Source organism: Ranitomeya variabilis, chromosome 4 (assembly GCF_051348905.1).
Source record: "Ranitomeya variabilis isolate aRanVar5 chromosome 4, aRanVar5.hap1, whole genome shotgun sequence".
NCBI classification, from domain to species: Eukaryota; Metazoa; Chordata; class Amphibia; order Anura; family Dendrobatidae; genus Ranitomeya; species Ranitomeya variabilis.
In genome coordinates, this window is record NC_135235.1 from 700241797 (window position 1) to 700385975 (window position 144179).

A 144179-nucleotide genomic window follows, 5' to 3' on the forward strand; every position below is an offset into this window, starting at 1 on the left:
ATCGCTGATGAGACTGATGCGTGGGCTTTTGCCCAGGACATTATAGGTGCGTTGTGTGTCTGTGCGTGTATATATCTTTTAAGTATTTAGACGTGTAATCATATATTAATTCTTTACAGATGGCGACATGAATCTCTTTTAAGTATTTAGACGTGTAAATATATATTCACTCTTGACAGATGTCGACCTGATTCCAGAACCAGCTACCTCGGAACACAATCAGATGATCGTTGAAGACCTGTCGTACCAGACCCCTACACCGAGAAACAGCCCTGTTTCTAGAGCCCCTAAAAAACCGCGAGGAGCTGCGAGCAAGAAAGGAAAAGGTAGCAATCGTATGAAAATGTGTTTTTGCACAACCGCTCTGAGAAAATCCCCCTCGTCACTACTAAGGCCTATATCTTTATTTATAGCTTGTAAACTGAAGCCTAGAAGGATTTTCACAAAAGAGAATATACACCTGCTAGTGGATAACCTCACAGAAGCTCCAGAAGCCGCCACGGCAGTCATCCGCCCCATATCGCTAGCCCGTAAGTGTATGTTTTGATATACGTGCACACTCTCTGTACAGTCAATGATACACGTACTTCTCCAATGAGATCCTGATCACACACATATCTGACACATGTATAATCTTCCCCAGCAGCTATGCACAGCGACACGCGGCGGTCGCGCACATATCTGACACATGTATCTTTCCTGCAGCTAAAAGCAAAGTCATGAGAAAAACACCTCCAGCACCTCTACAGCCGCTACAGCTCTCCGAGAATGGCGCAGTACCAGCGTGGCCGGCAATACAGTCGTCTAATGGACCTGTTAGAACAGCCCCGGCAGCGTCGAGCTGTGTGGTGCACGGCCTGGGAAACCCTGTGTCTGCGGTCCAGCGTGAAATACCCCATTTAAGTGCTGGACAGCCATCGATCAGCCGTGTGAATGACCCCTCGCTACTATATCCAGAAGTAGTAGAGGCACCCCGAAAACATAAGCGAAAAACAAAGCATATTACAGAGCCACCAACCACAACCAGCGCCGTGGGTGTCACAGCTCCACTGTCTGGTGAAGTGCTTGATCGCGCGATTGATCAGCTCGCTGATGGTAAGCAATCAGCCGTAGAACCGATCATTATACGTATGTCACACACTATGCAGCCGCCAGTGGCATATCTAACTGTACCTGCTAACTCCTCTGGCGCTGCCCCCACGGGCGCCTCTAATTTGGGTAGCACATCTCATGCTTGTGTATCTAACTCTGTTAATACTAAGAAACGGTTAAAGAGGGCTTTACCAGCGAGTGTTAAGTTGTGCAAAAAGCCGAGGATTCAAGCGCCATCTACAAATCTGACGCATGAATCCATCTGTTGGGGGGGTTGCTGAAATGACTGTGTTTCAGGAGCTGTTCACGCTCTACTTACGCTACAAACTCTGGGGCCCCAACATAATGTTTTTTTGTGATACTTTTGAAAAATTATTATCAACACAAACCCCAACACACGCTAATAAGGCCGAACTATATGCACTCCGGAATCTGCAGCTGGATGGCGAGACAACAGCTGCCGCTAGCCCATTATGACTGAATATGGTCGGCCACGGTATGCATAAATCACCTAAATCAACACCACCCAGCTATAATAGGGCTAGAGTTATAAAGAGGGCTCTAAAATTGTTGGTCAGCGCCAGACGCTCGCTATGCGCTAGGAGGCGTCGTGGCGGCATGTGTCCTGCAATACCGCTACAGACGCCACAGTTGCAGCCACATGCGTCAGACCCGCATTCACATAGCCGAGACAACTCTGCAGATGCCATGCATACATCTACACAAAATTCACAAGCCTCAGACGTTGACACAGCCGCTGATGGTGATGTGTTGTACAACGATCATACAGTATTTTTACAACGCATCTATCATCATCATAGGCCTCTCCGCAATTTCAACGGGCATATACATACAAATCATTTTAGATTTGTAAATTTGGAGCGTGTACAATCATTTGTAGAGGGTGTGAATATTGTTCATGACGGCATTCAGTCATTACTGGATAGAATCATCAGGGACATTGAACCTGGTGACTTTGTACAGTTAAGGCTTGAAGGTGGCGATACTCTAGACCCTATTTTCGCTACAAAACAGACCAGGGAAGATTTTAATTCCGAATCTTTTTTAAATGCCGTTGCCCGTACACTTCAAAGTAACGCTGAATGCATAGCAACCAATTCGCTAAAGCTAGTCGTCACCATCATTAAAAACCGACGCGGTGGTGTAAAACAAAGGTGCTTGAAATCTATAGCGAGCAGTCAGATCATTAAACAAAAGAGGCAGTGGCTGTATGATTTTAACAATTACACGACAAATCTGTGTTTGGCTGCTAGCGTGTGCGCCCTGATGGCCGACACGGATCTCGCTGATGGCGATTTACTGAGCCGCTCTAAAAACATACACACAGCACTGGGCATCCCTGATGGTCAGTTAGTGAGCTTTAGCGACATTCCAGCATTTGAAAAATATTTGGGGGTCACCATTAAAGTACTGTACTATAGCCAGGGTGATTGGCGCTACTTTCAGAGTGGCAATACAGCTAATGGTAAAACCGTATTCATATTGTTCCATGATCACCACTACTACGGTATCAAAAATATGAAGGGTTTTATCGGTGCTGATTACTTTTGCGAACGCTGCAATTCTGTGTTTCATCACAAGAGCAATCATTCCTGCCAGTATTTTTGTAAATCCTGTCAGAGAGATGATTGTGTAGAAGCCACTGGCGAGCAACAGCCCAGGTGCCCTGTTGTGAATTAGACTTTTTGGCTCCCTCTGGTGGTTACTAGTGATATGACTCTGGGATTTTCTTCCCTCAGTTTGCACCCACCTGGGTCGTTAGTCCAGGGGTGTTGCTATATAAACCTCTGGGATCCTTAGTCCAGTGCCTGGCATCGTTGTAATCAGATCCTTTTTGTTTGCTCCTATCTGCTGGTCCTGGTTCGTGCAAAATTAAGCTAAGTCCTGCTTCTTTGTTTTTTCAGTTATTTGCTTGCTCTTATTTTTGTCCAGCTTGTACTAAATGTGATTCCTGACCTTGCTGGAAGCTCTAGGGGGCTGGTGTTCTCCCCCCGGGCCGTTAGACGGTTCGGGGGTTCTTGAATTTCCAGCGTGGATATTTTTGATAGGGTTTTTGCTGACCATATAAGTTATCTTACTATATTCTGCTATTAGCTAGTGGGCCTCTCTTTGCTAAATACCTAGCTCATTCTTACGTTTGTCTTTTCCTCTTACCTCACCGTTATTATTTGTTGGGGGCTTGTATCCAACTTTTGGGGTCTTTTTCTCTGGAGGCAAGAAAGGTCTTTCTTTTCCCTTCTAGGGTTAGTTAGTTCTCCGGCTGGCGCGAGACGTCTAGAATCAACGTAGGCACGTTCCCCGGCTGCTGTTATTTGTGGTGCTAGGATTAGATATATGGTCAGCCCAGTTACCACTGCCCTATGAGCTGGTTTTTGTGTTTGCAGACTTGGTAACTATTTCTGAGACCCTCTGCCATTGGGGTCATAACAGTGCCCTATTTGCAGGACTTATTGCCGATCGAGCGAGTGCTTAGATTATCACACACAATTGGGTGTAGCCGACTTAACATTCTGCAGGCTTAAAACATTTTGTGATAAATGCAACCGTTTTGTTTTCAGAAATAGCGAGACTGAGCATAAATGTAAAGGTTTGCGCTGCCCTGTATGTCGCGGACGTATAAATAAATTCGATGCTCATCTTTGTTACATGCGTCGGTATGTAGCACAGGATGAGACGGATTGTTATATCTTTTATGATTTTGAATGTATGCAGGAGACAGGCACACACATTCCGAATTACATTTATGCTACTACGCTGTATGGTCACCCCTCCTGGGAGTTTGAGGGTGATACCTGTACACATGACTTTGTACAGTTCTTTACAAGCGGTAAATTTTCAGATCACACATTTATTGCCCACAATGGTGGTAGATACGACTCATACTTTATTGTTAAGGAACTGATTTCTGAAAAACTACATGTAAAGTTGATAACCCGAGGTGGCCGCCTCTTGTGTGTGACGCTACCCGATCTGTCTATAAGGTTCATAGACTCTCTAAATTTTATCCCCATGAAACTCAGTAAATTACCACAGGCCATGGGTTTTTCAGGAGGCAAAGGGCATTTTCCACACTTTTTTAATACCAGAGAAAACCAAAACTATGTAGGTCCCATACCTGATGTAAAATATTATGGGGCGGAGTACATGTCACCTGGTGAGAAGGTAGAGTTCCTGGAGTGGTATGCGACACAGGTAAATACAACTTTTGACTTCAAGGCTGAGCTAAAATCTTATTGCAAACAAGATGTTGAAATTCTGAGACACGCCTGCGAGATCTATAGAGAGCGTATTATGCAGATGACACAGAAAAATGTCAAAAAATACTGTAAGCGTCAAAGGCAAATGATTGTAGTGAGCAGATGTGTTGATCCTTTTCAGCTCATCACCCTGGCCTCAGTGTGTATGGCAATGTACAGATTTAAATTTCTTCCAAAAAAGACCATCGGCATTTTGCCTGGTGATAATTATCACAAGGCAAAAAAGCGCTACTCGCCACCGGCTATACAATGGCTCATGTATGTAGCACAAACCGAGAACATCGACATCCGCCACGCATTGAGAGGCGGTGAAAAACGAGTCGGGAAATATTTTCTAGATGGTTATGCCTATGTTAGCGGCCAACACATAGCATTTGAATTTCAAGGGTGTTTTTACCACGGGTGTCCCGTGTGCTATAATGAAAATGACACGAATAAGGTCACAAACACGTCCTACGGTCAGTTATATTACACCTTTTTAGCTAAAAAGCGCTACTTACAGGCCTGCGGCTACACAATAAGAGTGATGTGGGAGCATGAGTAAAATGAAATGGATGAAAATGATTCTAACCTTCAATCATTTCTCCACCATATGGAATTCCCCGTTCCTTTAGACCCCCGTGATGCGCTTTATGGCGGGCGAACTAACGCCATTAAGCTCTATCACCAGCTGGCAGAAGGGGAGACTTTACATTACTACGATTTCACCAGTCTGTACCCCTTTGCAAACAAAACTAAAACATACCCTGTAGGTCATCCAGACATCATCTATGACAATTTTGGATTCATTAAAAAATACTTTGGCATTGCTAAAGTCAAGGTCTACCCACCGGGAGATTTATTTTTTCCAGTTCTACCGGTAAAACTCAACAAAAAATTAATGTTTCCCCTATGCTACACATGCGCTGTAAATTCCCAGGCAGATATTTGTGCACATAGTGATGAAGAGCGTGCATTGTCAGGCACCTGGTGCACTATAGAGCTCGAGATGGCGATAGAAAAAGGGTATCGGATCGCGCACATCTATGAAATATGGCATTTTCCTAAAACCACTGATGATCTGATTGCACCCTACATTAAATTACATCTGAGGGAGAAGCAGGAAGCCTCTGGTTACCCTAGCTGGTGCACTGATGAGGTCAAGAAAAGGCAGTACATTGACTCCTTTCTTGAAAAAGAAGGTGTGCAATTACGACCTGAAAATATAGCTGTCAACCCTGCTAAGAGACAGATCTCCAAGCTTTTCTTAAATTCTTTATGGGGGAAGTTTGCTCAGAGATCTAATCTATCATGTACCAGCATTGTTAGGGATCCAGATGAGCTTTTTAAGTATTTGTTCCTGCCTTACTATGACATCTCGATGTTACATTTCCTTGATGATGACACCGCAACCATTAACTGGACATACGCAAAAGGTCACCACACCGTCAACAAAAACATTTTTATAGCGTGTTTTATAACAGCGTATGCCCGGCTAGAGCTCTATTCGCTGCTGGACCGGCTGCAGGAGATGTGCCTTTATCACGACACAGATTCTGTTATTTTTGTACAGAGAGATGGTGAGTGGCAGCCGCCTTTAGGCGATTACCTGGGGGAACTGACCAGTGAAATACCCGATGGCACACACATCACAGAATTTGTATCCGCGGGCCCCAAAACTTACGGATACAAACTCAACACCGGTAAAACGGTCTTAAAAGTTAAGGGGATAACACTAAATGTTGGTAACTCTCAATCTATTAATTTCAACAGTCTAAAAGATCTAGTTCTGGACTACCTGAGCAATTCTGACACAGATACACAGAAACGTATTGTCGTACAACAGCCGTCCATTGTAAGAAATAAAAAGTACTGGGAGATTGAAACGAGGCCGTTACGCAAAACACAAAAGTGCGTTTATACAAAGCGGCGACTAATTGACGGTTTCACAACCCTGCCTTTTGGGTATTAGCAGAGTATTGTGCTGATGGATACACGCTTGCAATTGATATTTATTTTGTAAGAAGTGTGTTGCTGTATATTCAAGCGATACTATTTATTTTGTACGATGCAGCAGCGAAATGTCTTTGAGATGTGTTTATTTTACAATAAAAATCTTTTACATTTTTACAACACCGTGTCTTTGCTTTTTATAAACTTATAAAAACACCACGCTTCATACTTGCGGGTGTTGCAATATGGCCGCATACATAATGTGCCCATTATAAATCACATATAAATGAGAATACCACTAGCCGATAATACTGCAGAAACACAGCCTCACTCTCCCTATCATCGGATTATCAAATAAGAGTAATACAGCATATAAACAGCTAATATAAAACAATTACCGGGATAACATTCACTGCATCAAATACTGTGATAATAATATTAAACTATATCAAAAGGGGACAGCCAGACAAGGAGGGACAGCTGGCTGACAGGGAGGGGATACACAATTTGATACACTTTGATAGGGGCGTGTCCACCTGTCAAATTGAGTTTGACGAAACCACCCGACGCTCTACTACTTGAATGGCCAAAGACATTGACTCATTTAGACCAGCAGGCGTGGGAAACCCCACCATAACATCTTTAAGGGCATCAGAAAGACCCTTTCTGAAAATCGCTGCCAGGGCATACTCATTCCATTTTGTGAGCACAGACCACCTTCTAAATTTCTAGCAGTATACTTCTGCTGCTTCCTGACCCTGACACAGAGCCAGCAAAGTTTTTTCTGCCAGATCCACAGAATTAGGCTCGTCATACAGCAATCCGAGCGCTTGAAAAAATGCGTCAATATTGAGCAATGCAGGATTTCCTGGCTCAAGGGAGAATGCCCAGTCCTGCGGGTCGCCACGCAGCAAGGAAATAACAATCTTCACCTGCTGAATAGGGTCAACAGAGGAACGGGGTCTCAGAGCAAAAAACAATCTGCAATTATTTTTAAAGTTCAAAAATTTCGATCTATCCCCAGAAAATAAATCAGGAATAGGAATTCTAGGCTCTAATACTGGAGTCTGGACAACATAATCTTGGATACTCTGTACCCTTGCAGCGAGTTCATCCACGCGCAAGGACAGACCCTGAACCTCCATATCAGCACCAAAATCCTGAACCACCCAGAGATTAAGGGGGAAAAAAAGACAAAACAAGCTACAAAGGAAAAAAAAATGACTCAGAACTTTCTTTTCCCTCTTGAGATGCATTCAACACATTGTGGGCCAGCTGTACTGTTATGACCTGGTGGTTAAGAGGCCGCACTGATATGACCTGGTGGCTAAAACGCAACATGGGACGAGCTCTGAGAAGGTGGTATCTCTACTGACCACAGTCCCCAATCCTAACAACAACACTTGTAATAGCCGTGGGTAGGGTTGAGCGAAACGGGTCGGCAATTTTCAGAAGTCGCCGACTTTTGGCAAAGTCGGGTTTCATGAAACCCGACCCGACCCCTGTGTGGGGTCGGCCATGAAGTCGGCGATCTTCTGAATCTGGAATCGGAATTCCGATACCGATTCCCGATATGTTTAAGATATCGGGAATTGGTATCGGAATTCAGATTTAAGTGTAAAATAAAGAATTAAAATAAAAAATATCGCCATACTCACCCTCTGATGCGCCCTGGTACTAAGCGGGAACCTTCCTTCCTTAGAATCAGCCTTCCATGACCTTGCGGTGACGTCACGGTGACGTCGCGGCTTGTGATTGGTCCGCGGCCGCCCATGTGACCGCTCGCGCGACCAATCACAAGCCGCGACGTCACCGTGACGTCACCGAAGGTCCTAGAAGGGCTGATTCTTAGGAAGGAAGGCTGCCGGAAAGCAGGGCATGTCCGAGAGTGAGTATATACCTAATAGGAATATACTCACCCTCGGCTTCTTTCCGGCAGCCTTCCTTCCTAAGAATCAGCCCTTCCAGGACCTTCGGTGACGTCACCGAAGGTCCTGGAAGGGCTGATTCTTAGGAAGGAAGGCTGCCGGAAAGAAGCAGGGCATGTCCGAGGGTGAGTATATACATAATAGGAATATACTCACCCTCGGCTTCTTTCCGACAGCCTTCCTTCCTAAGAATCAGCCCTTCCAAGACCTTCAGTGACGTCACAGTGACGTCGCGGCTTGTGATTGGTCGCGCGAGCGGTCACATGGGCGGCCGCGGACCAATCACAAGCCGCGACGTCACCGTGACGTCACCGCAAGGTCATGGAAGGCTGATTCTAAGGAAGGAAGGTTCCCGGTTAGTACCAGGGCCCGGCAGAGGGTGAGTATGGCGATATTTTTTATTTTAATTCTTTATTTTACACTTAAATATGGATTCCCAGGGCCTGAAGGAGAGTTTCCGCTCCTTCAGACCCTGGGAACCATTGGAAACCCAATGCACTGCATTGGGTTTCGAGTTTCGGCCGACCCCGACTTTTTTATAGGATCGGCCGATTTCACTCGACCCGACTTTTGAAAAAGTCGGGTTTCGTGAAACCCGACCCGATCCTATAAAAGTAAAGGTCGCTCAACCCTAGCCGTGGGATGTTCCTGACTCTCCCTAGACACCTCTTCACAGCCTAAGAACTAACTACCCCTAAAGAAGGAAATAGAAAGCTATCTTGCCTCAGAGAAAACCCCAAAAGGAAAGATAGCCCCCCCACAAATATTGACTGTGAGTGGAGAGGGAAATGACGTACACAGAAATGAAATCAGGTTTCAGCAAAGGAGGCCAATACTAAACTTGATAGACAGAGAGAAAAGGATACTGTGCGGTCAGTATTAAAAACTACAAAATCCACGCAGAGTTTACAAAAATGAACTCCACACCGACTCACGGTGTGGAGGGGCAAATATGCTTTCCCAGAGCTTCCAGCTAGCCTGAATATGACCTAGTGACAAGCTGGACAAAAAGAGACATATTTGCAAAGCAATAAAGTCCAAAACAAATGGACAAACAAGAACTAGCAAAAACTTATCTTTTGCTGACAAGGACAGGCCATATGAGAAATCCAAGGAGAGAACCAAATCCAACCAAGAACATTGACAGCTGGCATGAACTAAAGCCCAGAGCAGGTTTAAATAACAAACCCAGGCAAGGCGATTAGTGAAGGCAGCTGCTACAGCCACCTAAAGGAGCAGCAGTTCCACTCGAAACCACCAGAGGGAGCCCAAGGGAAGAACTCACAAAAATACCATTAGCAACCACAGGAGGGAGCTCCAGAATGGAATTCACAACACTTATGTATCTTTTGAAGTAAGTAGATACTCGCTATTGTTGGATCCTCAATCTATAGCCCTTCCATCTGCTTCAACATCAGTACTCCATCATTTACTGCCTCTTGGAGAAGATCTCGAAGTTCACTCCTATATTTGGACAGTGGGTTGAAAGTTAGTTTTCTATAGCATGAAATGTTTCTAAGCTGTCTCATCATTTCCCTTTCACAGGCTGCCACTGAGCACACCACCACATTACCACCCTTATCTGATGGTTTGATAATTACTTCTTTGAGGTTCCTCAATTCTCTAAGGGCACACCTTTCGTTTTGGTTAAGATTATCACCTTGGATAGTTTCAGGAATATTTTGTACCTCCCTAATCACTAGTTGTATGAAAAGAACAAGAACGTGCACAGTATTAATCTGAGGGAACTTCTTAGATTTTGGAAGAAGATGTTTCGGGTAAGTATTGTTTATCCGCCCTTCAGCCTCTTCTTCCAGTTCCTCTAGAATCTGGATCGCTTCCGCCTCTGTTTCTGCTAGAGAGAAGTCATGACATGCTTCATAGTGGTACACTTTTTTAAAAAACATCTTCCTAGCAAATAATTGCATATCCTTAAGAATAGTAAATCTGTCAGGAGCAGAGGATGGAGAGAAGGTAAGGCCTTTTTTTAAGTAGAGAGACCTGGGCCTGTGATAGTACTATATCAGAAAGGTTAATTACCTTCATGGAATTGTTTTGAGCCTCTTCTTCATGGTCCGAACCCATCTTTTTCAAACGTCTCCTCGTATTATATCCCCGAAAGCGGTCATCCTTCCTTCTCTGATTAAATCTCAGATGATACTCCCCTCCCTGACCTACTGACGAAGTTGATGTCCCAGCACTTGATGTGCCACTAGATTCTGGTGCGGGACCTATTTTACTTGCTGTATCAGAATGATGCTATTTATACACTATTATCATTTTTATCTTGCTGGTCACATTGAAATTTTATTATTTTTATTGCTTGAAATGTCCTTCTCCCATTCATCACAGCAATTCTCCATTTCCTTTTTAAAAGTTTCAAACTTCTCTGATGAACACTCTTTCTGAAGTTTCTTATATATTTCATCAATTTCTGGGCCCAAATCATTTATGGTTTTACCATTAACCTCTATCAAAATAGTCATAAATGTAATAGAACACGTATGACATGCTGTCTCCCATCTAGACCGCATAGATGTATCACTAATAGGAAATGAAGGAAAATCTGGACTCTCAATCCCCTAGGAGCAAGACTTTTTGATACATAATTCTCTAAGGATGTTTTATTCCACCATAGTCTGGTACGACGATTCAATAGATTTCTAAACGTTTTTTTCAATTCTGTTTTCTGAACTGGTTCCTGCACCAGTGGGGTATTGCCACAAAAAAACATTTTGAGCATGTATAGTCCAAGAAGCATCTCTGCTTCTAAAGTCCATGTTGGACCGGGATATCAATTCAATCTAGAATCAAAAAATACAAGAAACACCTAATTATATCCCTGTGGGGCCATGAAGAAAAACAAAAATCAAAACCAAAAAGAACAACCCTTCACATAAGGCCAAATTGTGTTAAAAAATTTATATATCTTTATCTGGATGAAGATGCTCCTCCTATACATAGAGCAACTCGACACAGACGGCGACAACCGTGGCGCACGCTACAAACACGCTTCCTGCAGCGATGCTCCAGGTGCGCCGAACGTCTGTGGAGAAAATCTAATCTACCCGAAGATTTCATCCATTATAAGTTCATGCTAAAAACATACAACTCTGCCCTTCACCTCTCCAAACAAACCTATTTCAACACCCTCATCACCTCACTGTCCAATAACCCTAAACGTCTCTTCGACACTTTCCAGTCCCTACTCAACCCAAGAGAGCAGGCCCCAACCACAGATCTCCGCGCTGAAGATCTGGCCAATTACTTCAAAGAAAAAATTGACCACATTCGCCAGGAAATCATCTCCCAATCTCTTCATACCAGGCACTGTCCTCCCTCCCCCACTGCATCTAGTTCACTCTCTGACTTTGAACCAGTTACTGAAGAAGAAGTAAGCAGGCTCCTTGCATCTTCTCGCCCGACCACTTGCACCAGTGACCCCATTCCGTCACATCTCCTCCAGTCCCTTTCCCCAGCTGTCACCTCTCACATAATAAAAATATTCAACCTTTCCCTCACTTCCGGTATTTTTCCCTCCTCATTTAAGCATGCCATCATACATCCATTACTTAAAAAACCCTCCCTCGACCAAAACTGTGCCGCTAATTATAGACCTGTCTCTAATCTTCCCTTCATCTCTAAACTCCTGGAACGCCTGGTCCACTCCCGTCTTACCCGCTATCTCTCAGATAACCCTCTTCTCGACCCTCTTCAATCTGGCTTCCGCTCTTTACACTCTACTGAAACTGCCCTCACTAAAGTCTCTAATGACCTACTAACAGCTAAATCTAATGGTCACTACTCCATGCTAATTCTATTGGATCTTTCCGCAGTATTCGACACTGTGGATCATCAGCTCCTCCTCACTATGCTCCGCTCCATCGGCATCAAGGACACCGTTCTCTCTTGGTTCTCCTCCTATCTCTCTGACCTATCCTTCACTGTATGTTTTGCTGGTTCCTCCTCCTCTCACCTTCCCCTTACTGTTGGGGTTCCTCAAGGATCAGTCCTAGGCCCCCTCCTCTTCTCTTTGTATACTGCCCCTATTGGACAAACAATCAGTAGATTTGGTTTCCAGTACCATCTCTATGCTGATGACACCCAATTATACAGCTCTTCTCCTGCTTTCACTCCGACCTTCTTAGAAAACACCAGTGATTGTCTTACCGCTGTCTCTAAGATCATGTCCTCCCTCTATCTGAAACTGAACCTGTCAAAAACTGAACTCCTCGTGTTCTCTCCCTCTACTAACCTACCTTTGCCTGACATTGCCATCTCCGTGTGTGGTTCAATCATTACTCCAAAGCAACATGCCCGCTGCCTTGGGGTCATCCTTGATTCCGAGCTTTCATTCACCCCCCCACATCCGATCACTGGCTCGCTCTTCTTATCTGCATCTCAAAAACATTTCTAGAATTCGCCCTTTTCTTACTTTCGACTCTGCAAAAACTCTTACTGTTTCTCTTATTCATTCCCGTCTGGACTATTGTAACTCTCTACTAATCGGCCTCCCTCTTACCAAACTCTCCCCGCTCCAATCTGTCCTGAATGCTGCTGCCAGGATCATATTCCTCACCAACCGTTACACCGATGCCTCTACCTTGTGACAGTCATTACACTGGCTACCCATCCACTCCAGAATCCAGTACAAAACTACTACCCTCATCCACAAAGCACTCCATGGCTCAGCACCACCCTACATCTCCTCTCTGGTCTCAGTCTACCACCCTACCCGTGCCCTCCGCTCCGCTAATGACCTCAGGTTAGCATCCTCAATAATCAGAACCTCCCACTCATGTCTCCAAGACTTTACACGTGCTGCGCCGATTCTTTGGAATGCACTACCTAGGTTAATACGATTAATCCCCAATCCCCACAGTTTTAAGCGTGCCCTAAAAACGCATTTGTTCAGACTGGCCTACCCCCTCAACGCATTAACCTAACTATCCCTGTGTGGCCTATTAAAAATAGAAAAAAAAACAAAAAACACATAATCAGGTTCCTTGCATCGTGTTCTCATACACTTTATGCAGTTAATAGCACTCTGAGTCTGTACTGCTACATACTTAGGCTGTTAACTGGTTCATGCAGCTTTACATGAACACCCGAGCCTTACACTATGGCTGGTCCAAATAACTAAAGCAATTGTTACCATCCACCTCTCGTGTCTCCCCTTTTCCTCATAGTTTGTAAGCTTGCGAGCAGGGCCCTCATTCCTCCTGGTATCTATTTTGAACTGTGATTTCTGTTATGCTGTAATGTCTATTGTCTGTACAAGTCCCCTCTATAAGTTGTAAAGCGCTGCGGAATATGCTGGCGCTATATAAATAAAAATTATTATTATTATTATTATTATTATTATTATTATTATTATTAAAACTACATATAACCATAAAAACAGGGCAAATACCACATGTACAGATGAAATGGTGGGACACAAACAGGAACGCCCCCAACACAATTAAAGTACACCATAAAGTATAAAAACAATATAAATGTCAAATATGGCAGTATTACAGGAAATATATAAAGTAATTCATCTGAAAATGCAAATCAAATACAACATAAATATAAACACATATACCGTATATGCTCGAGTATAAACCAAGATTTTCAGCCCACTTTTTTGGGCTGAAAGTGACCCTCTCGGCTTATACTCGAGTCAGTGTCGGTGTGGGGTCGGCGGGTGAGGGGGAGCGGCGGCTGTGATATACTCACCTGTTCCTGGCACTGTCCCTGCATCTCCGATGGTCTCCGGGCAGCTCTTCCTGTGTTCAGCGGTCACGTGGTACCGCTCATTAAAGTCATGAATATGCACGCATATTCATGACTGTAATGTGCGGTACGTGACCGCTGATGCCGCCAGCTCCCGGAGACCATGTGACAGTGAGACGCTGCCAGGGACCGCGCCGGGAGCAGGTGAGTATATCAGGGGAGGGGGAGCATTGCGCGATAGTCACCTGTACCCCGTTCCATCGCTGCGCGCTGCTCTGTCTTCCGTCCTCTGGCTGTGACTGTTCAGGCAGAGGGCGGTGCGCACACTATTCGCGTCATCGCGCCCTCTGACCTGAACAGTCAGTGCGGAGGATGGAAGACAGAGCAGCGCGCAGCGATGGAACGTGGAAGGTGACTATCGCAAGTGTCAGGGGCCTGAGCGAAGAGAGGTGAGTATGTAATTTTTTTTTTTATTTTAATCGCAGCGCCAGCAAATGGGGCAAATGTGTGGAGCATCTTATGGGGCATAATATGAGGAGCATCTTATGGGGCATGATGTGTGGAGCATCTCATGTGGCCCCTAATGTGTGGAGCATCTCATGTGGCCCCTAATGTGTGGAGCATCTCATGGGGCCCCTAATGTGTGGAGCATCTCATGGGGCCCCTAATGTGTGGAGCATCTCATGTGGCCCCTAATGTGTGGAGCATCTCATGGGGCCCCTAATGTGTGGAGCATCTCATGTGGCCTTTAATGTGTGGAGCATCTCATGTGGCCCCTAATGTGTGGAGCATCTCATGGGGCCCCTAATGTGTGGAGCATCTCATGGGGCCCCTAATGTGTGGAGCATCTCATGAGGTATAATATGAGGAGCATCTTATGGGGCATGATGTGTGGAGCATCTCATGGGGCCCCTAATGTGTGGAGCATCTCATGGGGCCATAATGTGTGGAGCATCTTATGGGGCCATCAACCTTTATGCAGCATTGTATGGGGCAAATGTGTCTATGGAGCATCTTATGGGGCCATTATTAACCTTTGTGCAGGATTATATGGGGCGTATTTTGTATGGAGCATCTTATGGGGCCCTTCATGATCTGTATGGAACATTATATGGGGCTCCTGATTCAATATGGATATTCAATAACCCGTAACCTACTGATGTCTCAATTAATTTTACTTTTATTGGTATCTATTTTTACTTTTGACATTTACCGGTAGCTGCTGCATTTTCCACCCTAGGCTTATACTAGAGTCAATAAGTTTTCCCAGTTTTTGGTGGCAAAATTTGGGGGGTCGGCTTATACTCGAGTATATACGGTAAGTATACATATATAAGTGCTAAAAATGCAACAAACTTCTAGTAACTATGCCTTATTTACATCTACACAGTCTTTTTACATTTATGTGCATGTTGGTAGTTTAAGTTGGATAGTGTCTACTTTTTACTATTTGTCTCCTTAGTGCAAATACGGATGTGATTGTACACTTGATTTTCTGATATATCTCTATGTTATCACTAGATTTTCATCTACTTTTATACTGTTACTATGCATCCTGATTTGCATTTTCAGACAAATTACTTTATATATTTCCTGTAATACTGCCATATTTGACATTTATATTGTTTTTATACTTTATGGTGTACTTTAATTGTGTTGGGGGCGTTCCTGTTGGTGTCCCACCATTTCATCTGTACATGTGGTATTTGCCCTGTTTTTATGGTTATATGTAGTTTAATAAAGATATATACATTTTTTAACACAATTTGGCCTTATGTCAAGGGTTGTTGTTTTTGGTTTTGATTTATTTTTTTCTTCATGGCCCCATAGGGATATAATTAGGTGTTTCTTTTTCATCAAGAGAATGCCAAGAGTGTGCAAAGCAGTCATCAAAGCAAAAGGTGGCCGTTAATTCATTTTTCACAGTATGATAATGGTTTTTCCCTGTGAGGAATTGTTCATGATTAAAGGGTTTCACCTCTACTTGGACAACCCCTTCTCATTCCTCAAATTTGGTCCTGTTAAAAATAAGAACAATTATACAAACCTCTCATGCCGGTGTCGATCCAACGGTGTTGGCACTTGCGTTCCTGGGGCTCAGGTCAGGTTCTTAAGTCATGTGAGCCCTGCGCCCAATCAGTGCTGTTGCCATTGTCCCCAGTTTCATACAAATCGAACATTAAGAGAGCAGCCCTGGCTTCCTCTTGATGTTCAATATGTCCAAAGGCGTGGACAATGAAGCCAGCACTGATTGGATGCAGGGTTCATGTGACAATCTCACATGAGCCCTGAGAATGAGAGTACCAGCACCACTGGAACGGCGACAGCACGGTCGGGGAGTATGAGTTTTTTATTTTAACAAGGCCAAACATAAAGAGGAGACAATCCCTTTAAGAAAATACAATTTTCAGTTAAAATATTTCCAAAATTCTGAACATGATAAATGTTTCTCCTCAGTGTGACTTCTCTGATGTTCTTTAAGAGTTAATCTCCATGTAAAACATTTCCCACATTAAGAACATGAAAAAGGTTTCTCTCCTGTGTGACTTCTCTGGTGACTATGAAGAGATGATTTCTTCACAAAACATTTTCCACATTCTAAACATGAAAATGGCTTCTGCTCTGTGTGAGTTCTCTGGTGCTTAACAAAATTTGATTTCTGTGTAAAAAATTTCCCACATTCTAAACAGGGAAAAGGCTTCTCACCTGTGTGGGTTCTCTGGTGCATAACCAAAGTTGATTTGTGGTTAAAACATTTCCCACATTCTGAACATGTAAAAGGCTTCTCTCCTGTGTGAGTTCTTTGGTGTATAACAAGATGCCATTTTTGTTTAAAACATTTCCCACATTCTGAACAGGAAAAAGGCTTCTCCCCTGTGTGAGTTCTCTGGTGCTTAACAAAACTTGATTTCTGTGCAAAATATTTTCCACATTCAGAACAGGAAAAAGGTTTCTCCCCGGTGTGGGTTCTCTGGTGAATAACCAAAGTTGATTTCTTGTTAAAACATTTCCCACATTCTGAACAGAAAAAAGGCTTCTCTCCTGTGTGAATTCTCTGGTGCCTAATAAAATTTGACTTCTGGTTAAAACATTTCCCACATTCAGAGCAGGAAAAAGGCTTCTTCTCTGTGTGAGTTATCTGATGTGTAACAAGGTGTGATTTCAACGAAAAACATTTCCCACATTCTGAACATGAAAATGGCTTCTCACTTGTGTGACTTCTCTGATGACTAACAAGATCTGATTTCTGGTTAAAACATTTCCCACACTTGGAACAAGAAAATCTAGTATCTGCTGGGTGAATTTTTTGATGTTTAGGAAAAGACTTTAGGGGAAAACTATTTCCATATTCTGAAAGTGAAAATGGCTTCTTTGCTTTCAGAGCAATTTGTTCTCTAATGCTTATTTTGTGACTTTGATTTTCCTTAGTAGTCACTAATGAATCAGAAGACAGGACCTTTCTCAAAGGATAAGATGATAGATCTTTGCTGTGAAGGTATGATGGTATATCTGGAGTAATGGCATTCACTTCAATTTTTAAATCGGATGATCTTGAGATCCCACAGGATACAATTGAAGATGTCAGCTGTCCCTCTGATCTCCTTGTCCAGTCATCTGCCAAGAATAAAACCAATTATTATTGTTGAATAAAATATCCTTGACTTGCCTGCCTATTCACGACTTCTGGGTGGGCATCTTTGCACTTTATAACAAATTATCTCTCCATAGAGTCCAACCCACCATGGAACTGGCCCTGTTGTCTGTATGTGACCTTTCAATCGCCAAATTCAAGAAAGGTTTATTACGACATTTCCTAACAGCCGCACGTAACGTAATCCCTCGCTTCTGGAAACAGTCAATATCCCTCTCACGTGCTGAGTTTGTGGTTGAACTAAACCGCATTTACAGGATGGAGCAATTGGTTGGCCAGGATACTAGAACTGCAGACAAAGTGTTTAACACCTGGTCTCCCTGGATTGCTTTTAGAGAATCTGAGGAACTGAACACTTGGCTACACTGATTGATCCTATTGGTCCCCTTGCGACCCATAATCATAACTCCCCTAGACAGTAAATAATACATTAACAACCATACCTTAACATAAAAGTATAATAGTCTTGATTTAGTTGGGACTGAAGACCAGATTCTTCCTACCCTACCTCACCCACCCCTCCTCCTCCTCACCCCCCCCTTTTTTTTTTTTTCTTTTTTCTTCTCTTTCTTCTCTCTCTCTCTTCTTCTTCTTATCTCCCTTCTCTTATTCTCTTCCTTTTCTCTCCACCTATATTTTCTACTTTCTCTTCGCTTGGCCTGGCCTCATGCAGATTCCATAACGGACATTGAGTGCTCGGACGAGTCTAGGCACTCTTGCTTTCATCCAGCGGCTTGGCCCCACCTGGAGCTAGTCGTTGGCTGAATAGTGAGAGCCTGTGATGTATACATCATAAGCAATCTTTTCAAATTATTAGACCTCTGACAGAGGTAATTTGTTCACGAAGTTACAACCTTAATGATTTGTTGATCAATGTTTGAGTATTGAAATCTTTAGTGTATAGCTATCCATTTTTGTATCAATCTCACAATCCTGTATGTGCCTATAACTGCATTTAAACATCTGATTACAACTGTGTTATTTACGTGCAATTCAATAAACTTGATTTACACAAAATATCCTTGACTTTTATATATATATTTTTTTAATTTGTTTATTAATTCCAGAGTAAAAACAAACATTGCACACATTTGCAGTTATCATTATCAATTATATCATGGGATACAAATAATTGCAGAGTATCATCATATCCAAAGTTTACAGGGATAATAAACTGTGCATGATAAATCATTAGTACCTTATAAAATACCTATTATACAACTTTAACTACCTTATCCAACAGTAGTAAGTCGCCAAAAGAAGAAACAGACTTAAATCCTGCTCTGTAAGTGATGCCCCCACAAACCACAAGCTCATCTTCCTATGTAAGTGTCTAGTCAGTGTAGACTATAGAGTATGATAAGAGGAATTCCATCTGCCCCAAATCTTTTCGAATTTACCTGGACATCCTCTATTTTGGTACAGTGTTCTTTCATACGGGATAATAGAATTCAGACTTTTATATTTTTGAACATTTCTACTTAAACTATCTGTAAAAATGGCAAGTTATATAAAAATATTGAATTATTCACCAAGACAATGACAGTTAACAGTCTAACAGAAATCAATGGAAATAATGGAATAAAAAGCCAAACAATGTTATTGTCACGGGGTCCTTCTCCTGTATCACACAATCAACAGAGCTAGAGTATAGTAAACAATTCCAAGACCTTTATTTAGGCAAAAATACGAAAGGTCCATATATGATCCACCACACAAAGGATAAAATAGTCCAGAATTCGAATGCAGTTCAGTAAGAAGATAAAAGCCCTGGGAGATGATTCCAAAAATCCAGCAGAGATTAACATACATACATACATACATATATATATATATATATATATATTCCTTCTCTCTGATGTGCTGTCTTCACATCATGGTTCCACACAGGATCTGCTCTGTGTCTCACCTCACTGATATTTTTTAAGTCCCCGTCCTCATTCACAGGTCAGGAGGGTGAAGGTTTCAGGGGCTCATTGTTTCAACAAGCTAGGTCAATATGTCATTATTATATTAGCAAACAGGATTATTCACTGATCCTGTGAGAAGACAACAATGCAGTGCTGTGGGGGCTGATATCAGGTGGCAACCACAGCCATTCATCAATTAGCAAATAACTCCTTCTACAAGAGAACACCATGAAGATCAGTAAAATAGAAATATACACAAAAATGATACCCACATAGCATATCACACCATCACAGTTATGTAGGCGAAAAGAATACCAATAAAAACTCTACTCATCTCACAAAAAACAAACCCCACTCAGGTCCATCATCTGCCAGTGGAAAAACAGAGATTTCCACATTATTAGTAGCTCAAAGGCTCTTGAAAAGCAACATGGCTTCCATAAAACAATCTAGTGAAATCCACTCTAGTAAAGTCAAATCTCCCCCCTCACTTCCGAGCCTTGCAGTGTGCCCAAACCGCATTTAGCATCCAAGTACTTGCCATTACTATAGTGAGAAGAACCCACTTAATTTACGGACTGTGTGTGTCTCCCGCAGCACTATGTGTTGGATAATAAAATGGAATATTAGTAATTCTTACTATAAAACATCCACTGTGTGCTGATTTCCGGAAACTGACTGTGGAGTCAAAATAGTCATTACTTGTCAGGACAATATGATTTTCCATTGTTCGGGGTACACAGCCAGGGCTGCTTGCTACTCCTCCCACCAATGGTTTCAGTAAAACCAAAATCCTTCTTGCAGCCTCTTCCCCCCCCCCCTCTGTGCTGTGAATTTTCACTCTTCCCCCTCCACCAAATGGTCATTCTGGAATGTGAGTTTATGGCTCTTCCAGCAAGCAGAGAGCACAATGTGTTTTTTTCTGCCAAAATCCCTTTGTCTGCTAGGCATAACACTTAAAGTCAAAGTTCAATAACACACATTAATCCTAGAAACATGAAAATTAGATTTCCAGGATCTGGGCAATCAGGGCCACGAATGGCAGCGTTTTGCAGCATTTAGGGCCATCGGAAACCTGGGAAATGAATTTCTGCCCACCATTAAATCACAGACATACTGTGTTTAGATGCTAAAGAATGGTAAAATCACAGGGGTAAAAATAATGCCAATATTGTTCGCCTGTGTGCTTCCCGGCGAAAGATAAGGAAAAAAGGAGTTTTTGATAACTTTCCAAAATAGATGTATCTCCCAGGAAACAGCCCACATGTGAGGTCAGCCAAAGTGGGAGTCCCTAAGTTTATGGCCAAACCAAAAAACAGATATGTTCATTTTGGGAGGCATTCAGAGACGGAGAAACAGCTAGACAGCATGCTGGGGTGCTGAATCATTTCTTTGGGAACTTTCCTCCCCTTTATAGATATATGTCATACCTGAGACTGAGATTTAGTAAATTTCGTACCTTTTATCCCTTTTATTTTATAACGGTTTGCACATATTTGTCTCCTTTGTAATATCTTTTGTGATTTTTGTAAACACTAGCGATTTTTTTCTGGAGTAAACTTATAAATTTGCTAGCTTTGTTCTTCTGGCTCTATGATCGAACCAACACATACTCAGCGCAAGCTCACGCTACCTGGAGTTGGTTTCTGACCAGATATAGGCTTGGTAATGGACCTGCTTATATCTAAAGTGGAACTGGTGGCAACATAGTGTTTTGGTGTTATTGGGTCATTCTGAGCGACAAATTGGAGATACCACCCTCATTGCAGAGTTCCCCAATATCCAGCACGTCAAAGGCAGCCTCTCCGGCGACTACTTATCCTAGGTGCAGTACCCTGACTGACCTGAGGTAAGGGGGAGTGAGAGAGCTGCAAATGCTTGACCAAAAGTAAAAGATGTTTCACTGACATTACTACTATAGATTAATTCACTGGGTGTTATTTCCACAATAGAGTCAGTTTATGGGGATTTCTACTGCCTTGGTTTTCTGCCATTTTGTTATGTTAGGACTTCTGCAAATGGTGTGTTCCATCTTCTCTGGGATCTGCTCCTGTGACGTCTGCTTCTGTCTAATTCATTCTGCAGGCAGCGCTGGCGATAAAGGAGACATCGGAATCAGAAGTTATGGGCAGCACAGGCTCTGTCCAGCCACTAAGGTTAGGGTTGCTGGGACCAGTAGTACCATCCAGTCTTGCAGTATGGGTGTGTGCTGTCCAGCTGAAGTAATCTGCTCCCTACTTCAGCCAATTGGAAAGCACCACTAAATCTCGAAGCATATTGCCGTAAGCTGCCAGATACAGCCTTATTCTCCTCAGATTCAGTACTCTATGCTCATCTCCCGCCTTGTGTATTTGTTTCCTGTTGTGATCCTGGCACATTTATTGACTATTTTTTTGTCTTCCAATTTTGTATTTTCTCTGCCTTCCTGGTTCTGACATGGCTACCTGACTATTCTTATTACCATCTCACACCACAGAACAGCAGGCTACACCGTGGCCCAAGCCTAGGTGTAACTCCAGATCCATGTAGAGGGGTTAAAAAGTGATAGGCAAGGAAATCCCTGAGAGCTGGAAAACGGAGTAGATAACGCCAAGCCTGCTTATGTTAGCCATATTTTGAGTTGTCAGATAACCGCGAGCAGTGCCCCAATACATTGCGTTTGCAAACTATTTCAGCAAGATCTGTATTCAAATAGCTAAATGGTGCTCCCTCCCTTAACTCTGCCATGTGCCCAGACAGTAGTGTACAACCGTATTTAGGGTATTGTTGGATTCAAGAGAGGTTGGAAAATAATTTGTAAGGTCCATCTGTTTCCTATTTATTATTCTTTATGTAGAATTCCAAAGTTATCATCACCTAAAGTTACACATGTCAGATTTGAAGAATGGGCCCTGATTAGAACAACAAAACTAACGGCGAAAAGTCGTTAAATCACTTCTGTAGTAAAAAATTCTGAAAATAGACAATAACATATCTTCTGAAATGATCAAATCACCAGTCTTCATTAGTAAAAAAATAAGTAACTTGTGGTGAAACCTCTCGGGTGTAATTAGAGTATGGGGCTTTGTGTTTTTTGGCAATCTAAACTGACGTAACTGCTAATATTTGTGATCAGATGAGTTTAAAGGAAGAATTTTAGACATTTAAAAGATACATGTTTAAAACACTACAGAGCTGAGGTGTCTTAAATTTACATCTAGGGCATTTGGAAGAGGTAATGGAGACCTTTTTTAACCCCTTTCTGACATTTGACGTACTATCCCGTCGAGGTGGTATGGGATCATATGACCACTGACAGGATAGTACATCTAACGCGATCAGTCGCGCTCACAGGTGGAGCGTGGCCGATCGCGGCCGGATGTCAGCTGACTATCGCAGCTGACATACGGCGCTATGTGCCAGGAGCAGTTACGGACGACTCCTGACACATTAACCCCCGAAACACTGCGATCAAACATGATCGCAGCGTTCTGGCGGCTTATGGAAGCATCTCGCAGGGAGGGGGGCTCCCTGCGTGCTTCCCTGAGACCCTCGGAGCAACGCGATGTGATTGCGTTGCTCCGAGGGTCTCCTACCTCCTCCTCCCTGCAGGCCCGGATCCAAAATGGCCGTGAGGGGCCTTCCGGGTCCTGCAGGGAGGTGGCTTTTACATGTGTAAAAAAAAAAAAAGATATATATATATATATATATATATCTTTTTTTTTTTTTTGTTTCAATAAATACATTTCTTTGTCTAAATAAAAAACAAAACAATTTAAGTACCATATTTTTCAGACTACAAGACGCACTTTTTTCCCAAAAGATGTTAGGGGAAAATGGGGGTGCGTCTTGTAGTCGCAATATACTTACAAATCATGTGGCAGCAGCGGCGGTCCCGATGCAGCCTCCCTTCCCATGCTGGTGCGGCTGTGGCTGTGCTGCGGGCAGGGGCTGTGCTGCAGGCAGGGGCTGTGGGTCTCTGGGCTCCGTGGGGGCTCCGACGGCATTTCGTCAAAGCACGGAGGCTCATCCATTAATAGCATGTTGCGGTGGCCTCTGAGAACATGGGCGCCAGGAAAATGGCCGCCGGGCCAGCGCACGCTCAGATTCAAATCTCGTCAACGAGATCTCATCTCCCGAGATCTCGGGGCAAGATCTCGGCAACAAGATCTGAATCTGAACGTGCTTTGACGAAATGCCGTCGGAGCCCCCACGGAGCCCAAAGAGCCGCTGCCACAGCCCCGCAGCACAGCCACTGCCCGCAGCACAGCCCCTGCCCTGGAGCACAGCCACTATTCAGGAGCACAGCCACTATTCAGGAGCACAGCCACTATTCAGGAGCACAGCCCATGCCCTGGAGCACAGCCACTATTCCATACCACAGCCCCTGCCCCAGAGTACAGCCACTACCCCGGAGCACAGAGCCTCCACCCCTGCCCAAGCACAGAGCACCGCACCAGCCTGGGATGGGATTTCCTGGAGGCCAACGCACCAGCCTGGAACACCGAAAGACCCCTGTGACCACGTCTCCACCTGTGCCGATCCCTTCACTGGTAAGCTGAATTCGGACTGTAAGGCCGGGGTCACACTAGACCGTAATACGGACGAGTGCTATGCGATAAAAAAATCGCATAGCACTCGGCCCAATGTTAATCTATGGTCCAGCTCCCATCATCCGATATTTTCTCCACCGTATTTCGGATCCGAGGGAACTCGCAGCAGGCTGCGATTGTCAGCGTATCTCGGCCGAGACTCGCCAATGAAAGTCTATGGGTGCGAGAAAAAATCGGATTACACACGGACCATGCGTGTGCATTGCGAGAAATACGCAGCGGTGTTCTATAGAAAAGCTGGTAATTCAATTGCCGGCTTTGCATTTCTCCTTCACAAACCCGACAGGATATGAGACATGGTTTACATACAGTAAACCATCTCATATCCCCATTTTTTTTGCATATTCCACACTACTGTTAGTAGTGTGTATGTGCAAAATTTCAGCACTGTAGCTGCTAAAATAAAGGGTTAAATGGCGGAAAAAATTGGCGTGGGCTCCCGCGCAATTTTCTCCGCCAGAATGGTAAAGCCAGTGACTGAGGGCAGATATTAATAGCCAGGAGAGGGTCCATGGTTATTGGCCCCCCCGTGGCTAAAAACATCTGCCCCCAGCCACCCCAGAAAAGGCACATCTGGAAGATGCGCCTATTCTGGCACTTGGCCACTCTCTTCCCACTCCCTGTAGCGGTGGGCTATGGGGTAATGAAGGGTTAATGCCACCTTGCTATTGGAAGGTGACATTAAGCCAGATTAATAATGGAGAGGCGTCAATTATGTCACCTATCCATTATTAATCCAATTGTTTGAAAGGGTTAAAAAACACACACACACATTATTAAAAAGGATTTTAATGAAATAAACAGCGGTTGTTTTAATAATTTATTGCTCTCTCATTCCATTTTCAGACCCTCGCTTGGCAAAACAATAAACACACAAGATACATACCCTCTCTGATGAACTGTCACGTCCCACGAAGTAATCCATCTGAAGGGGTTAACTAATATTACAGGCAGAGCTGCGATAAACCACTCGCTCGTGCCTGTAATCCCCGGGTGCTGAAAGGAAAGCAGTGATCTATACTTACATTCAGTCGCGGTGATGCGCCCCCTGGTGGATGTCCTCATATGACCTGGAGCGTGGGAAAAAGTTCCCAGGCTGCAGTTCATGAGAACATCCAGCAGGGGCGCATCACCGCGACTCAATGTAAGTACAGATCCTGCTTTCCTTTCAGCACCCGGGGATTACAGGCACGAGCGAGTGGTTTATCGCAGCTCTGCCTGTAATATTAGTTAACCCCTTCAGATGGATTACTTCGTGGGACGTGACAGTTCATCAGAGAGGGTATGTATCTTGTGTGTTTATTGTTTTGCCAAGCGAGGGTCTGAAAATGGAATGAGAGAGCAATAAATTATTAAAACAACCGCTGTGTTTATTTCATTAAAATCCTTTTTAATAATGTGTGTGTGTGTTTTAACCCTTTCAAACAATTGGATTAATAATGGATAGGTGACATAATTGACGCCTCTCCATTATTAATCTGGCTTAATGTCACCTTCCAATAGCAAGGTGGCATTAACCCTTCATTACCCCATAGCCCACCGCTACAGGGAGTGGGAAGAAAGTGGCCAAGTGCCAGAATAGGCGCATCTTCCAGATGTGCCTTTTCTGGGGTGGCTGGGGGCAGATGTTTTTAGCCACGGGGGGGCCAATAACCATGGACCCTCTCCTGGCTATTAAATCTGCCCTCAGTCACTGGCTTTACCACTCTGGCAGAGAAAATTGCGCGGGAGCCCACGCCAATTTTTTCCGCCATTTAACCCTTTATTTGAGCAGCTACAGCGGCCAAATTTTGCACATACACACTACTAACATTAGTAGTGTGGAATATGCAAAAAAAAGGGGGATATGAGATGGTTTACTGTATGTAAACCATGTCTCATATCCTGTCGGGTTTGTGAAGGAGAAATGCAAAGCCGGCAATTGAATTACCGACTGTTCACAGATATCGCGCTGAATGAAATATAAATACAGAATATATATATATATATGTGTCTCAATGATTATATATATATATATATATATACACTGTATATATGTTTTCCCGAACATTTGAGCACATAAATCCATTAGATGTCGGTTTTGCAAGCTTGCAAGAAAATCTCGGCATACGGATGCCATACGGATGTCACACGGATCATTTGATGCGAGGAAATCGCATCCTCGCACTGCACACGGATCACTGTTTTTGAAACATTTGTGCGATTCTCGGCCGTGAAAAACAGACCGTTTTTTTATACGTTAAGTGTGTCCCCGGCCTAAGACGTACCACCATTTGAAACATTTTTTTTTTTCCTTATTTTTATTCTGAAAATTTGGGGTTCGTCTTATGGTCCTGTGCGTCTTATAGTCCGAAAAATACGGTACACATATTTAGTATTGCTGCGTCTGTAACGACCCGACCAATAAAAATTTCTCCCACTAGTTAACCCCCTTCAGTGAAGACAATAATAAAAAAAAAAAAAAAAGAGGCAAAAAATTACGCTTTATTATCATACCACCAAACAAAAAGTGGAATAACACGCGATCAAAAATAGGGATATAAAAAAACATGGTACCGCTGAAAACGTCATCTTGTCCTGCAAAAAACAAGCCACCATAAAGCATCATCAACGAAAAAATAAAAAAGTTATAGTCCTCAGAATAAAGCGATGCAAAACTAATTATTTTTTATATAAAAGCGCCAAAACATTAAAAAAATTATATAAATGAGGTATCACTGTAATTGTACTGACCTGAAGAATATACCATTCCACGTTTTGGTAAAATTAATAAAGCAGTTTTAAACGCCCCCCCCAAAAGAAATTCATGAAAAGCTGTTTTTTGTTCATTCTACCTCACAAAAATCAGAATAAAAAGCAATAAAAAATGTCACGTGCCCGAAAATGGTTCCAATAAAAACGTCAACTCATCCCACAAAAAACAAGACCTCACATGACTCTGTGGACCAAAATATGGAAAAATTATAGCTCTCAAAATGTGGAGACGCAAAAACTATTTTTTGCAATAAAAAGCGTCTTTAAGTGTGTTACGGCTGCCAATCATAAAAATCCGCTAAAAAACCCACTATAGAAGTAAATCAAACCACCACCCTTCATCACCCCCTTAGATAGGGAAAAATAATAAAATTTTTAAAAATGTGTTTATTTCCATTTTCCTATTAGGGTTAGGGTTGAGGCTAAAGTTAGGGTTGGGGCTAAAGTTAGGGTTGGGGCTAAAGTTAGGGTTGGGATTATATTTACTTTTGGGATTAGGGTTGGGATTAGGGTTAGGGGTGTGTTTGGGTTCGGGTTTCAGTTAGAATTGGGGGGTTTCCACTGTTTAGGCACATCAGGGACTCTCCAAACACGACATGGCGTCTGATCTCAATTCCAGCCAATTCTGTGTTGAAAAAGTAAAACAGTGCTCCTTCCCTTCCGAGCTCTCCCGTGCACCCAAACAGGGGTTTACCCAACATATACCACACAATTTCTTCTGTTATTCCTTGGGAAATTACAAAACTGGGGGCTAAAAAATAATTTTTGTGTAAAAAAAAAAGATTTTTTATTTTCACGGCTCTGCATTATAAACTGTAGTGAAACATTTGGGGGTTCAAAGTTCTCACAACACATCTAGGTAAGTTCCTTGTGGGGTCTAGTTTCCAATATGGGGTCACTTGTGGGGGGTTTCTACTGCTTAGGTACATCAGGGGCTCTGCAAATGCAACGTGATGCCTGCAGACCATTCTATCTAAGTCTGCATTCCAAACGTCGCTCCTTCCCTTCCGAGCTTTGCCATGCGCCCAAACAGTGGTTTACCCCCACATATAGGGTATCAGCGTACTCAGGACAAATTTTACAACAACTTTTGGGGTCCAATTTCTCCTGTTACCCTTGGTAAAATAAAACAATTTGGAGCTGAAGTAAATTTTTTGTGAAAAAAAGTTAAACGTTCATGTTTTTTTTAAACATTCCAAAAATTCCTGTGAAACACCTGAAGGGTTACTAAACTTCTTGAATGAAGTTTTGAGCACCTTGAGATGTGCAGTTTTTAGAATAGTGTCACACTTGGGTATTTTCTATCATATAGACCCCTCAAAGTGACTTCAAATGTGATGTGGTCCCTAAAAAAAAAAAATGGTGTTGTAAAAATGAGAAATTTCTGGTCCAATTTTTACCCTTATGACTCCCTAACAAAAAAAAAATTTAGATTCCAAAATTGTGCTGATGTAAAGTAGACATGTGGGAAATGTTACTTTAAGTATTTTGTGTGACATATGTCTGTGATTTAAGGGCATAAAAATTAAAAGTTGGAAAATTGCGAAATTTTCAAAATTTTCGCCAAATTTCAGTTTTTTTTCACAAATAAACGCAGGTAATATCAAAGAAATGTTACCACTGTCATGAAGTACAATATGTCACGAGAAAACAATGTCAGAATCATCAGGATCCGTTGAAGCGTTCCAGAGTTATAACCTCAGAAATGGACAGTGGTCAAAATTGTAAAGATTGGCCCGGTCATTAACGTGTAAACCACCCTTGGGGGTAAAGGGGTTAAAGCTAAATGACGAACAGAGAGTGAAACAGTTCGATCTAAAAATCAAACTATATAGTACAGAATTAAACTTTTTTTTTTTTTTTTAAAGACATAGAATAAAATAATGTTACATCCCAACAACAACAACATATAGCTCTAGCAAAAATTAAGAGACCACTTCAAAATGTTCAGTTTGTTTGATTTTTCTCTTTATAGGTATATTTTTCAGTAAAATGTAAATTGTTCTTTTATTCTATAAACTATTGACAACATGTCTCCAATGTTCCAAGCAAATTTTGTATTTATTTTTTGAAAATGAGATATGGTCAAAATAACAAAAAAAGCATTGCTTGCAGACCTCAAATAATGCAAAAAAAACCAAGTTCATAATCATTTAGAAACAACAACAATAATAATGTTTTAACTCAGGAAGAGGCTGCCCAATTCCAGCCTTGCTGAAGCATCCCCAGATTGGGCAGGTTAATCTTTGCGAAGGACATATGAATCAAGCCGCATACAAGGTTATCCTGGAAAAACAGTTGATTCCTTCTGCTCAGGCAATGTTCCCCAACTCTGAGGACTGGTTTTTCTAGCAGGAAAATGCGCCATGTCACACAACTAGGTCAATCAAGGTGTGGGTGAAGGACCACCACATCAAATCCCTGTCACGGCCAGCCCAATCTCCAGACCTGAACCCCATTGAAAACCTCTGGAATGTAATCAAGAGAAAGATGGATAGTCACAAGTCATCAAAGATGAACTGCTTACATTGTTGTACCAGGAGTGGCATTAAGTCACCCAAAAGCAGTGTAAAAGACCCGTGGAAAGCATGCCAATGAAAGCTGTGAATAAGAATCATGGTTATTCCCACCGAAAACGTTCTCTTTACACCATGTTCACACGTTGCGGATCTGCAGCAGTTTCCCATGCGGTTTACAGTACCATATAAACCTATGGAAAACCCAATCCGCTGTGCACATGCTGCGGAAAAAAACCGCACGGAAACGCAGTGTTGATTCTTCCGCAGCGTGTCAATTCTTTGTGCAGATCTGCAGCATTTCTGCACCTATTGACTTGCATTGAGTCGGGCACTTCCGCAGCAAAACCGCAGATGTAAAAAAGATCTGCAGTTTAGCTGCGGATGAAAAGCTGCAGATCGGGAGGAGGGAAGTGTGTGTGTGCGCACAACATACAACAGTACATACAACATATGACATACAGTACATACAACCTATGACATACAGTACATACAACAGTACATAAAACATAGGACAGTACATACAACATTATATACAACCTATGACATACAGTACATACAACCTATGACATACAGTACATACAACAGAACATACAGTACAGACCAAAAGTTTGGGCACACCTCATTTAAAGATTTTTCTGTTTTTGTCATGAATATGAAAATTGTACATTCACACTGAAGGCATCAAAACTATGAATTAACACATGTGGAATTATATACTTAACAAAAAAGTGTGAAACAACTGAAATACGTACGCTACTTACCTGGTAGCAGTATTTTTTCAGGAGCCATGACAGCACAACGAGATAGGGGATCCGCCCTTCAGGGACAGGAAACCTACAGACACAAAAGGGCGGTACCTCTCCCCCGCATCAGTTAGTTCCAGAGCATGAGAGGACCACCTTGGTTAGTAACACAGAAACAGCATACACTTTGATACAATTTATTAAGTAAGTGAACATATTACTAAAAAAGGGAAAAAAACGAAAGTGTTTGAGCTTATCCGAAAAAGAATAGGGTAGGGAATATAAGGGTGCTGTCATGGCTCCTGAAAAAACACTGCTAACAGGTAAGTAGCGTACGTATTTATTCAGTCGCCATGACAGCACAACGAGAGACTTTCAGAGAAGTAAGGAAGATTAGGGAGGGATAACAGCCTCAAGTACCCTTCTCCCAAACGTGAGGTCAGAGGAGCTACCCAGATCTAGCCTATAGTGTCTCAGAAAGGTAGATGGAGAAGACCATGTGGCCGCCTTACATATGTCTTCAATCGACACCTCGGATCTCTCCGCCCAGGATGTTGAAACAGCTCGAGTGGAGTGAGCCTTTATACCCTCTGGGATCTCCACGCCACCTGCTGTATAAGCGAGAGAAATCGCCTCCCTGATCCACCTGGCTAAAGCGTTTTTAGATACTCTGAGGCCATGTGCACACGTTCAGTATTTTTCGCGTTTTTTTCGCGTTTTTTCGCTATAAAAACGTGATAAAAACGCAAAAAAAACGCTTACATATGCCTCCTATTATTTACAGTGTATTCCGCATTTCTTGTGCAAATGTAGCCTTTTTTTCCGCGAAAAAATCGCATCGCGGAAAAAAAAGCAACATGTTCATTAAAATGCGGAATTGCAGGGGATTCCGCACACCTAGGGGTCCATTGATCTGCTTACTTCCCGCACGGGGCTGTGCCCACCATGCGGGAAGTAAGCAGATTATGTGCGGTTGGTACCCAGGGTGGAGGAGAGGAGACTCTCCTCCACGCACTGGGCACCATATAATTGCTAAAAAAATAAGAATTAAAATAAAAAATAGTCCTATACTCACCCTCGATGTCTTCACGAAGTGTTCCCGCCTCTGTGCTGCACGCTGGCTGGTTCCTGTAGCTGGTGTGCGGTGAAGGACCTTGCCGAATGACGTCACTGTCCTGTGATTGGTCGAGACCGCTCACGTGACCGTGACGTCATGGAAGGCCCTGCGCGCACACATCAGCTATAGGAATGGACGCCGGTGAGGAGATCTGATGTCTGCGGGTGAGTATAAGCATTTTTTTTATTTTTTTTATTATTTTTAAACGTTCTATCTTTTACTATAGATGCTGCAAAAGCAGCATCTATAGTAACAAGTTGGTCACACTTGTCAAACGCTATGTTTGACAAGTGTGACCAACTTGTCAGTCAGTTTTCCAAGCGATGCTACAGATCGCTTGGAAAACTTTAGCATTCTGCAAGCTAATTACGCTTGCAGAATGCTAAAAAAACGCAAAAAAAACGGAAAAAAAACGCAAAAAAAAAAATGCGGATTTCTTGCAGAAAATTTCCGGTTTTCTTCAGGAAATTTCTGCAAGAAATCCTGAACGTGTGCACATACCCTGAGACCCTTCCTAACCCCCTGATAAGATATAAAAAGGGAGTTATCTTTTTTCCAGGAATCTGTAACTGAAATGTATTTAAGGAGGCACCTTCTCACATCTAGGGAATGAAATTTACGTTCTTTATCATTAGTGGGATTGGAGCAGAATGACGGCAAAACTACCTCCTTAGGAGGATAAAGGGGATCCGGTTTCATAATGACTCTATCCTCTCTAAACTGCATGTATGGCGGTTGTCTAGATAACGCTTGAAGATCACTAACTCTTCTTGCTTGAGGTAAGAGCAACTAAGAGGGCTGTTTTAATCGATAGGATTTTGATTGGAATAATATCAATAGGTTCAAACGGGGTTTGTGTTAAAGCTGAAAGAACCAGATTTAGATCCCACGGAACTATCTTTTGCTTTATAATGGGTCTGGATCTAGTAACCGCCTTGAAGAACCTAGAAATCCAGTAATTGCCGGCCAAATTAGAATTGTATAGTGCTCCTAGAGCTGATACTTGGACTCTAAGAGTGCTAGTGGCTAAGCCTAATTCTAAACCTTTTTGTAGAAATTCTAGAATTTGATTAATACAAGGTTGTTGGTCAATTTGTGCCCCTGAAACTGACAAGAACTTTTTCCAGACCCTGACATAAATGTTAGTTGTAGAGGTTTTCCTACTTTTAAGAAGTGTATTTACCAGATGTTTAGAGAACCCCTTCCCCCTTAGCAGCGACCTCTCAAATTCCACGCTGCTAGGTGTAGGTTGGCTACTCGTGGATGGAGTATTGGGCCCTGAGAGAGGAGATCTGTCAAATCTGGGAGAACCCATGGCTGAGTGATGGACATCTTCCTCAGCCAAGGAAACCATGATCTCCTGGGCCAAAACGGGGCTATCAAGATTACCCGGGCTCTGTCTTCCCGAATTCTTCTCAGAACAATTGGTATTAAGTTCAGAGGGGGAAACGCATATGCGAGACCGAAGTGCCATGGTATTAGGAGAGCGTCCACCGCATACGGGTTGTCTCTGGGATTTAGGGAGCAGAATTGAGGTAGTTTTTTGTTTTCTTGGCTGGCAAAGAGGTCTATTTCCGGACATCCCCATAAGTGCACGATATGATTGAAGACGGTCGAGCTTAAAGACCAATCCCCCTGTCTGAGTTTGTTGCGGCTCAGATAGTCGGCCATGGTGTTGAATTTCCCTTTTATATGAAGTGCCGTGAGGGAAAGCAGGTGATTTTCGGCCACCTGGAAAATACGATCAGCGACCTCCATTAGTGAACTGGACCGCGTACCCCCTTGATGATTAATGTAGGCCATGGTTACCTGGTTGTCCGAGAACAGCCTGACGTGATGACCCTGTAAGGGTATAAGAAAGCTGTTTAAAGCACGCTCTACCGCCAAAAATTATTTTAGGTTGGAAGATGAGTCTTGTTCCGAATGGAACCAAAGCCCCTGGGCCCAGTTATTCTCTAAGTGCGCCCCCCATCCCTTGGGGCTAGCATCAGTAGTAATTATTTTAATTACATGGTTAGTCCAGGGAACTCCTCTACATAAGTTTGAAACGCGAGACCACCAATTTAGTGAACGGATGGACTCAATGGATAACAAGAATTTGCTGTCAAGATGAACCCCTAGTCGGCGTGAGTTATGTAGGACATCCCACTGCAGTGTTCTGGTGTGGTATTGGGCCCAAAGAACTGCCGGAATACAAGATGTAAGAGAACCTAAGAGTGACATGGCACTTCTTACAGAGACTAACGGATTATTAATCACCCTCGTGACAAGCTGATATATACTATCAACCTTCGAATCTGGAAGGCGACATTCTTGCCGACTGGAATCTATAACTAGACCTAGAAATTCCTGCGTTTTTAAGGGCTTTAAACGGGATTTTTTACGGTTAATAATCCATCCTAAATTGTGCAATACCGCAATCACTCTTTCTAGCTGGACTTTACAATGTAATTCTAAGTGACCCACAATCAATAAGTCATCCAGATAAGGAATTATTATTATGTTCTGCTCATGTAGGTGCACCATAACCTCTACCATGATTTTAGTAAATACACGGGGTGCGACTGCGACACCAAAGGGAAGTGCCCGATATTGAAAGTGCTCTATTGTGCCTGCGAGTGAAACCGCCACCCTAAGGAATTTCTGATGATCTGCGTGTATTGGGACATGGTAGTAGGCGTCTTTAAGGTCCAAGACAACCATGAAGCAGTTTTCAAAAAGAAGCTTTATTGCTGTCTTCACAGATTCCATCTTGAAGGACGGAACTAACAGAAAATTGTTGAGGCCTTTCAAATTAATAATGGTGCGAAAGGATTTGTCAGGTTTTATGATCAGGAACAAAGGGGAATAGAACCCCTTACCTCTTTCTTCTACAGGCACCTTGACTAGAACCTTTTTCTGTAGAAGCTCCCGAACTTCTGATTCCAAAGCCAATTGTTCTGCAGGAGAAGAAAGGATGGGTGTCAGCTTGAATTTGTCTCGAGGGATCTGATGGAATTTGAATCTTAGACCTGCTTCTATGATGCTCAGAATCCAAGGACTATTAGTGATTTGTATCCAGGTAGAGTAGAAGGCCAAAAGCCTACCCCCCACCTGGTCCGCCTGTCATTGGGGCTTTTTATAGTCTCGGGAGGAATTAAACATGTATCCTCTACCTCTTCTTCTGGTGTTGTCAAATCTGGCAATCTCTCTATTTGACTCTCGGTTAGATCTTCTACGGTTAGACCATCCTCTATTATAGTCCCGTCTAAAGAAGGGTCTCTTTAGGAAAGGAAAGCGTTTTTTATTATCTCCAGCCTTGTCCAGTAGATCGTCCAGTACTGGCCCAAACAAATGCGATCCTTCGCAGGGAATGTTACACAGCTTCGACCTGGCCTGTAAATCTTCCGGCCAACACTTAATCCACAGCGCTCTTCGGGCTGCGTTAGACAAGGCAGAAGATCTGGCGGCAAGTTTAACGGAATCCGCCAATGCATCAGAAAGGAAAGCAGCGGCGTCCTGTATAATAGGTATAGAGGCTAAGATCTCGCTCCTGGGGACTTTGTCCTTGAGTTGATCTTCCAAGTGTCCGAGCCACACCATCAACGACCGAGCTGTGCAAGTGGCTGCAACTGCTGGTCTCAGGGAACCTGTTGAGGTTTCCCAAGCACCCTTAAGGAAAACGTCAGCTTTCCTATCTAAAGGGTCCTTCAGACTCCCCAAATCCTCAAACGGAAGAGATGTTTTCTTGCATGCCTTGGCTACAGCCGCGTCCAGCTTCGGAACTTTGTCCCATGAGGCTGATGCTTCTTCCTCAAAGGGGTACCTCCTTTTGAAGGCTGGAGGAAGTGACCCTTTCCTTTCGGGTTTCTTCCATTCCCTTGAAATCAATGATTTGACCTTATCCACTACAGGAAAGGATCTCCGGGATTTCCGATCCAGACCTCTGAACATAATATCCTGAATGGAACATTCCGATTGAGGCTCCTCAATCCTCATCGTGTTGTTGACTGCTTTAACTAAGTTGTTGATTCTGTCGAGCAATAAACAGGCTCGACTAGACTCTATATAATAATAATAATAATAATTTTATTTATATAGCGCCAACATATTCCGCAGCGCTTTACAACTTATAGAGGGGACTTATACAGACAACAGACACTACAGCATAACAGAAATCACAGTTCAAAACAGATACCAGGAGGAATGAGGGCCCTGCTGCTCGCAAGCTTACAATCTATGAGGAAAAGGGGAGACACAAGAGGTGGATGGTAACAATTGCTTTAGTTATTTGGACCAGCCATAGTGTAAGGCTCGGGTGTTCATGTAAAGCTGCATGAACCAGTTAACTGCCTAAGTATGTAACAGTACAGACACAGAGGCTATTAACTGCATAAAGTGTATGAGAACATGATGGAGGAACGTGATTATGTTGTTGTTTTTTATTAATAGGCCACACACACTCTATGTCCTCTGATGAGACCGATGATGGGAGAGAGTCAGAACTCGGTCCATTTGAGTCCGAATCCGTCACCGAGACCGGGGATAACACTTCTTTTTTCTTTTTGGTCTCCATTTTAGGTGACTTCATGGAACCTCTCACTTCTTGCCTAACCAACTGTCTTAGCGTAGAAGTGAGGTTAGGGACTTCCTCCTCAACAAGGTGCTGTATGCAGGATCTACACAGTGTTTTATTATGGCCATCCGGGAGTGGTTCCGCACACTCGGCACACTGCCTATGTTTGGCTTTAGTTAGGCATTTCCTCCCCTAGTAAGGAGAGAGGGAATACAAGGGGGGACAATAATCAGCAAGCGAACTTTCACGTAGCTCACTTACCCAGCCTTGCAGTGAATGGTACCGTAGACGGGGGGTCCTTTCTACCCGGGTTTTCTTTACGGCCTGAGGACTTATCCGACTTTTGAGCCTTTCTAGCTCCACCAGCGCGACTGCTGCCACTGGATCGACGCTGGGAGGTCACCACATGCTCCTCCGATTCCACGCTGTGCTGCTGCTGCTGCTGTGAAGTTCCGTCTGGCGATTCCATCATGCAGGGAAACGGCCAGGAACACCATGTGGCCCACCTGCAGCACTTAAATAATGCCCCCGAAAAGGTACCACCCCCGGATGGGGGTCAGCAGGGAGAAGAAGTGGCGAGACCGGTACCACCAATAGGGTCCGCTCTACCCCTGGGCCCCGCCCCCACTGCTGACCACCACAATCGCCGCTTCCCCCGGGATCTAGCCGGCAGAAATGCCGGAGCGCCGCCATTGGCCGGAAGGACGCAACTGCGCATGCCCCGTCGCGTCATCACATCGCGCCGCCTAGCCGCGTCACTTCCGGTCGCGGCTGCAGCTAGCACAGCGAGACGCAACCCAGGATGCGAGCGGTCCTCCAGACCGACGCACACGCTTCCCGGAAAACGCAGACAGACGGCAGAGTCGCAGCAGACGCAGTTACCCAGGAGGAGCCCCCATACTCACCAGGTACCCGGCTCTGTAGACCACCATAGAAGCCAGCCCCGACCTGTAGGCTGCTTCCTCCTGCCGCCACCGACACTAACAGTTCCCCTGCCGTGTGGTGCTTCCAGTTTCCTGACTAAGCCGAGGTGGGGGACCCCCGCCACCTGAATCGGCCTGTCAGGAGTGGGATTTCTGTCAGGAGTGGGATTTCTTCTTAGTCTTCGACCTTCTTCATAAGGCCTGTCTGAAGAGGTTCCGCTGTCAGGGACAGGAAACCAACTGATGCGGGGGAGAGGTACCGCCCTTTTGTGTCTGTAGGTTTCCTGTCCCTGAAGGGCGGATCCCCTCTCTCGTTGTGCTGTCATGGCGACTGAATAAAATATGTTTTATATTCTAGGTTCTTATATTTTATATTCTAGGTTCTAGCCACCTTTTGATTTGATGACTGCTTTGCACACTCTTGGCATTCTCTTGATGAGCTTCAAGGTGACATTAACCCTTTATTACACCATATCCCACCGCTGCACGGGAGTGGGAAGTGCGCCTTTTCTGGGGTGGCTGGGGGCAGATGTTTTTAGCCGGGGGTCAATAACCATGGTCCCTCTCTAGGCTATTGATATCTGCCCTCAGTCACTGGCTTTCCCACTATGGTGGAGAAAATTGCGTGGGAGCCCATGTCAGTTTTTTCCACGATTTAACCCTTTATCTTAACAGCTAGAGCCCCCAAATTGCACACAGACACTTCTAACATTACTAGTGAAGAATATGTTAAAAATAAGGCATACGAAATGGTTTACTGCATGTAAACCATGTCTCATATCATGTCGGGCTTGGGAAGGAAATAGCAAAAGCCGGAAATTGAATTACTGGCTATTCTGCTATCTAGCGCTATATGATATGTATATGTATATGTATATGTATATGTATATGTATATGTATATATATATATATATATATATATATATATATATATATATATATATATATATACACACACACAAATATACACATATATACATACACACACACACACACACACACACACACACTTGTGGCCAAAAGTATTGACACCCCTGCAATTCTGTTGGATAATACTCAGTTTCTTCCTGAAAATGATTGCAATCGCAAATTCTTTGGTTTTATTATCTTCACTTAATTTGTCTTAAATGAAAAAACACAAAGGAGAATGAAGCGAAAAGCAAAACATTGATCATTTCACACAAAACTCCAAAAATGGGCCAGACAAAAGTATTGGCACCCTCAGCCTAATACTTGGTTGCACAACCTTTAGCCAAAATATCTGCGACCAACCGCTTCCGGTAACCATCAAGGAGTTTCTTACAATGCTCTGCTGGAGTTTTAGACCATTCTTCTTTGGCAAACTGCTCTAGGTCCCTGATATTTCAAGGGTGCCTTCTCCAAACTGCCATTTTTAGATCTCTCCACAGGTGTTCTATGGGATTCAGGTCTGGACTCATTGCTGGCCACCTTAGAAGTCTCCAGTGCTTTCGCTCAAACGATTTTCTAGTGCTTTTTGAAGTGTGTTTTGGGTCATTGTCCTGCTGGAAGACCCATGACCTCTGAGGGAGACCCAGCTTTCTCAAACTGGGCCCTACATTATGCTGCAAAATTTGTTGGTAGTCTTCAGACTTCATAATGCCATGCACACGGTCAAGCAGTCCAGTGCCAGATGCAGCAAAGCAACCCCAAAACATCAGGGAACCTCCGCCATGTTTGACTGTAGGGACTGTGTTCTTTTCTTTGAATGCCTTTTTTTCTCATGTAAATTCTATGTTGATGCCTTCGCCCAAAAAGCTCTACTTTTGTCTCATCTGAACAGAGAACAGTCTTCCAAAACGTTTTAGGCTTTTTCAGGTAAGTTTTGGCAAATTCCAGCCTGGCTTTTTTATGTCTCGGGGTAAGAAGTGGGGTCTTCCTGGGTCTCCTACCATACAGTCCCTTTTCATTCAGACACCAACGGATAGTACGGGTTGACACTGCTGTACCCTCGGACTGCAGGGCAGCTTGAACTTGTTTGGATGTTAGTCGAGGTTCTTTATCCAACATCCGCACAATCTTGCGTTGAAATCTCTTGTCAATTTTATTTTTTCCGTCCACATCTAGGGAGGTTAGCCACAGTGCCATGGGCTTTAAACTTCTTGATGACACTGCGCACGGTAGACACAGGAACATTCAGGTCTTTGGAGATGGACTTGTAGCCTTGAGATTGCTCATGCTTCCTCACAATTGGGTTTCTCAAGTCCTCAAACAGTTCTTTGGTCTTCTTTCTTTTCTCTATGCTCAATGTGGTACACACAAGGACACAGGACAGAGGTTGATTCAACTTTAATCCATGTCAACTGGCTGCAAGTGTGATTTAGTTTAGTTTAGCATACGCAGCATCAATAGTAAAAAGTTGGTCACACAGGGTTAATAGCTGCGTTACGGAGTGCGTTACACCGCGGTCCGTTAACGCTGGCATTAACCCTGTGTGAGCGCTCAGCTCTGACTGCAGGGCAGTAAAACTTCGGCCATTTCGCTGCCAGACTACGGCCGTCGCTGATTGGTCGTGGGAGTTTTGCCACGACCAATCAGTGACTTGGATTTCCATGACAGACAGAGGCCGCGACCAATGAATATCCAGGACGGACAGACAGTCAGAAGTACCCCTTAGACAATTATATAATATTTATACATAATAAATAAATATATATATATATATATACTGTATATATGTTTTTACGAATATTTGAGGCCATGGATCCATTCGATGTCCATTTTGCAAGCCACCGAGAGACTCTCGCCATACGGATGCCATATGGATGACACACGGATAATTTTTGGAGGAAAAAAAAATAAAAAATCGCATCCTCGCAATACGGATCACTGTTATTTTCTGCGTATTTCGCCCATCAAAAACGGACCATATTTTTATATGTTGTGTGTGACTCCTGCCTAAATGTAGGAATCTGCAGCCTAGTCCTCTAGTACATACTTTTCATCTTAATGAGTTATATGACATATGGAGACTACAGAACCCTTCAGAAAGAGACTACACTATTTTCGCACCCGCATAAAACTTACTCAAGGATAGATCATTTTCTGGTAGATGGAACCTTATTCACCCGGGTAGATAAAGCTAGAATATCTAACATTACTTGGTCTGACCACGCCCCAATTACATTATCGTTACATGAAAGTTATAAAGCTTTTCCTAACCCAATCTGGAGTCTTAACAACTATATCTAATCCACCCTTCCTACAGCCCTCATATTATCCTTGCTATTAAGGACTATTTTGATCTTAATGATAACCAGGAAGTCTCAGATACGACTCTCTGGTGTGCTCATAAAGCTAACCTAAGGGGCCACGTTATTAAACAAGCCGCTCACAACAGGAAAACCAGACAAATGCTCTAAACAGATATTTCAAGCAAATTAACCTCCCTTCATAGGCTTAATAAGTTGGTCTTCTTCAAAGATAGGGCACAAGAGATTACTCTTCTCCGTCAACAGCTGCATGAACTAAATCTTTATAAACATGAAGAAGGACTAAAGAAATTAAAAATGTCCTACTACTGTCATGGGAATAAACCGAGTGCTCTACTAGCCAAACAAATAAAATCCCAGATTTCTAAATCTCGTATACCCTTTATAAGAAACGTTGATAATATTAAGGTAATGAATCCTCAAGATATTGCTAACGAATTTGCAAATTACTATCACAAGCTATATAATTTAGAAACTGACCCGAAGACCCCAGAACCAAACATGGGTATAGTTACATCCTTCCTTGATAAAGTTAAACTACAGTGTCTTAGTTCGGCTCAATTTACCGCACTTTCCCTTCACAATTGATGAAGTCTCTAAAGCAATTGACTCACTTAAGTTAAATAAAGCTCCAGGCCCTGATGGGTTAACAAATGAATATTATTAAAAAAAATATATAAAGTTCCTCGTCTCCGTACTTAAGAAAATTATTTAATGAAATCATTAAATCAGAAACCTTTCCTAGGGATATGCTCAAAACATTGATTACCTTACCCAAGCCTGGGAAAACTCCAGGTACGCCTTCTAATTTTAGACCAATCTCTCTGTAAATTCAGATTTAAAATTACACGCTAAAGTTCTTTCATTTAGAGTACTCGATATTCTGCCCTTACTTATCCATAGAGATCAAGTGGGGTTTGTTAAAAACCGCCAAACACTGGAAGGTACTCGCCGCTTCATTAATATCGTATCAGAAGTGGAGCTTCAAGGAATGTCCTCTCTGCTCCTCACGTTGGATGCGAAGAAGGCTTTCGACCAAGTACATTGGGCATACCTCAGGGAAGTGTTGAGGAAATTTGGATTTACTGGCCCTATTCTGTCTTGTATCATGGCTTTATACACCTGCCTTTCAGCACAAATATATTCTTCAGGAGTTCTGTCCAATTCATTTTCAATTACTAATGGTCCAAGACAGGGGTGCCCATTGTCCCCTTTGGTTTTTCCCCTTATAATGGAACCTTTTGCCCAGGCCATTTGTTTCACCCCTAATATTATAGGTATAAGGATAGGGAACACAGATCATCGAATAGGGCTGTTTGCAGATGACCCACTGGAGTCATTAAGAGGCATAACTCAAATTAAGGACTTTGAAAACGCTAGCTACTATAAAGTTAATGCTTCTAAATTGACGATTTTGGATAAGGGTATTCGGCCTAGCGTCAAAAACTCATATAAAACTTTCAAGCATTAATACATACTATAGCTGGGGAAATCAAGAAATACAGTCAATTCCCAATATCATGGATTGAAACAATTTCAGTGGTAAAAATGATGTTGCTTCCTAAGATACTATATTATTTCCGGAACGTGCAGATATTGGTTCCAGCACATACGCTGAAGAAGTTGCAGCGTTTGATATTGAGATTTATCTGGATCGCTCAAAAGGCCAGAATTTCGGCAAACATTCTATATTTGCCACTAATTAAGGGGGACTTGGAATATCCAAATATACAAAGGTACTACCAGGCTTCTTTGTTAGATCTACTAAGGTGCTGGTGGAATGAAGACACGTCTAAGCTTTGGGTAGATCTAGAATCCAGTATAGTAGAACATGAGAAAATGTCCCACTTCCTATGGCACCTAAGATTATCTAAGAATTTCTCTCCCAATACTTCCCCTACAATTGTAGCTGGAATAAACGTCTGGAGGAATAAAAATATAGGATAGAAACTGGTCCCCTTTAGATTGGATAATGTTCCTCTGGAAACACTGCAGTATGCCATCCCATTCCTTAACCCCTTTACCCCCAAGGGTGGTTAGCACGTTGATGACCGGGCCAATTTTTACAATTCTGACCACTTTCCCTTTATGAGGTTATAACTCTGGAACGCTTCAACGGATCCTGATGATTCTGACATTGTTTTCTCGTGACATATTGTACTTCATGATAGTGGTAAAATTTCTTTGATATTACCTGTGTTTATTTGTGAAAAAAAAGGGAAATTTGGCGAAAAATTCGCAATTTTCCAACTTTGAATTTTTATACAATTAAATCACAGAGATATGTCACGCAAAATACTTAATAAGTAACATTTCCCACATGTCTACTTTACATCAGCACAATTTTGGACCAAAAATTTTTTTTTGTTAGGGAGTTAAGGGTTAAAAGTTGACCAGCAATTTCTCATTTTTACAACACCATTTTTTTTTTAGGGACCACATCTCATTTGAAGTCATTTTGAAGGGTCTATATGATAGAAAATACCCAAGTGTGACACCATTCTAAAAACTGCACCCCTCAAGGTGCTCAAAACCACATTCAAGAAGTTTATTAACCCTTCAGGTGTTTCACAGGAATTTTTGGAATGTTTAACCCCTTTCTGACCCTAGGACGGGATAGTACGTCCGAGGTCAGAAGCCCCGCTTTGATGCGGGCTCCGGTGGTGAGCCCGCATCAAAGCCGGGACATGTCAGCTGTTTTGAACAGCTGACATGTGCCCGTAATAGGCGAGGGCAGAATCGCGATCTTCCCGCACGTATTAACTAGTTAAATGCCGCTGTCAAACGCAGACCGCGGCATTTAACTAATGCATCCGGCCGGGCGGCCGGAAATGATGGCATCGCCGACCCCCGTCACATAATCGGAGGTCGGCGATGCTTCAGTATTGTAACCATAGAGGTCCTTGAGACCTCTATGGTTATTGATCCCCGGCAGCTGTGAGTGCCACCCTGTGGTCGGCGCTCACAGCACACCTGATTTTCTGCTACATAGCAGCGAACAGCAGATCGCTGCTATGTAGCAGAGGCGATCGTGCTGTGCCTGCTTCTAGCCTCCCATGTAGGCTATTGAAGCATGGCAAAAGTAAAAAAAGAAAAAAAAAAAATGTGAAAAAAATATAAAAGTTTAAATCACCCCCCTTTCGCCCCAATCAAAATAAATCAATAAAAAAAAAAAAAAAACCTACACATATTTGGTATCGCCGCGTTCAGAATCGCCCGATCTATCAATTAAAATGCAATAACGGGCGATCAAAAGAACGTATCTGCACCAAAATGCTATAATTAAAAACGTCAGCTCGGCATGCAAAAAATAAGCCCTCACCTGACCCCAGATCATGAAAAATGGAGATGCTACGAGTATCGGAAAATGGCACGTTTTTTTTTTGTTTTTTTTAGCAAACTTTGGAATTTTTTTTCACCACTTAGGTAAAAAATAACCTAGTCATGTTAGGTGTCTATGAACTCGTACTGACCTGGAGAATCATAATAGCAGGTCAGTTTTAGCATTTAGTGAACTTAGCAAAAAAGCCAACCAAAAAACAAGTGTGGGACTGCACTATTTTTGCAATTTCACTGCACTTGAAATTTTTTTCCCATTTTCTAGTACACGACATGCTAAAACCAATGATGTCGTTCAAAAGTACAACTCGTCCCGCAAAAAATAAGCCCTCACATGGCCAAATTGACAGAAAAATAAAAAAGTTATGGCTCTGGGAAGGAGGGGAGTGAATAACGAACACAGAAAAATGGAAAATCCCAAGGTCATGAAGGGGTTAAATAAAAATGAACATTTAACTTTTTTTTTTTTTTTTTTTTTACACACAAAATTTACTTCAGATCCAATTTGTTTTATTTTACCAAGGGTAACAGGAGAAAATGGACCAAAAAAGTTGTTGTACAATTTGTGCAGAGTAACACGATACCCCATATGTGGGGGTAAACCACTGTTTGGGCGCATGGCAGAGCTCGGAAGGGAAGGAGCGCCATTTGACTTTTCAATGCAAAATTGACTGGAATTGAGATAGGACGCCATGTTGCGTTTGGAGAGCCACTGATGTGCCTAAACATTGAAACCCCCCACAAGTGACACCATTTTGGAAAGTAGACCCCCTAAGGAACTCATCTAGCTGTGTTGTGAGATCTTTGAACCCCCAAGTGTTTCACTACAGTTTATAACGCAGAGCCGTGAAAATAAAAAATATATATATTTTTTTCCACAAAAACTATTTTTTAGCCCCCAGTTTTGTATTTTTCCAAGGGAAACAGTGTAAATTGAACCCCAAAAGTTGTTGTCCAATTTGTCCTGAGTACGATGATACCCAATATGTGGGGGGAACCACCGTTTGGGCGCATGGCAGAGCTCAGAAGGGAAGGAGCGCCATTTGGAATGCAGACTTAGGCTAGTTTCACACTAGCGTTAACTGCAATACGTCGCAAATGCGTCGTTTTGCCGAAAATACGCATCCAGCAAAAGTTCTTGCTGGATACGTTTTTTCGTCATAGACTAACATTAGCGACGCATTTGCGACGCATTGCCAAACGTCGCGTCCGTTTTGCGACGCTTGGGCGTGTGGTAGCGGACCGTCGGGAGAAAAAAACGTTTTTTGCTCCCGACGGTCCACTTTTTCTGACCGCGCATGCGCGGCCGGAACTCCGCCCCCACCTCCCCGCACTTCCCCGCACCTCACAATGGGGCAGCGGATGCGTGGGAAAAATGCATCCGCTGCCCCCGTTGTGCGGCGGAGACCACCCTAGCGTCGGGAACGTCGGCGCGACGCACAGCGACGGGTTGTTCCCAACGCTAGTGTGAAACTAGCCTTAGATGGATTGGTCTGCAGGCGTCACGTTGCATTTGCAGAGCCCCTGATGTAACTAAACCGTAGAAACCCCCAAGTGACCCCATATTGGAAACTAGACCCCCCAAGGAACTTATCTAGATGTGTTGTGAGAACTTTGATCCCCCAAGTGTTTCACTACAGTTTATAACGCAGAGCCGTGAAAATAAAAATTCTTTTTTTTTTTTTTTTTTTCCACAAAAATTCTTTTTTAGCCCCCAGTTTTGTATTTTCCCAAGGGTAACAGGAGAAATTGGACCCCAAAAGTAGTTGTCCAATGTGTCCTGAGTACGCTGATACCCCATATGTTGGGGTAAACCCCTGTTTGGGTGCACGGGAGAGCTCAGAAGGGAAGGAGCACTGTTTTACTTTTTCAATGCAGAATTGGCTGGAATTGAGATCGGACGCATTGTCGCATTTGGAGAGCCCCTGATGTGCCTAAACAGTGGAAACCCCCAATTCTAACTGAAACCCTAATCCAAACACACCCCTAACCCTAATCTCAACTGTAACCCTACCCACACCCCTAACCCTAATCCCAACCCTATTCCCAACCGTAAATGTAATCCAAACCCTAACTTTAGGGTTGGGGCTAAAGTTAGGGTTGGGGCTAAAGTTAGGGTTGGGGCTAATTTTAGCCCCAACCCTAACCCTAACTGTAGCCCTAACCCTAACCCTAGTGGGAAAATGGAAATAAATACATTTTTTTAATTTTTTTATTTTTCGTAACTAAGGTGGTGAAGAAGGGGGGTTTGATTTACTATTTATAGCACGTTTTCTAACGGATTTTTGATTGGCAGCCGTCACACACTAAAGACGCTTATTATTGCAAAAAATGTTTTTTGCATTACCACATTTTGAGAGCTATAACTTTTCCATATTTTGGTCCACAGAGTCATGTGAGGTCTTGTTTTTTGCGGGACGAGTTGACGTTTTTATTGGTAACATTTTCGGGCATGTGACATTTTTTGATCGCTTTTTATTCCGATTTTTGTGAGGCAGAATGACCAAAAACAAGCTATTCACGAATTTCTTTTGGGGGGACGTTTATACCGTTCCGCGTTTGGTAAAATGGATAAATCAGTTTTATTCTTCGGGTCAGTACGATTACAGCGATACCTCATTTATATCATTTTTTTATGTTTTGGCACTTTTATACAATAAAAACTATTTTATAGAAAAAATAATTATTTTTGCATTGCTTTATTCTGAGGACTATAACTTTTTTATTTTTTTTCGCTGATGATGCTGTATGGTGGCTCATTTTTTGTGGGACAAGATGATGTTTTCAGGGGTACCATGGTTATTTATTTCTGTCTTTTTGATCGCATGTTATTCCACTTTTTGTTCGGCGGTATGATAATAAAGCGTTGTTTTTTAGGCCTCTTTTTTTTTACGGTGTTCACTGAAGGGGTTTACTAATGGGACAGTTTTATAGGTCGGGTCATTATGGACGCGGCGATACTAAATATGTGTACTTTTATTGTTTTTTTTATTATTATTTATTTAGGAATTTATTTATTTTTTTTTACATTTGTACTTTGCCCCGGGTGGGGGGACATCACAGTAAAGTGACAGATCGCCGATCTGACACTTTGCTGTGCACGGTGTCAGATCGGCGATCTGACGTGCACAACAGGGAGGCTTCCCGGTGCCTGCTCTGAGCAGGCGCTGTGACGTCACCTCCCTGCAGGACCCGGATGCAGCCCCGCGGCCATTTTGGATCCGGGGATTGCAGGGAGGAGACGCTCGGTACAAGGTGAGCACATCGCCTTGTACCAATCGTCTCAGGGAAGCACGCAGGGAGCCCCCTCCCTGCGCGATGCATGTTTGATCGCAGTGTGCCGGGGGTTAATGTGCCGGGGGCGGTCCGTGACCGCTCCTGGCACATAGCGCCGGATGTCAGCTGCGATAGTCAGCTGACACCCGGCCGCGATCGGCCGCGCTCCCTCCGTGAGCGCGGCTGATCGAGCTGGACGAACTATTCCGTCCTTGGGAATTAGGGCCCACCCCACATGGAGGGAATAGTACATCCAATGGCAGAAAGGGGTTAACCTAGATGATTGGATAGAAGGAGGAATAACTCGATTGGGGGACTTGAAGCAACTAATGCTCTGTCTCCATCATTGGTGGATAAATATAGCATTAATAAGAGACTTTATCAAATATCTTCAAATTAGACATGTTATGAACAGTATGAATAATGGGTCAGAAAGCTTAAAATCTGATTATGAATATTATTTTACTATTAATAGGGACTCTTCTAAGGGGATTTCTAGAGCATATGAATCTATTAATTCTTTCTCGCAGCTTAAATCTTTGCCTTTTGTTACAAGGTGGGAGAGAGCCTTAGGCTGTACTTTTACCCAGGAAGAATGGTCACAGGCATTCCAGATAGACAAAGTCTTCACATAGCATAAACCATTTGGAAACCTCTCGGAAGATCTTGTACAGGTGGTATTTCACCCCGTATCCTCTCAATAAGATATTCCCACAAACATCAGCTTCATGCTGGAGGTGTCAATCAGAGGTGGGTGATTTGTTGCATGTTTGGTGGTCATGTCCCCTAATCCGCACTTACTGGTTACAGATTTATAGTACGATTTCAGGGGTCCTAGGATATGACAGCGTGGGATCCTGCAACAGCTTTATTATCTCTGATCCTGGAGTGACTCCAATACGAGGACGCAGTAATTACGAGCCACATCCCGACAGCTACAAGAGTCATTACAGCAAAGAATTGGAAAAGTGTCACAATTCCTTCACTGCGGGAGACAATGAGAAAAATCCATTATAATTGTATTATGGAACACATGATAGCCAGTCGCCTGGGCAGGGTTAGACAATTTATAGTTATCTGGGAAAATTGGTGTATTTACTCGAAGTACTCTTGTGATTGATAGAAATTAACCCCTTAATCCCATATGGTGTACTATCCCGTCGAGGTGACCTGGGACTTAATTCCCAGTGACGGGATAGTATGTCATAGGCGATCGGCCGCGCTCCCGGGATTATTTCAGCTGACATCCGGCACTATGTGCCAGGAGCGGACACTGTAGCATGATTTAAGTAAAAGTAAAAAAAAATTTAAAAAAAAATTCCTAAATAAAAAAAAAATAATAATAATATTGTTCCAACAAATACTATTCTTTATCTAAATTAAAAAAAACAACAAATAAAACTACACATTTAGTATCGCCACGTCCGTAACGACCCAACCTATAAAACTGTCTCACTAGTTAACCCCTTCAGTGAACAAAAAAAAAAAAAAAGAGGCAAAAAACAACGCTTTATTATCATACCGAAGAACAAAAAGGGGAATAACATGCGATCAAAAAGACGAATATAAATAACCATGGTACCGCTGAAAACGTCATCTTGTCCCGCAAAAAACAAGCCACCATACAGCATCATCAGTGAAAAATAAAAAAAAAAAAAGTTATAGTTCTCAGAATAAGGCTACTTTCACACTAGCGTCGTGCACTGCACGTCGCAATGCAACATTGAGGCGCACCGACGCAAACTGTGAAAGCGCCGCACAACGGTGGCAGCAGATGCATTTTTACAACGCATCCGCTGCCCCATTGTGATGTGTGGGGAGGAGGGGGCGGCGTTTCGACCGCACATGCACGGTAGGAAAAGACGGTCACGACACACCAAAAAACGTTACATGTAACGTTTTTGGTGGCGACGGTCCGACGCAACCGTCGCACGACGGTTGCGATGTGTGGCAATGCGTCGCACTGCGTCGCTAATGCAAGTCTATGGAGAAAAAACGCATCCTGCAAGAACTTTTGCAGGAGGCGTTTTTTCAACAAAACGACGCATAGCGACGTGCAGTGCACGACGCTAGTGTGAAAGATGCCTAAAGCGATGCAAAAATAATCATTTTTTAAATAAAATAGTTTTTATCGTATAAAAGCGCCAAAACATTAAAAAAATGACATTAATTCGGTATCGCTGTAATCGTACTGACCCGAAGAATAAAACTGCTTTATCCATTTTACCAAACGCGGAACGGTATAAACTCCAACACTAAACCTGGGTTTTAGAACTCCTGACTAGAAAAGTAGAGATAGCATTAGTGCGCCATGTTTCAGGAGAGAATGTGCAGTAATATGAATTCCTTAGGATGGAATATATAATGTAATTTATGACATGGAATAAAGCCATGAAACCAGGGCTCGAGCCATGCCAACACATCAAGGGAGAGAAGATTGATTCATGCAATAAGATATCTGGGTTCTAGGAAGCCAACAGAATCATTACCCTCCGCTTTTTCTAGGAGGCCAATCATAATTTTTCAAGGGATTTTCTAACTTGTCAGCACATTCTATGTGCGAAGTCATTTGGTTTTGTAGTTTACAGATCTGGGCAGGTAACGGTCAGTGTCTTCTAATTTAGGTAGGTAGATCTTAGTTCTATAAAAAAAGGGCTTTCAAAGACCAAAGTCATTTGAAGAGTTTTGGGTGGAGGAGAATGTTGTGGTCTAGAGGCAAAATCGTGATAATCGATTGTCATACCTCCGGACTACACCACCGATAAAGCAGCCATAGCCGGTGTCTGAGAAGAATCTGTGACTTCCCTGCATTTAGTGGTCACTACTCACCTGGGTAGTCATATGTAGGAATCTCCTCTTTACACCGCTCATCACCCCTCAGATATGTCTCTGTAGTGTTAATATGGGTCAGATCTTCACCCTGAAACAAATATTGTAAAAGTCACAGACAGATGGAGAAGTCACATCTATGATCAGCTCTAATCCTGCCATCTCCACCGTTCTCATTACACAAGTATAAAACATATAATACTGGGGATAAAGCAACACTGAACACAAGACCTTCACAGCCATGTACACATCATAAGAGAGATCTCATGACACCTTCTCTCCATCTACCTGATGATCCTGAGGAACATTGGGATCTTCTTGTTTACAGTCCTGTGGAAGAAGAGGATGGGGACATCTCTCTGGTGTTGTCCTCTTACTGGATAGATCTGGAGGAAACACATACAGGGACTGAATTCATTCTTTAAATACAGATAATTACAGACTGAGTGTATTTAGTCCTGTCTATTACCTGGTGATGTGAGGGGCTGGGGAACCTCCATCATGACGTCCTTCTACAGATCTTTGTGTCCTTCTAAATACTCCCACTCCTCCATGGAGAAATAGACGGCGACATCCTGACACCTTATAGGAACCTGACACACACAATGATACAGTCATCCCCCGATCCCTTCATAGTGTTCCTTGTTATGGTTGGTGGTGGTTAGGAACACATGAACTAACCAGATAAGTAAACCAAAAATAAGGACAAGCTCTGGGAATGTGGGAACTTTACTGACTGCAATCCTGATCCTATCAAACAAACACTATAGGCAGCCGTGGAGCGTACCTGACTCGGCCTAGACGCCTCTTCACAGCCTGAGAAACTAGCTACCCCTAGAGAGAAACAAAGCCTCACTTGCTTCAGAGAAATTTTCCCCAAAGTGAGGGCAGCCCCCCACAAATAATAACGGTGAGATAAGGGGAAAACACAAACATAGAAATGAAAAACAGGTTTTATCAAATGAGGCCCGCTAATAACTAAATAGTCAGAAGATAGCAAGGAATCTGTGCGGTCAGTATAAAATACTACAAAAATTATCCACGCAGAGAATACAAAAAGACCCCCACACCGACTCACGATGTGAGGGGCGCAACTCCGCACCCCAGAGCTTCCAGCTAGCAATCAAATAGCATATAAGCAAGCTGGACTGAACTCATCATATACTGAGAAACATTTTCAGAAAGCAATGAGCAAAAATGGACTAGCATGAACTTAGCTTCTCCACGAGGAGACAGGTCACAAGGGAAGTCCCAGAGAGATCTGAACCAGTACTGAATACAACGACAGCAGGCAACAAGTAAAGGTCCAGATGGAGTTAAATAGGCAGCAAGCCTAGCAGGAAACGAGGAAGCTGGGGTCCAGCTACAGACCAGCCGTAACACTAAAAGCCACCAGAGGGAGCCCATGAACAGAACTCACAAAGTACCACTCATGACCACAGGAGGGAGCCCGAGAACGGAATTCACAACAGTTCCTGTATAATGTCCCAGCATTCCCAGCAGTGTCACCTCTCCGGTCAGCAGCTCAATCATCTTGTAGGTGAGTTCTAGGATCTTCTGGTCATTGATGTCCTCATGTATCAGGTGAGGTGGAGGCCCCGTGATTGGGCTCAGGGGTCTTCCCCATCCCTCAGACACAGGGTCCTGACAGCGCTCACTAGAGGTCTTCCTCACTACTGTGTAATCCTGGTTATGGAGAGACACAATAATAAATCTCACTACAGACATTTCCAGAGTCCTCACCTCTCCAGTTCTGTCCATCTGTTATTCCCATTGATAAGAATGATGTAATGTGACGTCATCAGAATCTCTCACCTCTCCAGTAAGCCGGAAGAGGATCTCTAGGGTGAGGTGTAATATCCTCTCCGCCATCTTGTCTCTGTCCATATCCATCTTTGATGGGTAAATCAGGAAAATTCTCTTATCTAAAAGATCTTCACTGAGAGGATCCGATATTGTTGAGACCTGAATGAGAAGAAGATGAGCCGATGTAACATCATAAGAATCCTGTGTAATAATACAATTACTGGAGATAATAAGGGAAACATATGAGTAGATTTATTATTTTACAGTATTTAGTTTTCTTCTTTACATCTACTAATAAAACCTATATATTTAGGCCACAGACAACAAGCAGTTTCTCCTTCGGAGTCGGCAGCTGAATACGTTCCTCATAGACTCATCTTCCATAACGCTAATTCTCGTCTCATTTACCGGCACTGGAATCGGCATTAGCAATACTGCAGGAGATATTCATTACACGTGACAGGAGAAATAACGACTTCATGATGAGGACGACATCTTCATCTTCTACTACGGCTCTAGAAACATATTTGGCCAGAGTCCATCACTGACTCCATCCCCACCGGCCGTCTATATGAAGGTTTCCAGTCTTCCCCGCACTGTAATCTTCTATTACGTTAGATCTCAGGTCTGATTCACACACAGAAGTTTGAGGCTTTTGTAAGAGATTTTTTGTTTCCACAAACACCGCGGACAGAAATGATCTGATCCCCAAGTCTCCATGTACAGTGATTTATGGGGTTTATTTCTGGCCTTAGGATTTCCTATATTACAGGAAAAACACCAGAAAAAAGCAGGTAATAAAATATTTTAAAAGAAAATTGGGTCCAAGAATTCTTGTAAAAAGAAAAAAAAAGAAAAAGCAGAAGACATATTTTGTTATTTTTTTAAGACGATAAATATTTGGTCCCCAGAACATAGATGTGCACCGCAGGGACGGCACAGATGAGGCTTCAACAATAACCCTGGCAGTTTAACATCTTGCTGCTGTGAAAAGCAAACATGACAACTCAGAAGGTGTGACAGAGTTCAGCTGAATGCCCCCTCCTCCAAGTACTCGACAGTATGGGGCGGCCTAGTTATTACCATACTTACATGCCTAATAATGGTGTCTGGGCTGCAATGTATGATGGTCTATTAGGCCGGGCCAGAGGTAACGTCCAATAAGTTACTTTTTAATGTCCCCATACACATTAGGGAGAGGGAGAGGGATTTTTCGCATGCTAGAATCGAAAACAAAGCTTCTGGGCATGCTCAATGTGTAAAAAACGGACCCTTCAGGCACAATCCGGCACTAATACAACCGTATGGGAAAAAAACAGATCCGGCGTAAAAAAACAACAACCCGGATCCGTTTTTTTCAAAAACTGCCGGATTGTGCCTGAAACAAAAAACTTGATGTGTGAAAGCAGCCTTACCTAGAAGGACTTGGAATTCTTGGACCTAAAAATTTCAACTATGCCAAATGGGAGGATTACAACAGATCTATAAAGAAAACCCACCTCAACCAACTCCTTTTTACATGCCACTCTTCCCACCCACCAGCAACCATTAAGGGTATTCCCACTGGCCAATTCCTAAAGGTACCTTCACATTAAGCGATGCTGCAGCAATAGCGACAACGATGCCGATCGCTGCAGCGTCGCTGTTTGATCGCTGGAGAGCTGTCACACAGACCGCTCTCCAGCGACCAACGATGCCGAGGTCCCCGGGTAACCAGGGTAAACATCGGGTTGCTAAGCGCAGGGCCGCGCTTAGTAACCCGATATTTACCCTGGTTACCAGCGTAAAATGTAAAAAAAACAAACAGTACATACTTACATTCGCGTCCCCCTGCGTCCGCTTCCTGCACTGACTGAGCGCCGGCCCTAACAGCAGAGCGGTGACGTCACCGCTGTGCTGTGCTTTCACTTTCACTTTACGGCGCTCAGTCATTGTGGGAAGCGGACGCCGGGGGATGCGAAGGTGAGTATGTACGGTTTGTTTTTTTTACATTTTACACTGGTAACCAGGGTAAACATCGGGTTACTAAGCGCGGCCCTGCGCTTAGTAACCCGATGTTTACCCTGGTTACCAGTGTAAAACATCGCTGGTATCGTTGCTTTTGGTGTCAAACACGACGATACACGCCGGTCTGACGACCAAATAAAGTTCTGAACTTTGTTCAACGACCAGCGATATCACAGCAGGATCCCGATCGCTGCTGCCTGTCACACTCAACGATATCGCTAGCCAGGACGCTGCAACGTCACGGATCGCTAACGATATCGTTTAGTGTGAAGGTACCTTAAGAGCCAGGCGGGTCTGCTCTGAAATTGGTGATTTCGAAAAACAAGCCCTTGACTTGACAGGTAGATTTTATGATAGAGGTTATAACAAACGTTCCATCAGATACGGCTATAAAAAGGCTACGAAAACTCCAAGGGAACATCTACCGTAGGCACAAGGATACGAGCTCTCAAGATGGCCAGGTAAGATTCATTTCAACATATCACAACCGATGGAAGGATGTAAAGACAATACTCAAACACTGGCATATCCTTATGACAGATCCCGTCTTAAAACAGTGTCTCCCTCCACACCCACTGATGGTGGCAAAAAGAAGCCGCAATCTCAGGGATATACTGGTCCACAGACATTATGATCCCTCATCCATCCCAACATGCACAATTCCATCACAAGGCTTCTTCCCCTGTGGTTTGTGCAAAGCCTGTATTAATCTAGGAAAGGCCAAAAAAAATGTGCCAATTCTGACGGATCCAAATCATTTACCATCAGAAAACATCTCACATGCTCCTCTCAAGGAGGAATATACTATGCAACTTGCCCTTGCTTCCAAAAAACAATAAATTAACTATATGTATTCCGAGTTTTGTTTTGGTCGCTAGGTTTTAATTCTTTATATATTTTTTAACTCTTCCCTTTCTTTTTCCCTGTTCCCACATTTATAACTTTATCTGTACCTTTATTCTTAACATCAATTTTTAAGTCACCTATAGGTATACTATGCTTCTTTTTCTGGGCTTTCGTCCGTCGGAGGATGGTGTTTTGATTCTTTTTCGTGTTCCTTGGTCTGGCGCAACATTCGTAGTCGGTTCCAGGTGGTCCTTCATTGAAGAATTTTTCCAGTTGGAAAGTAGAGTGAGAAGACAAGAAAAGAGAAGGAAATTCCGCTGTATAAGGATCTATATGGACATTTTACCTATATGTAATGTGTGTTACCGTATAAAGTTGGACTCTATCTAATAGCTAGTATAATATCATATATATATATATATATATATATATATATATATATATATATATATATTTTTTTTTTTTTTTTCTTTTATGGCGGTGGCAAAGGTGCAGCAATGCTGAGGCGCGGTGGGTGGTACGGCGTGCACCTGATAGTAAGCAGTGTATATTATTATTCCCTTCCTCAGGTGAGGTGACGCCGCAGCCCGGAGTCTACGGAGAGCAGAGCCGGATGAATCACAGGTTTCTCGGTGGCGCAAATTGGGTACTCTGCTTCTAGGGGCTTCAGGAAAATGGCAGCTTGAGGCAGATTGAGATTGCGGCGGCCATTTTCCTGAAGCAGAGTTCGCAGATTGAGATCTCGGCTTCAGGAAAATGGTTGCCGCGATCTCCATCTGCGCACGCGCTGCCTCCTGTGGCCATTTTCCTGAAGCCCCGGGAAGCAGAGTACTCAATCTGCGCACAAGCAGCCTCAGGATGGCCGCCACCACCAAGAAACTAGTAATTAACCGGGCTCTGCTGCTTGCCTTGGACACCAGGCCGCGGCGTCAACTCACCTGAGGAAGGGACCCTGCTCAGGTGCACGCCGTACCGCCCACCGCACCTCAGCACCACCGCACCTCTGCCACCGCCACACCACTGCCGCAACCCCTGTGGACACCAGGCCACGGTGTCGCCCACCTTAGCAGGAAGGGACCCTGCTAAGGTGCATTCCCCACAGCCCACACCGAACATCAGCACTGCCGACACCGGCTCGGGCCTATCCTGAGGAAGGGACCATGCCTCCTGTGACTCTGCTGTACCACCGCCAGCCCTCAGGTAAGATACCTAAAAATTCTGACAAAAAGACGGACCCCCATCTTATAAAAATATTTTTTTTCTGCTATTTTCACCCCGAAATTTGGGGTGCGTCTTATAGTCTGAAAAATATGGTATATGGGGGCACAGTGCAATAATAATAATAATAATAATAATAATAATAATAATCTGGTATTCAGCGTCTCCCACACTACCTCCTCATCCCATCCTCTCTGTGTTGGAGTCCCCCAAGGCTCTGTTCTAGGACCCCTACTCTTCTCAATCTATACACTTAGCTTGGGACAACTCATAAAGTCCCATGGATTCCAGTACCATCTTTATGCTGATGACACTCATATTTACCTCTCTGGCCCAGACGTCACCGCTCTGCTGTCCAGAATCCCAGAGTGCCTATCAGCCATATCCTCCTTCTTCTACTCTCGCTTCCTCAAAATCAATGTGGACAAATCTGAACTCATCATCTTTCCTCCATCCCATAGATCTTCCTTACCTGACCTATCTATCGCAATCAATGACATAATGCTTTCCCCCGTACCGGAAGTCCGCTGCCTCGGAGTAACCTTCTACTCTGCCCTGTCCTTCAAACCACACATCCAAGCTCTTTCCACCTCCTGTTGCCTCCAGCTCAAAAACATCTCCAGAATCCGTCCTTTCCTCATCCGTCAATCTACTAAAATGCTCGTGCATGCCCTCATCATCTCCTGCCTTGACTTCTGCAACATCCTTTTCTGCGGCCTCCCTGCTAACACCCTTGCACCTCTCCAGTCCATCCTTAACTCTGCTGCCCGACTAATACATCTCTCTCCTCGCTACTCCTCTGCAAATCTCTTCACTGGCTCCCATTCCCTCAGCGTATTCAGTTCAAATTACTAATACTGACCTACAAAGCCATCCATAACCTGTCTCGTCCATACATCTCTGAACTAATCTCCCGATCTTCTCTCACGTAATCTCTGGTCCTCCCAAGACCTCCTTCTCTCCTCCACACTTATTCGCTCCTCATCCAATCGCCTCCAATACTTCTCACGAATATCCCCCATCCTCTGGAATTCTTTGCCCCAACACATCCGACTATCAACCACATTCGGATGCTTCAGACGGAACCTGAAAACTCAACTCTTCAGGAAAGCCTACAGCCTGCACTGACCCCGCTGCGTCCTCACCACTACTGAAGTTACCGCCTCACCAACACCGGAGCTCCTGCAACCCCCAACCTACTGTCTCCTTCCCCATAATCCTGTAGAACGTAAGCCCGCAAGGGCAGTGTCCTCGCTCCTCTGTATCAGTCTGTCATTGTTAGTTTACTTTAAGTGATATCTGTAACTTGTATGTAACCCCTTCTCATGTACAGCACCATGGAATCAATGGTGATATAGAATATATATATATATATATATATATATATATATATATATATATATATATATATTTTTTTTTTTTAATAATAATAAGGGTGATTTCTGTGGTGGTCAAACATTGGGAATGGTTACATGTGTTACCATGAATATGAATGTGCACGTTGGGAATGTTTCTAACTGATTAATGGGCACAAGTTGGAGCGATCCTGACTACCGATGGGAAGAAAGTAATAAAGTACCCAATATAGTGCAGCAATATCCACCTATAGAATAATAATATACACTGCTTATTATCATTATTATCCAAGTCTGACCTCTCTATAGAATAATAATATACGCTGCTTATTATTATTAGTATCCAAGTCTGATCCTTCTAGAGAAGAATAATCTACACCGCTTATTATTATTAGTATCCTAGTCTGATCCTTCTAGAGAAGAATAATATACACCACTTATTATTAGTATCCAAGTCTGACCCCTGTAAGAATAATATACACCGCTTATTATTATTATTGGTATCCAAATCTCACCTCTCTATAGAATAATCATATACACAGCTTATTATTAGTATCCAAGTCTGACCCCTGTATAGAATAATATACTGCTTATTATCAGTATTATACAAGTCTGACCTCTCTATAGAATAATAATATACACTGCTTATTAGTATCCAAATCTGACCCCTCTATAGAATAATATACACTGCTTATTATTATTAGTATCCCAGTCTGACCCCTGTAAAGAATAATATACTGCTTATTATTATTAGTATCCCAGTCTGACCCCTGTAAAGAATAATATACACCGCTTATTATTATTATTAGTATCCAAGTCTGACCCCTCTATAGAATAATATTATACACCGCCTATTATTATTAGTATCCAAGTCTGAGCCACCTATAGGATAATATACACTGCTTATTATCATTAGTATCCAAGTCTGACCCCTCTATAGAATAATATTATACACCGCTTATTATTAGTATCCAAGTCTGACCCCTCTATAGAATAATAAAATACATCGCTTATTATTATTAGTATCCAAGTCTGACCTCTCTATAGAATAATATACACTGCTTATTATTAGTATCCAAGTCTGACCCCTCTATAGAATAATAATATGTGCCGCTTATTATTATTAGTATCCAGTTCTGACCTCTCTATAGAATAATATACACCACTTATTATTAGTATCAAAGTCTGACCTCTCTATAGAATAATAATATACACTGCTCATTATCAGTGTAAACCAATCACCAGATTCATGGAAGCCAACCCAAGAAATTACTTAGCAAGGATATATAATCTCATATACTTTATTTGCAACAATCAAAATATAACATACAGTGTGAACATAAATTGTACAAAATATTTTAAATAGTAAAAATATATATCTAAAATCAAGCCTAGATAGGAGTGAAGGTCCTATCTAGGCTCACTAGGTCCTAGGTCTAGGTCCCATAAGGTCACTTCATGCAAGGTGTAAATATAAATTGATGAAAAACGTGATTAGATAAGTCACAAAGTACCCCTGCATAGGGTAACAGTGTGCAAAATATAAAAAGTGCAATATGCCAGCAGCAAGAAATAAAACAACCCACATATAGAGTAATAGTGTGCAATGTGCAAAAAGTGCAGAGTGCCAGCAGCGAGAGATAATATTAGGAGGGTCTGTACCTTATAGATGCCACTCTGTCCAGGTAATGCGCACACCCCGACGCGCGTTTCGGATATAAAATCCGTCGTCATCCCCTGACGAAGTTGTTTTATTTCTTGCTGCTGGCACATTGCACTTTTTATATTTTGCACACTGTTACCCTATGCAGGGGTACTTTGTGACTTATCGAATCACGTTTTTCATCAATTTATATTTACACCTTGCATGAAGTGACCTTATGGGTAGCTTTTTGTTTGCTTGATCACGGTTTGCACTGATGTGCTCTGTGAGATACATGATCCTTTTGCCAATTTAGAGGTCAATAGGATTATTTATATTGGAGGTCTATTTGATAGCTATATATAGATATCCGTATATACTCTTCTTAATATACCTTCTGGGTGCCCCTCACTCCTATCTAGGCTTGATTTTAGATATATATTTTTACTATTTAAAATATTTTGTCCAATTTATGTGCACACTGTATGCTATATTTTGATTGTTGCAAATAAAGTATATGAGATTATATATCCTTGCTAAGTAATTTCTTGGGTTGGCTTCCATGAATCTGGTGATTGGTTTACACTAGTAATTGAGTGGTTTCCACTTGTTCTATTTGTTGCACTAGAGGAGAAATTTTTTACAAAATATTTATGTTTGGATTGCGTCGACTGTTACTTTGAACAAGTTATTATTTCTCTGAGGTGCATCACATTTTTTAACTGCTTATTATCATTAGCATCCAAGTCTGACCTCTATATAGAATAATATACACCGCTTATTATTATTATTAGTTTCCAAATCTAAGCCCTCTATAGAATAATAACATATACCGCTTATTATTATTAGTATCCAAGTCTGACCTCTCTACAGAATAATATACACCACTTATTATTAGTATCCAAGTCTGACCTCTATATAGAATAATAATATACACCGCTTATTATTATTAGTATCCAAGTCTGACCTCTCTACAGAATAATATACACCGCTTATTATTATTAGTTTCCAAGTCAGACCCACCTATAGGATAATAATATACATCGCTTACTATTATTATTAGTAGACCTCTCTATAGAATAATATACACCGCTAATTATTATTATTATTATTAGTATCCAAGTCTAACCAACCTATAGGACAATAATATATACCGGTTCATTTTTAGCTTAGTTAGTCTATTATAACCACGTTTTTGGAGTTTATTATAAATGGTGTTTCTTTCCTTACTACATTGCTCTTGTTCTGAGCAATTTCTTTTTGCATGGATCATTTCACCCACAGGAATCCCCAATTTATTGTGTCTGGGGTGGTGAGAATCAGATCTTAGGATGGAGTTACCAGAAATTTATTGCAATAACTAAATTAAATTATTAACAAATTAGAAATTATTAACAAATCTCTTCCCGTGTGGTACAGTGATAGCCGACTACATCGGATATTACGAGATGGTTGTTTGTTCTCGGCCACAAACCCCCGACCTTTCCACAACTCCTGTCTCCTAGTTTACTTAGTTTAGTTTTTGTATGCTTTATGGCCAATGTGAACATGCGTTTATGTGCTGCATGCATACCAAGTTCAATTTTTGTATTTTTTCTTTCTATTTTTGCATTCTGTGCAAACCAGTGTGTGGCTTCCCTCTCCTGAGCTGGAAATTACATTTAAAGACTTCCCCAGACTGGTGCCCACAGGTCGGGACCCAGTCCTTTTGTCTGCCCTTATACACACACTGAGGGCAACTCTGACACATGGTATTTTTAATGGTTTTTAATATTAGACAGCGTAGGACCATCCCGATCAAGGTCATCTTGTCAACGTTGTAATGGCTTTTATGCATTTTTTTTTTTTTTTTTTAATCAAAAACAGTATTACTAGGAACTCTGATATTTAAATGCACTTTTGCCTTTTACTTATTTAATTACAACAGGGTTTTTGCTCATTTTGTTTCTTGTAGGTTTAATACCTCCTAGTTTACTAGTAAGAGAAACACATAAGAGAACCCGGCTCACCCCTAAGGGGTTCTCACAAATGCAGCAGTGATAAATGCTCACCTTGTAAATATGAGAAACAAAAAAAAAAAAGAAATAAATAGATTTAATCCCATTAATAAAAACATTTCATTACACAATGTATCAACTGTAGTAAATTTGTAGTATATTGTATTCAGTGTGTGGGAGTTCATGTCAGATCTGTTGGCTGCATCACCGGTAAATTACAGCAGAGAATTAATGAGCACATAGGAGACCCCACTAATCCCAAGGCCAATAACCCCTCCAACGTTTCCAAACATTTCTTAACAGAACACAATGGTGACTTAAAGGACTTTCAGTTTTGTGGCATTGAAAGGGTAAATTGTTCACACAGAAGGGGAGATCACAGAAGAGCATTGCTGAGCCGTGAAGCTCACTGGATCCTCAGGCTGAATACATCGTACCAGAGGATTTACACAGAGCACGGATCCGATCTCACATTACTCAGGGGACGGATCCGACCTCACATTACGCAGGGGACGGATCCGACCTCACATGACGCAGGGGACGGATCCGACCTCACATGACGCAGGGGACGGATCCGACCTCACATGACGCAGGGGACGGATCCGACCTCACATGACGCAGGGGACGGATCCGACCTCACATGACGCAGGGGACGGATCCGACCTCACATGACGCAGGGGACGGATCCGACCTCACATGACGCAGGGGACGGATCCGACCTCACATTACGCAGGGGACGGATCCGACATCACATTACGCAGGGGACGGATCAGACATCACATTACGCAGGGGACGGATCAGACATCACATTACGCAGGGGACGGATCAGACATCACATTACGCAGGGGACGGATCCGACATCACATTACGCAGGGGACGGATCCGACCTCACATTACGCAGGGGACGGATCCGACCTCACATTACGCAGGGGACGGATCCGACCTCACATTACGCAGGGGACGGATCCGACCTCACATTACGCAGGGGACGGATCCGACCTCACATTACGCAGGGGACGGATCCGACCTCACATTACGCAGGGGACGGATCCGACCTCACATTACGCAGGGGACGGATCCGACCTCACATTACGCAGGGGACGGATCCGACCTCACATTACGCAGGGGACGGATCCGACCTCACATTACGCAGGGGACGGATCTGACCTCACATTATGCAGAGGATGAATCTGACCTCACAATACACAGAGGACAGATCCGACCTCACATTACACAGAGGACGGATCTGATATCACATTACGCAGGGGACGGATCCGACCTCACATTACACAGAGGACGGATCTGATCTCACATTACTAGACCGGTGAAGGACGATATTGTGATGGTTGTAGATGGGTTTTTTCTGCATTGTCTTTCTTTGTATAACATCTATTAAATCTATTAATGAAGCAGTTTATCACATGTATAAAAGATGCGGTTCCTCCAGAGAGGTTTACGGTACAGACCAAAAGTTTGGACACACCTTCTCATTTAATGAAAATTGTACATTCACACTGAAGGCATCAAAACTATGAATTAACACATGTGGAATTATATACTTAACAAAAAAGTGTGAAACAACTGAAAATATGTCATATATTCTAGGTTCTATAAAGTAGCCACCTTTTGCTTTGATGACTGCTTTGCACACTCCTGGTATTCTCTTGATGAGCTTCAAGAGGTTGTCACCGGAAATTGTTTTCACTTCACAGGTGTGCCCTGTCAGGTTTAATAAGTGGGATTTCTTGCCTTATAAGGGTATGTGTCCACGTTCAGGAAACGCTGCGTCCAGATGTTACAGCATAGTGGAGGGGATTTAATGAAATCCCGTCTCCACTGTGCATTAAAAAACGCATGCGTTTTTTCAGAACGCAGCATGTTGCTACAATGAGCAAAACACGCAGGAACACCGCAGGTGACCTGCCAGTGACCTCAGGTGCATTTTTGGTCAGGATTTTACCTGCATAAAATCCTGACCAAAGCCTGAAGCAAACCTGAACGTGGACACATACCCTAAGGCTACTTTCACACTAGCATTTTTGGCTGTACGTTGCAATGCGTCGTTTAGGAGAATAAAGGCATCCTGCAAAGTTGTCTGCAGGATGCGGTTTTTCCCCATAGACTAACATTAGCGACGCATTGCGACGTATGGCCACACGTCGCAACTGTCGTGCGATGGTTGCGTCGTGTTTTGGCGGACTGTCGGCACAAAAAAAGTTACATGTAACTATCTTTGTGCATCGAGTCCACCATTTTCGACAGCGCATGCGCGGCCAAAACTCCGCTCCCTCCTCCCCGGACCTTACAATGGGGCAGCGGAAGCCTCGTAAGACTGCTTCCGCTGCCCACGTCGGGCATTATTTTCACAACGCGCGACGGCCCCGTGCCGTTGCTGGTGTGAAAGCAGCCTAAATGGGGTTGGGACCATCAGTTGTGTTGAGCAAAAGTCTGGTGGATACACAGCTGATAGTCCTACTGAATAGACTGTTAGAACGTGTATTGGGGCAAGAAAAAAGCAGCTAAGTAAAGAAAAACGAGTGGCCATCATTACTTTAAAGGGACTCTGTCACCTGAATTTGGCGGGCTCTGTTTACGGTCTGATGGGCGGTGTTTTCTGTTCTTTCATGCACCCCTTCCTTTCCCGCTGGCCGCAATATTGTCTTGAATTTGATTTGGTTTCCTCTGTAGTACACGCGTGCTCAAGGCAATCTTGCCTTGCGCACGTGGAGCGCCCCCACACCGCCGCAGGGCCGAGGGGTACCCGGAGCCGGGCCTCTGGGATCTCAGTCCTGGGGTTGTCACGGTGGCTAGACCCGGTCCGTGGCCCTGTCCGTCAGTGGGGGACGTCCGGTGCAAATAGGGGTGTTGATGGTGCAGTAACGGTGGTGTAGCGGTGCAGTTGTGGGGTGCAGGTCGCGGTAAATAACGAGGACACCAGGTTGCAGTCTCTTTACCTCTTTACTGGAGAGCTCTCGGTCCGCAGTCCAGAATACGGTTCACCAGGCTGCGCAAGTCCGGTCGGTCCGATGGCACTTCCAGAGTTCTCCTCACAGGTGGAAATCAGTGCCCTCCTTCTTAGCGCTATGTGTTGTAGTCCTTCCCTGCTGTGCTCACGGAAAGTACCCCACAACTGTCGTGTCTGTTTCTTAAGTTCCCTCACAACTCGATTCACTGATGTTCTTCTCGTATTCCATCCCTCCCTGTTATTCAGGTTGGAACGGCACCCGTTTGTCAGGTAGGCCTGGAGTTCTTCCGGGACCCTAGAGACGCCCCTCTCCCGCAATTGCCCCCCAAGACTTCATAGGTGATATGTGGTAGACAGCCCGCCTTAAACTGACTGCCCTGCCGCTGTTTGGAGTATGGCTTGAAGCTATATGCTATTCCACTCCCTCGGCGTTCCGGCCACCGGTAATGCGCCTCAGTAGGATGTTGCTCCGGTCCTACAGCATGACCCCTACTGGTATTCTCCTTTTTGCTTGATCTCGTTTCTCACTCAGCACAATCTATCTCGCTTCTAGTCCTTTCTTGGGCACCGCCGCTATGCTGAGCAGGCACGGTCCCGTTACGTTCTTTCCAATGCCAAGCCTCTGTCAGGATCCCACCCCTGACAGAGACCCTACTGTCTCTTCCTCCACAACACCCTCTGCCACAAGGTGTTGCTTCGTTCAATCCAGTCAGCTTTCTACACTAACTTCCTGCCTGACCCCCAGTTTACCCACTATGGTGGGGAGTGGCCTAATGAATAGAACCCTTAGCTCCCCCCGGAGGCCCTGCTGTGAAACATATTGGTGTCTGTGATACCTGGTCAGATGAACTCCTTCAGTGCCATCGAACGCACCATGGCTCCCCATAGTGGCGGATCCACAGTACTGCAACGACCAGGACTCTGGGGCGCTGCACACGCGTGATATGCTTTGCCCAACTGCGGGCAAAGCCGAAAAGCATTAGTGCGCATGCGCTGGCACACTATGTCACAAAAGTATTTCGCTGTGCTCCGGGACATAGTGCGCCGGCGCATGCGCACTAATGCGTTTCAACTTTTCCCGCAGTTGGGCAAAGCATATCGCACGTGCGCAAGGCAAGATTGCCTTGAGCACGCGTGTACTACAGAGGAAACCGAATCAAATTCAAGACAATATTGCGGCCAGTGGGAAAGTAAGGGGTGCATGAAAGAGCAGAAAACACCGCCCATCTGACCATAAACAGAGCTCGCCAAATTCAGGTGACAGAGTCCCTTTAAGAAATGAAGGTCAGTCATTCCAAAAAATTGGCAAAACTTTGAAAGTTTCCCCAAGTGCAGTTGCAAAAACCATCAAGCGCTACAAAGAAACTGGCTCACATGAGGACCGCCCCAGGAAAGGAAGAGCAAGATCCACTTCTGCTTCTGAGGATAAGTTTATCCGAGTCACCAGCCTCAGAAATCGCAGGTTAACAGCAGCTCAGATTAGAGACCAGGTCAATGCCACACAGAGTTCTAGCAGCAGACACATCTCTACAACAACTCTTAAGAGGAGACTTTGTGCAGCAGGCCTTCATGGTAAAATAGCTGCTAAGAGACTTGTTTGGGCTAAAGAACACAAGGAATGGACATTAGACCAGTGGAAATCTGTGCTTTGGTCTGATGAGTCCAAATTTGAGATCTTTGGTTCCAACCACCGTGTCTTTGTGCGACGCAGAAAAGGTGAACGGATGGACTCTAAATGCCTGGTTCCCACTGTGAAGCATGGAGGAGGAGGAGTGATGGTGTGGGGGTGTTTTGCTGGTGACACTGTTGGGGATTTATTCAAAATTGAAGGCATACTGAACCAGCATGACTACCAGAGCATCTTGCAGCGGCATGCTATTCCATCCGGTTTGCATTTAGTTGGACCATCATTTATTTTTCAACAGGACAATGACCCCAAACACACCTCCAGGCTGTGTAAGGGCTATTTGACCAAGAAGGAGAGTGATGGGGTGCTACGCCAGATGACCTGGCCTCCACAGTCACCAGACCTGCAGCAATCGAGATGGTTTGGGGTGAGCTGACCGCAGAGTGAAGGCAAAAGGGCCAACAAGTGCTAAGCATCTCTGGGAACTCCTTTAAGGTTGGTGGAAGACCATTCCCGGTGACTACCTCTTGAAGCTCATCAAGAGAATGCCAAGAGTGTGCAAAGCAGTCATCAAAGCAAAAGGCGGCTACTTTGAAGAACCTAGAATATAAGACATATTTTCAGTTGTTTCACACTTTTTTGTTAAGTATACAATGCCACATGTGTTAATTCATGGTTTTGATGCCTTCAGTGTGAATGTACAAATTTCATAGTCCTGAAAATACAGAAAAATCTTTAAATGAGAAGGTGTGTCCAAACTTTTGGTCTGTACTGTATATTGGGCTCGGGTCTTATTCTCACCTGAGGTTATTAGTAAGAAGTATCACTGCACAACGCGGCACCTTGGACCTTCATTCTCTCTAGGATTTTTCCTCCAATGATTTTTACAATGTTCTAATGATGAGAAACATCATTTTTGTGACATAAGTTTTTTTAACTGATGAAATAATAGTTAATAAATGTTTTTTAAAGTCCTGGATCATCGTCTGTTTGTGGCATCATTACTAGTATCTACATTATTGTGCTGGAAAGAAACTAGGAGAGAAAAAAAATAAAAATCGCATTTTGTGAGAACTTCTTAGGGTTTCTGTCCTTTCATCCCTCAGTTGTCTGAAAAGAACTAATGTGGACTTAGGAACCAGCTAAGCCGCCTTCTGTCTACAGCTGTTATGTCACTGAGGTCCCAAAAGAGTCAATGTGGAAAGGGTTAATGTCCTTGTGCCCAGGGATTGCGTTCGGGGCAGGCAGACTAGGCATCTGCCTAGGGCTGCCACTACCACAGGGGCCCGTGAGCCAAGGGGAGCCTAGTGCCAGCACCCCACTCCCCCGCATTCAACTGTATCAGCATCTACGATGGAGTAGAGAGCATCACATGACACTCACTCTCCCATAATCTCCCCTCTGCATCTAACGCAGCGGGCGCCATGGAGCTGCTAAGGTGAAAAGCCACACTGCAGCAGCGAATGAGGAGAGAATTGCAGGTATTTATTTTTCAAATCAGTGAGTACATGGTGGTGATAATTCTGGAGAACTATAGGGGCTGCATTATACTCCCATGGGGGGGAGGCATTATACTCCTATGGGGTAACTACATTATACTCTTATGGTGGGGTCACTTTATACTCCTATGGGGCTGCATTGTACTATATCAAGAACTATGGTGTGCATTATAATATGTGGAGCACTATGGGGTGTGTATCATACTATATGGAGTACTATGGGGATTGCATTATACTATATGGAGGACTATGGGTTGTATTATACTATATGGAGGACTATGGGGTATTATACCATATGGAGGACTATGGGGTGTATTATACTATATGGAGCACTATGGGGAGTGTATTATACTATATGGAGGACTATGGGGAGTGTATCATACTATATGGAGGACTATGGGGATTGCATTATACTATATGGAGGACTATGAGGAGTGTATATTAATACATGAGGACTATACGAAGTGTATTATACTATATGGAGGACTATGGGTTGTATTATATTATATGGAGCCCTATGGGGGTGTATTATACTATATAGAGGACTATGGGTTGTATTATACTATATGAAGGACTATGAGGTGTACTATACTAAATAAGCAATATGCTGCATATTCATCGAGTGATTGGATTGTTTATGCTGGAACAGAAATCATTGTTCTTGGTAGCACATCGCCATTATAAGCTGCAGATGTGCTGCTGATAACAGGATACTGTATGGGGACACATTGATCTAATAGTGATTGTTCTGTTCCAATCATTGTTCTCAGCCGATATAAAGAGGCCGAGAAACAAGAGATGAACGACTACAATATTGTGGATCACACTCGTATAAGGGCCTGAACTCAGCGCAGGTAACTACAACCGACATGTCTGTGTGATGTGCAATATGTGAGAATTTGAGGACCCACTTTGTGTAAAACCGGCCCTACCTACATCCAATAATGGGGAATCTCCAGCACCAACCTCCACCCGCAGAGCCGCAATCCACATTGAAAATGGGGCCTCCAGTACCGACCTCCACCCTCAGAGCCGCACTCCACATAGAGAATAATGGAGCCTCCAGCACAGACCTCCACCCACAGAGCCGCACTCCACATAGAGAATAATGGAGCCTCCAGCACCGACCTCCACCCGCAGAGCCGCACTCCACATAGAGAATAATGGAACCTCCAGCACCGACCTCCACCCACAGAGTCACACTCCACATAGAGAATAATGGAGCCTCCAGCACAGACCTCCACCCACAGAGCCGCACGCTACAGAGAGAATGAAGCCTCCAGCACCGACTTCCACCCGCAGAGCCGCACTCCACATAGGGAATAATGGAGCCTCCAGCACCGACCTCCACCCACAGAGTCACACTCCACATAGAGAATAATGGAGCCTCCAGCACCGACCTCCACCCGCAGAGCCGCACTCCACATAGAGAATAATGGAGCCTCCAGCACCGACCTCCACCCGCAGAGCAGCACTCCACATAGGGAATAATGGAGCCTCCAGCACCAACCTCCACCCGCAGAGCCGCACTCCACATAGAGAATAATGGAGCCTCCAGCACCGACCTCCACCCGCACTCCACATAGAGAATAATGGAGCCTCCAGCACCGACCTCCACCCGCAGAGCCACACTCCACATAGAGAATAATGGGGCCTCCAGCACCGACCTCCACCCGCAGAGCCGCACTCCACATAGAGAATAATGGAGCCTCCAGCACCGACCTCCACCCGCAGAGCCGCACTCCACATAGAGAATAATGGAGCCTCCAGCACCGACCTCCACCCGCAGAGCCGCACTCCACATAGAGAATAATGGAGCCTCCAGCACCGACCTCCACCCGCAGAGCCGCACTCCACATAGAGAATAATGGAGCCTCCAGCACCGACCTCCACCCGCAGAGCCGCACTCCACATAGAGAATAATGGAGCCTCCAGCACCGACCTCCACCCGCAGAGCCGCACTCCACATAGAGAATAATGGAGCCTCCAGCACCGACCTCCACCCGCAGAGCCGCACTCCACATAGAGAATAATGGAGCCTCCAGCACCGACCTCCACCCGCAGAGCCGCACTCCACATAGAGAATAATGGAGCCTCCAGCACCGACCTCCACCCGCAGAGCCGCACTCCACATAGAGAATAATGGAGCCTCCAGCACCGACCTCCACCCGCAGAGCAGCACTCCACATAGGGAATAATGGAGCCTCCAGCACCGACCTCCACCCGCAGAGCCGCACTCCACATAGAGAATAATGGAGCCTCCAGCACCGACCTCCACCCGCAGAGCCACACTCCACATAGAGAATAATGGGGCCTCCAGCACCGACCTCCACCCGCAGAGCCGCACTCCACATAGAGAATAATGGAGCCTCCAGCACCGACCTCCACCCGCAGAGCCGCACTCCACATAGAGAATAATGGAGCCTCCAGCACCGACCTCCATCCGCAGAGCCGCACTCCACATAGAGAATAATGGAGCCTCCAGCACCGACCTCCACCCGCAGAGCCACACTCCACATAGAGAATAATGGAGCCTCCAGCACCGACCTCCACCCGCAGAGCCACACTCCACATAGAGAATAATGGGGCCTCCGGCACCGACCTCCACCCGCAGAACTGCACTCCACATAGAGAATAATGGAGCCTCCAGCACCGACCTCCACCCGCAGAGCCGCACTCCACATAGAGAATAATGGGGCCTCCAGCACCGACCTCCACCCGCAGAGCCGCACTCCACATAGAGAATAATGGAGCCTCCAGCACCGACCTCCACCCGCAGAGCCGCACTCCACATAGAGAATAATGGAGCCTCCAGCACTGACCTCCACCCGCAGAGCTGCACTCCACATAGAGAATAATGGAGCCTCCAGCACCGACCTCCACCCGCAGAGCCGCACTCCACATAGAGAATAATGGAGCCTCCACACCGACCTCCACCCGCAGAGCCGCACTCCACATAGAGAATAATGGGGCCTCCAGCACCGACCTCCACCCGCAGAGCCGCACTCCACATAGAGAATAATGGGGCCTCCAGCACTGACCTCCACCTGCAGAGCCGCACTCCACCTATATGGCTGCTCTGTGCGCACAGGACCTGTGATGAGGTCACAGGAGGGGAGGAGTCAGGGGTCACATGATCAGGGGCCTCAGTGTATGCAGGACTCTGCTGTGCTGGTTGTCATGGTGCTGGATGAGGGGAAGTTTATGTGTGGGGTCAGGAGGGGTTTACAGTGTGGATGTAGCAGAGCCGTGTGTGTACAAGTTGTACGGAGCGGAGCCGTGTGTGTACGAGGTGTACAGAAGTCATTGAGCTATAGGTTGGATTGCTGCTAAAGGGGAAAACAAAATCTCTTTAAATCTTCAGCATAACGAGTGTGTCCGGAGCGTAAGTGTGAACGGCGGTAAGTGTGACTTGAGATTTAGTGACTTTGGATTCAGGGAGTTTCCAAGGGAGGAATTACTGTCTGTATTTTATTAATACTTTGTATTTATTTTTTATATAACCTTTTTGTCTGGTGCAATCCCCATTAGGACATGTGCTCCACTATTGTTAATGCCGTCCAGTGCACATCTTGCCTCATGTATGCAGTCCTTGAGCAGCCGGGCGAGGGTGCATACTGCTGTGCGAGATGTGAGCACGTTGTGCATTTGGAAGCCCAGATTCTGGATCTAAATGGGCAGCTGGCAATACTGAGATCCATAGACAACATGGAAAGGAGTCTTCTGCTCACTGAGCAGACGCTCAATGGGATAGATGAGGGGGGATGGTCGGATGGAGCTGCAGGACAGCGAGGCAGCAAGCTGGGTGACAGTTATAAAGCGGGGTAGAGGGAAGAGTGATAGGGAGGCTAGTCCTGATCTGGCACACCCCAATAAGCTTGCTAAGTTGGCAGATGAGGGGGGTGCCAGTACAGGGGTAGCACTGCTGCAGCCAGACATGTCCTCTGAAAGCCGGAGGAGTGACTGCTCCAGTAAGGGCTCTTTTCCAATTGCGAGAAACACGTCCGTGTCTCGCATGTGGAAACCAAGCTGTGGCGCCGGCACTCCAGAGAGGAGCGTGCAGCCGCATAGGAACACATGGAGCTGCACGCTCCGCTCCAAAGTGCCAGCGCCACAGCTTGGTTTCCACATGCGAGACACGGACGTGTTTCTCGCAAGTGTAAATGAGCCCTAAGGAGGGAAATAGGAGAGCAGGGCAGGCCAGACAGGTGCTGGTAGTGGGGGACTCAATTATTAGGGGAACAGATAGGGCAATCTGTCACAAAGACAGGGATCGTCGAACGGTGTGCTGCCTACCTGGCGCTCGAGTCAGAAACATTGCTGATCGGGTTGACAGATTACTGGGAGGGGCTGGTGAGGACCCAGTGGTCACTGTGCACATTAGCACAAATGACAAAGTTAGAGGTAGGTGGAAGGTTCTTAAAGCAAGGACCTCCAAGGTGCGATTCTTGGAAATACTGACTGTACCACTTGCCACACCAGAGGCAAAGGGAAATTCGGGAGATAAATAAGTGACTCAGGAATTAGTGTAGGAAGGAGGGGTTTGGGTTCCTGGAGAACTGGGCCAACTTCTCAGTTGGTTACAGGTTCTATGCTAGGGATGGGCTCAGTAGCATAGCTACCAGGGGGGCCGAGGGGCACCATCGCCCCAGGCCCGATGCTCAGAGGGACCCCACCTGGAGCTACGCTACTGTAACTGTGCGCGCCGATACAATTACATTCTGCGGCAGAGCAGGGAGAATCGATCTCCCTGCTCTGCCACTATGAGGCCCCTGAGCAGGCAGGGGGGCCCGTTGCCAGCAGTGGGCCCCCTGCCCATCACTGCAAGGTCAGCTTTTTCAGCATTTAGCCAATACAGCTGACCGCATTGATGAGGGAAGGAGCGCTACGCTCCTGCCATCATCTACCTGTCAGCGTCTGACGTCACCAACGCCGACAGCGAGCACGATGATGTCACTACCCGGCGCCCGATGTCAGATGAGCGGGATCTTGGAGCACCAGGGGAACAAGGAGGAAGAGAGGTTAGTATTTATTTACTTTTTTATGGGTGCTGCCTTACACTGCAGGGTCTGCCTATGGGGGTGCTGCCTTATGCTACAGGGTCTGCCTATGGGGGTGCTGCCTTATTCTACAGGGTCTGCCTACAGAGTGCTGTCTTATACTACAGGGTCTTCCTATGGGGTGCTGCCTTATACTACAGGGTCTGCCTATGGGAGTGCTGCCTTATACTACAGGGTCTGCCTATGGGGGTACTGCCTTGGGCTATAGAGTCTTCCTATGGGTGCTGCTTTGTGCTATAAAGTTTGCCTATGGGGAGCTGCCTTATACTACAGGGTCTGCCTATGGGGGTGCTGCTTTATACTACAGGGTCTGCCTATGGGGGTGCTGCTTTATACTACAGAGTCTGCCTATGGGTGCTGCCTTGTGCCATAGGGTCTGCCTATGGGGGCTGCCTTGTGCTATAGAGTCTGCCTATGGGAAGTGCATTATACTATAGTGAGGATGATCTGGTGCATTATACTATATGGAGGCTATCTAGGGGGCCATCGTACAGTGTGGGGATTACAGTGAAAGGGCCATCATACAGTGTGGAGATTACAGTGAGGGGGCCATCATACAGTGTTGGAGCCATCAAACAGTTTGGGGGCTACTAAGGGGTCAGTATACTGTGTAGGTGTTACTATACAGTGAGGGGGTATTATACTGTGTATAAGAGCATCATACTGTGTATAGGGGAGCTGTACAGGGGGAGTCTCGGGACTTTATTAAATGTAAAGTGGGTACTTATTGTTATAGGGGAACTCAGGTTACTGTGACTATCAAAGGGCCACACAGGGCAATATTACTTTCTAGGGAGCAAAATGTGGGCACTCTTTTCTAGGGAACTTGAACCTGGCATTACTATATTATAGAGGGGTCCTTTATAATTTAGAAGGCACAGAGAACCACACAACAGGTGCAGAAATAGGGACACATATGGCAGCAGGGCTCAGTATTTGAGGTTGTGCAGGTTGGAGATAGATGGTGATGGGGCTGGAATATGAGAAGTGAAATGTGTCTTTGTAGTATTCTCTGCAGCCGAGTTGTAGCTGGAAGTTGTCATGTCGGTCTGGGCCAGATGGAAAAGATGAACGATTCCATCAGAAAGAACGTCAGCGATAAGTCATTATCTGCAACTGTGCTGTGATCTCTTATATGTTCTGTAGGCCTGGTATCTACCACTGACCATATGGCGGTAATATCCATGCTGATTTTTATATAGAGATTATCTTCAGAAACAGCGCGCGCGGTCATCTGCTGAGGTTCTCCTCCAATATTAGGGTGCGTCACCGAGTTGGAATCAAGGTTACCTGCTTAGGGGCCCACTCAGAATTTTCACCCCCCCCACGAACCAAAACCCTAGCTACGCCTCTGGATGGGCTGCACCTCAATGGGGAGGGTGCAGCTGTGTTGGGGAAGAAAATGACTAGAAGGTTGGAGGAGTGTTTAAACTAGGGATTTGGGGGGAGGGTATTCATTTTATAGGAGGGGAAGATAGTGCAGATAGTGACCTGGGCACAAATAAAGAAGTTGGGGGTGGCATGGGGGAAGGATTAGTTAATAATATATGAAAGAATAGAGGTACAGAGAGATACATAAAGTGCATGTATACTAATGCCAGGAGCCTCACCAACAAAATGGAGGAATTAGAATTAATGTTGTTGGAACATAATTATGACATGGTGGGGATATCTGAGACATGGCTGGACAAGAGCCATGACTGGGCTGTTAACTTACAGGGCTATAGTCTGTTCAGAAATGACCGTATAAATAAGCGAGGGGGTGTTTATATGTAAAATAATTCTTAAAACCAATCCGGCGTGATGATATGTTAATCTAATGAAAATGTAGAGTTGCTGTGGGTGTTGATAAGGGGAGGGGGAAAAAATAATACATTACTGATAGGGGTTTGTTATAAGTCTCCAAAAGTAATGGAAGCAACAGAGAATATCTGTCACGATCCATTTTTGGATTTGTGGCAGCTCTGGTTCCACTAAGTTTAAAACTTTTTTTCTTTTGGACCATCGGGGGTTAATGTCACTTGCCCCTACCCTCCCCTCCGCTGGCAATCTGGTGTTACTGCAGTGCTGCTGGGTCAGCTGATGCAGGTGGTGACCACTCCCACCATCCTTTAAAAGGTCACCTGATGCATCAGCTGACTGTTGGTGATACAGTTCCTTTCTGGAGGCCAGCCAAGCAGGAGCAGCGCTCTGGTGTCAGCCACGTCTGGTGTTTGGAGTCCAGTTGATGTTATCTGCCATGTGGAGCTTAGCAGCAGTGTACATAAACTAAGTGTGGTGCTTTTGTTACCTTGTCCCTTTGGTGTTTGTCACTTCCCTCTGTGTGTATTATCTGCCGAGGTGAGGCTAGTGCTCCTTGCTGGCCAGTGCACTAGCCAGGGCAGTAATAGTCAACTACTAGGGACGAGGTATCCTGACGGCGGCGGGGGAAGGACCCGCATAGGGTGTTAGGGGAGTGCATGGACAGGCTCAGGTTTGAGCACAGGCGTTGACCATTCCCTCATAACCTATTGGTAGGGCCTTCCTCTCCCCTATACCATCCCCGTTGTATGTGTATTGTGCCGTTAGCTGACTGACCACCCGTTGGGTCGAGTCACACCATGACAATATCCTCGTAAAGTAAATATATGAAGCAGCGACTCAAGGAGAAGTCATTATTATGGGGGCTTCAACTACCCTGAAATAGATTGGGGAACAGAAACCTGCAGTTCCCGCAAAGATAATCGGTGTCTGACAGCTATGAGAGACAATTACCTTTCACAACTGGTTCAGGACCCAACAAGAAGGGGGGCACTGCTAGACCTAATATTAACCAACAGGCCAGACCGCATAGCAAATATAAGGGTTGAGGTCACTTGGGGAATAGTGATCACAAAATAATACGTTTTCGTGTATCCTTTAATAAGATGTGTAGTAGAGGGGTTACAAGAACACTAAACTTCAGGAGGGCAAATTTCCAACGGATGAGGGATGATCTTGGCAAAATTAACTGGGACGATATCCTGAGACATAAAACTACACAAAGAAAATGGGAGACGTTTATTAGCATCCTGGATAGGACCTGTGCACAGTACATACTGTATGGGAATAAACATACTACACTATGTTCCAAATTATTATGCAAATTACATTTTTATTAGATTTTCCTAAATGGTCGGTGCAAGTGACAGGCAGTAAATAAATAAAAGTCATCACCCGTTAGATTATACATCAAATTTTATTGAAGAAACCTCCCAATGATAACAGTATAATCTCCAAAATGAATAAAAACTCAAAATGCACTGTTCCAAATTATTATGCACAGTAGAATTTCTAAACATTTGATTTGTTTTAAAGAACTGAAAATGCTCATTTGTGGAATTTGCAGCATTAGGAGGTCACATTCACTGAACAAAAAAGCTATTTAACGCCAAAACATCCCAACAGGCCAAGTTACATGTTAACATAGGACCCTTCTTTGATGTCTCCTTCACAATTCTTGCATCCATTGAACTTGTGAGTTTTTGGAGTGTTTCTGCTTGTATTTCTTTGCATGAAGTTGGAATAGCAACCAGAGCTGCTGTTTGGATGTGAACTGCCTCCCACCCTCATAGATCTTTTGCTTGATGATCCGCTAAAGGTTCTCTATAGGGTTGAGGACAGGGGAAGATGTTGGCCACACCATGAGTTTATCTCCTTTTATGCCCATAGCAGCCAATGACTCAGAGGTATTCTTTGCAGCATGAGATGGGGCATTGTCAGCATGAAGATGATTTTGCTCCTGAAGGCACGTTTCTGCTTATTAGACCATAGAAGAAAGTTGTCAGTCAGAAACTCTATAAAACTATATAAAAAACTATATACTTTGCAGAGGTCATTTTCACACCTTCAGGAACCTTAAAGGGCCTTACCAGCTGTTGCCCATGATTCTGGCCCAAAACATGACTCCTCCACCTCCTCGCTGACGTTGCAGCCTTGTTGGGACATGGTGGCCATCCACCAACCATCCACTACTCCATCCATCTGGACCATCTAGGTTGCTCACCACTTATCAGTAAACAAGACTGTTTGGAAATTAGTCTTCATGTATGTGTGGGCCCAATACAACCATTTCTGCTTGTGAACACTGTTTAAGGGTGGCCGAATAGTAGGTTTATGCACCACAGCAAGCCTTTGAAGGAGCCTACACCTTGAGGTTCGAGGGACTCCAGAGGCATCAGCAACTTCAAATATTTGTTTGCTGCTTTGTATTGGCTTTTTAGCAGCTGCTCTCTTAATCTGATGAACTTGCCTGGCAGAAATCTTCTTCATTATGCCTTTATCAGCACAAACTCATTTGTGCTCAGATACAGCCACAAATCTCTTAACAGTACGATGATCACGCTTATGTTTTTGGAAAATTTCTAATGTTTTCATCCCTTCACCAAGGCATTGCACTATTTGATGCTCTTCAGCAGCAGAGAAATCATTTTTCTTTCCCATGTTACTTGAAAACTGTGACCTGCTTAATAATGTGGAACATCATTTTTAAGTAGTTTTCCTTTAATTAGAATCACCTGGAAAACCAATTATCACGTGTTTAAGATTGATTTCAGTGATCCATTGAGCCCTGAGACACAATACCATCCACAAGTTTATTTGAAAAACAAAACAATTAAATCTTTATGACACTTAAATCCAATTTGCATAATAATTTGGAACACAGTGTAGAAATAGGAGGAAACCAATATGGCTAAATAGAGCTGTAAGGGGCGCAATAAATGACAAAAAGAAAGCATTTAGAGAATTAAAGGAAGTAGGTAGTGATGAGGCATTAAATAAATACAGAAAATTAAATAAATTCTGTAAAAAGCAAATCAAGGCAGCAAAAATTGAGACAGAGAGACTCATTGCCAGTGAGAGTAAAAATAATCCCAAAATATTAATTATCTACGTAAATAGTAAGAAACTAAAAAATGATAGTGTTGGCCCCCTTAAAAATAGCCTGGGGGAAATGGTGGATGAGGATGAGGAAAAAGCCAATATAATAAATGACTTTTTTCATCAGTATTTACACAAGAAAATCCCATGGCAGACAATATGATTAGTGATAACAAAAATTCCCCATTAAATGTCTCCTGCTTAAGGCCAGGTTCACATTTCGTTTTGGCAGTCCGTTAGACGGACTGCGTTACACCGCGGCATAGCGCGGTGTAACGTAGTCCGTTAACGCCGCCATTATTCCCTATGTCGGATGCATCGCTAGCACACGCCCACAATGGGCCTGCGCTAGCGATGTACCGTCATTGAGTGATGGACCCTGGGATGCGGGCTGCAGCGATTTCGGGGGCCGTCACTGCTAGGGCAGATAGAGCATCTGCTAGCTCTATCTGTGCTAGCGCTAGCTAAATTCGGCACTTGCGCTAACAGCAGCCTGTTAACGCAATGTGAACCTGGCCTAACACAGCAGGAAGTACAGAGGCATCTAAAAATCACTAAAACTGACGAATCTCTGGGCCCGGATGGGATTCACCCCCGAGTACTGCAAGAATTAAGTTCAGTCATTGATAAACCATTATTTTTAATCTTTAACCCTTTCATGACCCAGCCTATTTTGACCTTAATGACCTGGCCATTTTTTGCAATTCTGACCAGTGTCCCTTTATGAGGTAATAACTCAGGAACGCTTCAATGGATCCTAGCGGTTCTGAGACTGTTTTTTCGTGACATATTGGGCTTCATGTTAGTGGTAAATTTAGGTCGCTAATTTTTGTGTTTATTTGTGAAAAAAATGGAAATTTGGCAAAAATTTTTAGAATTTTTATTCTGTTAAACCAGAGAGTTATGTGACACAAAATAGTTAATAAATATCATTTCCCACATGTCTACTTTACATCAGCACAATTTTGAAATCAAATTTTTTTTTGCTAAATAGCGGCTTCCTGAACGCCCTTCTGTAAGGAATAAAGGGATTAGGGAACCCCTTCTTCCTCTCACCCGCCTTAGTGAGTATATCATCCAGAACAGCTCCAAAAAGGTACTCACCCTGACAGCGTATGGCACACAACTTAGACCTGGACTGGGCATCCCCCTTCCAGGTCTTTAACCACAACGCTCGACGAGCTGTATTAGTAAGGTTAGCTGTTCTAGCTGCTAAGCGGAGCGAGTCTATTGAGGCATCTGATAGAAAGGCCGCAGCACCCTTAATCAAGGGAATAGAGGCACGCAATTTTTCTCAGGATACACCACTCTTGATGTTTTGATCCAGCTGCTCCAGTCAAACCAGCATAGACCTGCTAGTGCATGTGGCTAAGATTGCCGTTTAAATGCGGTGCCACAAGCATGATCTTTTAAGAAGTGTGTCCGATTTTCTGTCCATAGGATCAGACAAAGAGCCCGCATCCTCTACAGATAAAAAGGAACGTCGAGAAGTGGATGCTACAGCCACATCAACTTTAGGCACTTTAGCCCAGGTGGCAAAGTCCTCATTGTCAAAGGGGTAACTGTTATGATCCGGTGACCTTGGAGCCGCATGAGACTTTCTCTGGAGTTGGTGGAACCTGTACTGACCGCAAACCCTAAACTGACACCGCAACTAGAAGTAGCCGTGGGGTGTATCTAACACATCCTAGACACCTCGACACAGCCGGAGGACTAAATACCCCTATAGATGGAAATGGGAATACTATCTTGCCTCAGAGCAGATCCCCAAAGGATAGGCAGCCCCCCACGAATATTGACTGTGAGTATTAGAGGAAAGACACACGCAGGCAGGAAACAGGATTTAGCAAAAGAGGCCACTCTAGCTAAATAGGAAAGGATAGGACAGAATACTAAGCGGTCAGTATTAAAACCCTAAAAATATCCACAGCAGAAAATACAAAAATTCCACCATCTAACTAAAGACATGGAATGTATATCTGCATCTCCTGAGAATCCAACTTGACTGAAAAAATCCTGACACAGTCTAAGCTGGACAAGAAAAAACCAATGAATAGCACTGAATTGTAAAGCACACACCATGTGTGCTGCAGAAACAAAAAACAGACACTTATCTTTGCTGATTTGGCAGCAGGGCAGGAGGGACCAGACAGAGATCCAAAACCTCCAAGAACAATGGACAACTGGCAAGGACTAATGAATCCTGCAACCCTAAATACCCCAGTCAGAACTGCAATCAGCAGGGACACCTGACCAGGATTGCAACCCAGGGACAACTGCATTACCACCAACAACCACCGGAGGGAACCCAAGAGCAGAATTCACAACAGGTAACGCCTCTTACAAGATATCGGTACAAACCCTTTTTGTCCATGCTGACTCCATTCCTTTTTGACAAGGTCTTTAATGGTCTGATTTACAGGAAAAACATGACCCTTTCGCTGAGCAAGACCTGCAAACATAACCTCCTGCGGCGTCTGAGGTTCCTTGGACTCTGATAACCCCATTGTACTACTTACTGATTTCACCAAATTATTCACACCATCAGTAGGAAGACATAGTCTTCTTCTTCTGAGGAACAAGAAATCTGAGATCTGTCAGAATCAATTTCCCCACTTTCTGCAGACGTGTCTGCTCTAGGTGAGGGTGCTCTCCGGCTTCTCCTCTCAATATTCATAGATGGGCCACCACCTAAGGACTGAAGCTCTTCACGGATCATTAGATGTATCTCATTCATTTTGATTGACCCCTCCTGCTGCAAGGTGTTATTTATACAACTCTGACACAATTTCTTAATATAAGATTCAGGCAGGGGCTCGGTGCATATCGCACACTGCTTGTGCTTAGACTTCCCCGTCTTTTTTGCCTAGAGAAAACACAAGCAGAAGAGACTACCATAAGCTTCCATGAAGCCGTGTATACACTCACCCAGAAATATATTTACATACCGGCTGTTGGGTTGTTTGATCGGCCTGGGTTGTGGAACGGGACGACTTTTTCCCTGATTTGTCAGTGGAGTCACTCACTTTCGAGTGTTCACTACTCTTCCTCCTGGTATCACCACCGGGTAACATTAACTCCTCCATAGGGCGCTCAGTGACTTCCTCTTGGGACGACATGATAGCGCACACTACCCTCTGCCGAGATGCAATTTATAACGCAGGCCCTTTCACAAACACACCCCTTCCTGCTCCATCATTTTATTTTATTTTTTTATTACCTGCGTCCTATTTGAATCAGGCCTCTCCGCCAGGGTGGATGGAACCGCTCAGAGGAATCCAATATGGCGGTTCCCCCGGAAATGGTACTCCAACCTCGCGACCCCAGAAGTTCAACCAACTACTTCCGGGATGCAAATACTACCGCACGTGCGCCTGTTACACCGCCAGAGAATCCTGGACACACTGCCTCTGCAGCCTCACCGCCGACTCCGCTGACCCCAGAAACACCATGCGGTACAGGAAAAGGATACTCCAGACTACAGGGTAGGCTCTCACCATGCCCTCTACATACCTTTTGCTACTCGGGCTGTCCGGGCAGGCGCCGCTCGGCACTTCTCAGCGGGGGCCTTACAAATACCGTCCCAGCAGGGAGCTGTTTCACACTTAATGGCAGAAATACCAGACGAGGCGGGGAGCCAACAGGAACATTCCCCCGACTGTCACCCGCTCTGCAGCCCCTGCTGCTCAGCAGAGACGAACAGGCAGCAGTCCAGGCGGGCCTTCCTCTTCGTCCATAGTATCCACCAGAGTCTTCTCTAAGGGTTCCTATCTAGGAACAGGAAACCAACTGAGGAGCGAGGGGGGCCGTCCCTTTTATCTCTCCGTAGGTTTCCTGTTCCTAGGGGCGGATCCCCTCTCTCTAGTGGGTGCTGTCGTGGCGAATAGAAAATACAGTATATATGGCTCAGGGAACACTTAACTTTCACAGATAATTTCCATATTCATACTAAATAATTGCACAGATCTCCCAGACATTATGGTTGCACACATCCCTAGTCTTTATAACGATATTGCACTCATTCCTTGACAGATTGCAGCATGGCAATTAGTTAGAAGCTGCTAATGATCTTTGGAGCAGGTAAGTTTTTCCTGAGTGGTATATATTGGGCTGTCTGAAAACGGTGTTTAGTCTAGGACTATTTGTCTGCACTACTAATAGTGTAAAGTAATTATGTGTATAGTTTTACATTTGGAATAAAGTTTAGTTTTATCCTTTTGTCTGCAAACATAAGGAATGACAAGAGACAACTCCTTTAAGAAGATCCAATTTTGGTTACAAAGATTCCAACATTCTGAACATAAAAAAGGCTTCTCCCCTATGTGATATCTCTGATGTTTATTAACAGCTGATTTCCAAGTAAAATACTTTCTACATTTCCCAACATTCGCTGTACTAGTACTGCTCTGCGGGAACTGCTTTCCCGCAAACAGCAGTACTACTACGGCGGTACGATCGCGCAGTCTCACGGTGAGTGCCACAGCGATCGTGTGCAGGTGTCAGCTGTATGTGACAGCTGACACCCCGCAGCAATGCCCACGATCGGTACTACCCGGTTTCCCCGAAAATAATACACCGTCTTATATTAATTTTTGCTCCGAAAGTTGCACCATGTCTTATTTTTTGGGGGGATGTCTTATTTTCTCAAGAAAAAGAATTGACAAATTTTTTTTGAACAAAAAAATTAACATTTATTAACATACCAGCGTATGCTGAACAGTAGTCATCACAAAACAGTAGAATCACAAACTGTGAATCGTATCAAGAATTTCTTGTTACTACCGTATAATTACGGTATTTCCATGTACAACATGTAAAACAACGAACAATGGTTCATTTACTGATCTCAATATTTAATAACACAAAACAAGATTTATTCAATGACAACCATGTCATCATCTTCTGGAACATCATCATAACAATCCAAACTCTGAAGCTCCTGTGGAATTTCTTGTGACTCCATTTCTTTCAGAATCATTGGCCCATATCTCTCATGTCTAGCAATAGCACTGTCCTTAAATGAGCACTTCTTGGCAAGGTAGCCTGCTCGTAGTGCATTTGCAATGCAAGTGTCAGTGATTTTCTCCCATGAATTCTTCACCCAAGTCACAATCTCTGGCAGTTTAGGTTTCATAAAGTTTCCACGTTGATTTCTCTCAATTCTATTTTCAATGTAGTCATTGATTTCTATGCGCAAATTGTCCTTGAACGGCTTGTTAATGGCGATATCAAGAGACTGGAGATAAGCAGTCATTCCTGCAGGAATCATTATTTGATCTATTTTTCTCTCATGAAGGAAGTTCTTCATGTCTTTGGCGCGGTGTGTGCTTGCTGCATCCCAGATCAGCATTCCTCTTTGGCTCCCTCGCATAACAAGCGGTAGCATTAAATCGACCCACTTCCTTATAACTGCTTCTGTGGCCCAGGCTTTTTCAGTTTCAAGAATATAAATGCCTGAAACATGTTCAATCTTGTCTTTCTTGCCCTTTGAAATGAGTAAAGGTGGGACTTTAGTGCCATCCAGACGCATCGCCAAAATACAGGTAACACGTGCACTTTCATAAGCAGTGGAGGGAACGTACATTGAGGAGGCATTTTGTTGTTCAATTGTTGTTTGAGATGCTTGGCCCATAAACACTGCAGTTTCATCCATGGCAATCATGTTGGAAATACCGGATTACTCACCGGTAATGCTCTTTTATAGAGCCCACGACAGCACCCACTGAGAGAGGGGATCCGCCCCTGGGAACAGGAAACCTACAGAGAGATAAAAGGGGCGGCCCCCCCTCGCTCCTCAGTTGTTTTACAGAGAATAAGGAGGAACCGCCGCCAGGTTTTTTAGTTTAGTTATATATACATATTTACAACTTCATATTATATTACTCTATTATGTACATCTCCCTACAAGACACCACGTGCAAGTAAATAAAGAAAAGGGAGGGAATCGAATGGGTGCTGTCGTGGGCTCTATAAAAGAGCATTACCGGTGAGTAATCCGGTATTTTCTATTCGCCACGACAGCACCCACTGAGAGATTTACAGAGATTATAGATTGGGTGGGTTAACTGAGCCGAGAACCGACACCCCAAAGGTTAGATCAGAAGCAGCAGATAGGTCTAGTCTATAGTGCTTATAGAAGGTATTAGGCGAAGACCAAGTTGCAGCCTTACATATAAGGTGTATTGGCACGTTCGCTCTTTCTGCCCAGGAAGTTGATACGGCCCTAGTGGAGTGTGCTCCGATATGCAGAGGAGGATCTCTTCCCTTAGATCTGTACGCCAAGACTATAGCATCCCGGATCCAGCGCAACAGTGTGCTCTTTGTGACTCTGGATCCCTTGTTTTTCCCCTGGAAAGACACAAAGAGAGCCCTACTCTCCCTCCAGTCCCTAGTTCTTTCTATATAAGTTAGAATAGCTCTTTTAACGTCTAGGGTATGAAGCCTAGCTTCTTCTGGAGTCGAGTGGTTCTTGTAAAAGGTAGGTAACAAGATCTCCTGAGACCTATGAAAATTAGTGGCTACCTTAGGGAGATAACATGGATCTGTTTTTAAAACTATTCTGTCCGAAGTCACTGATAGGAATGGAGGATCTACTGATAAGGCATGGAGATCACTCACCCTTCTGGCAGATACTAATGCCACTAGTAATATCGTCTTTAATGAGACATGCTTCAAAGAGGCAGTTTGAAGAGGCTCAAAAGGGCTTTGTGTCAATGCATCCAGGACTAACGTCAGATCCCACTGAGGAATCTGTGGTACCTTAATAGGTTTTGATCTCTCGCAAGCGGAAATAAACCTAGATATCCATCTATTGCCTGCAACATCAGAATTAAACAGAGCTCCTAGAGCCGAAATTTGAACTTTTAACGTGCTAACCGAGAGTCCCAAGTCCAGACCCTTCTGTAGAAATTCTAATATTGAGAATATAGGAACCTCCGAAGAGAGTTGTGCAGTATGGAATTCAAGAAATTTCTTCCAAATTCTAACAAATTCTGGTAGTGGAAGGCTTTCTACTCCTCATGAGGGTATTTATTAACCCTCTAGAAAATCCTCTAAGCTCTAGTAACTGCCTCTCAAATTCCAGACAGTCAAGTTCATTCCTCTTACTTGAGGATGTAGGAATGGCCCCTGAGATAGAAGGTCTTTGGTCTGAGGCAGAATCCAGGGGTCTGAAATTGACATCGCTCTGAGCCACGAAAACCATGGCCTCTTGGGCCAGAATGGGGCTATCAGCAGAACTCTTGCCCCTTCTTCCCTTATCTTCCTTATGACTACAGGCAGTAGATTCCATGGGGGGAATGCGTAGGCTAGGTCGAATGCCCATGTTATCTGGAGGGCATCGAATATGTCCGGATTGTCCTCTCTGCATAGAGAGGCGAACATCTTCACCTGACGGTTTGCTCGTGTGGAGAACAAGTCTATCTGGGGTACCCCCCATTTGGCTGTTATTAACTTGAAAACTTCCCTGTTGAGCATCCATTCCCCCTGATGCAGAGTGTGGCGGCTGAGGAAGTCTGCACGAAAGTTGTCTATGCCTCTGATATGTACTGCCGACAAGGATAGTAGGTGACCTTCGGCTAGCTCCATGATGTCTGAAGCAATTCTCATAAGATTTTCCGACCGTGTACCTCCTTGGTGGTTCAGATAGGCCACTGCGGTAGTGTTGTCGGAGAAGACCCTTGTGTGAGAGCCTCTCAGCTGAGGGAGAAAGTGGAGCAGGGAATAAAATATAGCTTTCAACTCTTTTACATTAGAGGAATTCTCAAGCTCTGCACAAGACCAGAGACCCTGGACTACCTGATCCTGAAAGTGTGCCCCCCAGCCATCCGGACTAGCATCCGTGGTAACATTAGCGGGTGAATTGATAACCCACAAAACTCCCCTAGATAGATTGCCCCAATCTAACCACCATGCAAGGGAGTGTATTACAACTGACGTTAGAACGACTGTGTTATCCAACTTTCCTTCCTTCCTAATGTCCTCTTGTAATATAAATTTTTGTAGCTGTCTAGTGTGGAATTGCGCCCATTGGACTGCAGGAAAACAAGAAGTCAGGGACCCTAATAAAGACATGGCATTTCTTAATGACATACTACGCTTACTGATGGCTAAACTCACTTTATGTATTATGGTGGTCTTTTTCTCATCAGGAAGTCTACATATCTGGTCAACTGAGTCCAATAAGAGTCCCAGAAATTTCTGACATGTCACTGGCTGGAGCCTGGATTTTTCCCAGTTTATAATCCAGCCAAGTTTTTGCAAAGAAAATACTACTTCCCCCAACCTCTTCTCACACTGAAGGGAATCTTTACCTACAATCAACAGGTCATCTAAATACGGAATTACTAGTGTGCCCCTTACCCGTAGAAAGGACATTATTTCCGACAATAATTTGGTAAAAACCCTCGGAGCCATGGATAACCCAAATGGCATAGCCTGGTATTGTAGATGACAGACCTGCCCATCTATAACCACTGCTACCCGAAGAAATTGCTGGTGTAATTGGTGTATGGGGAGATGGTAGTAAGCATCCTTAAGATCCAATACTACCATGTAACAATTTGGAAACAAATTTTTAATAGCTGAACGAATAGATTCCATTTTAAATGTTCTGGGCTTTATAAAGGAATTTAACTTTCTCAAATTGATTATGGTTCTGAAAGAGCCGTCAGGCTTAGAAATTAGAAACAGGGGGGAGTAGAAGCCCCTCCCTATCTGGGATGGCGGCACCTTTATTAATACCCGTTTGGTTATGAGGGATTTAATTTCCGTTTCAAGGGCCTCCTGCTGAGGCCTGGATTTTAAGGATGTGAGAAGGAAGGAATCCGGAGGTGTTTGAATGAAGTCTAAAACGAGGCCTGAAGATACTAAATTGATGGCCCATGGATTGACAGTTATCTCCTTCCATTGCTCCACAAACTCTAGAAGTCTAGCTCCCACCGGCAAAACAGGGTTAACAGAATTTATCCGCTGGCTTAAAGGGACGTTTATTGAACAAATTCCCTTTTTGTTTAAATTCTTTATTATTATTCCACCGGTCTTTAAAGCCTCCCTTCTTGCCGAATGGTGGCTTCCTGAACGCCCTTCTGTAAGAAGGAATAAAGGGATTAGGGAACCCCTTCTTCCTTTCACCCGCCTTAGTATTTCATCTAATACCGACCCGAAGAAGTACTCACCCTGACAGGGTATGGCACACAACTTGGATCTAGACTGGGCATCTCCTTTCCAGTTCTTTAACCATAAGGCCCGACGAGCCGTATTAGTAAGACTAGCCGTTCTGGCCGCCAGACGGAGCGTCTATAGAGGCATCAGAAATAAACGCCGCAGCTCCCTTAATCAAAGGAATAGCAGAGCGCAATTTTTCCCTGGATACCCCAGTTTTGATGTTCTGGTCCAGCTGGTCGAGCCAAACTAGCATAGACCTGCTAGTAGATGTGGCTGCAATTGCAGGTTTGAAGGCAGTTACACTGGCCTCCCATGACTTCTTAAGTAGTGTGTCAGACTTCCTGTCCATAGGATCTGATAAGGAACCTGCATCTTCCACTGGTAGGGAAGAACGGCGGGAGGTGGATGCCACAGCCGCGTCCACTTTAGGAACTTTGGACCAAGTGGTCAAGTCCTCATCATCAAAGGGGTACCGCCTTTTACACGAGACTGGCACAAACCCCTTTTGCCCCTTGCTCCATTCCCGTTTAACCAGGTCCTTGATGGCCTGATTTACTGGAAAAACATGGCCTTTTTTCTGTGAAAGACCAGCAAACATAACGTCCTGAGGCGTCTGAGGTTCTTTGGACTCTGACACCCCCATAGTACCTCTCACTGATCTAATCAGATTGTTTACACTGTCTGTAGGGAAGCAGACGTAATCCTCGTCATCCGAGGAGCCCGATTTCTGAGAAACGTCTGAGCTGACCTCCCCACTTTCTGCTGACGTGTCTGCTGCAGGTGAAGGCGCTTTCCTGGTTCTTTTCTCAACATTCACCGCCGGACTACCTCCCAAGGATTGAAGTTCTTCCCTTATCATGAGACGAATCTCCTTCATCCTGACCGAACTCTCCTGCTGCAAGGTGTAATCTATGCAACTCTGACATAATTTCTTAATATAGGAGTCCGGCAGGGGCTCATTACACATCGCACACTGCTTGTGCCTAGATTTCTCCGTCCGCTTACCCTATAAGATAGAAGTAGGAGAAACTACCATTAGCCCCCATAAAGCCAGCTACGCATTCACCCAGGAGTAAGGTTAAATACCGTCTGCCGGGTTGTACGATCAGCTTTCGGTGCAGAGCGGCCTGACTTTTTCACCGATTTCTCAGTGGAGTCACTCCTCTTTGAGTGTCTACTGCCTTTTTGGGCATCACCACTAGGCAGGATTAAATCCTCCAGTGGGCGCTCGATATCCTCCTGGGACGACATGTTGCGCAATCAGGAGAGCTCTAAACTGCCTTATATAGCACTGCCTGTGCCTCACAGCTGAGAAAACACTCCCTTTTTTTTTTTTTTTTTTCTGTACCTGATCAATAGAGGAGATTAGCGATTAGCCCAGGTGTGTGGCCCGCAGTCTCCTTCTCCAGCCGCAGATGCTTGCAGTGATTACCGGCAACCGCAATGGCGCCTATAGACGAGCCCAGGCTGACCTCGCAACCCCGGAAGTTCAACCAAGCATTTCCGGGACGCCGATGCTACTGCGCATGCGCCGGCGTCTCTGTTACACGCTGGAAGACGCCCTGGTAAGCGCCGCACCTGCAGCCATGTTAGCAATTCAATACCTCCACTCCGGAGGGACCAGGAGGGGAACAAACCACCGGGGAGACGCTAGCACCACAGCGGCTCCACATACCCCAGGAGTATACCCTTTTACCTGACCCAGGCCCGGGCTGGACGAGGTAGGTGCCGCTCCGCATTATCGGTGGCCTCATACAACAGTGTCCCAGCAGGGAGACTGTTGATAGCATCAGCAGATGAGGGGTCCACAGGATCATCCCCCCGTCTCTGTCTACCCGCTCTGGAGCCCCTGCCACTCAGCAGAGTCGTACAGGCGGCAGTCCAGGCGGGTTTTCCTCTTCAAAGCTACTCCATAGAGTCTTCTCTGTGGGTTCCCGTCTAGGAACAGGAAACCAACTGAGGAGCGAGGGGGGGCCGCCCCTTTTATCTCTCTGTAGGTTTCCTGTTCCCAGGGGCGGATCCCCTCTCTCAGTGGGTGCTGTCGTGGCGAATAGAAAAGACTGTATTTAGAGAAGTCAGCGTCATCAACAAAGGTCTTGAATGCAAATGCGCGTTTAATAATTTCAGCATCTTCCATCCTAAAGAGTGTTGTGGATCTTCTCAAAGACGGTTCACTTCGATGAAGGAAGTTATCCAGCCAGTGTTGTGATGCTTTGAACTCTTCAGGGGCAATTTCAAACTGTGGTGCCATTGCAAGGGCAAATTCTTGAATCTGAGCCCTAGTCACAACCAATGTCTTTGCTCTCCTGTCAGCAACCCACTCACAGATGAGGTCTTCCAGCTCGGAATATAATGGTTGCCGACCAGATCCAACCTTGCGCTTTTTAGCATTTCCGCTGTCCACTTGTTGACTGAGGTTACCGTAATCTGCTCGCCATTTTTGGACCAATCGGACACTCAACATTTTCTCTTTGCAGAATTCAGTAAGATTTTTGCCCCAAGATTCTTCCACGATTCCTTTTTTGTACTCGACGGAATAGCTTTCTTTTAGCGCTCATGTCTAGGGGTAAAAATATGCCGTATCACCATTGTTCACGGTATTTCTTTACAGTACAGTACTTTACGGTAGACCGTTCAGCAGAAAAGCAGACAACAAATCAAAGTAACACACTACGGTACGGTACTGTAATTGCCTGACTCCCACACAGGGCCACAAAACATAAGGGCTCTAAAATGGCTCCGACATACTTTGTGGACACTGTACCGCTACCATAACAATCACCCACAGCAGTTCCTTTACCGTAGCAGCCCTATCATCATTTTGCTGCCCCAAAAATTCTCATCATCCCATTGCAGCCCTCATCATCCCTTTACAGTCCCCAATACAGCACCCCCATCATTCAATTACAGCCCCATCATTCTATAGTACAGTATTGCAGCCTCCCATCCCACATCATCCCACTGCAGCCTCCCATCATCCGGGTATCCCACTGCAGCCTCCCATGTGTGTACTGTACACATACACACCCCCTTACACAGACACACACACTTTCACTTTCTTACTGGTTTCCTCCGCGGTGCTGCTTTCAGTGCTTTGGTGGTGCAGGAGCCCTGGGCCAATCACAGCCCAGGAACAATCAGAGGCTATGGATGACATCAGCTGGCCCATGGTTCCTGCGCTGTGATTGGCGCAGGGCTCATGGGCAGAAATCGTCACACAGCTCTGAGGCTGTGATTAACTCCTGCGAACAGCGCGGCTGCAGTGGCGGGCACCGGACAGCGGGAGCAAGACAACTGCATGCCCCATGCACAGAACAAGGTATGCCTTATTTTCGGGGGGTGCCTTATATTACATAGTTACATAGTTATTAAGGTTGAAGGAAGACTTTAAGTCCATCTAGTTCAACCCATAGCCTAACCTAACATGCCCTAACATGTTGATCCAGGGGAAGGCAAAAAAAAACCATGTGGTAAGAGTAAGCTCCACCATGGGGAAAAAAATTCCTTCCCGACCCCACATACGGCAATCAGACTAGTTCCCTGGATCAACGCCTTATCAAGGAATCTAGTGTATATACCCTGTAACATTATACTTTTCCAGAAAGGCATCCAGTCCCCTCTTAAATTTAAGTAATGAATCACTCATTACAACATCATACGGCAGAGAGTTCCATAGTCTCACTGCTCTTACAGTAAAGAACCCACGTCTGTTATTATGCTTAAACCTTTTTTCCTCCAGACGTAGAGGATGCCCCCTTGTCCCTGTCACCGGTCTATGATTAAAAAGAACATCAGAAAGGTCTTTGTACTGTCCCCTCATATATTTATACATTAACATAAGATCACCCCTTAGCCTTCGTTTTTCCAAACTAAATAGCCCCAAGTGTAATAACCTATCTTGGTATTGCAGACCCCCCAGTCCTCTAATAACCTTGGTCGCTCTTCTCTGCACCCGCTCCAGTTCAGCTATGTCTTTCTTATACACCGGAGACCAGAACTCTGCACAGTATTCTAAATGTGGTCGCATTAGTGACTTGTATAGAGGTAAAATTATGTTCTCCTCATGAGCATCTATGCCTCTTTTAATACATCCCATTATTTTATTTGCCTTTGTAGCAGCTGCCTGACACTGGCCACTGAATATGAGTTTGTCATCCACCCATACACCCAGGTCCTTTTCATTGACAGTTTTACCCAGAGTTTTAGAATTAAGCACATAGTTATACATCTCATTACTTCTACCCAAGTGCATGACCTTACATTTATCCCCATTAAAGCTCATTTGCCATTTATCAGCCCAAGCTTCTAGTTTACATAAATCATCATGTAATATAAAATTGTCCTCCTCTGTATTGATTACCCTGCAGAGTTTAGTGTCATCTGCAAATATTGAAATTCTACTCTGAATGCCCCCTACAAGGTCATTAATAAATATGTTAAAAAGAAGAGGGCCCAATACTGACCCCTGTGGTACCCCACTACTAACCGCGACCCAGTCCGAGTGTGCTCCATTAATAACCACCCTTTGTTTCCTATCCCTGAGCCAGCTCTCAACCCACTTGCACATATTTTCCCCTATCCCCATTATTCTCATTTTATGTATCAACCTTTTGTGTGGCACCGTATCAAAAGCTTTTGAAAAGTCCATATACACTACATCCACTGGGCTCCCTTGGTCCAGTCCGGAACTTACCTCTTCATAGAAGCTGATCAAATTAGTCTGACATGAACGGTCCCTAGTAAACCCGTGCTGATACTGGGTCATGAGGTTATTCCTCTTCAGATACTCCAGTATAGCATCCCTTAGAATGCCCTCCAGGATTTTACCCACAGTAGAGGTTAAGCTTACTGGCCTATAATTTCCGAGTTCAGTTTTTGTCCCCTTTTTAAATATTGGCACCACATTTGCTATACGCCAGTCCTGTGGTACAGACCCTGTTATTATGGACTCTTTAAAGATTAAAAATAACGGTCTATCAATGACTGTACTTAGTTCCTGCAGTAATCGGGGGTGTATCCCATCCGGGCCCTGAGATTTGTCAATGTTTGTGATTTTTAGACGCCGCCGTACTTCCTGCTGGGTTAAGCAGGTAACATTTAATTGGGAATTTTTATCACTAGTCATATTGGCTGCCATGGGATTTTCTTTTGTAAATACTGATGAAAAAAAGTCATTTAGCATATTGGCTTTTTCCTCATCCTCATCCACCATTTCACCCAGACTATTTTTAAGGGGGCCAACACTATCATTTTTTAGTTTCTTACTATTTATGTAGTTAAAGAATATTTTGGGGTTATTTTTGCTCTCTCTGGCAATGAGTCTCTCTGTCTCAATCTTTGCTACCTTGATTTGCTTTTTACAGAATTTGTTTAATTTTCTATATTTATTTAATGCCTCATCACTACCTACTTCCTTTAATTCTCTAAATGCTTTCTTTTTGTCATTTATTGCGCCCCTTACAGCTCTATTTAGCCATATTGGTTTCCTCCTATTTCTAGTATGTTTATTCCCATACGGTATATACTGTGCACAGGTCCTATCCAGGATGCTAATAAACGTCTCCCATTTTCTTTGTGTACTTTTATGTCTCAGGATATAGTCCCAGTTAATTGCACCAAGATCCTCTCTCATCCGTTGGAAATTTGCCCTCCTGAAGTTTAGTGTCCTTGTCACCCCTCTACTACACATCTTATTAAAGGAGACATGAAAACTTATTATTTTGTGATCACTATTCCCCAAGTGACCCCCAACCCTTATATTTGATATGCGGTCTGGCCTGTTGGTTAATATTAGGTCTAGCAGTGCCCCCCTCCTTGTTGGGTCCTGAACCAGTTGTGAAAGGTAATTGTCTCTCATAGTTGTCAAAAACCGATTACCTTTACTGGAACTGCAGGTTTCTGTTCCCCAATCTATTTCAGGGTAGTTGAAGTCCCCCATAATAATGACTTGTCCTTGAGTCGCAGCTTCATCTATTTGCTTTACGAGGATATTCTCCATTGCTTCCATTATTTTTGGAGATTTATAACAAACCCCTATCAGTAATTTATTATTTTTTCCCCCTCCCCTTATCTCCACCCACAGGGACTCTACATTTTCATTAGATTCACCTATATTATCACGCAGGATGGGTTTTAAGGTGGATTTTACATACAGACACACCCCTCCCCCTCGCTTATCTGTACGGTCATTTCTGAACAGACTATAGCCCTGCAAGTTAACAGCCCAGTCATGGCTCTCATCCAGCCATGTTTCAGATATCCCCACCATGTCATAATTATGTTCCAACAACATTAGTTCTAATTCGTCCATTTTGTTGGCGAGGCTTCTGGCATTAGTATACATGCACTTGATGTTCCTCTCTGTACCTCTATTGTTTCTTAAATTATTAGCTGTTCTAACCCCACCCCCCATGCCACCGCCACCCCCAACTTCCTTATTTGTGCCCAGGTCTCTATCTACACTATCTTCCCCTCCTATAAAATGAATACCCTCCCCCCCAATCCCTAGTTTAAACACTCCTCCAACCTTCTAGCCATTTTCTCCCCCAGCACAGCTGCACCTTCCCCATTGAGGTGCAGCCCGTCCCTAGCGTAGAGCCTGTAGCCAACTGAGAAGTCGGCCCAGTTCTGCAGGAACCCAAACCCCTCCTTCCTACACCAATTCTTGAGCCACTTATTAACCTCCCTAATGTCCCGTTGCCTCTCTGGCGTGGCACGTGGTACAGGCAGTATTTCGAAAAATACCACGTTGGAGGTCCTTGCTTTCAGCCTGCAGCCTAATTCCCTGAAATCATCTTTAAGGACCTTCCACCTACCTCTAACTTTGTCATTTGTGCCAATGTGCACCATGACCGCTGGGTCCTCACCAGCCCCTCCCAGTAATCTGTCCACCCGATCAGCGATGTGTCGGACTCGAGCGCCAGGTAGGCAGCACACCGTTCGACGATCCCTGTCTTTGTGACAGATTGCCCTATCTGTTCCCCTAATAATTGAGTCCCCCACTACCAGCACCTGTCTGGCCTGCCCTGCTCTCCTATTTCCCTCCTTACTGGAGCAGTCACTCCTCCGGCTTTCAGAGGACATGCCTGGCTGCAGCAGTGCTACCCCTGTACTGGCACCCCCCTCATCTGCCAACTTAGCGAACTTATTGGGGTGTGCCAGATCAGGACTAGCCTCCCTGGCACTCTTCCCCGCCTTCTGTCACCCAGCTAACTGCTTTACTGTCCTGCAGCTCCATCCTACCATCCCCCTCCTCATCTATCCCATTGAGCGTCTGCTCTGTGAGCAGAAGACTCCTCTCCATATTGTCTATGGATCTCAGTGTTGCCAGCTGCACATTTAGATCCAGAATCTGGGATTCCAAATGCACAACGTGCTCACATCTCGCACAGCAGTATGCACCCTCGACCGGCTGATCAAGGACTGCATACATGAGGCAAGATGTGCACTGGATGGCATTAACAATAGTGGAGCACATTTCCTAATGGGGATTGCACCACAGAAACGTTATATAAAAAATAAATACAAAGTATTAGCAGGCACAGTGCTCCTCCTAGCATGCCTTACTTTCGGGGGGCACCCTATTTACGGGGAAACACGGTAGCGCCGATTGTGGGCCTTCAACCCCTCTGATGCCGCTGTCAGTAGTGACAGCAGCACAGAGAACAATCGCACAGGGAGGGGGCTCCCTGCGTGCTCCCACCAGAATAACGCGATGCGATCGCGTTGTTCCGGTGGTCTCCATGGAGAACCCCGGCTCCAAGATAGCCACGGGGTTCTTCTGGGTCCTTCAGTGAGGTGGCTTGTCAGCGCCTGCTGAGAAGAGGTGCCAGCAAGCCTCCTATACTGCCTGTCAGATTGCTGATATGACGCTGTGCTATGCGAAGTGTCAGATCAGCGATCTGACATAATATAGTGATGTCCCAACCTGGGACAATATTATAAAGTTAAAAATTAGAATGTGCAAAAATATTTTTTTTTAAATCCCCAAATAAAGAAAAAAAAGTAACATTTTTTCCAATAAATCCATTTATGTAAATAAAAAAAAAAGGTACACATATTTGGTATTGCCGCGTCTAACGACCAGCTCTGAACCCCGTAAAAAATATAAATAAAAAACGAGGCAAAAAACAATGCTTTACCATCATACCGCCGAACAAAAAGTGCAATAAAAACGTGATAAAAAAGACGGATGTAAATAAAAATGGTACCGCTGAAAACGTCATCTTGTCCCGCCAAAAACAAGTCATCATACAGCTCCATCAGCAGAAAAATAGAAAAACTATAGCTTTCAGAATAAAGCTATGCAAAAATTATTATTTTTTCTATAAAATAGTTTTTATTTATAAGTGAGGTATCGCTGTAATTGTATTGACCCGCAGAATAAAGCTGCCTTATCAATTTTACCAGTCGCGGAACGGTATTAAAAAAATTATTTAAAAAAAAGCAATTCCTGGTTTTTGTTCATTCCGCCTCCCAAAAATCGGAATAAAAAGCGATCAAAAAAATGTCATGACTGTCTGGGCCAAAATATGAATAAATGATAGCTCTCAAAATGTGGTGATGCAAAAAGTATTTTTTGCAATAAAAAGTGTCTTTTAGTGTGCAACAGCTGTCAATAATAAAACCCGCTATAAATAGTAATTCAAACCCCCTTTATCACACCCTAAGTTAGGGAAAAATAATAAAATAGTTTTTTTTAATTTATTTCCATTTTCCCATTAGGGTTAGGGATATGGTTGGGATTAGGGTTAGAGTTGGGATTAGGGTTAGGGTTGGAATAGGAATTAGGGTAGGAATTAGGGTTAGGGTAGGAATTAGGGTTAAGATAGGAATTAGGGTTAGGTTTGTGGTGGGATTAGTGTTAGGGGTGTGTTGGGGTTAAGTTTGTGGTTAGGGTTATGGTTGGGATTAGGGTTAGGGGGGGAGTTAGAATTGGGGGGTTTCTACTGTTTAAGCACATTAGGGGCACTTCAAAAGTGACATGGCATCTGATCTCAATTCCAGCCAATTTTACATTGAAAAGTCAAATGGCGCTCCTTCCCTTCCGAGCTCTGCTATGCGCCCAAACAGTGGTTTACCTGTATATATGGGGGTATCAGTGTACTCAGGAGAAATTTGACCCCAAAAGTTGTTGTACAATTTGTTCTGTTACCCTTAGTAAAATAAGACAAATTGGATCTGAAGTAATTTTTTTGTGAAAAAAAGTTAAAAATTCATTTTCTTTTAAAAAATTCCTGTGAAGCACATGAAGGGTTAATAAACTTCTTGAATGTGGACTTGAGTTCCATGAGGAGCGCAGTTTTTAGAATGGTGTCACTTTTGGGCATTTTCTGTCATATAGGCCCCTCAAAGTCACTTCAAGTGTGAGGTGGTCCCTAAAAAAAATGGTTTTGCAAATTTTGTTGTAAAAATGAGAAATCGCTGGTCAACTTTTAACCCTTATGACTGCCTAACCAAAAAATTATGTTTCCAAAATTGTGCTGATGTAAAGCAGACATGTGGGAAATGTTATGTATTAACTATTTTGGGTGATATGACTAAATTTAAGGGCATAAAAACTAAAAGTTTGAAAATTGCTTTATTTTCGCCAAATTTCCATTATTTTCACAAAGAAACGTAAGTCATATCGAAGAAATTTTACCACTGTCAAAGTACAATATGTCACAAGAGAAAACAGTGTCTGAATCATCAGGATCCGTTGAAGCGTTTCAGAGTTATGACCTCATAAAGTGACAGTGATCAGAATTGAAAAAAACGGCCTGATCAGGAAGTTGAAAACAGGCTTCGGGGTTAAGAAAATGAAAAAGGCCTCTCTTCTGTGTGACTGCTCTGATGTCTAACTAGAAGCGCTTTCCGGTTAAAACATTTCCCACATTCTGAACAGGAAAAAGGCTTCTCCCCTGTGTGAATTATTTTGTGTATAGCAAGACTCCATTTGTGGATAAAACATTTCCCACATTCTAAACATGAAAAAGATTTCTCCCCTTTGTGGGTTCTCTTGTGGCTATCAAGAGCTGATTTCTGGATAAAACATTTCCCACATTCTGAACAGGAAAAAGGCTTCTCCCCTGTGTGGATTCTCTGGTGGCTATCAAGAGCTGATTTTTGGATAAAATGTTTCCCACATTCTGAACATGAAAAAGGCTTCTCCCCTGTGTGAGTTCTCTGATGGCGATCAAGATCTATTTTCCATTTAAAACATTTCCCACATTCTGAACATGAAAAAGGCCTCTCCCCTGTGTGGGTTCTCTGGTGCCTATCAAGAACATATTTCCAGTTAAAACATTTCCCACATTCTAAACAAGAAAAAGGTTTCTCCCCTGTGTGGGTTCTCTGGTGCCTATGAAGAACATATTTCCGGTTAAAACATTTGCCACATTCTGAACAGGAAAAAGGCTTCTCTCCTGTGTGAGCTCTCTGGTGGGTAACAAAATTTGATTGATGCGCAAAATATTTCCCACATTTTGAACAGGAAAAAGGTTTCACTCCTGTGTGAGTTCTCTGGTGAGTAACAAGCTCTGATTTTTGTTTAAAACATTTCCCACATTCTGAACATGAAAAAGGCTTCTCCCCTGTGTGAATTCTCTGGTGCCTATCAAGACGCGATTTCCAGTAAAAACTTTTCCCACATTCTGAACATAAAAATGGCTTCTCACCTGTGTGAGTTCGCTGGTGGTTTATAAAATGTGATTCCCGTGTGAAATATTTCCCACAATCTGAACATGAAAATGACTTCTTTGCTTTAGGAGCAGTTTGTTTTTTAATGCCTCTTTTGTGACTTTGATTTTCCTTAGTAGTCGTTAATGAATCAGAAGATGGGACCCGTTCCATAGGATCACATGACAGATCTTTGCTGTGAAGGGATGATGGTATATCTGGAGAAATGGCATTCACTTCAGTTGTATCCTGTGTGATCTCAAGATCATCAGATTTAAAAATTGAAGATGTCAGCTGTCCTTCTGACCTCCCGGTACAGTCATCTGCTAAGATAAAAAACAATTATTTTAATAAAATATCCTTGAGCTTTATATTTTTGAACATTTCTACTTAGCTTGCCATTTTTATGGACAGTTTATGTAAAAAAAAAAATATTATTCACCAAGATAATGACCGTTCACAGTCTAATAGAAAACCTTATAGGATGAACCAGTAGTGCGTGTTGTTCATTCTGCCTCCCAAATATTGAATAAAAAGAAACCAATCAATGTTAATTAGGCGAACATAATACCAATTCTCAAAAAATCCCCACTCAGGTCCATCATCTTTCAATGGAAAAACAGAGATTCCCACACTATTAGTGGCTCAAAGGCTGTTAAAAGCAACAAGGTTTCCATAATCCAATTCAGCAAAATCAGCTCTCACTTCTGAGTCTTGCAGTGTGCTAAAACAACATTTAGGATCCCTGTATTTAGCAATATTATAATGAGAAGAATCCACTTAATTTACGGTGTGTGTCTCCTGAAGCACAATCTGGGCACTATGTGTTGGAGAATAAAATGGCAAATGTGTAATTTTCACTCTCCAACATCCACTGCGTATTAATTTCCGGAAAGTGGCTGTTGAGTCAAAATATTCAGTCCTCCTAAAGATTATAACCCTCAGTGAATTAATTTATAAAATTGAATCACTTTATGGGGATTTTGACTGTTCTGGTTTCTGTCATTTAGTTATATTAGGGCTTCTGCACACGGTGTGTCCAATCTCATCTGGGATCTGTTCCTGATGTCCAGCTGGAGCAATCTGCTCCCAACTTCAGCCAATTGGAAAGTACTACACCCTACTAAAGCTTAAAGCATATTGCCGGAATCTGCAAGATACATTATAGCTCTCCTCTGGTTCAGTCCTCTGTGATTAGCTTGTGTCTTCTGATTCTGTATTTTGTCCTTCTGGTTCTGACCCAGATACCTGACTATTCTTCTTGCCATCTAATACTACAGAATAGCAGGTAACACCATGGTCCAAGCCTAGGGGTCCCAGTGTAAGTCCAGATCCATGTAATGGTGTTAAAGGGCGATGAGCAAGGCAATCCTTGGGATATGGAAAGCTGAGAAGATAGTGCCAAGCATGTTCATGGTGGAGATCTTTTGAGCTGCCAGTTGACCACGAACAGTGCTCCCAATACATTGTGTCTCAAACTATTCCAGCAAGATCTGCATTCATATAGCTAAATGGCTCTCCTTCCCTTCTGAACACTGCCATGTGCCCAGAGAGTAGTGTACAATAATATATAGGGTATTGTGCGAAGTTGGAAAATAATTTATAACATCCATTTGTTTTCTATTATCCTTTGTGAACAATTCCAAAGTTATCACCACAAAGTGACCACGTCAGATTTTAAAAATGGGGCCTGATTAGGAACACAAAACTGGCTGCGGGAGGAGGTTAAATCAGTATTTTGTACACTAACTACTGTAGTTGAAAACTGTGTATAGACAATAACACATCTACTGAAATGATCAAACTCAACAATCATCAGTAATAAATGAGTAGCTAGTGGAGAAAACTTTTTTGGGGGTAATTAGTGTATGGGTCTCAGTGATTTCACAATCTAACCTAGCGTGAAGTCCAGTATTTCCTGTCAGAGGAGTTTCAAGAAGAAATGTTAAGCATTTAAAGAGAACTGTGTAAAATAGTGCAGAGCTAAGATGTCTTAAAGGGAACCTGTCAGCAGGATTGCGCTAAGTAACCTACAGACACTGTCAGGTCGGTGCCGTTATACTGATTACAATTATACCTTGGTAGATGAAATCCGTCTTGTGGTTGTTTAATCTGTATTTATAGTTTCAGATAATAAGATTCATGTGCTTCGGGGTGGGGTTGTGGGCGGGGCTTCGTGGTATGAATCTGTATTGGCTTATGACAGGTCATTGATCCCTCAATGACCTACCCCCACTTTTAAATAATAATAATAATAAAAATAATAATAATAATGCCTACAATATTGTGGCTATTGTGAGGCTTAGAAAAAAATGGCACCCAGCAAAATGTCACAGTTGATGGCGTCTCTGCACAGCAGCATCTATAAGTAAGAGATAGATGCTACTGGACAGGTGCCACCAGTGTCATTTTGCTGGATGTAATAGTTTTTCTAAGCCTCACAATAGCCACAATATTATAGGCATTATCAACAATAATATCAACACTATTATAAGCATTATGTAAAATAGGGGGTAGATCACTAAAGGATCAGTGACCTGTCATAAGCCAATACAGCTAAATATGTAAGCAGAGCACCACATAAAGCCCCACCCACAGGCCCACCCCGGAGCACAAGAATCTCATTAACTGAAAACTAGAAATACAGATTAAACAACCACAAGACGGATTTCTTCACCAGGTATCTATGTAATCAGTATGACGGCGCCGACCTGATACTGTCTGTAGGTTACTGTGCACAATTCTGCTGACAGGTTCACTTTCAATTTAGAACTCAGGCATTTGGAAGAGGAGATGGAGAGCTTTTTTTTTTATTTTTTTAAGACTATCAGGGAGTTACAGATTCACATAATTGAGTCAGGACAATCCCACCACAACCAAACTATCATACAGAATGAACAGGTTAAAAAAAAAAAGACAATTAAGGCTGGTTTCACATTTGCGGTTGTGTCTGCAGCGTTTGTGCTGCAATTATCCGCATGCGTTGTGTATTCCTATATTTAAACATTAGGGACGCAAGTTTCTGCGATAGGTTGCGTTCTGCCGCGTTTCACGACGCATGCGTCGTTTCGTCATCTGCGGTTTGGCGCAGTAAACGCTACATGTAGTAATTTTAGAGGCATCAATGTGCTGCCTAGAAACGTATGTGGTTGTTAGCGGAAACAATGCGGCAAAAAAATGCATTACGGTCTATGTGAACGCATGCGTTCACAAGCACATGCGTTTGCTTGCGTTTGTAAACGCATGCGTTGCATCACAGGAAAACATGTCTAGACACTGATTAGCCACCCCCCACATACAAACTGATAAAAGGAGGGAGTGGGCATTTGGAGGTCACTATACAGCAGACTGGGAAGCAGACCAGACAGAGGAAAGCACCTTGGAGGAAACAAGACTCTGAACAATGTGAGAATCCTAGCCAATGCCTTGATTTTCTATGTTCTGTCTCTATATGTCCTAATTTCTGCCATTTTTTTCTTTCTGCATGCATCAGAATGTCAACTTTTTCTTCTGAGGAGCAACGTCCTAGACCTGCACAAGCCGAACATGTCAGTGAAGTGAGTACTCACCTCCTCAGATTGGTAAGTATTCACTGTCACATCTACACATGTGACAATTTTGTTTTCTTTTTTTAGAGCACTTCTTCCACTGCGGCAGAGGCTGAGCAGGAGCAGCGGGTTCACGGTCGGGTGGCAAGGCGGCAGCGTGTAAGTATACCTGGCTGACTGTTTATTGTATCCTCACTGTACTATTCTTGAATGTTCATTTCTTTACTTTCCTCTTTCTTTACCTTTTTCTTCTTGACTCCTTTGTTTTCTTGACTTTCAATATTCATGCCAGTTTTCTGTCTCTTTTCTTTTTTTTCCTTATGTTAATCTCTCCAACATTAATGTCTTTTTTTATTTTTTAGGTTCCAGAACGGGATGAGGACCTCATAGAAAATGACCTCCTAATCTCCCCTGTCCATGAGAGAGTCCCGTTGTGGGACACCCGGGTTCTGCAGCACTCCGACAACGTGACTATCCGGCGGCTATGGAATGAGGTGGCCAAAGCGATGTGGGATGGTTGGGACAACACCCCGACTCGGGTCCGAAATGCATTTTGTAAGTATTGCAATGCGGAGTGCTGCAGCAGTGACCTTGGCTGGGATCACACAACTGTGTGTGATGAGAGAAACTCTCAGGAGTTTCTCTCATCACACACAGTTGTGTGATCACGGCAAAAAGTCCATTGTCTAACCATTCTTTTTTGTTTTTTCAACAGTGCTCAAAGTCAAAACATGTTGGCGTTTGATGAAGGATCGCTTCAACAGGGACATTTGTCAAGAGAGCCGGCTTCCTAGTGGTTCGGGTGCAAGGATCCGAAAATATAAATACCACCGCATTCTGGCATTTTTGAGACCGGTCCTTGCTCAGAGAACGTAAGTATTTTTTTGGTGTATTAGGTTGTGTTGTATTGCCATAATCTGTATGTTTCTATTCCACAGGAGTTGGCGTTTTGTAAACGTTTGGTATTAATTTTTTTTTTCCTTCTTTTTTCACAGCACATGGAGCAGCACTCTTGACCCTGGTTCTGGGGCGGTCCTTCATCAGAGAGCCATGGACCCTTCCCAGCCATCCAGCAGCGCTGCAACATGTGGGCCTGCCACACAAACTGGAGACCAGGAAGCTGGTCCATCAGGTGTTCCCCTTTCCCAGTCCTCTGCCCCTTTTTTTGGGCTCTTCCCGGCAGCAGCAGAGGGCCTCGGACAGGTCACTCGTGCCCGAGTTTTTGCACTTAAGCTCGGTCTTTCATGATAGACTCAAGGCGATGGGTGACCGACTGGATATTGCCATTAGCCATATGAATACACGTATCCAGGAGGTCACCAAAAGCCTTGACCAAGTGAAAGCCGACCTCCAGAGGTCAGCACATCATTTTTTTAATGAAATTGAAAAGGGCATGTCGGAACACCTTACTCCTGATCTCCAGCTTAGTGTCATGCAGGCCTGCATTGATGCTTACATGCAGGATATGCAGCAGAGTCAGTATTTTCAGCAGACAGTGGCGGCATATCCACCTGTGCCAACACTCACACTTGACCTCAATGCAGAGCTCTGCTGCATACCACTGCACGGCCACCTCCATTCCAAGCACTGCCGGACACCACTACAGCACCACCACCATGCCGAGTGCTGTTGGACAGCCCACCGCCACCACCATGACAACTGCTGCTCCAGCTTGGACCTCCTCCACTGCCACCACCATGCAGCAGCAGGACCCTGGCATGGCCTTCCGCTCCACCACCACCACGATGCAGCAGGACCCTGGCATGGCCTTCTGCTCCACCACCATGCAGCAGGACCCTGGCATGGCCTTTCGCTCTAATGGACTCTGGCATGGCTGTGCGCTCTACGAGCACAATGGACTCTGGCATGGCTGCACGCTCTACGAGCACAATGGACTCTGGCATGGCTGCACGCTCTACGAGCACAATGGACTCTGGCATGGCTGCACGCTTTAAGAGCACAATGGACTCTGGCATGGCTGTACGCTCTACGAGAACAGTGCAGCAGCCCCCGACAGGTCGCCCACCACGACCAGGCCGCAACAAATGAGCCCACTGACGCTCCCCAGACCATGTAGATCCAAAAAAGTGAAAAAAAAATAATAAACAGCGTACTATCTGTATTCCTCCCCCATCACCTCCAAATGTGTCTAATGTCAGGTTTGTCTCACCCTTCCAGTGTGTCTCAGGCCTCTCATGTGTTAAGACCCATCCCCGAACTCCCAGACCCCACAACTTTAATTGCTCCTTCTCCTGCCACCCCTGCGTCGTTCACACTTAGCCAGGCCTCACAGCTACACACCCCCCAGTTCCGTCACTCTACCCCAAGCAGGCGGAGTTATTTATTTTTTAACAAAAAAAAAAATTACCGTATTTTCCGGCGTATAAGACGACTGGGCGTATAAGACGACCCCCCAACTTTACCAGTTAAAAAATAAAATCTTCTTAAAAGTTGGGGGTCTTCTTATACACCGTATGTCGTCTTATAGGGCCGGTGAATATGTGCCTTTTGGGGGGGGGGGAGTGATCCTGATGAGGACGAGGGGGCGTCTCACAGGAAAGTGAGTATCCCCCATTACCTTATCATAGCGCTGCAGCGTGGGGTCTCTGTGCTGGGAGCGGCGGCTGCTGTGCTGTGGCGGCTCCTCTTCTGCAGTGTGGGGCCTCTGGTGCTGTGGGGCAGTGGCGGCGGCGTATCTTCATGCAGTCGGGGCTCCTCCGGCATCTCAGCCTGGAAGCCCCGCCGGCAACTCCATCGGTACAATGCGGTCAGGTGGCCTCCGGGAAAATGGCCGCTGCTCAGATTCAGATCTCGTCCCGAGATCTCGGGAGACGAGATCTGAATCTGAGCAGCGGCCATTTTCCCGGAGGCAGCTCAATAGGTGCGATGCGGTGGCCCGGCCGCTGGGGGCTGTGCATGCTCAGATTCAGATCTCGTCCCGAGATCTCGGGACACGAGATCTGAATCTAAGCAGCGGCCATTTTCCCGGAGGCCAGCGCATTACACCGATGGAGTTGCCGGCGGGGCTTCTAGGCTTTGAGATGCCGGAGGAGCCCCGACTGCATGAAGATACGCCACCGCCGCCACCGCCCCACAGCACCAGAGGCCCCACACTGCAGAAGAGGAGCCGCCACAGCACAGCACAGCAGCCGCCGCTCCCAGCACAGAGACCCCACGCTGCAGCGCTATGATAAGGTAATGGGGGATACTCACTTTCCTGTGAGACGCCCCCTCGTCGTCATCAGGATCACTCCCCCCCCCACCCACCATATACACCCGGCGTACAAGGCGATTCCCGGCGTACAAGACGACCCCCGACTTTTAAGAAGATTTTCAGGGGTTAAAAAGTCGTCTTGTACGCCGGAAAATACGGTAATGTTTTTTGCCCCCAATAAGGTTTGGTTATTTGTGTACTTTTCCGCCGGCAACACACACCGTGTGCCTAATAAAACACTGCGCCGCACACTATATTTTTTTGCCAACTCATAGGTCCACTAGTTATTAAGTACAACACTGCAGCTTTGTGTGTTTGGGTATAGAGCTATGAGGTGGCAAAAAAAAATATAACTTGTATTTTCTCCATAATCTCTTCAGTCTGATTAATCTGTGTCGCAGACTGAAGAGAAAATGGCGGTAATACAAAGCAGAACTATACTCAAAAGGCCATGTGTCATCAATAGTGAGTTCATGATGCACAAAACTCTGCGTCATGAACTCATTATATATGACACCTGACCTGGTGAGTAGAGTACTGCCTTGTGTACGTAATCTATTTCACACAAACCGAAGAGACGATGTAGGTCATACAAGGCATATCTATACTCACCTGGACAGGTGTCAGAAATAGTGAATTCATGAGGCTGTTATTTTTGCCTCATGAATTCATTATTTCTGACACCTGACTTGATGAGTGTAGATCTGCTTTTTATTATTCCTCCATCTTCTCTTCAGTGTGCGTCCAATAGATACGGCAGAACAGAATCTGGACGTAATGACATCAACTACCTTTCCACTATCAACATAAGTGGTTTTTAGAGGAAATACATAGGAGACTCGGTCAAGATAGCAAAACACGAATTTTATGAACAAAAAATATTAACAACATTTAAAACATAACTGGTACAGGCCAAAACCCAACAGGAAATTTTACACAATATTGTCTTGCCATGCCACACGTCCAATATCCGAATCAAAATAGGCAGCAAATTGGTCCCGCACATGGCCAACTTCAACTGTTGACCGCAGCGGGTGATGCTGGTAATCTGGCAATGGGTTTGCAACAGGTTCATCCAGTTCAATGTTGGGTCGCTCCTTAGCCATTATGTAATTGTGGAGAACCAGACAGGCTTTGACCACCTCATCGACTGTCTCCATATTTAGATTAATGGCTAATAAAGAGAAACCAGGCGCACAACTATAGTCAAAGTAACAGGGAGGTGCCAAGGGGCCGGTAGTAATGAACTACATGAGCAAGAAAGTGAAAAAAGGCACTACCGTAAAAGCCCGCACACTACACCAAATAATAATAATATAAAGCTTTATTAAGTACACCAAAACAGCAGAAAAAATGCATAAAACATAAGTAAAAACAGAGCAATAGCACCCCACTCCTGGACCCCCTATGCTGTGAGGGCACTACATCCACAATCCAAATGGTAAATAGAATGATGACAATAAATACATAATTACAAAAAATATCAACATGAATATACAATAGTAACCATACACAATCCCAATGGTTAATAGAATGATGACAATAAATACACAGTAACAAAAATATCAATATAAATATACAATAGTCACCATAAACATACACTCACTGGCCACTTTATTAGGTACACCTGTCCAACTTCTTGTTAACACTTAATTTCTAATCAGCCAATCACATGGCGGCAACTCAGTGCATTTAGGCATGTAGACATGGTCAAGACAATCTCCTGCAGTTCAAACCGAGCATCAGTATGGGGAAGAAAGGTGATTTGAGTGCCTTTGAACGTGGCGTGGTTGTTGGTGCCAGAAGGGCTGGTCTGAGTATTTCAGAAACTGCTGATCTACTGGGATTTTCACGCACAACCATCTCTAGGGTTTACAGAGAATGGTCCGAAAAAGAAAAAAAATCCAGTGAGCGGCAGTTCTGTGGGCGGAAATGCCTTGTTGATGCCAGAGGTCAGAGGAGAATGGGCAGACTGGTTCGAGCTGATAGAAAGGCAACAGTGACTCAAATCGCCACCCGTTACAACCAAGGTAGGCCTAAGAGCATCTCTGAACGCACAGTGCGTCGAACTTTGAGGCAGATGGGCTACAGCAGCAGAAGACCACACCGGGTACCACTCCTTTCAGCTAAGAACAGGAAACTGAGGCTACAATTTGTACAAGCTCATCGAAATTGGACAGTAGAAGATTGGAAAAACGTTGCTTGGTCTGATGAGTCTCGATTTCTGCTGCGACATTCGGATGGTAGGGTCAGAATTTGGCGTAAACAACATGAAAGCATGGATCCATCCTGCCTTGTATGGAGCATCTTTGGGATGTGCAGCCGACAAATCTGCGGCAACTGTGTGATGCCATCATGTCAATATGGACCAAAATCTCTGAGGAATGCTTCCAGCACCTTGTTGAATCTATGCCACGAAGAATTGAGGCAGTTCTGAAGGCAAAAGGGGGTCCAACCCGTTACTAGCATGGTGTACCTAATAAAGTGGCCGGTGAGTGTATATAGTAATGCCCCAAGAATAACAGATGGCAAAAGACCTCCTATAGCAATCATGAATATATTAAAAAAAAAAAAAAAAAAAAAAAAAGGAAGCAAAGCGCAGCTAATATAGTGCGCATAAATCCTGTTTGGGCGAGTATATACCTATAGCCCAGTCAAAGTAATGGCCACGATAACAAATGCTATAGTTAACCCACCATAGCCCATGAAAGACAAATAGTAAGGCCCGCACAAAAAAGTAAGTGCAATAAAGGCCCTGTCATATGTGCAAATGGAGTCGCACAGATCTGAAGCTGCAAGCCATAATATAAATCAAGACCCAGACAAAATAAGAGGGAGATACCAACCAGAAGGGGGCCCCAGATGAAAGTAAGAGCGGGGTGCGACCCAACGCGTATCGCCGTAACCCGTACGGCTTCGTCAGGGGAAGATGTGTACACATGGATGCCAGGCACATAAATACCTGCTGGCTGATTGATGTACCAGGTGCAGGTGTGGACCACAGGTGCATGAGAGAGGCATGAATGCAGGAGCCGGAAATGAGATGTAAATCACAGCATTAAGCTGCGCATGAGCAAGAAAACATGGCACAACAGCGCCAGCGTGGGGAGATGAGAGGCAGGACAGGCCCAGGTGCACCCCACATAGTGGCGCCAGTCCGCGCATGAACATAGCGACACGGCGCCTGCGTGTAAAAATCACAGGCAAGAAAAGCCTAGGCGTACATAAAACAGTAGCGCTGGCCCGTGTATAAGCGCAGAATCATCAAAACACAGCGCCTGCGTAGAGAAAAGGCGCAGATAGTCAGCACACACAGCAGAAGGCAGCGCCCGACTAATAAAGCTGCAGCGCAGCGGGCACCTGCAGCGAGAGCACCCATGAGCCGGTCAGCATAAGCACGGCCAGAGCGGCCAGGATACAGGACAAAACAACGGGCCCGTATATATATATATACACACACACACGAATAGACATATATTTAGATTAATGGCTGTCGCAAGAATCAAGACAAGAATCCCAAAGGTGCACTCCACTGTTCTTCAAGCCCTGGTCAGTCTGTAGTTATAAATCCTTTTAGTGTAGTTCAAGTCCCGACTGGAATATGGCTTCAGTAGGTTTTCACACATCTGAAAGGCCTCATCCCCAACGATAACAAATGGCATCGGTGGGCCTTGAGTGTTGGGGAGAGTTCGTGGCAGTGGAAAATTTAAATTTCTCCGATCCAGTTCTGGTGGGTTTGAGAATTCGTATGTGCTTTCCATCCACCGCTCCCAAACAGTTGGGGAAATCACACACTCCAGAATTTTTCAGCTATTTCAATCCACATGTCGAGATGCGAACTCTGCTTCAGGAAAATGGCCGCCGCAATCTCCATCTGCGCACGCATCCCGCGGCCATTTTCCTGAAGCCCCGGGCAGCAGAGCGCTCCATCTGCGCACGCGCGGCCACAGGAAGATGGCCGCCCCCACCGATCACCAGGGGAATAGCGCAGATCGCGCTCTTTTTCCACACATATGAAGTGGATTCGGGCCTTGGGCATGCGCAAACCACTACGCCACCAACGGAAAACTAAGCAAGATCTGGGGGAAGAAACAGCGATGTGACCACGCCCATCCGACCAGACCAGCCTGATTGACAGGCGAAAACGGCGACTTTGGTAACGTATTTCGGCAGCATAGGTGGGGAATCAGGGTCCACAAAATACACTATTGTAATGCACAGCTCAGGCCCTATTTAACGGTATTTTTATCTCATACGGAAAAAACGGGGTGACAGGTTCCCTTTAAGGAGAGATTGTGCAGTAATCTGCAGTAATCTGAATTCCTTAGGATGGAAAACATAATGCCACTTATGATGTGGAGTGATTCCATGAAACCATGCCATGCCAACACATCTCCTGCAGGTGTGAATAAATGTATATTACAGCCATCAGCCATGCACAGCTTAGAGATATACGTATCATGGCACAGGTGTAATGGTTTTCCTGTAGATTATCACAAACCTCCTTGAAATTAAATTAGTTTTCATACAAGTTGAAAAGTCAGGATAAAGGGAAACTCTGCTGTTATTGTACAGAAATTCACACTTGGCCTCACTGCACATTTAATTCTGTCGATCATAAAAGTGAAGTTTGGCCAGAAAGACTGGACCTGGTCATGTAGGGACCATATGAGCACATTTGGCAGCTCAGAAGGAGGAGAAGGTAGATTCATCCAATAAGATATCAAGGTTCTAGGAAGCCAACATCATCATTACCCTCCGCTTTCTCTTACAGGCCCATTATAATATATTAATTCAAGTGATTTTCTAACAGCACATTCTACATACACCGTCATTTGGCTTTGTAGTTTCCAGATCTGGGCAGCTAAGAGTCAGTGTCTCCTAGTCTCAGTGAATAGGTGGATCCTACAGGTGGTAAGTTCTATAGAAAAGGGTTTTCAATGACCAAAGTCAGAACAATTTTGAGAGGAGGAGAACGTTGTGGTCTTGAGGCCAAATGGTGATCACACGATTGCGATACGACCAGACTACACCACCAATAAAGCAGCCACGGCCGTTGACTGAGAAGAATCTGTGACTTCCCTGCATTTAGTGGTTACAACTCACCTGGGTAGTCACATGTAGGAATCTCCTCTTTACACTGTTCATCATCCCTCACAAATGTCTTTGTAGTATTACTATGGGTCAGATCTTCACCCTGAAACAAATATTGTAAAAAGTCACAAACAGTTGGAGAAGTCACATCTATGGTCAGCTCTAATCCTGCCATCTCCACCGTTCTCATTACAAAAGTATAAAACATATAATACTGGTGGATAAAACAAGACTGAGCACAAGACCTTCACAGCTGTTTACATATCAAAGGATGTAGAGTAGCTGCGGAGACACCATCACGTGTTTCTCAACGCAAGCAGTGAATAGCCAGGCCTTTCCCCGGGAAGGAACAACCACGGGAAGGGCAGCATCCGATAAAGGAAAACCACCTATGCCAAGCATGGTATCCATCCACAGACAGCTGTTTCGGGGTTTTTGCCCCTCATCAGTGTGGAGTAGGAAACTGTTGTGAATTCCGTTCTCGGACTCCCTCCTGTGGTCATGAATGGTACTTTGGTGAGTTCTGTCATTGGACTCCCTCTGGTGGCTTTGAGTGGAACTGCTGGTCCTTGAGGTTGGCTTTCTCAGCTGCCCTCGTTTATTGCTATGCTGGCTTCCCTATTTAACTCCACTCAGATCGTTACTTCATGCCAGCTGTCAATGTCTCAGTATTGGTTCAGATCTCTCTTGGACTTCTCTGATGACCTGTCTACTCCAGCAGAAGCTAAGTCCCTGCTAGTTTATTTGTTGTTACTGCTTCCTGAATATATTTCTTAGTACTGCTATATTCTAGTCCAGCTTGCTATCATGATATTTCCTTGCTAGCTGGAAGCTCTGGGGGTGCAGAGTTGCACCTCCACACCGTGAGTCGGTGTGGAGGTCTTTTTGCATACTCTGCGTGGTTTTTTGTAGTTTTTTGTGCTGACCGCATAGTTCCCTTTTTCTATCCTCTGACTATTTAGTGAAGACTGGCCTCCTTTGCTAAAACCTGTTTCATTCCTGTGTTTGTGACTTTCCTCTTAACTCACAGTCAATATATGTGGGGGGCTGCCTTTTCCTTTGGGGAATTTCTCTGAGGCAAGGTAAGGCTTCTATTTCTATCTTTAGGGGTAGTTAGCTCTTAGGCTGTGAAGAGGCGTCTAGGGAGAGTTAGGTACGCTCCACGGCTATTTCTAGTGTGTGTGATAGGAGTAGGGTTTGCGGTCAGCAGAGTTCCCACTTCCCCAGAGCTTGTCCCTATTTCTAGTTTAACCATCAGGTCATTCCGGGTGCTCCTAACCACCAGGTCCATAACAGTACAGCTGGCCCACAAAGTGTTAATGCATCTCAAAAGAGGGATAAGAGAAGTTCTGAACCCATTTTTTTTTCTTTGCAGTGTGTTTTGTCTCTCTTTTCCCCTTAACCTCTGGGTGGTTCAGGATTCAGGTGTAGATATGGATATTCAAGGTCTGTCCTCTTGTGTAGATCAACTCACTGCAAGGGTACAAAGCATTCAAGATTATGTAGTTCAGAATCCGATGTTAGAGCCTAGAATTCCAATTCCTGATTTGTTTTCTGGGGATAGATCTAAGTTTCTGAATTTCAAAAATAATTGTAGACTGTTTCTTGCTTTGAAACCCCGCTCCTCTGGTGACCCCATTCAGCAAGTAAAAATTATTATTTCTTTGTTACGTGGCGACCCTCAAGACTGGGCATTCTCCCTTGCGCCAGGAGATCCTGCATTGCTTAATGTAGATGCGTTTTTTCTGGTGCTTGGATTGCTTTATGACGAACCGAATTCAGTGGATCAGGCAGAGAATATCTTGCTGGCTTTGTGTCAGAGTCAGGATGAAGCGGAGGTATATTGCCAGAAGTTTAGAAAATGGTCTGTGCTTACTCAATGGAATGAGTGTGCCCTGGCAGCAATTTTTAGAAAGGGTCTTTCTGAAGCCCTTAAGGATGTTATGGTGGGGTTCCCCACGCCTGCTGGTCTGAATGAATCAATGTCCTTGGCCATTAAAATTGATCGGCGTTTGCGCGAGCGCAAAGTTGTGCACCATTTGGCGGTATCCTCTGAGCAGAGGCCTGAGCTTATGCAATGTGATAGGACTTTGACCAGAACTGAACGGCAAGAACACAGACGTCAGAATGGGCTGTGTTTTTACTGTGGTGACTCCACTCATGCCATCTCTGATTGTCCTAAGCGCACTAAGCGGTTCGCTAGGTCTGTCACCATTGGTACTGTACAGCCTAAATTTCTTTTGTCTGTTACTCTGATTTGCTCTTTGTCATCCTACTCTGTTATGGCATTTGTGGATTTGGGCGCTGCCCTGAATTTGATGGACTTGGAGTTTGCCAGGCGCTGTGGTTTTTCCTTGGAGCCTTTGCAGTATCCTATTCCATTAAGGGGAATTGATGCTACGCCTTTGGCCAAGAATAAACCTCAGTACTGGACTCAGTTGACCATGTGCATGGCTCCTGCACATCAGGAAGATATTCGCTTTTTGGTGTTGCATAATTTGCATGATGTGGTCGTGTTGGGTTTGCCATGGCTACAGGTTCATAATCCAGTATTGGATTGGAAATCAATGTCGGTGTCTAGTTTGGGTTGTCAAGGGGTACATGGCAATGTTCCGTTGATGTAAATTTCTTCTTCCCCCTCTTCTGAAGTCCCTGAGTTTTTGTCGGATTACCAGGATGTATTTGATGAGCCCAAGTCCAGTGCCCTACCTCCTCATAGGGATTGTGATTGTGCTATTAATTTGATTCCTGAATTTAACAGAAAAAAAGGGAGTTTTTATACGAACACATATATAGAAAAAAGAAAATTACCAAATGAGTAAATATAAAAATGTAAATTTTATTGTAACAAAGATAAAAAACACATAACATGTTTAAATACACAGATGACAGGAAAAACCCTAGTGAACCACATCCAGGTCACAGGCAGAAAAGAAAAAGTAAAAACCACATCAGGGTGTTATCACAGGTCAGCATAAGTATCAGCGCTAAAAAGCATGGTATGACTGTGTTATATAGTTTAGAAGTCCATGTGGACATACATCTCCCATGCATAAGGCTAGTTACTGTGCCCACCTAATTCAAGACTGCTTACCCATGATGAAATAGTTAATCTGCCTGGGGCTCCGAATACCCCCTGACGCGCGTTTCGCGTTTCCTTTTTCAAAGAGGGAATGAAAGGGCTTAGCAGAGCGTGGCGCTTTTATAATGAGGTTAATAGACCTGCTCTGAAAGTACACAGCCGCGCTGTGACTCAGATGGCAGGAAGTCGTCAATACACAGCTGTTCCTAACCTTTCAGACCTGCGCAGTTACAAACATTCCTCCGTAGTAAAGTGTGCAGCGTGACTACATTACAGGGAAGTCCCAGCTCCCCGGCATTCATCGAGAGCGCATGTCAGGGGGAATTCCCCCGTTGACGTCACAGACATGCGCTCTCGGATCATAGAAGCCGGAGGTACATGGGCATCCCAGCAGTCACGGAGCACACGCACAGGCCGACGAGAGGACCCCTATGTGAGGATCGAATAGCGCACAGCAAGTGGTATATATATAATAAATGTATGTAGCCATATGGCCACAGCGCACTGTATTAGTTGGAATACAAATATAAGGAGTGGGAGCGAGAATCTCAGGATACAACGGGTCACTACTAATTTAAAATAAATAGGCACGAACAACATATAAATATATATAATAATAATAATAGTGCCCATAAATGTGAAACCGTGCACAATGCATTATATAATGAACAAAAATTAATGAATAATAGTGCCAATATAACACCATACATAAATATACTATGCAATAAAAAATTACATCTAAATAAAGTAATGAATTGTGAACAAATTGTGAAATTAAATAATAAATTATGAAAGGGTGCCAGTTTTCAATCTTCCCTCTGTTTTTCACAGTGAGGAGACTTGAAGTGATCAGTCTTGATATAGTAAGCCGTCATCCCGATCCAAGCTCTCACATTCCTCATGTACTGCCAGGTCATAAACCTCATAAGCACCGAGCTCAAGAAAAGCCATTAAGTCTAGGGATGTAAAAAGTGACAAACATAAATAAACAGAAAAAATGCAAAGTTTAAAATGTAATTACAGATTAAATCAATTCTACGACAAAAGAGGACGTGGGGAACAAGGCTACTTATAAAAAAGGAACAAAACTGATTGTTTCGTTTAATCCTACAGGAGACATGGAATCCAATGTCACAATCCACTTGCATTCAGCCTGTGCAAGTGTTCGTTTTATGTTGCCTCCCCTATTACCACTATGAACTTGATCGATCCCAATGACCCTAAGGCCAGTAGGATCGCATGCATGGAACTTATAAAAGTGTCTGGGGATGGTTTTGAGGGCACTGACGTCCTCAGCCTTGCGTGCGTTAACTATATCCCTTACGTGCTCTCTCACACGTACACGCAACTGGCGTGACGTCAGTCCCACATAAATTTTGGAGCAAGGACATGTGGCCAGATATACAACACAAGTGCTGGTACAGCGGATATGATGCCGGATCTGAAATTTCCTGTCTCCACACGACGACGAAAAATGAGTGCCCCTAATGAGGTTCTTTTCCCTACAAGCCAAACAATCGCCGCACGGATAGCACCCCCATAATGGACCTCTGTTTGTTGGATTAAGAGGATTGCTGATTTTTGCCACATAATGGCTTTTAACCAATAGATCTTTTATACTTTTACCCCGTTTAGCCGTGAAGCTGGGTCTCTGGGGGATACTGGAGGCGAGAAGGGGGTCAGTGAGAAGGACCGGCCAATGCTTGTTTACGATGTCCTGCATACGTCTCCATTGGCAATTATACATAGAAATGAATCTGACATTGTTCTCAGACCCATTTCTCTTTTCCTTTTTATACAACAACTCACGTCTCTCAGTTCTCTTGGCTCTAGTGTACCCCTGTTTTATGCAGCGGTTGCTATAGCCGCGGGCCCTGAATCTATCTTTTAGATCATCCGATTGAGCCTCAAATTTTTGTTCAGTGGAGCAGATCCGCTTCATCCTGAGGAACTGTCCAACTGGGATGGCTTTGATGGTGTGAATGGTATGCGATGAGGATGCATGCAACAGGGAGTTAACTGAAGTAGCCTTCCTGAATACATCCGTATGCAGCATCCCCATCTCATCAACCTCCAAATAAATATCCAAAAAATCAATTTTCTTTTGATGTGCCTTGTATGTCAATCGAATATTATGAGGATTGCTATTAAGCTGACCCACAAATTCAGTGATCCCCCTTTCGCTACCCTGCCATATAAAAAAGATATCATCAATATACCTATGCCAACACTGCACCCGGTCCACAGCAGAGGCCCCATCCTGGTGGAATATGGATCTCTCCCATAGACCGAGAAACAGGTTGGCATAGGCGGGGGCGCACGCCGCCCCCATGGCAGTACCACGTTTTTGAAGATAGCATCTGTCTTTAAAGAGAAACACATTGTGGGTCAGTACAAACCTCAGCAAGGTCACAACAAAGTCACAAATCTGGCCATCCCAGTTGCCATTCCCCAGGAAGAAACGGACCGCCTCAATTCCGTCGTCGTGTGAAATACAGGTGTACAATGATTCAACATCCGCTGTTACCAGCCACATGTCCTGCTCCAACACCATCCCCTCTACCTTTGTTAACATATCAGTGGTGTCCCGAATGTACGAGGGCAATGTTTCAACCATAGATTTTAAATAAAAGTCGATGTACCTACAAATTGGGTCACAAAGACCATCAATCCCAGAGACTATTGGTCTTCCTGGAGGACTTGTCATATCTTTGTGTACCTTGGGTAGTAGGTACAGTGTGGGTGTTTTTGGAAACTCCACCATCAACCCATCACACACTTTTTTTGTAATGGTTCCCTGATCCAGTGCGTTCCGTAAGATCCTATCCAATTCATATTTGAAAGTATCTGTGGGGTTATGAGGCAGCCGGATGTAGGTATCCCTACAATTCAACTGCCTCAATGCCTCTTTTTCGTATTTTACTGTCGGCCAAATAACAACATTCCCTCCCTTGTCTGCTGCTTTTATGACAATGTCATCAAGGTTACTGAGTTCATACAATGCTTGTCGCTGAGACTTCGTGACATTGTCATGTGTTATAAATTCAGGGAGCTTTTTGAAATCTTCCGTTACCAACCTAGTAAAAATCTCTACCTGAGGGCACAAAGACAAGGGAGGGAAAGTGGTCGACCTAGGCAGGATAGATCTAGGGAACGTACCTTCTGGGTCAGGTTCCTGTTCTTTTAACAAGTCCTCCAGGACTGCCAAAGTCTCCCGATCAATCTTGGATGTTAGTCCAAATTCCTCATAATCTCTTTTGTTGTGCAACCTTTTCAATATAAGTTTCCGAGAGAAAAGATTCACATCCTTCACCGCTGAAAAATAATTGAATGAATTATTAGGCACAAATGTCAAACCTAAGGACAGCACTTCTTTCTGAGCCTCAGACAATTTATGATGGGATAAATTGATTACCTCCAGTGTTCCAGGCTTCTTTTTCTTATCATCATTTTGTTGTAAGGGAGATATTTTCCGTTTTGTCGAGGACTTGCCCTTTCCTTGTTCCAATTGCCTATACCTGGATCTAGTTTGTCTAAAGTGACTGGAACCAGCCACCTGTGAAGTATCACTATCAGGCTCTTCCCCCGATGTTACTGATGAGCAAGACTCATTACGAGCTCTGGATGTGGGGCGTCCACCCCTTCTGTTGTTTTTTCTCCATTTATAAACCTGATTAGTCTGAAAATCAAGTACATCTCTTTGGAATTTTTTCGTTTTTGTGGTTTTAATGTCCTCTTCCCATTTAAGAAAATCTTTTTCCAGATCCTCATTCACCTTTTTAATGGCTTCACTCGTTAGATCTTTTTTTAATGATGTCTGGATACTATCAATTTCTTTTTCCAGCTCACTAAGTGTAAGTTCATTGAACTTGATAAGTAGCTCCATAAAACCCCTGGAACAGTTACTGGCCAGCTCCTCCCATCCACTTTTAAACCATGGTAGTTCAGTCTCAAAGGAAGGGAACACCTGCACACGCAAGCCTCTAGGTATTAACCCCTTAGAGACATACTTCTCCAAGAATCCCTTGTTCCACCACGTCCTCATCCGCCTATGCAGAAGTGATTTTAATTTTTGAATTGAATCATGATTTTCTCTGTAGTTACAACTTAAAATCAAGCTAGGGTCATCCTTAAATACTTCATTAATTTGGCTGAGCCATGAAGAATCTCTGGCTCTGAAATCCATCTGTCTGGAATCAACTGCTGTGAAAAACACAGAATAAATTAGTAATAAGATCAAACCAACAGAAAAAACATGGGCCCCACACCATTTGTGTGTAAATATAAGCGGTTGATCGTCCTTACCCATGTATATAAATGGAAATTAATAACGTATACTCCAAATAACTTAATTTAACAGAAAAAAAGGGAGTTTTTATACGAACACATATATAGAAAAAAGAAAATTACCAAATGAGTAAATATAAAAATGTAAATTTTATTGTAACAAAGATAAAAAACACATAACATGTTTAAATACACAGATGACAGGAAAAACCCTAGTGAACCACATCCAGGTCACAGGCAGAAAAGAAAAAGTAAAAACCACATCAGGGTGTTATCACAGGTCAGCATAAGTATCAGCGCTAAAAAGCATGGTATGACTGTGTTATATAGTTTAGAAGTCCATGTGGACATACATCTCCCATGCATAAGGCTAGTTACTGTGCCCACCTAATTCAAGACTGCTTACCCATGATGAAATAGTTAATCTGCCTGGGGCTCCGAATACCCCCTGACGCGCGTTTCGCGTTTCCTTTTTCAAAGAGGGAATGAAAGGGCTTAGCAGAGCGTGGCGCTTTTATAATGAGGTTAATAGACCTGCTCTGAAAGTACACAGCCGCGCTGTGACTCAGATGGCAGGAAGTCGTCAATACACAGCTGTTTTTCACAGCAGTTGATTCCAGACAGATGGATTTCAGAGCCAGAGATTCTTCATGGCTCAGCCAAATTAATGAAGTATTTAAGGATGACCCTAGCTTGATTTTAAGTTGTAACTACAGAGAAAATCATGATTCAATTCAAAAATTAAAATCACTTCTGCATAGGCGGATGAGGACGTGGTGGAACAAGGGATTCTTGGAGAAGTATGTCTCTAAGGGGTTAATACCTAGAGGCTTGCGTGTGCAGGTGTTCCCTTCCTTTGAGACTGAACTACCATGGTTTAAAAGTGGATGGGAGGAGCTGGCCAGTAACTGTTCCAGGGGTTTTATGGAGCTACTTATCAAGCTCAATGAACTTACACTTAGTGAGCTGGAAAAAGAAATTGATAGTATCCAGACATCATTAAAAAAAGATCTAACGAGTGAAGCCATTAAAAAGGTGAATGAGGATCTGGAAAAAGATTTTCTTAAATGGGAAGAGGACATTAAAACCACAAAAACGAAAAAATTCCAAAGAGATGTACTTGATTTTCAGACTAATCAGGTTTATAAATGGAGAAAAAACAACAGAAGGGGTGGACGCCCCACATCCAGAGCTCGTAATGAGTCTTGCTCATCAGTAACATCGGGGGAAGAGCCTGATAGTGATACTTCACAGGTGGCTGGTTCCAGTCACTTTAGACAAACTAGATCCAGGTATAGGCAATTGGAACAAGGAAAGGGCAAGTCCTCGACAAAACGGAAAATATCTCCCTTACAACAAAATGATGATAAGAAAAAGAAGCCTGGAACACTGGAGGTAATCAATTTATCCCATCATAAATTGTCTGAGGCTCAGAAAGAAGTGCTGTCCTTAGGTTTGACATTTGTGCCTAATAATTCATTCAATTATTTTTCAGCGGTGAAGGATGTGAATCTTTTCTCTCGGAAACTTATATTGAAAAGGTTGCACAACAAAAGAGATTATGAGGAATTTGGACTAACATCCAAGATTGATCGGGAGACTTTGGCAGTCCTGGAGGACTTGTTAAAAGAACAGGAACCTGACCCAGAAGGTACGTTCCCTAGATCTATCCTGCCTAGGTCGACCACTTTCCCTCCCTTGTCTTTGTGCCCTCAGGTAGAGATTTTTACTAGGTTGGTAACGGAAGATTTCAAAAAGCTCCCTGAATTTATAACACATGACAATGTCACGAAGTCTCAGCGACAAGCATTGTATGAACTCAGTAACCTTGATGACATTGTCATAAAAGCAGCAGACAAGGGAGGGAATGTTGTTATTTGGCCGACAGTAAAATACGAAAAAGAGGCATTGAGGCAGTTGAATTGTAGGGATACCTACATCCGGCTGCCTCATAACCCCACAGATACTTTCAAATATGAATTGGATAGGATCTTACGGAACGCACTGGATCAGGGAACCATTACAAAAAAAGTGTGTGATGGGTTGATGGTGGAGTTTCCAAAAACACCCACACTGTACCTACTACCCAAGGTACACAAAGATATGACAAGTCCTCCAGGAAGACCAATAGTCTCTGGGATTGATGGTCTTTGTGACCCAATTTGTAGGTACATCGACTTTTATTTAAAATCTATGGTTGAAACATTGCCCTCGTACATTCGGGACACCACTGATATGTTAACAAAGGTAGAGGGGATGGTGTTGGAGCAGGACATGTGGCTGGTAACAGCGGATGTTGAATCATTGTACACCTGTATTTCACACGACGACGGAATTGAGGCGGTCCGTTTCTTCCTGGGGAATGGCAACTGGGATGGCCAGATTTGTGACTTTGTTGTGACCTTGCTGAGGTTTGTACTGACCCACAATGTGTTTCTCTTTAAAGACAGATGCTATCTTCAAAAACGTGGTACTGCCATGGGGGCGGCGTGCGCCCCCGCCTATGCCAACCTGTTTCTCGGTCTATGGGAGAGATCCATATTCCACCAGGATGGGGCCTCTGCCGTGGACCGGGTGCAGTGTTGGCATAGGTATATTGATGATATCTTTTTTATATGGCAGGGTAGCGAAAGGGGGATCACTGAATTTGTGGGTCAGCTTAATAGCAATCCTCATAATATTCGATTGACATACAAGGCACATCAAAAGAAAATTGATTTTTTGGATATTTATTTGGAGGTTGATGAGATGGGGATGCTGCATACGGATGTATTCAGGAAGGCTACTTCAGTTAACTCCCTGTTGCATGCATCCTCATCGCATACCATTCACACCATCAAAGCCATCCCAGTTGGACAGTTCCTCAGGATGAAGCGGATCTGCTCCACTGAACAAAAATTTGAGGCTCAATCGGATGATCTAAAAGATAGATTCAGGGCCCGCGGCTATAGCAACCGCTGCATAAAACAGGGGTACACTAGAGCCAAGAGAACTGAGAGACGTGAGTTGTTGTATAAAAAGGAAAAGAGAAATGGGTCTGAGAACAATGTCAGATTCATTTCTACGTATAATTGCCAATGGAGACGTATGCAGGACATCGTAAACAAGCATTGGCCGGTCCTTCTCACTGACCCCGTTCTCGCCTCTAGTATCCCCCAGAGACCCAGCTTCACGGCTAAACGGGGTAAAAGTATAAAAGATCTATTGGTTAAAAGCCATTATGTGGCAAAAATCAGCAATCCTCTTAATCCAACAAACAGAGGTCCATTATGGGGGTGCTATCCGTGCGGCGATTGTTTGGCTTGTAGGGAAAAGAACCTCATTAGGGGCACTCATTTTTCGTCGTCGTGTGGAGACAGGAAATTTCAGATCCGGCATCATATCCGCTGTACCAGCACTTGTGTTGTATATCTGGCCACATGTCCTTGCTCCAAAATTTATGTGGGACTGACGTCACGCCAGTTGCGTGTACGTGTGAGAGAGCACGTAAGGGATATAGTTAACGCACGCAAGGCTGAGGACGTCAGTGCCCTCAAAACCATCCCCAGACACTTTTATAAGTTCCATGCATGCGATCCTACTGGCCTTAGGGTCATTGGGATCGATCAAGTTCATAGTGGTAATAGGGGAGGCAACATAAAACGAACACTTGCACAGGCTGAATGCAAGTGGATTGTGACATTGGATTCCATGTCTCCTGTAGGATTAAACGAAACAATCAGTTTTGTTCCTTTTTTATAAGTAGCCTTGTTCCCCACGTCCTCTTTTGTCGTAGAATTGATTTAATCTGTAATTACATTTTAAACTTTGCATTTTTTCTGTTTATTTATGTTTGTCACTTTTTACATCCCTAGACTTAATGGCTTTTCTTGAGCTCGGTGCTTATGAGGTTTATGACCTGGCAGTACATGAGGAATGTGAGAGCTTGGATCGGGATGACGGCTTACTATATCAAGACTGATCACTTCAAGTCTCCTCACTGTGAAAAACAGAGGGAAGATTGAAAACTGGCACCCTTTCATAATTTATTATTTAATTTCACAATTTGTTCACAATTCATTACTTTATTTAGATGTAATTTTTTATTGCATAGTATATTTATGTATGGTGTTATATTGGCACTATTATTCATTAATTTTTGTTCATTATATAATGCATTGTGCACGGTTTCACATTTATGGGCACTATTATTATTATTATATATATTTATATGTTGTTCGTGCCTATTTATTTTAAATTAGTAGTGACCCGTTGTATCCTGAGATTCTCGCTCCCACTCCTTATATTTGTATTCCAACTAATACAGTGCGCTGTGGCCATATGGCTACATACATTTATTATATATATACCACTTGCTGTGCGCTATTCGATCCTCACATAGGGGTCCTCTCGTCGGCCTGTGCGTGTGCTCCGTGACTGCTGGGATGCCCATGTACCTCCGGCTTCTATGATCCGAGAGCGCATGTCTGTGACGTCAACGGGGGAATTCCCCCTGACATGCGCTCTCGATGAATGCCGGGGAGCTGGGACTTCCCTGTAATGTAGTCACGCTGCACACTTTACTACGGAGGAATGTTTGTAACTGCGCAGGTCTGAAAGGTTAGGAACAGCTGTGTATTGACGACTTCCTGCCATCTGAGTCACAGCGCGGCTGTGTACTTTCAGAGCAGGTCTATTAACCTCATTATAAAAGCGCCACGCTCTGCTAAGCCCTTTCATTCCCTCTTTGAAAAAGGAAACGCGAAACGCGCGTCAGGGGGTATTCGGAGCCCCAGGCAGATTAACTATTTCATCATGGGTAAGCAGTCTTGAATTAGGTGGGCACAGTAACTAGCCTTATGCATGGGAGATGTATGTCCACATGGACTTCTAAACTATATAACACAGTCATACCATGCTTTTTAGCGCTGATACTTATGCTGACCTGTGATAACACCCTGATGTGGTTTTTACTTTTTCTTTTCTGCCTGTGACCTGGATGTGGTTCACTAGGGTTTTTCCTGTCATCTGTGTATTTAAACATGTTATGTGTTTTTTATCTTTGTTACAATAAAATTTACATTTTTATATTTACTCATTTGGTAATTTTCTTTTTTCTATATATGTGTTCGTATAAAAACTCCCTTTTTTTCTGTTAAATTAAGTTATTTGGAGTATACGTTATTAATTTCCATTTATATACATGGGTAAGGACGATCAACCGCTTATATTTACACACAAATGGTGTGGGGCCCATGTTTTTTCTGTTGGTTTGATCTTATTACTAATTTGATTCCTGGTAGTAAGTTTCCTAAGGGCTGACTTTTCAATTTATCTGTGCCAGAACATGCCGCTATGCGGAGTTATATAAAGGAGTCCTTGGAGAAAGGGCATATTCGCCCGTCTTCGTCACCGTTGGGAGCAGGGTTCTTTTTTGTGGCCAAGAAGGATGGTTCTCTGAGACCCTGTATAGATTACCGCCTTCTCAATAAAATCACGGTCAAATTTCAGTACCCTTTGCCTTTGCTGTCTGATTTGTTTGCTCGGATTAAGGGGTATAGTTGGTTCACCAAGATAGATCTTCGAGGGGCGTATAATCTTGTGCGTATTAAACAGGGCGATGAATGGAAAACAGCATTTAATACGCCCGAGGGCCATTTTGAGTACCTGGTGATGCCATTCGGGCTTTCTAATGCTCCATCTGTGTTTCAGTCCTTTATGCATGACATCTTCCGAAAGTATCTGGATAGATTCATGATTGTATATTTGGATGATATTTTGGTCTTTTCGGATGATTGGGAGTCTCATGTGAAGCAGGTCAGAATGGTATTCCAGGTCTATCGTGCTAATTCCTTGTTTGTGAAGGGGTCTAAATGTCTCTTCGGAGTTCAGAAGGTTTCCTTTTGGGCTTCATTTTTTCCCCTTCTACTATCGAGATGGATCCTGTTAAAGTTCAGGCCATTTATGATTGGACTCAACCTACATCAGTGAAGAGCCTTCAGAAATTCCTGGGCTTTGCTAATTTTTACCGTCGCTTCATCGCTAATTTTTCTAGTGTGGTTAAACCTTTGACTGATTTGACAAAGAAAGGTGCTGATGTGGTGAATTGGTCCTCTGCAGCCGTTGAGGCTTTTCAGGAGCTGAAACGTCGTTTTTCTTCGGCCCCTGTGTTGCGTCAGCCAGATGTTTTGCTCCATTTTCAGGTCGAGGTGGATGCTTCTGAGATTGGAGCAGGGGCTGTTTTGACTCAAAGAAGTTCTGATGGCTCTGTGATGAAGCCATGTGCTTTCTTTTCTAGAAAGTTTTCGCCTGCTGAGCGTAATTATGATGTTGGCAATCGGGAGTTGCTGGCTATGAAGTGGGTATTCGAGGAGTGGCGACATTGGCTTGAGGGAGCCAAGCACCGCGTGGTGGTCTTGACGGATCACAAGAATCTGACTTATCTCGAGTCTGCCAAGCAGTTGAATCCTAGACAGGCTCGATGGTCGCTGTTTTTCTCCTGTTTCGATTTTGTGGTCCCATACCTTCCGGGTTCTAAGAATATGAAGGCTGATGCCCTTTCTAGGAGTTTTGTGCCTGATTCTCCGGGAGTTCCTGAGCGGGCTGGTATTCTCAAAGAGGGGGTAATTCTGTCCGCCATCTCCCCTGATTTGCGGCGGGTGCTGCAGGAGTTTCAGGCTGATAGACCTGACCGTTGTCCAGCGGAGAGACTGTTTGTCCCTGATAGATGGACTATTAGAGTTATTTCTGAGGTTCATTGTTCAGTGTTGGGGGGCCATCCTGGGATTTTTGGTACCAGAGATTTGGTGGCTAGGTCCTTTTGGTGGCCTTCCTTGTCACGGGATGTGCGTTCTTTTGTGCAGTCCTGTGGGACTTGTGCTCGGGCTAAGCCCTGCTGTTCTCGTGCCAGTGGGTTACTTTTGCCCTTGCCGGTCCCGAAAAGGCCCTGGACGCATGTTTCCATGGATTTTATTTCAGATCTTCCTGTCTCGCAAAGGATGTCTGTCATCTGGGTGGTTTGTGATCGCTTTTCTAAGATGGTCCATTTGGTACCCTTGCCTAAATTACCTTCCTCCTCTGATTTGGTTCCATTATTTTTTCAGCATGTGGTTCGTTTGCATGGCATTCCGGAGAACATTGTGTCGGATAGAGGTTCCCAGTTTGTCTCTAGGTTTTGGCGGTCCTTTTGTGCTAAGATGGGCATTGATTTGTCTTTTTCTTCGGCTTTCCATCCTCAGACAAATGGCCAAACCGAACAAACCAATCAGACTTTGGAAACCTATCTGAGATGCTTTGTTTCTGCTGATCAGGATGATTGGGTGACCTTCTTGCCATTGGCTGAGTTCGCCCTTAATAATCGGGCTAGTTCGGCTACTTTGGTTTCACCTTTTTTTTTTGCAATTCTGGTTTTCATCCTCGTTTTTCTTCGGGGCAGGTTGAGCCTTCTGACTGTCCTGGTGTGGATTCTGTGGTGGACAGGTTGCAGCAAATTTGGACTCACGTAGTGGACAATTTGACGTTGTCCCAGGAGAAGGCTCAACGTTTCGCTAACCGCTGTCGCTGTGTTGGTCCCCGACTTCGTGTTGGGGATTTGGTTTGGTTGTCTTCTCGTTATGTTCCTATGAAGGTTTCTTCTCCTAAGTTTAAACCTCGTTTCATTGGTCCTTATAGGATTTCTGAAATTCTCAATCCTGTGTCATTTCGTTTGGTCCTTCCAGCTTCTTTTGCCATCCATAATGTGTTCCATAGGTCGTTGTTGCGGAGATATGTGGCGCCTATGGTTCCCTCCGTTGATCCTCCTGCTCCGGTGTTGGTCGAGGGGGAGTTGGAGTATGTGGTAGAGAAGATTTTGGATTCTCGTATTTCAAGACGGAAGCTTCAGTACCTGGTTAAATGGAAGGGCTATGGTCAGGAGGATAATTCCTGGGTTGTTGCCTCCGATGTCCATGCTGCCGATTTAGTTCGTGCCTTTCATTTGGCTCATCCTGATCGGCCTGGGGGCCCTGGTGAGGGTTCGGTGACCCCTCCTCAAGGGGGGGGTACTGTTGTGAATTCCGTTCTCGGACTCCCTCCTGTGGTCATGAATGGTACTTTGGTGAGTTCTGTCATTGGACTCCCTCTGGTGGCTTTGAATGGAACTGCTGGTCCTTGAGGTTGGCTTTCTCAGCTGCCCTCGTTTATTGCTATGCTGGCTTCCCTATTTAACTCCACTCAGATCGTTACTTCATGCCAGCTGTCAATGTCTCAGTATTGGTTCAGATCTCTCTTGGACTTCTCTGATGACCTGTCTACTCCAGCAGAAGCTAAGTCCCTGCTAGTTTATTTGTTGTTACTGCTTCCTGAATATATTTCTTAGTACTGCTATATTCTAGTCCAGCTTGCTATCATGATATTTCTTTGCTAGCTGGAAGCTCTGGGGGTGCAGAGTTGCACCTCCACACCGTGAGTTGGTGTGGAGGTCTTTTTGCATACTCTGCATGGTTTTTTGTAGTTTTTTGTGCTGACCGCATAGTTCCCTTTTTCTATCCTCTGACTATTTAGTGAAGACTGGCCTCCTTTGCTAAAACCTGTTTCATTCCTGTGTTTGTGACTTTCCTCTTAACTCACAGTCAATATATGTGGGGGGCTGCCTTTTCCTTTGGGGAATTTCTCTGAGGCAAGGTAAGGCTTCTATTTCTATCTTTAGGGGTAGTTAGCTCTTAGGCTGTGAAGAGGCGTCTAGGGAGAGTTAGGTACGCTCCACGGCTATTTCTAGTGTGTGTGATAGGAGTAGGGTTTGCGGTCAGCAGAGTTCCCACTTCCCCAGAGCTTGTCCCTATTTCTAGTTTAACCATCAGGTCATTCCGGGTGCTCCTAACCACCAGGTCCATAACAGGAAACTGGCTATTATGAGCAGTGCCTAGTAAAAAGGCTATAAAGGTACAGATGTGTGACCTCGTGGAGACCAAAACATCCAACACCGAGGAGACACCATCACGTGTTTCTCAACGTGTTTCCTACTCCACACTGATGAGGGGCAAAAACCCCGAAACAGCTGTCTGTGGATGGATACCATGCTTGGCATAGGTGGTTTGCCTTTATTGGATGTTTTCCTTTATCGGATGCTGCCCTTCCCGTGGTTGTTCCTTCCCGGGGAAATGCCTGGCTATTCACTGCTTGCGTTGAGAGACACGTGATGGTGTCTCCGCAGCTACTCTACATGCATTTGCATATTGGGGCAGTGTTCTGGAACACTGCGTTGAGAAACACGTGATGGTGTCTCCGCGGTGTTGGATGTTTTGGTCTCCACGAGGTCAATCATCTGTATGTTTATAGCCTTTTTACTTGGCACTGCTCCTAATAGCCAGTTTCCTACTCCACACTGATGAGGGGCAAAAACCCCGAAACAGCTGTCTGTGGATGGATACCATGCTTGGCATAGGTGGTTTTCCTTTATTGGATGTTTTCCTTTATCGGATGCTGCCCTTCCCGTGGTTGTTCCTTCCCGGGGAAAGGCCTAGCTATTCACTGCTTGCGTTGAGAAACACGTTATGGTGTCTCCGCCGCTACTCTACATTCATTTGCATATTGGGGCAGTGTTCTGGATCACTGCGTTGAGAAACACGTGATGGTGTCTCCGCGGTGTTGGATGTTTTGGTCTCCACGAGGTCAATCATCTGTACCTTTATATACATATCAAAGGAGACATCTCATGACACCTTCTCTCCATCTACCTGTTGATCCTGAGGAACATTGAGATCTTGATTACAGTCCTGTGGAAGAAGAGGACAGGGACATCTCTCTGGTGTTGTCCTCTTACTGGAGAGATCTGGAGAAAACAAATACAGGCACCAAATTCATTCTTCACAGATGATTATAGGCCATGTGTATTGAGTCCTGTCTATTACCTGGTGATGCGAGGGGCTGGGGAAACGCCATCATGACGTCCTTGTACAGATCTTTGTGTCCTTCTAAATACTCCCACTCCTCCATGGAGAAATAGACAGCGACATACTGACACCTTATAGGAACCTGACACATACAGTGAAAACGTCATCCCCCCGATCCCTTCATAGAATTACTGTATAATATCCCAGCATTCCCAGCAGTGTCACCTCTCCAGTCAGCAGCTCAATCATCTTGTAGGTGAGTTCTAGGATCTTCTGGTCATTGATATCCTCATGTATCAGAGGGTGAGGTGGTGGCCACGTCATTGGGCTCAGGGGTCTTCCCCATCCCTCAGACACAGGGTCCTGACAGCATTCACTAGAGGTCTTCTTCACTACTGTGTAATCCTGGTTATGGAGAGAGACATTAATAAATCTCACTGCAGACATTTCCAGAGTCCTCACCTCTCCATTTCTGTCCATCTGTTATTCCCATAGATAAGAATGATGTAATGTGACGTCATCAGAATCTCTCACCTCTCCAGTAATCTGGAAGAGGATCTCTAGGGTGAGGTGTATTATCCTCTCCACCAACTTGTCCTTGTCCATATCCATCCTTTATTGGTAAATCAGGAAAATTCTCTTATAAAGAAGAACTTCACTGAGAGGATCCGATATTGCAGAGACCTGACTGAGAAGAAGATGAGCCGATGTAACATCATAAAAATTCTGTGTAATAATACAATTACTGGTGATAATAAGGGAAACATATGAGTAGATTTATTATTTTACACTATTTAATTTTCTTCTTTACATCTACTAATAAAATCTATATATTTTAGGCCACAGACAACAAGCAATCTCTTCCTCGGAGTCGGCAGCTGAATACGTTTCTCATAGACTCATCTTCCATAGCGCTAATTCTCGTCTCGTCATAGGGGTGGAGCCGCATATTTATTACTGTAATGAGTGGTACCGGTGACCACTCAACGCTGGAAGAAGCTGCTGGCGCCCGGAGACTGGAGATGCAGGGAACGCGCCAGGAGCAGGTGAGTATAATGGGGAGGGGGAGCACTGCGCGATATTCACCTGTCCTCGTTCCGGACGCTGCTCCGTCTTCCTCGTCCTCTGCAGTGGCGCTCAGGTCAGAGGGCGCGATGACGTCGTTAGTCCGCGCCCTCTGCCTGAACGTTAGTGCAGAGGGCGCGAAAGACACAGCGGCCCCGGAATGAGGACCGGTGTGTATTGCAAGTGCCGGGGGCCTGAGCGACGAGAGGTGAGTATGTCATTTTCTTTTTTTTTTTTTTTTTTTTTTAATAGCAGCAACAGCATATGGGGCAAATATCTCTATGAAGCATCTTATGGGGCCATATTCAACGTTTGTGCAGCACTATATGGGGCAAATATCTTTATGGAGCATCTTATGGGGCCATAATCAATGTTGTGCAGCATTATATGGGGCAAATATCTCTATGGAGCATCTTATGGAGCTAAATTCGACGTTTGTGCAGCACTATATGGGGCAAATATCTCTATGGAGCATCTTATGGGGCCATATACAACGTTTGTGCAGCACTATATGGGGCAAATATCTTTATGGAGCATCTTATGGGGCCATAATCAACATTTGTGCAGCATTATATGGGGCAAATATCTTTATGGAGCATCTTATGGGGCCATAATCAATGTTTATGCAGCACTATATGGGGCAAATATCTCTATGGAGCATCTTATGGGGCCACTATTAACCTTTATGCAGCATTATATGGGGGAAATGTGTCTATGGAGCATCTTATGGGGCCATTATTAACCTTTGTGCAGCACTGTATGGGGCATATTTTAATATGGAGCATCTTATGGGGCACATCATGAACTCTATGGAGCATTACATGGGGCTCCTGATTCAATATGGATATTCAAAAACACTTAAACTACTGATATCTCAATTAATTTTACTTTTATTGGTCCCTATTTTTATTTTTGAAATTTACCGGTTAGCTGCTGCTTTTTCCACCCTAGGCTTATACTAGAGTCATTACGTTTTCCCAGTTTTCTATGGCAAAATTAGGGGTCTCGGCTTATACTCGGGTCAGCTTATAGTCGAGTATATACAGTACTTCATGATGAGGACAACATCTTCATCTTCTACTACGGCTCTAGAAACATATTTGTCCAGAGTCCGTCAATGACTCCATCACCACTGGCCGTCTATATGAAGGTTTCCAGTCTTCCCCACACTGTAATCTTCTATCACATTTACCTACGTCCCCGGAAGAAGCTACGGGCGAAACGCACGTTGGGGCGAAGGGGAACCTTCGGATCACCGCTATCCTAATCACCCAGCAGTCTCTTTAATGTTCTAAGTATTCAGGTAATATGTTTTTTTCTTAAACCTGATATGATACACTTATCTGTAGGTAATTGGGGGCTCTCAAAGATGATGTATTGATAAAGGGATACCTTTTATGGCACCTTAGTATATTGAGGACTTTGTATGGTAAATCTCTCAATAGAGATCATTATAATAAATAGATTATCTATGTACCCCATTCTTATTAACTAGATTTTTTTGCCTGGCCCTGGGCTATTGGGTCGATCTATAGTTGGATTTATTGGTTGTTTCCTGTGCGGTTCTCCTTCAGGGTATTTCTGTAATTTTTGTTCTGTGACCATTTTAATTTTATCAATAAATTTTCAATTCAAGTAATTATTTGGGAACTCTCCTTGTAGTGATTTGTTTAATTACATTTCAGCTTTCAGTGTTTTTTTATTTATATATATATATTTTTGGAGGGAAAGTTTGTCAGTCCTTCAGGGAAGCTGTTCCTGGTAGGAGTGGGTTCCTGTCAGAGGAAGGGTTCACGGAGCTGTGCATGCCCTAAGAGCTGCAGCTCCCAGGAAAGAGACACATAGAAAGCCAAATACATTGCAGTGAGCATGCAGGAAAGCAAAGCATGGGAAAGGATACCAGCGGGAGATCAGCCAGGAGCAGGCTGCCTCCCTCTGAGGCGCAGATAACTGGTAGCCAGAAGACTGAGGTAGTGAGGACCTCTACGCCTTACTACAGAGACCGGCAGGACAGGTAATTACACGTTACATGTCCGCACCTACACACAGGAGGCATGGTGACACCCCACAGAGCCAGATCATCTAAGAGATCCTATAATCAGGCTCAAGTCACCAGTCATACGGGTTTTGTCCTATCCTATACGGGGGACAAAGAGAGAGAGAGAGAAACACCACATCTGTGAGGACCTTACGAGAGGCTTAGCAGTAAGAGACTACAACACTACAGCGCAAGGGAAGGCTATTGATTTACACTTGGACAAGGTGACTCTGGACTTGCTTCCAAACCGACCGGACCCTATCTGCCCTGTGATCTGGTGCTCTGGACTCCGGCTGCTGAAACCAACAGTAAACAAGGTAAAGAGACTGCAAACCTGTGTCCTCGTTATTCACTGCACCTCTCACCATTCTACTATCTACACATTGGGAAGCCCTGGGGATATACTTCACCTGTGGGAAGTTATACCATCTAGCTGCCATAACATCACCCCAGCAGATCCCTTAACCCCTTAACGACCGCCGATACGCCTTTTAACGGCGGCCGCTAAGGGTACTTAAACCACAGCGCCGTTAATTAACGGCGCTGTGGAAAAAGTGAATAGCGCCCCCCAGAGTCGGATTTTCTCTGGGGTCTCGGTTGCCGAGGGTAGCCGAGACCCCAGAGAACATGATTCGGGGGTTTTTTACCGACCCCCGAGTTGCGATCGCCGGTAATTAACCGTTTACCGGCGGTCGCAACAAAAAAAAAAAAAACGCGATTTGCCATTTAATTTCTCTGTCCTCCGATGTGATCGCACATCGGAGGACAGAGAAATGTGGTCCCCGATGGCCCCCAATAGCCCCCCAATACTTACCTACCTCCCCCGGTGCTCCTCGTGTCTCCCCATGGGCGCCGCCATCTTTTTTCCGGGAAAAAATGGCGGGCGCACGCGCAGTGTGCCCGCCGCCCGGCACCCGGATGTTCTTTGGGGTCTTGGCTGCCGGGGGTAGCCGAGACCCCAAAGAACATGATCGGGGTCGGTTTGCACCGACCCCTGCTTTGCGATCGCCGGTAATTAACAGTTTACCGGCGACCGCAAAAAAAAAAAAAAAGCGATCAGTTATTTCTCTGTCCTCTGATGTGATCGCACATCAGAGGACAGAGAAATAGGGGGATTCGGGGACCCTATCATACTCACCCGGGGTCCCTGGGTCCTCTTCTGTCTTCTCCTGCCAGCCGGCTTTTTCATCATGGCGGGCGCATGCGCAGTGCGCCCGCCATCTGCTGCCATCTGCCGGCCGGCAGGAGAAGACAAGTTGGGGCTAAAATTAGGGTTAGGGTTAGGGTTAGAGTTAGGGTTAGGGTTAGGGTTAGAGTTAGGGTTAGAGTTAGGGTTAGAGTTAGGGTTAGAGTTAGGGTTAGAGTTAGGGTTAGAGTTAGGGTTAGAGTTAGGGTTAGAGTTAGGGTTAGAGTTAGGGTTAGAGTTAGGGTTAGAGTTAGGGTTAGGGTTGGGGCTAAATTTAGGGTTAGGGTTAGGGCTAGGGTTAGGGTTAGGCTACTTTCACACTAGCGTTTTTTGGCTTCCGTCGCAATGCGTCGTTGGAGAAAAAACGCATCCTGCAAAAGTGCTTGCAGGATGCGTTTTTTCTCCATTGGCTTGCATTAGCGACGCATTGCGACGGATTGCCACGTGTCGCATCCATCGTGCGACGGATGCGTCGTGCTTCGGCGGACCGTCGACACAAAAAAAACTACATGTAACTTTTTTGTGCGACGTGTCCGCCATTTCCGACCGCGCATGCGTGGCCGGAACTCCGCCCCCGCCTCCCCGCACCTCACAATGGGGCAGCGGATGCGTTGAAAAAACAGCATCCGCTGCACCCGTTGTGCGGCGCTTACAACGCTAGCCTCAGTACGTCGGCCCGACACACTGCGATGGGCCGAGTACGACGCTAGTGTGAAAGTAGCCTTAGGCTTCTTTCACACTTGCGTCGGTACGGGGCGGTCGCAATGCGTCGGCCCGATGTACCGACGCACGTTGTGAAAATTGTGCACAACGTGGGCAGCGGATGCAGTTTTTCAACGCATCCGCTGCCCAGTCTATGTCCTGGGGAGGAGGGGGCAGAGTTACGGCCACGCATCCGCGGAAATGGCAGACGCGACGTACAAAAAAAAGGTTACATTGAACTTTTTTGTGACGATGGGGGCTAAAGTTAGGGTTGGGGCTAAAGTTAGGGTTAGAGTTGGGATTAGGGTTAGGGTTTGGATTAGGGTTGGGATTAGTGTTACGTTTGGGATTAGGGTTGGGATTAGGGTTAGGGTTGGGATTAGGGTTAGGGGTGTGTTGGATTTAGGGTTTTGATTAGGGTTATGGTTAGGGTTGAGATTAGGGCTGTTTTGGGGTTAGGGTTGTGATTATCGTTAGGGTTGTGATTAGGATTATGGATCGGGTTGAGATTAGGGTTAGGGCTGTGTTGGGGTTAGGGTTGGAGTTAGAATTGGGGGGTTTCCACTGTTTAGGTACATCAGGGGGTCTCCAAACACGACAGCCAATTTTGCGCTAAAAAAGTCAAATGGTACTCCCTCCCTTCTGAGCTCTGCCGTGCGCCCAAACAGTGGTTTACCCCCACATATGGGGCATCAGCGTACTCGGGATAAATTGGACAACAACTTTTGGGGTCCAATTTCTCCTGTTACCCTTGTGAAAATAAAAACTTGGGGGCTAAAAATCTTTTTTGTTGGAAAAATATATATTTTTTTATTTTCACTACTCTGCATTATAAATTTCTGTGAAGCACTTGAGCTTTCAAAGTTCTCACCACATATCTAGATAAGTTCCTTAGGGGGTCTAGTTTCCAAAATTTGGTCACTTGTGGGGGTTTCTACTGTTTAGGTACATTAGGGGTCTGCAAACGCAACATAACGCCCGCAGACAATTCTATCATAGTCTGCATTCCAAAATGGCGCTCCTTCCCTTCCGAGCTCTGCCGTGCGCCCAAACAGTGGTTTACCCCCACATATGGGGTACCAGCATACTCAGGACAAATTGGACAACAACTTTTGGGGTCCAATTTCTCTTGTTACCCTTGTGAAAATAAAAATTTGGGGGCTAAAAAAATTTTTTTTGTGGGAAAAAAAATATTTTTTATTTTCACTACTCTGCATTATAAACTTCTGTGAAGCACTTGGGCATTCAAAGTTCTCACCACATATCTAGATAAGTTCCTTGGGGGGTCTATTTTCCAAAATGGGGTCACTTGTTGGGGGTTTCTACTGTTTAGGTACATTAGTGGTCTGCAAACGCAACATAACGCCCGCAGACAATTCTATCAAAGTCTGCATTCCAAAATGGCACTCCTTCCCTTCCGAGCTCTGCCGTGCGCCCAAACAGTGGTTTACCCCCACATATGGGGTACCAGCATACTCAGGACAAATTGGACAACAACTTTTGGGGTCCAATTTCTCTTGTTACCCTTGTGAAAATAAAAACTTGGGGGCTAAAAATCTTTATTGTTAAAAAATATATATTTTTTATTTTCACGACTCTGCATTATAAACTTCTGTGATGCACTTGGGCATTCAAAGTTCTCACTACACATCTAGATAAGTTCCATTGGGGGTCTAGTTTCCAAAATGGGGTCACTTTTGGGGGGTTTCTGCTGTTTAGGCACATCAGGGGCTCTCCAAACGCGACATGGCGTCCGATCTCAATTCCAGTCAATTTTGCATCGAAAAGTCAAATGGCGCTCCTTTGCTTCCGAGCTCAGCCATGCGCCCAAACAGTGGTTTAACCCCACATATGGGGTGTCGGCATACTCAAGACAAATTGTACAACAGCTTCTGGGGTCCATTTTCTCCTGTTACCCTTGGTAAAATAAAAATTTGGAGGCAAAAAGATCATTTTTGTAGAAAAAATTCGATTTTTTTTATTTTCACGGCTCTACGTTATAAACTTCTGTGAAGCACCTGGGGGTTTAAAGTGCTCACCACACATCTAGATAAGTTCCTTAAGGGGTCTAGTTTCCAAAATGGTGTCATTTGTGGGGGGTCTCCACTGTTTAGGCACATCAGCGGCTCTCCAAACGTGACATGGCGTCCGATCTCAATTCCAGCCAATTCTACATTGAAAAAGTAAAACGACACTCCTTCTCTTCCAAGCTCTGCGGTGCGCCCAAACAGTGGTTTACCCCCATATATGGGGTATCGACGTACTCAGGAGAAATTGTACAACAACTTTTGTGGTCTAATTTCTCCTGTTACCCTTGTTAAAATAAAAATTTGGGGGCAAAAAGATAATTTTTGTAGAAAAAATGAGATTTTTTATTTTCACGGCTCTACGTTATAAACTTCTGTGAAGCACTTGGGGGTTCAAAGTGCTCACCACACATCTAGATAAGTTCCTTAAGGGGTCTAGTTTCCAAAATGGTATCACTTGTGGGGGGTTTCCACTGTTTAGGCACATCAGGGACTCTCCAAACGCGACATGGCATCCGATCTCAATTCCAGCCAATTCTGCATTGAAAAAGTCAAACGGTGCTCCTTCACTTCCAAGCTCTGCGGTGCGCCCAAACAGTGGTTTACCTCCACATATGGGGTATCGACGTACTCAGGAGAAATTGCACAACAACTTTTGTGGTCTAATTTCTCCTGTTACCCTTGTGAAAATAAGAATTTGTGGGCGAAAAAATCATTTTTGTGAAAACAAATGCGATTTTTTATTTTCACGGCTCTACGTTATAAACTTCTGTGAAGCACTTGGGGGTTCAAAGTGCTCACCACACATCTAGATAAGTTCCTTGGGGGGTCTAGTTTCCAAAATGGTGTCACTTGTGGGGGGTTTCCACTGTTTAGGCACATTAGGGGCTCTCCAAACGCGACATGGCGTCCGATCTCAATTCCAGCCAATTCTGCATTGAAACAGTCAAACGGTGCTCCTTCCCTTCCAAGCTCTGCGGTGCGCCCAAACAGTGGTTTACCTCCACATATGGGGTATCGGCGTACTCAGGAAAAATTGCACAACAAAATTTGTGGTTAAATTTCTGTTTTTACACTTGTGAAAATTAAAAAAAATGGTTCTGAAGTAAAATGTTTGCAAAAAAAAGTAAAATGTTCATTTTTTTCTTCCACATTGTTTTAGTTCCTGTGAAGTACGTAAAGGGTTAATAAACTTCTTGAATGTGGTTTTGAGCAGCTTGAGGGGTGCAGTTTTTAGAATGGTGTCACACTTGGTTATTTTCTATCATATAGACCCCTCAAAATCACTTCAAAGGTGATGTGGTCCCTAAAAAAAACATGGTGTTGTAAAAATGAGAAATTGCTGGTCAACTTTTAACCCTTATAACTCCCTAACAAAAAAAAAAAATTGTTTCCAAAATTGTGCTGATGTAAAGTAGACATGTGAGAAATGTTATTTATTAACTATTTTTTGTGACATATCTCTCTGATTTAAGGGCATAAAAATACAAAGTTTGAAAATTGCAAAATTTTAAAAATTTTCGCCATATTTCCATTTTTTTCATAAATAATCGCAAGTAATATCGAAGAAATGTTACCACTAACTTGAAGTACAACATGTCACGAAAAAACAATCTCAGAATCAGCGGGATCCGATAAAGCGTTCCAGAGTTATAACCTCATAAAGTGACACTGGTCAGAATTGTAAAAATTGGCTCGGTCATTAAGTACCAAATTGGCTCTGTCACTAAGGGGTTAAAGCAGCGTTGGTCACCCTGACCTAATACCACAGGTGGCATCACGAACATAAACTTTATTCCCTTTAAAGACCTTTCCCTTTTACATGGGCGCCCAGGGCCATGGACCGGTTCGCAGCCACCGTGACATCCCCCTGTGAACATCAGACCCGGTACCGAGTACCCCACGGCCCTGGCGGGCGACTCATCTTGCTGTCAGAATAAAGAGATGCAAAAAAAATTATTTTCTATAAAAAATAGTTTTTATTATATAACAGCGCCAAAACATAACAAAAAAATATATATAAATAATGGTATGGCTGTCATCGTACTAACCCCTCCAAAAAAAAATCATGAATTGCTGGTTTTTGTTCATTGTGCCTCACAAAAAAAGGAATAAAAAGTGATCAAAAAATGTGTCCGAAAATGGTACCAATAAAAATGTCAACTCGTCCCACAAAAAACAAGTCCTCACATGTCTCTGTGGGCCAAAATATGGAAAAATTATAGCTCTCAAAATGTGTTGATGCAAAAACTATTTTTTAATAGTAAAAAATAGTATAGTAGAAAAGAAAAGGCAGCACTCACCCGTTGATACTTCCGTTATTAAAGTTGCTTTTAATCCATAAAGATTACACTTGTACAACCAAATGCGGTATTGGCTAAGGCATAGGAGTGAAGAGGGAGCGGTGAAGACAAAAACAGACGACGGCCGTTTCGCTCTTACGAGCTTCTACGGGTCCATGTGGTCACACAAGCTCGTAAGAGCGAAACGGCCGTCGTCTGTTTTTGTCTTCACCGCTCCCTCTTCACTCCTATGCCTTAGCCAATACCGCATTTGGTTGTACAAGTGTAATCTTTATGGATTAAAAGCAACTTTAATAACGGAAGTATCAACGGGTGAGTGCTGCCTTTTCTTTTCTACTATATCGCTGCATTTTGGATGTGTTGTCTCCCATGGCTGAGCACCACCTGAACTCCCGATAGAAGCATTATTCCCCGGACATTGTTACTCCATAGTTGCAATAGTTTTACACGGACAATTGTAGTACTTTCAGTGCCAACCAACCCTTTTTCTTTTCACATGAGCTTATAAAAAATAGTATAGTATAATAATAAAAAGCGTCTTTTAGTGTATGACAGCTGCCAAACATAAAATCCCGCTATAAATAGTAAATCAAACCCCCCTTTATCACTCCCTTAGCTAGGGAAAAATAATAAAATATATATATATTTTTTATTTCCATTTTCCTGTTAGGGTTAGGGTTGGGGCTAAAGTTAGGATTGAAGTTACGGTTGGGATTAGGGTTAGGTTTGGAATTAGGGGTGTGTTCGGGTTAGGGGTGTGGTTATGGTTAGGGTTGGTATTAGGGTTAGGAGTGTGTTGGGGTTAGGGTTGGAGTTAGAAATGGGGGGTTTCCACTGTTTAGGCACATCGGGGCTCTTCAAACGCGACATGGCGTTTGATCTCAATTCCAGCCAATTCTGGGTTGAAAAAGGCAAACGGCGCTCCTTCCCAAGCTCTCTGCCATGCGCCCAAATAGTGGTTTATTCCCACACATGGGGTATCGGGGTACTCAGGACAAATTGTTCAACTTTTGGGTCCAATTTCTCCTGTTAGCCTTGGGGAAAATAAAAAGATTTGGGACTAAAAGATCATATTTGTGGAAAAAAATTATGATTTTTTTATTTTCACGCCCGGGCGCTATAAACTTTAGTGAAACACCTGGGGGTTCAAAGTTCTCACCACACATTTAGATAAGTTACTTGTGGGGTGTAGTTTACAAAATGGGGTCACTTGTGAGGGGTTTCCACTGTTTAGGCACATCAGGGGCTCTCCAAACGCTACAAAACATCACTCCTTCCCTTCCGAGCGCCGAAGTGCGCCCATACAGTAGTTTTCTCCCCTATATGGGGTATCGGAGTTCTCAGGACAAATTGCTCAACAACTTCTGGGGTCCAATTTCTCCTGTTACCCTTGTGAAAATGAAAAAAATTGGATCTGAAGTAATTATTTGTGAAAAACAGTTAAATGTTCTTTTTTTTTTTTTAAACATTCCAAAAATTCCTGTGAAGCACCTCAAGGGTTAATAAACTTCTTAAATGAGGTTTTACGCACCGTGAGGGTTGCAGTTTTTAAATTGGTGTCCCTTTTGGGTATTTTCTATCATATAGACCCCTCAAAGTGACTTCTAATGTGATATGGTCCCTTTAAAAAAATAAATAAAAATATGGTGTTGTAAAAATTAGAAATCGCTGGTCAAGCCTTATAACTCCCTAAGAAAATAAAATTTCGGTTCCAAGATTGAGCTGATGTAAAGTAGACATGTGTGAAATGTTACTTATTAAGTATTTTGTGTGACATATCTCTGTGATTTAAGGGCATGAAAATTCAAAGTTGGAAAATTGCGACATTTTCAACATTTTTGCCAAATTTCCATTTTGTTCACAAAAACGCAGGTATTATCAAAGAAATGTTACCACTAACATGAAGTACAATATGTCACGAGAAAACATTCTCAGAGTCAGCGGGATCCGTTGAAGCGTTCCAGAGTTATAACCTCAAAGGGACAGTGGTCAGAATTGTAAAAATTGGCCTGGTCATTAACGTGCAAACCACCCTTGGGGGTAAAGGGGTTAAAAAAGAGCCAAGACATGTTTGGTATCTAGGAGCTCAGTGATCTGGAGAATAAAATTGGCAGGTCAGCTATAGCATTTGGTGAATATGGTGAAAAAGGAAAAGAAAAAAAAAACATAAAAGAGGAGAAGACAAATTTTATTATTTTTTAACATATTAAACATTTGTTTAAAAAAAATAACTCTTTGGGCCCCAGAACATAGACGTACACTGCAGGGACGACACATGTACGGTTGCATCAAAAGCCCCTGCAGTTTGACCACTGTTAAAAGCAAACATGGCATCTAAGAAGGTGTGACAGTTTGGCTGAATGCCCTCCGCCCCCAAGTACTCGACAGTATGGGGCGGCCTAGTTACTACGACAATTACATGCCTAATAATGGTGTCTGGGCCTGAAATGTAAGAAGGTCTATTAGGCCGGGTCAGAGGCAGCATCCAATAAGTCCAATAGGACAACCCCTTCTTGATTAATGTTTGGCCCCGATTATAATAATAAACCTATACTCCCCTCCCATGCTGGAACCGTTCCCACAGTGTCTGCACTTGCTCTCCCTGGGGCTCCCAGTGTTGTGACACGTGACGGCCGGTGCCCAATCAGCACCTGCGTCACTGTCTCCGCCTTCAGACAAATCGAACATGAAGAGGAAGTCTGGTTCTTGCTTGACATATAAAAAAAAAAAAAAGAGTTCCAGTTTTTGCTTGATTTGTCCCTGGAGAACTGTGCCGACAATCTGAGAATGGTGCCAGTACGGGAGGTGAGTATAGGCTTTATTATTTTATAGGGGCTCAGTGAGGAGCATGAGAAGAAGTTGTCCAGGTAGTGGACAACTTCGTTAGTGTTCTACAGGAGTTAAATGACTTTGGGCCACTGATTTCACACCACCAATACATACGTAGTGATGGCCCGCATCAAACTCAGGTCACACCAACCTGTAATGCTTGTATGAGATCAGGGGCCCAAAGTCATTTAACCCTTTCAATAATGCCCTTCAGTGCCCACTTTGATGGACATTTTTGTGCCAGGATTATCATTTTGTAGCTGTTTTTATGTGTATTCACACCAGGGCACCTCACTGCATTGTATTTTATTATTATAATTTATTATTTTTGTCTGCCAAATATGAAATAAATTTCAGCCCTGAATAAGAAACTGGACAAATAAGAAACCAACTTCAGCATCGTAAGTAGCAGCATCGTAGCTACCTGGGAGAAGGCAGAGGGGGCTCAGAGGCGCACCCGAAGCTACGCTACAGTTAACTGTATCAGCGTGTACAGGAGTGCAGTATACTATATGGAGGACAATGGGGAGTACATCATGCTGTATGAAGGATTGGGGGAGTGTATTATACTGTATGGAGGACTATGGGCTTTGCAATACACTATATGGAGGACTATGGGTTGTGTATTATACTGTATGGAGCACTATGGGTATTGTATTATACTCATGTATAGAAAAGAAAATAGAATTAGACTTACCGGTAATTCGATTTCTAGGAACCTTCCCCAACGGCATATGGAGGTTGTCTCTTTGCCCTGATGGGGAACAGGAAACACAGAGAGGTTAAAAGGACCTCCCACTTGCCAGTGACTTACAACTGAGACCATAGCACCGGTTTACCTTCTGAATCCCAGATTTTATCCAGGAATATATAGGGGGGGGGGGAAATTAGCACCGTCGTGGAAGGTTCCTAGAAACCGAATTACCAGTAAGTCTAAGGCCATGCTCACACGTTCCTGATTTCCCTGCTGTTTTTCTGCACTAAAAACCGCAGCTCTTGGCAGAAAACGCAGGTGCGGTTTTTGGTGCGTTTTGGTGCGTTTTTTGATGCGGTTTTTAGTGCGTTTTTTTATGCAGTTTTCTCTGCAGATTGTCTGTGTTTGACATAAATAAAGTTTTAACTGCAGTGGGGAAAAAAAAAAAAAAGAAATGATGTCATTTCCTTGTCCAACCCTTTTCTTCTTCCATCCTCCATTTTGGGACTAAACACCAAAATGAGTGGACGTGTTTTGAATGACAGCGCTCCGCAGAGTGCTGAGCGTAGGCCAGATCACAGCCCGCGGATCCAGCTCTATCCAGCTATTTAAGTGCCACGTATTTAAGGCTACGTTCACATTTGCGTTGTGCGCCGCAGCGTCGGCGACGCAACGCACAACGCAAACAAAAACGCAGCAAAACGCATGCACAACGCTGCGTTTTGCGACGCATGCGTCCTTTTTTTGGTTGATTTTGGACGCAGCAAAAATGCAACTTGCTGCGTCCTCTGCGCCCGGACGCGTGCGCCGCAGTGACGCATGCGTCGCAAAACGCAAGTGCAACACATGTCCATGCGCCCCCATGTTAAATATAGGGGCGCATGACGCATGCGGCGATGCTGCGGCGCCCGACGCTGCGGCGCAGACCGCAAATGTGAACGTAGACTTAGTGCCACATATCACGTATTTCAGTGCCACGTATTTAAGTGCCACGTATCACGTATATCAGTGCCTCGTATTTCAGTGCCACGTATTTCAGTGCCACGTATTTCAGTGCCACGTATTTAAGTGCCACGTATCACGTATTTCAGTGCCTCGTATTTCAGTGCCACGTATTTCAGTGCCACGTATTTCAGTGCCACGTATTTAAGTGCCACGTATCACGTATTTAAGTGCCACGTATTTAAGTGCCACGTATTTCAGTGCCACGTATTTCAGTGCCACGTATCACGTATTTAAGTTCCACGTATCACGAATTTCAGTGCCACGTATTTCAGTGCCACGTATTTCAGTGCCACGTATTTCAGTGCCACGTATTCTATTCACTTCGCTCCTGGCAGTGTATCGCCGGAGAGCAGCCGATCGGCGTGGGACACTCGTTTTATGGATTCTGCGGACAGGGAGTATGAATTTGATTTTTTATTTTGGGATTTTTTCTAGGGGATCGAGGGCTTCGCCTACCAGTGTGCTGTTGGTGAGTATATACTCTGTGTTATATGTTGTATGTACTATGTGTCATGTATGTGTATTGTGTGTGTTTTGTGTAACTTTACAACTGTGCTAAGTCGCCGGACACAGGGACAACTCTCCCATCCTAATACCGGATGGGAGTAGTAGTCCCATACGGCGACTTAGCACAGTGGTGGCACTAGCGTCGCATGGGGACACACACACACATATATATATATATATATATATATATATATATATATATATATATACACACACACACACACACACACACACATACCAAATCTATCAAACAGCCGACATCGATCCCCATGCGACGGTATGCCTCCGTCACTTCGGAACACACTCCGCCCAAGCACTTCCGCCCACGTACTTCCGCCAGCTTCCCCGCACTTCCTGCTGCAGCGGTTTCTCCACCCATAACCGCAATAAAACCCGCAGATATATTTTTGATCTGCGGGTTTTACTGCGGGTTTGACCTCACAATGGAGGTCTATGGGTGCAGAACCGCTGCAGTTCCGCACAAAGAAGTGACATGGTCCTTCTTTTTTACCGCAGCTATTCAGCGCGGCTCTTTTAGTGAATTTCAGGATTATGTGCACAGCGTTTCCTGTTTTCCATAGGGTTACATTGTACTGTACCCTGCATGGAAAACAGCTGCGGACCCGCAGAGGCAAAATCGCTGTGGTTCTGCGGTAAAAAACGCATTGTGTGAACATGGCTTAATTCTATTTTTTCTAGTCACCTTCCACGACAGCATATGGAGGAATACCAACTAATTTGGCACTAGGGAGGGACAACGGCCTGGAGAACTTTACGGCCGAAGAGTAAGACCGTATTGGACAATACATCCAATCTATGATGTCAGTAAGAGGCGTCTGATATCGCCACTCCGCAACGGTTTATTAACTCGTTTTAATCTGCATACCGGAAGAGAGATAATACTGTGTGAGTGTTGGTATATGAAATGTTTGGCCACTGAAGATTAAAAATAGTCTGGGTGAAATTACGGATGAGGATGAGGAAAAAGCCAATATGGTAAATTACTTTTTTTCATCAGTATTTACACAAGAAAATTCCATGGCAGACAATACGATCAGTGATGAAGTACGGCGGCGTCTAAAAATCACTAAGGCCCCATACACACGTTCAGGAATTGATGCAGAAAATTCCTGGGAAAATCCTGACATTTCTGCCGGTTTTCTGCATGAAAACCGCATGCGTTTTTTAATGCGTTTTTTGCGCGGTTTTGACGCGTTTTTGTCGCGGTTTTTCCCAAACATTTCCCAATGCATTAGACAGTGGAAAAACCGCGAAAAAACCGCAAAATTAATGAGCATGTCCGGATTTTTACCGCAATGCGTTTTTCATGCGGAAAAACGCACATCATGTGCACAGAAATTGCGGATTTCATAAAAAATGATAGGATGCTTAATGTATGCAGATTATTTGCGGTTTTATAGCGTTTTTATAGCGCAAAAACGCTAAAAAACCGCAAATAATCTGCACTGTGTGAACATAGCCTAAAGGTGACAAATCGCCGGGCCCGGGTGGGATCCACCCCCGAGTACTGCAGGAACTAAGTACAGTCATTGATAGACCATTATTTTTAATCTTTAAAGACTCCATAATAACAGGGTCTGTACCACAGGACTGGCGTATAGCAAATGTGGTGCCAATATTCAAAAAGGGGACAAAAACTGAACTCGGAAATTATAGGCCATTAAGCTTAACCTCTACTGTGGGTAAAATCCTGGAGAGTTTTCTAAGGGATGCTATACTGGAGTATCTGAAGAGGAATAACCTCATGACCCAATATCAGTATATGTACTGTATAATTATGTGTTTAATTGTAAAACTCTGGGCAAAACAGTCAATCAAAAAGACCTAGGTGTTTGGGTGGATGACAAACTCACATTTAGTGGCCAGTGTCAGGCAGCTGCTACAAAGGCAAATAAAATAATGGGATGTATTAAAAGAGGCATAGATGCTCATGAGGAGAACATAATTTTACCTCTATACAAGTCACTAGTGCGACCACACTTAGAATACTGTGCACAGTTCTGGTATTCGGTGTATAAGAAAGACATAGCTGAACTGGAGCGGGTGCAGAGAAGAGCGACCAAGGTTATTAGAGGACTGGGGGGTCTGCAATACCAAGATAGGTTATTACACTTGGGGCTAGTTTGGAAAAACGAAGGCTAAGGGGTGATCTTATTACAATGTATAAATACATGAGTGACCAGTACAAAGACCTTTCTGATGATCTTTTTACTCGTAGACCTGAGACGGGTACAAGGGGGCATCCTCTACGTCTGGAGAAAAGAAGGTTTAAGCATAATAACAGACGCGGATTCTTTACTGTAAGAGTAGTGAAACTATGGAACTCTCTGCCGTATGATGTTGTAATGAGTGATTCCCTACTGAAATTTAAGAGGGAACTGGATACCTTTCTTGAAAAGTATAATGTTACAGGTTATATACTGTACACTAGATTCCTTGATAGGGCGTGTAGCATAGCGCCTACTACGTGTCTTGGGGGGACACTCGCTTGGCACGGGATTAATGCACTCAGGCACGGTTTTCTATCAAAAACACAGTCTCTTAGGTTTATTTCGCACAACATAAACCACATCCACAGGAACTTAGTAACAGCTTGAACAGTATCTGGACATATTTAACTTTACCACAGTTCGTCTATGACCCCGGTCAGCATTACACACGGTTTTCAGACCGTTACCCGTTGGCAACCTTCACGGGTTCCTGGACACCCCTTGGCCTCAGGGTGCCCCAGACACAGCATCAGACGTACCACGCATACTCCCTCTGCGACACATATCGGCCATTCACAACACTGCCAGTCATTGTTTTACCACCATTATCACAACAGATATGCCTCCATGCATATCCCAAGGAGCGAAGAGGGTTATTTGGCATGCACTGAGCCCAATAAGGCGAGGTGCCGGTGTTATGGACCAGAGGCCCCGATATAGTAAATTATCAAATTCACCGCACTCTCTCTAGATAAATGCCAAATTGTGTCAGTTTATTAACCTGAATTAGACTGGGAGCGTAACAGAATATTACAGCATATGCGATTAACAACGTTTCGGCTCAACCTGAGCCTTTATCACGTTTTCGCTTTAAGTAATACACTGGTGTGTAAGTACGCTAATTGAGGCTCCCTTACAGAGGGTATGGACCTTTGGTCTCTAGATATTGAGCGGCGCTCCCGCGCTTTGCTCTATGGACCTGACATACGCTGCCATAGAGCAAAGCGCGGGAGCGCCGCTCAATATCTATCTATCTAATTGTTAATCGCATATGCTGTAATATTCTGTTATGCTCCAAGTCTAATTCAGGTTAATAAACTGACACAATTTGGCATTTATCTAGAGAGAGTGCGGTGAATTTGATAATTTACTATCCCAAGGAGCGCACATAGCGCCCCCTAGCTGCCACAGGGGTCACTACACCACAGGCGTTGATCCAGGGAACTAGTCTGATCACCGTATGTGGAGTCGGGAAGGAATTTTATTCCCCAATGTGGAGCTTACTCCTTGCCACATTTTTTTTTTTTGCCTTCCTCTGGATTAACATGTTAGGGTATGTGTCCACTTTCAGGATGGCCGGCGGTTTGGACGGAGCGGCAAACCCACTCCGCCCTAAGCCCCGCCCCTTCTGTGACGCAATGATGCCGGATGTGTTCATTGCACACATCCGGCATCCTCGCACCCCACACATAGGGCCCTGTGATATACCTTGCGGCGCAGCGTCGCCGCAAGGTACACAGGCATGCTGCGATCTTAAAAAACGTGCATGTCCGAAATCGCAGGGCCGCTGGGTGCATGTTACCACGCATAGCGGAGACGGGATTTGATAAAATCCCCTCCACTATGCTGTAACATCTTGACGCTGCGTGTTTGACACTGCGGCTCTGCGCAGCATCAGACACGCAGCGTTTCCTGCACATGGACACATACCCTTAGGGTATGTTAGATTAGGATATGGGTTGAACTAGATGGACTTAAAGTCTTCCTTCAATCTTAATAACTGTTACTATGTTATGGTGAGGTGTATTATCCTCTCCGCCATCTTGTCTCTGTCCATATCCATCTTTGATGGGTAATTCTGAAAAATGATTTTATATGAAAGATCTTCACTGAGAGGATCCGATATTGTAGAAACAAGAATGAGAAGAAGATGAGCCGATGTAACATCCTAAAATCCTGTGAAATTATACTGGAGATAATAAGGGAAAAGTATGAGGAGATTTATTATTTTACACTATTTAGTGTAAAATAAAGCAAGGCTGAATCAAAGAATACGGAAACGTCTGAACAAAAGGATGACCGTCATAAAAATGATGTAGGCAGGCTGACTTGAGTTTGGAAGTGTTTCACTACGACCCAATTCAGGACTATAGGTCACGTCTGAAAATCATAATAGGCAAAATGGACGTAATATGAGAACATTGTGGAGCAAAGAAGTTTAACTTTAAATCATCTGATATGTGGTGGTCAATGGTGAAGTCAGTTTGTCACCTTTAAATCTACCTCCCGAACTTTTTTCATACATGTTGGGAACAACTCATGAGTCTAAGCATTTACTGCAAATTATTAGGAGACACTTCATCTTTCCAGATGACATCCTTTGGTAC

At 44.1% G+C, this 144179-nt stretch overlaps 3 protein-coding genes across 7 annotated transcripts in view; all 3 read right to left on the minus strand.

Moving 5' to 3' along the window:
* Positions 1–16299: 16299 nt before the first annotated feature.
* On the minus strand, positions 16300–49630 carry LOC143768222 (uncharacterized). The gene is made up of 3 exons (XM_077256915.1): positions 49619–49630; positions 49388–49478; positions 16300–17563 (listed from the first exon to the last, which is right to left on the minus strand). The coding sequence occupies exons 1-3, from the start codon at positions 49628–49630 to the stop codon at positions 16461–16463; spliced, it is 1206 nt and encodes a 401-aa protein (XP_077113030.1). The 3' UTR covers positions 16300–16460.
* A 37-nt stretch (positions 49631–49667) lies between these two features.
* On the minus strand, positions 49668–66119 carry LOC143766465 (gastrula zinc finger protein XlCGF66.1-like). Its single transcript, XM_077254179.1, has 6 exons — positions 65652–66119; positions 54184–54297; positions 51203–51352; positions 50897–51073; positions 49857–49980; positions 49668–49773 (listed from the first exon to the last, which is right to left on the minus strand). The coding sequence occupies exons 3-5, from the start codon at positions 51278–51280 to the stop codon at positions 49900–49902; spliced, it is 336 nt and encodes a 111-aa protein (XP_077110294.1). The 5' UTR covers positions 51281–51352; positions 54184–54297; positions 65652–66119; the 3' UTR covers positions 49668–49773; positions 49857–49899.
* Positions 66120–94657: 28538 nt separating this feature from the next.
* Positions 94658–144179, minus strand: part of LOC143766449 (uncharacterized) — a 54611-nt gene continuing 5089 nt past the window's right edge. For 2 of the 5 annotated variants that reach the window (XM_077254152.1, XM_077254151.1), the window contains exons 2-8: positions 138053–138109; positions 125740–125893; positions 125431–125610; positions 125224–125347; positions 125050–125144; positions 108001–108091; positions 94658–96458 (exon numbers count right to left, since the gene is read on the minus strand). In XM_077254152.1, the coding sequence (XP_077110267.1) occupies positions 95266–96458; positions 108001–108091; positions 125050–125144; positions 125224–125347; positions 125431–125610; positions 125740–125817 (1761 nt within the window). In that variant the 5' untranslated portion in view covers positions 125818–125893; positions 138053–138109 and the 3' untranslated portion in view covers positions 94658–95265. The remainder of the gene's footprint in view (positions 96459–108000; positions 108092–125049; positions 125145–125223; positions 125348–125430; positions 125611–125739; positions 125894–138052; positions 138110–144179) is intronic. The other 3 variants (XM_077254154.1, XM_077254155.1, XM_077254153.1) reach the window with 3 other exon arrangements.

Bases quoted from the DNA above. Each gene is read 5' to 3' on its own strand.
- LOC143768222 (XM_077256915.1), bottom strand. The intron at 17,564-49,387 runs GTGAGTAGTGAC...TATTCTTGGCAG, and splicing joins TCCTACATATGACTACCCAG to ATGACTGGACAAGGAGATCA.
- LOC143766465 (XM_077254179.1), bottom strand. From the start codon at position 51,280: ATGGATATGGACAGAGACAAGATGGCGGAGAGGATATTACACCTCACC. The intron at 51,074-51,202 runs GTGAGAGATTCT...CTCCATAACCAG, and splicing joins TCTTCCGGCTTACTGGAGAG to GATTACACAGTAGTGAGGAA. The intron at 49,981-50,896 runs GTGACACTGCTG...TGTGTGTGTCAG, and splicing joins TTGAGCTGCTGACCGGAGAG to GTTCCTATAAGGTGTCAGGA.